Below are 144,179 nucleotides of genomic sequence, written 5' to 3' on the forward strand. Positions count from 1 at the left end.
AAAATGAAATGAAATCTCCATAAAGCTTTTCAGCAGATGGAAGAATGAAGTGCTCCAAAATCTCCTGATAGCTAGCTGCATTGCGGTTTGTACAAGTGGGTTGGGTTGAATAAGAATGTCCGTGTTTTGGTTTGTATATATTTTTGTAACTTTATTACGCATTTACTATATTTAGACAAAATAAAAGAAAGTATATAAAGAATGTCGAACTGTGATGCAAATTGATTTACCAGACATAAAGAGATTTACGATGAAGCCTATTCGCTGAGTCTGGTAGCATAGATACAGAGCTGAGTTCGAAAGAAAAAAAAAAAAAAGTCAACCTTCAAATAATTATGTTCAGTTATGCACTCAATACTTGGTCGGGAATCCTTTTTCAGAAATGACTGCTTCAATGCAGCGTGGCATGGAGGCAATCAGCCTGTGGCACTGCTCAGGTGTTATGGAAGCCCAGGATGCTTTGATAGTGGCCTTAAGCTCATCCAGAGTGTTGGGTCTTGCGTCTCTCAACTTTCTCTTTACAATATCCCACAGATTCTCTATGGGGTTCAGGTCAGGAGAGTTGGCAGGCCAATTGAGCACAGTAATACCATGCTCAGTAAACCATTTACCAGTGGTTTTGGCACTGTGAGCAGGTGCCAGGTCGTGCTGAAAAATCAAATGAAATCTCCATAAAGCTTTTCAGCAGATGGAAGAATGAAGTGCTCCAAAATCTCCTGATAGCTAGCTGCATTGACCCTGCCCTTGATAAAACACAGTGGACCAATACCAGCAGCTGACATGGCACCCCAGACCATCACGGACTGTGGGTACTTGACACTGGACTTCAGGCATTTTGGCATTTCCCTCTCCCCATTCTTCCTCCAGACTCTGGCACCTTGATTTCCGAATGACATGCAAACATTGCTCTAATCCAAAAAAAGTACTTTGGACCACTGAGCAACAGTCTAGTGCTGCTTCTCTGTAGCCCAGGTGAGGCGCTTCTGCCGCTGTTTCTGGTTCAAAAGTGGCTTGACCTGGGGAATGCGGCACCTGTAGCCCATTTCCTGCACAAGCCTGTACACGGTGGCTCTGGATGTTTCTACTCCAGACTCAGTCCACTGCTTCTGGAGGTCCCCCAAGGTCCTTCTCCGCAATCTTCCTCAGGGTTCGGTCACCTTTTCTCATTGTGCATCGTTTTCTGCCACACTTTTTCTTTCTTCCAGACTTCCCACTGAGGTGCCTTGATACAGCACTCTGGGAAAAGCCTATTCGTTCAGAAATTTCTTTCTGTGTCTTACCCTCTTGCTTGAGGGTGTCAATGATGGCCTTCTGGACAGCAATCAGGACGTCAGTTTTACCCATGATTGTGGTTTTGAATAATTAACCAGGCTGGGAGTTTTTAAAAGCCTCAGGAATCTTTTGCAGGTGTTTAGAGTTAATTAGTTGATTCAGATGATTAGGTTAATAGCTCGTTTCGAGAACCTTTTCATGATATGCTAATTTTTTGAGATAGGAATTTAGGGTTTTCATGAGCTGTATGCCAAAATCATCAATATTAAAACAATAAAAGGCTTGAACTACTTCAGTTGTGTGTAATGAATCTAAAATATATGAAAGTCTAATGTTTATCAGTACATTACAGAAAATAATGAACTTTATCAAAATATGCTAATTTTTTTTAGAAGGACCTGTACTATTCCTTTTGTATAAATCACTTGTAAGGCCACATCTGGAAAATGGAATACAGTTTTGGGCACCACACAATAGAAAGGACATTGACCTTCTAGAACAGGTACAAAGACAAATGAGAGGGATGCACGATCTCACTTACCAAGAGGTTAGACAAACTGGGCTTATTTTGGTTGGAAAAAAGGTGACTGAGATACATGTAGAAATACACCAGACGGCAATACAAAAGCTTGGCAGATGAGCTTTTTGTCCCTAGGATTGTACAACAGACAATGGGACATGATTTGCGTGTGGAGGCACAAAAGTTTTTACCATGTATTTAGAATGGGGTCCTTCACAGTGAGAGTGGTTAAAATATGGACTATCTTACCTTAGAAAGGAGATCACTGTGCAAAGACAGAGAGAATACATGGATTTTACCAAGTTTGTCTGCATAGTGTTAACATCACGTTCAAGATGACACTAGAGGAACAAAACAGACCGCTGAACTCACTTATGTGCAAAAATACTGTGATAAGAATGTATGCTGCTTTGAGTTACAAACACCATTTTTGAAGTTAAGGTTTGCCTGAAGGACAAAACTGTCTGCTGTTACTAAAAAAAATTAAAAATTCACTAGGCTACCACCTAGTGTTTTCTTTTAAGCCTAGGAAGTCAAAACTTTGAAGTAAAGTAAAAAAAAAAAAAAACGTGCAAACAAGTGTTCAAAATAATAATGCTATTCAGTAACCAGGACAAAACTCCAATAAATTCATGTGAGGTCTGTTTTCATTGGTGTCTTCTTTTATCACTCAATTCCATATGTATAATTAATTAGTTCTCTGTCTTTCTTTATGTGCAGAAATCCCAAAGGAGCAGAGGATGCTAAAATAGTATATTTGAAAAAAATCTAGAAATCGCAGCAGGCCCGGTGTGTCACGATTACAATGCTATGTGATTACAGTTAGTACATTCAATAGAGAACTTGTAGTTGAATAATATTATAACAATTTACAGGATACTGTTTTTAATAGAGTGTCTGCAACTTTCCAGCTGAGACTTGCTCAGTCTGGCTGTAGCGCATAACTAATGGGTCTCCTTCATAAGGACTCGATGCAAAAAGAAAAGAGAAAAGAAAAAGAAAACTTAAAAGCTCCAGTCATATTGAGTGTGATATAATAGGAAATAATGAAGTATATATTGTAAAATAACATTTATCTGGAACTGCAGGAATATAAATGGGGCTATTAGCAAATTGTATCTAAAACGGAACATACCGGTAATTCAGGAAGGAGATTTTGAAAAAAAAAAAGACGATAACTAAAACTATTACTGGATTCTATGTCATTAAAGTGTCTCAGCAAGTTAGAACAATGCTTGGGAGAAGAAAGATAAATTGGGCACACTTTGCCAGGTTATTGAACTCTAAGAAGAAAAATTAGGTGAATTTTGTGGACTTCATTTACCTTCTTTTGTAGAATTGGACTGATAAATGTGTCTTGAAAAGTGAGTAGAATGTTTGGTAAGCTCAGTTATTGCCCAAACACAAATGGCGCTTTTTGATGGACTGCTGCCATTTATTGGGCTGCGAATTAAACTGAAGCCTTTTAGTGCGCTGTCTGTCTACCTACAAAAGTTAAACTGGTAATACATAGGCTACACGGATGGAAGGCAACAGCCAGCTCAGTTAACTTCAATGTAACTTTTTCTTCTAAAATCTAAAATGTCACTACTGCTTAAGTGTCAAATAATATGCTGGCAACTGCTAGTGCCCAAAAGTCTTTTTTTCTTGGAAGAAAAATAGTGCTTGTTTGTTTTCTGCACACAGGTCAAGCTTATTGCTGCATTCATTCACATTCTCTTATTGTGTTACAGCAAGAGGGTCTTCACTTCTATGTATTGCTTTGCTATTACAAGCCTCCCTAAAGTTTTCAAGATAAAAAAATTGATCTGCCAATAAGAATCTTCATAGAACTATGTGTTTACTTTAAGGGACACATTTGATTCTCTGTTAGTCTTTAACATGCATGGAAATGCACATAAGATGTGCAGGCACCTGTTTAGGCATTGTTTTAAAGGTTTTTTGCACAGTTGTTTGAGATGTTCAGGTAGCCAAACCTGGTAGCTTGCCTCCCTCAAAACACTAGAAATATGCAAAATAGCCCCCTTCCCCCCACATACACACATCAATCTATTAGCTCTTTTATTTTTTTTGTGCGACCGAAAAGGAAACGTTTGTGTGCGCCTTTGCATGTGTGTGTGTCTAGTTAACAAGATTGTTCACTCAGCATTGATTGCCTGGCAGGAGGCTTTGATAGTTGACAACAATAAACCTGAACTGTATTATTCATATCTCCTATCAAGCAACATAGCTGACTTTTGTTGTCAAGGTGATCAATTACACTTTGTTCTACTGAAGGGTTTTTGTATATGTACACATAGCAGCAACTTTTTAAAAGTCCACTCCCCCTCACACCTTCCAATGTGACTACATAATAACCATTCCATTCATTACAAGGATACTGCCCAATCCTACCCCACCACCAAAAGAAACATTCAAATGTTGTCAACTGGACTCCTTCCTGACCTTCCATCAAGTGTAGGCACCCTTTCTCACAACAATAACTTTACCATTCTGTCCTATATAGTGTGACAAACAATCTTCTACCTTATATCTCCTTCCTTTCCCCCACTACAATAACAACCACCAATCCTCACTGTCAACAAATATAGATACCATATCACCCTACCTCCAATGGCTAGTGCAGTCATTACTCTTCTAGCCACTTAACATTTGTGGCCAGTTTAGAGTGGGCTGCTCTATTGTGCTGCTCTGTATTTGTGTATGTGTGTGTGGGGGGGGGGGGGGAGTCAGTAAATGGGGGTAGAATTAGAGGGAGGTCCATGTATTTGAGGGAATAAGCTAGCCACCAGCAGCTGTGGGGTCTGCTCTCTGGGTAGTTTTGCCACTGAGTAGTACACTCTCTCTGTTCTAGCTGTGTATCTGCAAGGCATAGTTTAATAGATGAACACTTAACTAAGCAAGGTGATTATGTCATGATATGGAACTGTACATAAAATCATGGGAGCTTCCAAAAATATTTATCCAAAGGGCTCACCAGATGACAGTACTATTATTGATTATTATTATTATTTAGTATTTATATAGTGCCAACATCTTTCTCAGCACTGTACAATGTATATTGTCTTGTCACTTACCGGTCTCTCAGAGTGGCTAACAATCCAATGTCCACAGGGAGTGCATAATTATTAGGCAAATGAGTATTTTGACCAAATCATCCTCTTTATGCATGTTGTCTTACTCCAAGCTGTATAGGCTCGAAAGCCTACTACCAATTAAGCATATTAGGTGATGTGCATCTCTGTAATGAGAAGGGGCGTGGTCTAATGACATCAACACCCTATATCAGGTGTGCATAATTATTAGGCAACTTCCTTTCCTTTGGCAAAATGGGTCAAAAGAAGCACTTGACAGGCTCAGAAAAGTCAAAAATAGTGAGATATCTTGCAGAGGGATGCAGCATTCTTAAAATTGCAAAGCTTCTGAAGCGTGATCATCGAACAATCAAGTGTTTCATTCAAAATAGTCAACAGGGTCGCAAGAAGCGTGTGGAAAAACCAAGGTGAAAAATAACTGCCCATGAACTGAGAAAAGTCAAGCGTGCAGCTGCCAAGATGCCACTTGCCACCAGTTTGGCCATATTTCAGAGCTACAACATCACTGGTGTGCCCAAAAGCACAAGGTGTGCAATACTCAGAGACATGGCCAAGGTAAAAAAGGCTGAAAGACGACCACCACTGAACAAGACACACAAGCTGAAACGTCAAGACTGGGCCAAGAAATATCTCAAGACTGATTTTTCTAAGGTTTTATGGACTGATGAAATGAGAGTGAGTCTTGATGGGCCAGATGGATGGGCCCGTGGCTGGATTGGTAAAGGGCAGAGAGCTCCAGTCCGACTCAGACGCCAGCAAGGTGGAGGTGGAGTACTGGTTTGGGCTGGTATCATAAAAGATGAGCTTGGGGCCTTTTTGGGTTGAGGATGGGGTCAAGCTCAACTCCGAGTCCTACTGCCAGTTTCTGGAAGACACCTTCTTCAAGCAGTGGTACAGGAAGAAGTCTGCATCCTTCAAGAAAAACATGATTTTCATGCAGGACAATGCTCCATCACATGCGTCCAAGTACTCCACAGCGTGGCTGGCAAGAAAGGGTATAAAAGAAGAAAAACTAATGACATGGCCTCCTTGTTCACCAGATCTGAACCCCATTGAGAACCTGTGGTCCATCATAAAATGTGAGTACACCTCTCTGAACAGTGTCTGGGAGGCTGTGGTTGCTGCTGCACGCAATGTTGATGGTGAACAGATCGAAACACTGACAGAATCCATGGATGGCAGGCTTTTGAGTGTCCTTGCAAAGAAAGGTGGCTATATTGGTCACTAATTTGTTTTTGGTTTGTTTTTGAATGTCAGAAATGTACCGTATATACTCGCATACAAGCCGAATTTTTGACCCCCAAAAAGGGGGTCAAAAGTTGGGGGGTCGGCTTGTATGCGAGTATTCCCTGGTGGTCCGTGGTCCGCGGCCCCCGCTACCCCCTGCCCGCTCCCCCCGCCGCCGCCGCTGCTATTACCTGTTTCGGCAGCGGCTTCCTCGTCCCCGGCGGCGCTTCCTCTTCCCCGCTCTCATGCCTCTATGAAGAAATCACAGCAGCGCGCCCGGCGCTGCTGCTCTGATGATGCAGGGGGCAGGAAAGAGCGGTTCCGATGGTAACGGCGATGCAGATCGCCGCTACAGGGAGCCGCGCTCTTTCCTGCCCCCTGCATCATCAGAGCAGCAGCGCCGGGCGCGCTGCTGTGATTTCTTCATAGAGGCATAAGAGCGGGGAAGAGGAAGCGCCGCCGGGGACGAGGAAGCCGCTGCAGGTAATAGCAGCGGGGGGAGCAGGGCACTATACCGGCCACTACCTACCTACACTGGGTACTATACTAGCTATACTGGGGCACTACCTACCTAAACTGGGCACTATATTAGCTAAACTGGGCACTATACTAGCTATACTGGGGCACTATACTAGGTACTATACTAGCTATACTGGGGCACTACCTACCTATACTGGGTACTATACTAGCTAAACTGGGCACTATACTAGCTAACCTGGGCACTTTACTAGCTATACTGGGGCACTACCTACCTATACTGGGGCACTACCTACCTATACTGGGCACTATACTAGCTATACTGGGAACTATACTAGCTATACTGGGCACTATACTAGCTAACCTGGGCACTTTACTAGCTATACTGGGGCACTACCTACCTATACTGGGGCACTACCTACCTATACTGGGCACTATACTAGCTATACTGGGAACTATACTAGCTAAACTGGGCACTTTACTAGCTAAACTAGGCACTTTACTAGCTAAACTGGGCACTATACTAGCTATACTGGGGCACTATACTAGCTATACTGGGGCACTATACTGGCTATACTGGGGCACTATACTAGCTATACTGGGGCACTATACTAGCTATACTGGGGCACTATACTAGCTATACTGGGGCACTCTACTAGCTATACTGGGGCACTCTACTAGCTATACTGGGGCACTCTACTAGCTATACTGGGCACTATACTAGCTATACTGGGCACTATACTAGCTATACTGGGGCACTACCTACCTAAACTGGGCACTATACTGGCTAAACTGGGCACTATACTAGCTACACTGGGCACTATACTAGCCATACTGGGGCACTACCTACCTATACTGGGCACTATACTGGCTAAACTGGGCACTATACTAGCTAAACTGGGCACTATACTAGTTATACTGGGGCACTACATACCCATACTGGGCACTATACTAGCTATACTGGGACACACTGGGGGGATTACGTGGCCTGCACCAATCCAGCATTTCCTACCCCCGGCTTATATGGGGGTCAATTATTTTTCCCTGTTTTTCCATGGAAAAGTTGGGGGGTCGGCTTATATGCGGGTCGGCTTATATGCGAGTATATACGGTATATTTGTGTATGTTGAGATGTTATATTGGTTTCACTGGTAAAAATAAATAATTGAAATGGGTATATATTTGTTTTTTGTTAAGTTGCCTAATAATTATGCACAGTAATAGTCACCTGCACACACAGATATCCCCCTAAAATAGCTAAAACTAAAAACAAACTAAAAACTACTTTCAAAAATATTCAGCTTTGATATTAATGAGTTTTTTGGGTTCATTTAGAACATGGTTGTTGTTCAATAATAAAATTATTCCTCAAAAATACAACTTGCCTACTAATTCTGCACTCCCTGTATGTATGTATTTTGTAGTGTATGTATCATAGTCTAGAGCAAATTTAGGGGAAGCCAATTAACTTATCTGTATGTTTTTGGGATGTAGGAGAACCCGGAGTACCAAGAGGAAACCCACACAGACATAAGGAGAACGTACAAACTCCATGCATAGAGTGCTCTGGCTATGAATTTAAACAAGGACCCAGCACTGTAAAGTGAGAGTTCTTACCACTACACCACCGTGCTTCCGATTAAAATTAATAAAATATATTTATACAGTATACAGTATGTGTTTTTTAAGCTTTCAATTATTTTTGCCAATAAGTAAAGGGTACTAAGGTATCCCTATACCCTTTTCACCAGGGTAGCTGACACCTGGAGACTCCACTCAATATAAAAGAGGGTTCCAGATTCCAAAATATGTTACTATTTGATGCTTACAGCCACATTCATGGTTACCTTTACCTTTTGGGCACCAGAGGTTGGGCTGAGTTCCTTTCCATAAACTTGGACAAGAGAGCGTTAATATTATAATTATTTAGTATTTATATAGCACTTATATCTTCCGAAGTGCTGTACAGAATATATCGTCTTGTCACTTAACCAGCTGAGCGGTCTGGACGAGCTCAGCTCGTCCAACACCACCGGAGGCTGCCGCTCAGGCCCTGCTGGGCCGATTTTAATGAAATAAAAAGCAGCACACGCAGCCGGCACTTTGCCAGCCGCGTGTGCTGCCTGATCGCCGCTGCAGCGCGGCGATCCGCCGCATGCAGCGGCGAAAGAGGGTCCCCCCAGCCGCCCGAGCCCAGCGTAGCCGGAACAAACAGTTCCGGCCAGCGCTATGGGCTGGATCGGAGGCGGCTGACGTCAGGACGTCGGCTGACGTCCATGACGTCACTCCGCTCGTCGCCATGGCGACGAGGTAAGCGAAACACGGAAGGCCGCTTATTGCGGCCTTCCGTGTTACTTCTGGCCGCCGGAGGCGATCGGAAGAACGCCTCCGGAGCGCCCTCTAGTGGGCTTTCATGCAGCCAACTTTCAGTTGGCTGCATGAAATAGTTTTTTTTTTATTTAAAAAAAACCCTCCCGCAGCCACCCTGGCGATTTAATCAGAACGCCAGGGTGGTTAAAGAGACACTGAAGCGAAAAAAAAATTATGATATTATGATTTGTATGTGTAGTACAGCTAAGAAATAAAACATTAAGATCAGATACATCAGTGTAATTGTTTCCAGTACAGGAAGAGTTAAGAAACTCCAGTTGTTATCTCTATGCAAAAAAGCCATTAAGCTCTACGACTTTCAAAGTCATGGAGAGGGCTGTCTTCTGACTTTTATTCTCTCAACTGTAAGTGAATAGTTTTCTTTTTATCTGCCACAGGAGAGGTCATTAGTTCACAGACTGCTGTGAAAGAATCATTTTGAATGCTGAGTGTTGTGTAATCTGCACATATTAGAGAATGATGCAATGTTAGAAAACACACTATATACCTGAAAATAAAAATATGAGAATATTTTCTTTGCTGCTAATCTTCTAGTAATTATTCATAGTACACAACCAATTCATTATATCATATATTTTTTTTCGCTTCAGTGTCTCTTTAATTGTCCTTCAGAGAGGCTCACAATCTAATCTGGTTTTCGAAGGAGGGGACTCTGATTTCAATGGGTAATACCAACCTGCATGGGGGACAAGCTTGCTTTAATATGCTGCAGTAAGAACATGCCACAGCTATGGTAAGGGGACTAGGGATGACCAAATGCTTGTTTTAGGTGTGATTCAGGCACTACTAATGCAAAAGAAATCAACAGGACTGCAAGGCAACTGATATTGTTTACAGGGAAAAATGGCAGCCGCATTAACAACCTCCATATACCTCTCAGTTCAGGTGTATTTTTAAGGATACGTTAGCGCCAGTGGCATAGCGATAGGGGATGCAAAGGTTGCGACTGCACTGGGGCCCATGTACCAAAGGGGCCCATTAGGAGCCCTATTCGGTACTATACTGGTAATGAATGCCTCTATATGTGCATTATGTAATAAGAGTCCACAACAAACTGTTTCCTTACTCTGATTATGCTTCTCTGGCGCTGAAACTGTCCTAGGTAGGTTTAGGGGCTTCATATCAGTAGAGTCCTTGGTGCCCTAATGTAAAACTTGTACCGGGGCCTCAAGCTCCTTAGCTACGCCACTGCTTAGCGCATGCAAAAATTTCAGAAAGGGGGAGCAGGCATGTGAAGCGGGCTCTCCTTATGCCCACTGCTCGCCCCATTCTCCTCTGTCCCTCTCCATCACCGTGTACCGACCCCCCGAACTTACTTCCTCGTTGGGGTGATCGCAGCTGCATGCGCAAAGGTATTCTTTAAAAGTCACTGTCAGTAAGTTCAAGTGTAGTTTTATTGTTTTTAGACCCTGCTTTGCACACTGTACCAGGAAAATGTCATATTTAACACACACACAAAAACAAAGGATGCTAGCAAAGAAAACAACTATACTTTAAAAAGTTTGGTGATGCTTACATCTTGGAAATAGAACATTCCAATGTATCTCTTTGATGTTGAGGAAAGCAAATTACTTTAAAAGAAGTATTACAGTGCAAGCTCTCAGCACTAATGCTGACATCAAGATTTTCAGGGACGTGCAGTGCAAAATAAATGTAAAACTACAAAACAAGAGAAACAAAGCATGCTGCTATTCCGGTTCTTAATGCCAGAGAAGCAGTAATCCCCAGCCCCGGTATTACTTGCCAGGTGTTCCTTTTAAAATTGTATTTTGGTGCATGTAAAGATCAATTACTACAGGATACAAGTTTTCGTGTTATAACTCACTGTAACAGATGCACTTTCCTTTATTAATTTATTCATCTGTGAATGAAATTTGTATAAGGGAATCATAAATAAAAGGAGCTTTGCATCTGGAAGTTGCTAGTTTACTGAATCCTCTAAATACGCATATCAACAAATAAGGCCCAAAACCAAGCTATGATCATCATGATAAACAAACTGGATGAATGCGTCTTACTACAGCACGAGTTAAAGGTAATCTGAGGTGAGTCACATGAGAGGCTGACATATTTATTTCCTTTGTAATAGTACACATTGCCTGGCTGTCCTGCTGATCCACTGCATATAATACTTTTAGCCATAGACCCTGCACAAGCATGCAAATCAGATGTTTCTGACAGAAAATGTGCACAGATTAGCTGCATGCTTGTTTCCAGTACGTGTGCCAGATACTATGGTTTACAAATATCAACAGGACTGCCAAGCAACTGGCATTGTTTAAATGAAGATACATATGGCAGCCTCCATATATCTCTCACTTCTCTACAAGGCACAGTTACATACCTCACACCTCTCCACAAGGGCCTTTTTACACTTAAATTGAAAGTGTGCGTTGTGTTACCCTGTTTTACCACAAGGTGACGCAACGGCAATGCAAGTAAATGAGGCCATTAAGCTTACTGCATTGCGTCATGATTTGCTGGAAGTATCCAATCCACCGCAATCCCAACTCACAGCCTGTCTATTTAAGGCTAGCACTAATCACCCCCACCTACCTCTAAAACTAATCCTCCTATCTTTACTTAACACTACTGATCGCCAACATAGGTGCTTATATAAAAAGAAGCTAATAGCAGCTATAACAGTAAATTTGAGTGTTCAATAAAAATAGCAGGTGCTAGGACTGCCCACTATAGAAGCTATTTATAGCTGCTATTTTTATCTGGTGCTTCCGGTGCACATATTTACTGCTATGGCTGCTAGAAGTGGCTTCTTACATAATTGCCAATGGTGGTGCCAAAATTTACTCAGTCCCTCTGCATCCTAATTTGTGTGAGCAATGCTAAAAGGTTCTTCTAAAAACTTCTCTAATCTTTCAAATCATTTGTATAAGAAATTAATCAATCAGTGTTGGAAACCAGTGTTAGATCTCCTAATTAGAGATGGCCCGAACCTCTGATTTTTGGTTTGCGAACCGTGTTCGCGAACCTCTGCAAACGTTCGCGAACATGCAATCTTCCGCGAACCGCAATAGACTTCAATGGGGAGGCAAACTTTGAAAACTAGAAACATTTATGCTGGCCACAAAAGTGATGGAAAAGATGTTTCAAGGGTTCTAACACCTGAGTTTTTGCATGGATGAGTGGGATGCACGCCAAAAGTCCCGGGGAAAAATCTGGATTTGACGCAAAGCAGCGTTTTAAGGGCAGAAATCACATTGCATGCTAAATTGGAGGCCTAAAGTGCTTTAAAACATCTTGCATGTGTACACATCAATCAGATAGTGTAATTAGTGTACTCCTTCACACTGACACAGCAAACTCACTTTGTAACGCACCACAAACAGCTGTTTGTGTAGTGATGGCCATGCTGGACTGGTGCGCACCATGGCGAGAGTGCAGGCAATAGCGTTTTTCAAGCTCAATGACAGAACAACAGTGACTGTCCAGCTGATCGAATTTAGTCTGTCCACAATGAAGCAACGATCCTATTATCTACATCCACACTTAAGGCCAGGTAGTCGGCTACCTGCTGGTAGAGGCGTTGGTGGAGGGTGGATACGGTGGCAGTAAGGCGAGGCGTTGGACTAAAGAATGTCCGCATGTCTTACATCATCATGAGATCGCTGGAGCGTCCTGTCCTTGCCTGCATGGACATGGGAGAAGGATTACTGGCAGTGGTACCTTTATTCCGTTGTGCTGTGACATCACCCTTAAACGCATTGTAAAGCACAGTTGCCAGCTTGTTCTGCAAGTGCTGCATCCTTTCTGCCTTCTGGTGATTTGGAAACATCTCTGCCACTTTGTGCCTATACCGAGGGTCTAGTAGCGTGGCCACCCAGCATAGCTCATTCCCCTTAAGTTTTTTTTATAAAGGGGTCCCTCAACAGGCTGGACAGCATGAAAGACACCATCTGCACAAAGTTGGATGCAGATGTACTATCCATCTCCTCTTGCTCTTCCTCAGTGATGTCAGCTAAGTTCTCCTCCTCCCCCCAGCCACGAACAATTCCACGGGAAAGTTGAGCAGCACAAGCCCCCTGCGACACCTACTGCGGTTGTTCTTCTGCCCCCTCCTCTTCTTCCAAAACAACACCTCCCTCATCATCTGACTCCTCTTCCCCAGACAGCTCTTCCTCCTCCCCCCTGCCGCAGGTGTTGAGGAATCATCTGCTTCTGCTGAGAATTGATCCCACAACTCTTCCTCCTGTTCCTGTTCACGCTCCTCCACAGCTTGATCCACCACTCTACGCACGGCATGCTCCAGGAAGAAAGCATAAGTGGCTTATGGCGCTTTCACTGCGACTCACCAGGTTTGTCACCTCCTCAAACAGCCGCATGAGGCTGCAGGCATTTCACTTGAGTGTCCAGTACTTCGGCCAGAACATCCCTATCTCCCCAGACTGTGTCCTTTCACTGTAGTTGTAGAGATACTGTTTGACGGCTTTCTCCTGTTGTAGCAGGCGGTCGAATTCGAAGTCCTGCGAGTCGGGCTATCGCAAATCAAGCGTCTCACCGGCAAGTTGTTTCTCCGCTGAATATCGGCAAAGCGTGCCATGGCCATGTAAGACCGCCTGAAATGCCCACACACCTTCTTGGACTGCTTTAGGACGTCCTGTAAGCCTGGGTCTTTAGACACAAATCTCTGTATTATGAGATTCAGCACATGTGCCATGCAGGGTACATGTGTCAACTTTCCCAAATTGAAAGCCGAAATAAGATTGCTGCCGTTGTCACACACCACGTTGCCGATCTCCAGTTGGTGCGGGGTCAGCCACTGATCCACCTGTTTGTTAAGAGCAGCCAGGAGAGCTGCTTCAATGTGATTCTGCGCTTTGAGGCAAGACATGTCTAAGATGGCGTGACACCGTCGTACCTGGCATGCAGCATAGGCCTTGGGGAGCTGGGGCTGTGTAGCTGGAGAGGAGATCGCCAAACCAGTTGAACTGCCACTCAGCCAAGGAGGAGGAGGAGGACGACAGTAAAGAGGATGTAGCAGGAGGAGAGGAGGTGGCAGCAGGCCTGCCTGCAAGCCGTGGAGGTGTAACTAGGTCCGCTGCACAGCCACGTACTCCCTGCTTGCCAGCGGTCACCAGGTTCACCCAATGGGCTGTGTAAGTAATGTACCTGCCCTGACCGTGCTTGGCAGACCAGGCATCCGTGGTCAGATGGACCCTTGACCCAATGCTGTGTACCAGAGATGATACCACTTGCCTCTCAACTTCATGGTACAGTTTGGGTTTCGCCTTTTTGGAGAAATAATTGCGGCCTGGTATCTTCCACTGCGGTGTCCCAATGGCCACACATTTTCGGAAGGCCTCAGAGTTCATCAGCTGGTATGGTAACAGCTGGCGAGCTAACAGTTCCGCCAAGCCAGCTGTCAGACGCCGGGCAAGGGGGTGACTGGCAGAAATTGGCTTCTTCCGCTCAAAGATTTCCCTCATGGACATCTGACTGCTGCTGTGGGCAGAGGAGCAGGAACCTCTCAAGGTGAGAAGCGGAGTGGAGGAGGGTGGCTGTGATTGTGAAGGTGCAAGGGAGAAAGCGCCTGAAGATGATGCACCTGAAGGAGGAAGAGGAGAAGGAGGGTGGCTTTGCTTTTGTGTGCTGCTTTTCTTCAGGTGGTCTTCCCATTGCAGTTTTTGCCTTTCTGCATGGGCCTTCGTAAGGCACTTGTCCCTACTAGTGTTGGGCGAACAGTGTTCGCCACTGTTCGGGTTCTGCAGAACATCACCCTGTTCGGGTGATGTTCGAGTTCGGCCGAACACCTGACGGTGCTCGGCCAAACCGTTCGGCCACATGGCCGAACTAAGAGCGCATGGCCGAACGTTCCCCGAACGTTCGGCTAGCGCTGTGATTGGCCGAACGGGTCACGTGGTTCGGACCCGAACGCGCTCTGATTGGCCGAACGGTCACGTGGTTCGGGTAAATAAATACCCGAACCACGTCATATCTCCGCCATTTGTCTGTGGGTTTAGCTTTGGGTAGGCAGGCAGGGTAGTTCGCGCTCCAGCCACGCTAGCCAGGGTCCCCCCCAGTCATTGTGTGTCACTGCTGGGAACAGTAGTACACCGCTCGTTCAGCCACACTATATAGCATTCTGTGTACTGTTCTGTGTCTGCTGGGAATAGTGGTACACCGCTCGTTCAGCCACACTATATAGCATTCTGTGTACTGTTCTGTGTCTGCTGGGAACAGTAGTACACCGCTCGTTCAGCCACACTATATAGCATTCTGTGTACTGTTCTGTGTCTGCTGGGAACAGTAGTACACCGCTCGTTCAGCCACACTATATAGCATTCTGTGTACTGTTCTGTGTCTGCTGGGAACAGTAGTACACCGCTCGTTCAGCCACACTATATAGCATTCTGTGTACTGTTCTGTGTCTGCTGGGGATAGTGGTACACCGCTCGTTCAGCCACACTATATAGCATTCTGTGTACTGTTCTGTGTCTGCTGGGAACAGTAGTACACCGCTCTTTCAGCCACACTATATAGCATTCTGTGTACTGTTCTGTGTCTGCTGGGAACAGTAGTACACCGCTCGTTCAGCCACACTATATAGCATTCTGTGTACTGTTCTGTGTCTGCTGGGAACAGTAGTACACCGCTCGTTCAGCCACACTATATAGCATTCTGTGTACTGTTCTGTGTCTGCTGGGAACAGTAGTACACCGCTCGTTCAGCCACACTATATAGCATTCTGTGTACTGTTCTGTGTCTGCTGGGAATAGTGGTACACCGCTCGTTCAGCCACACTATATAGCATTCTGTGTACTGTTCTGTGTCTGCTGGGAATAGTGGTACAACGCTCGTTCAGCCACACTATATAGCATTCTGTGTACTGTTCTGTGTCTGCTGGGAATAGTGGTACACCGCTCGCTCAGCCACACTATATAGCATTCTGTGTACTGTTCTGTGTCTGCTGGGAACAGTAGTACACCGCTCGTTCAGCCACACTATATAGCATTCTGTGTACTGTTCTGTGTCTGCTGGGAACAGTAGTACACCGCTCGTTCAGCCACACTATATAGCATTCTGTGTACTGTTCTGTGTCTGCTGGGAATAGTGGTACACCGCTCGTTCAGCCACACTATATAGCATTCTGTGTACTGTTCTGTGTCTGCTGGGAATAGTGGTACACCGCTCACCCGCCACTGTATAGCATTGTGCTCTGTGTCGCTGCTGGGAATAGTGGTACACCGCTCACCCGTCACTGTATAGCATTGTGCTCTGTGTCGCTGCTGGGAATAGTGGTACTGTATAGCATTTCTGTACTGCCACTGTACTGCTGCCAGTCAGCGTGTACTGTAAGGATAAGTGAAATGAGGAAGAAATCCGGTGAAAGAGGGAGGGGCAAGGGAAGAGGTGTTTCCCCTGACGGTTCACGTACAGGCCACAGGGGAGCACCCAAGAAAACCCACTCAATACCGCCCATGTTGTCCAGGACAACAACCCTCACAAATCCAAAAGAACAGGACCAGATAATTACTTGGATGACCTCTCAAGCGTCCAGCAGTGGGTTAAGCAGCACCAGCACATCACGCACGAGGTCCGAGTCCTCAGCCAGTTACAAGGAGCCAGTGGGCACAAAGCTGACACAACCGGCAGCGACACCACGCACACAACTGCCAGATAACCAGTCCGATGAATTACCTCAGGACACAATGGGGTATTCGCAGGAGCTATTCCCAGCCCAACAAACTTCCACCTTTCAAAGGTCAATGGAGGAACAGCCAGAAATGTTGTGCCTGGATTCACAACCGTTAACTGTGGGAAATGCACCGCGCACTGAAATACAAGGCGAGTCCGAAGAGGACTCGGAAACCCAAATCCCAGAGCAATTTGGGCAGGAGGGGTTGCAATTGCAGGAGGTCGGCCGACAAGATCTGGAAGACGACGTTGGAGTGTGCTGCGCAGAGGTTGTTGTGGGGAGCTCTACTCCACGGCGGCGGCCCACAATGACATATGACGAGTTTGAGGAGATGGAAGAGGAGGGTATGGACAATGTGGACAGAGACCCAGATTTTGTTTGTGAACGAGAACATCGCCGTCGTAGCAGCAGCACAGATGAGTCTGTTGAAGAACCCACTGCTGCACGAGCTCGCCTTGTGCCACAAGGTAGGCGGCGCGCAATTTCAGGCACCACAAGCGTGGAAGTTCAAGTGAGAGGCAAAAGAGGAGCAAACAGAAATCGCCAGCAAGGAGGCAGGTGCTCCAAAGTCTGGGCTTTCTTTGAAGACTGCACTGAGGATGTTACCATGGCGATTTGCAAGGTGTGCAAGACCCGCCTGAGCAGGGGGAAAAGTATTAACAACCTCTCCACCACCAGCATGAGCCGTCACATGCTATCCAAACATCCCACTCTTTGGGCAAACGCGTCAGGACAGGGTACCAGAAACAACACTGCCTCCCTTGGGTTCACCAGACCCGCCTCAGCAGCAGCAGTAGCCCAGCCATTGCGTGGTTCACAACATTCACAAACATCAGACGACGCTGACACTGTCACTTTCCGGAGTAGTGCTCTTGAGGTCTCCCAGTGTTCTTCAAACACAACAACCAACAGCCCTTCCGTGTGCAGCGCTACGGTTCAGTTGTCTGTGTCGGAGATGTTTGAGCGCAAGAGGAAATTGCCAGCAAATGACCCCCGGGCCGTGGCAGTAACAGCCAGCATAGCCAAGCTTCTGGCCTGCGAAATGCTGCCATATCGATTGGTGGAGACAAACAGCTTCAAGGGCATGATGTCAGTGGCCATCCCACGTTACGTGGTTCCCAGCCGCTACCACTTTGCACGCTCTGCAGTGCCTGAGTTGCATGAGCACGTGGTCAGCAAAATAACCCGAAGCTTGAAGAATGCCGTTGCCTGCAAGGTTCACCTCACCACTGACACCTGGACGAGTGCGTTCGGCCAGGGTCGATACATCTCCCTTACCGCGCACTGGGTGAACCTTGTGGAGCCTGGCAGCGATTCCTCACCTGCTACGGCACGGGTGTTGCCCACGCCACAAACAGCTGCACCGCCGTCCCTCCCACTGGATAACAGCAGCACCTACCTCTCTGACTCCTTCTCCTCCAACGCATCTCAAAGCTGTACCTCATCCGGAAACGCTAACCCAGCAGCAGTAGGATCGTGGAAGCAGTGCAGCACAGCTGTTGGCATGCGTCAGCAAGCGTTGCTGAAGCTAATCTGCCTTGGGGATAAGCAGCACACAGGGGAGGAAATTTGGAAGGGAATAAAGGAACAGACGGATTTGTGGCTGGCACCGCTGGACCTGAAACCGGGCATGGTTGTGTGTGATAATGGGAGTAATCTCATTCGCGCTTTAAGGTTGGCTAAGCTGACACACATCCCTTGCCTGGCGCACGTGATGAACCTAGTAGTTCAGCGGTTCCTGAGGACATACCCAGGCGTGGCCGATCTTCTGTTGAAGGTGCGTCGAGTGGCCAAACATTGTAGAACTTCCAGTACTGCTTCGGGGGCACTCGCCAAGATGCAGGAGCGCTTCAATCTCCCCCACCATCGCTTGCTGTGTGATGTCCCTACGCGCTGGAATTCTACGCTGCACATGCTAGCCCGCTTTTGCGAGCAGAAGAGTGCAGTGGTCCAGTACATGACGGCGCAGTACCGAGGCGCATCCGGCCAGCTGCCAAGCTTCTGTGGATCCGATTGGGCCAACATGTTGGACCTCTGCCAAGTCCTCCAAAATTTTGAGCAATCCACGTTGCTTGTGAGCAGTGACAACTCTTCAGTCAGCATTACCATACCACTGCTGTGTTTACTGAAGAGGTCGATGTTAAAAATCAAGGAAACAGCTGTCATGATGCAACTGGGGGAATCTGAAGGAGAAAACGATCAGCGTGATGGTACCAACATCAGGCCATCCGCCTCAGGGAACGCTGGCCCCAGCAGCTATGACGAAGAAGAGGAGGAGGAACAGCTGGAGTTGGAGCAGGAATTTCATGCCACCACTGACGAGGGCCAGAGCGGTGCACGTTGGACTTCCACAATTCAACGCGAATGGTCAGCAGAAGCAGACCAGGAGGAAGGTGACGACTATGATGCATCACAACAACTATCACAACGCTCACAAGAGGATGATGAGGATTCTGGTAGGACTCTGGCACACATGGCTCAATTCATGCTAGACTGCATTGAACGTGACCCACGCATTGTGCGCATTCTGGACAACACCAATTACTGGGTTTATACCCTTCTGGATCCACGGTACAAACACAATGTTCCAAAACTGCTTGAAGAAAGAGTCAGACAGGTCAAAATGGAAGAATACCAGCAGGCCCTTGTGGAGACTTTAGAGAGGAGATTGACATCCTCCCCCTCCTCTAGCCAGTTGTACGCAGACAGACTGACTTCCGCAAACCCAGGACGACCAGGAGGGCAGCAAACAACGCAAGCCGCAGCTAGTACCCAAAAGGGAATGGTATCGGCAGTGTCCTTGGAGTGGGAAAATTTTCTGACACCCATGCAGCAGCAGCCCACAGAACAGCAAGCGTGCAGATCCACCTCCAACACCGATCGCCTGGAGAAGATGGTCAAGGACTACATGTCAGATGACGTAGCTGTGTCTAACAATCCATCTGCACCCTTCAACTATTGGGTATCGAAGCTAGACACCTGGCACGAACTGGCAATGTACGCAATAGAGGTGCTGGCTTGCCCGGCAGCCAGCGTTATGTCGGAACGCTGTTTCAGTGCTGCCGGAGGCATCGTCACAGATCGGCGTATCCGCCTCTCCACAGAAAATGCAGACCGTCTGACTCAAATTAAAATGAATCAATCCTGGATTGGAAACGACTACGCAACACTCCAGGACCCCAACCAAGTAACATGACCAATGAACATCTGGGATGGTTTAGCGTTTCCGGTCCCTGTTTATTGAACCTCTCATCTGTATTACACTTATGACTGCATGGCGGCAAAAAGCATTGCTATATCCGCACGCTTTTTGTCCTCATGCAAGGCCTGTGTTGTTGTGTCTCAAAAAGCTTGGCCTTCTCCTCCTGCGCCTGCTCCTAGTCCTGTTCCATCACGTCTGCTGCTGCTGGGTTAGCATTTCCAGTCCCTGTTTATTGAACCTCTCATCTGTATTACATTTATGACTGCATGGCGGCAAAAAGCATTGCTATATCCGCACGCTTTTTGTCCTCATGCAAGGCCTGGGTTGCGTCTCAAAAAGCGTGGCCTTCTCCTCCTGCGCCTGCTCCTGTTCCATCACGTCTGCTGCTGCTGCTGGGTTAGCGTTGCCGCTCCCTGTTTATGGAACCTCTTATCTTTATTACATTTATGACTGCATGGCGGTACAAAGCATGCTATCCGCACGCTTCTTGCCCTCATGCAAGGCCTGGGTTGTTGTGTCTCACAAAGCGTGGCCTTCTCCTCCTGCACCTGCTCCTGTTCCATCACGTCTGCTGCTGCTGCTGCTGCTGCTGGGTTAGCGTTGCCGGTCCCTGTTTATGGAACCTCTTATCTTTATTACATTTATGACTGCATGGCGGTACAAAGCATGCTATCCGCACGCTTCTTGCCCTCATGCAAGGCCGGGGTTGTTGTGTCTCACAAAGCGTGGCCTTCTCCTCCTGCGCCTCCTCCTGTTCCATCACGTGTGCTGCTGCTGGGTTAGCGTTACCGGTCCCTTTTCCTGGAACCTCTTATATGTATTACATTTATGACTGCATGCCGACAAAAAACATGTTACCTGTGCAAAGAAAACAGACATTTCCCGCATTTAAAAGACAGTTTTCCCTTTGAAACTTTAAAATCGATTTTCTCAAAAACTATAAGCTCTTTTTGCAAATTTTTTTTTTCCTCTTGTACCCACTCCCAAGGTGCACATACCCTGTAAATTTGGGGTATGTAGCATGTAAGGAGGCTTTACAAACCACAAAAGTTCGGGTCCCCATTGACTTCCATTATGTTCGGAGTTCGGGTCGAACACCCGAACATCGCGGCCATGTTCGGCCTGTTCGGCCCGAACCCGAACATCTAGATGTTCGCCCAACACTAGTCCCTACGTGGGTGTTGGCCTTTTCATGGCTCAATTTTTGGTGGCAGAGAGTACAGATGGCATTGCTCTGATCTTTGGCATACACACTAAAAAAATTCCGCACCACTGAGCCACCCTGGGGTGTGGGCACTATGGTGGCATCAGCAGCTGACGTTGCAGGGCATGTTGGCTGGCTGTCCATAGATGGCGATACAAGGCCCTGGACACTGCTACCAGCTGTTTCTGACAACGAGCTCCCCCTGCTTCTTTCAGCAACTCGTCTACTCCTACTCCTCTCTGACTCCCCCTCTGAACTGTCCACTTGGTCATCATGTCCCTTAGGATCCCACGTGTCATCCGTGGCAGTATCATCATCATAATCATCCTCCAAAGCTTTGCTTGTATCAGACACCTCCAAAATTGCACCAACAGCAGATACTTCATCATCCTCCTCCTCACACCTTATGTCCTTGGTGTCGCCTAACTCAGACATATGAGGTGGTGTAATTTGCTTAGCGCCTTCATCTTGTTGTAACAATAATGGCTGTGAATCAGTGATTTCCCCACCAAATAACTCCAGCGAAGTGTCAAATGTAGTGGATGTGGTACTTGGAGTAGCGCTGGTGGATGCGGAAGATGAGGTGTTTTGTGATAAATAGTCAACCACACCCTGACAATCTTGGGAGTTGATGGGATGTGAGTTCTTCTGAGCACTGTACTTTGGTCTAGGGCCGCACAAAATCACGTCAGCACGACCTCGAATAGACCTGCCAGGTGGCCTGCCTCTGGGTCTGCCTCTACCTGTTGTTTTGTCCATATCGGGGTGGGGGGGGGGTGGGGATGAAGTGAAAGGTATGCACTGACTTGACTAATACAATATGCAGTCACACAGGTGCAGTGAAAGGTAGCAGTGACTGGTATTACAATGCAATGTGCAGCTGTCACACAGGTGCAGTTAACAGGTATGCACGGACTGGTATACTAAACAGCGTGCGGTCACACAGGTGCAGTGAAAGGTAGCAGTGACTGGTATTACAATACAACGTGCAGCTGTCACACAGGTGCAGTTAACCGGTATGCACGGACTGGTATACTAAACAGTGTGCGGTCACACAGGGGCAGTGAAAGTTAGCAGTGACTGGTATTACAATAAAATGTGCAGCTGTCACACAGGTGCTGTTAACAGGTATGCTCGGACTGGTATACTAAACAGTGTGCGGTCACACAGGGGCAGTGAAAGGTAGCAGTGACTGGTATTACAATTAGTGGTGCTCAAATACCCCTTTTCAAAATTCGAGTTAGGTCGAATTCGAATAGTAAATTATTCGAGATCAGTCGAATATTCGAGTCGAATAATTTTTACTATTCGATTCGACCTCGGAATTCGAGCTCACTATTCGAGTCGGTATTCGAGCTCATTATTCGAGCTGACTATTCGAAATGGCCTTAAATAGCTTCCAACACTTGTTTTGAGGGTGAATGATGCAAGAAACCTCTTTTTTTCCAAGTAACAGCAAGTGATTATGTGGGGATGTTCCTTTCAAAAAAAAAGTTGAAAAGAGAAGTTGTGTCCAGAAATTTGTTCAGTACTGTATATACTTCTTCTTCTTCTTCTTTATCTTCTATATCTTCTTCTTCTTCTATATCTTCTTCTTCTATATCTTCTTCTTCTATATCTTCTTCTATATCTTCTTCTTTTATATTGTCTTCTTCTTCTTCTTCTTCATCTTCTTCATCATCATCTTCTTCTTCATCTTCTTTTTCTTCATCTTCTTCTTCTTCTTCTTCATCTTCTTCATCTTCTTCTTCATCTTCTTCTTCTTCTTCATCATCTTCTTCTTCTTCATCTTCATCTTCTTCATCTTCTTCATCTTCTTCTTCTTCATCATCTTCATCTTCTTCTTCTTCTTCTTCTTCTTCATCATCTTCATCTTCTTCTTCTTCATCTTCTTCATCATCTTCATCTTCTTCTTCTTCATCTTCTTCATCTTCTTCTATATCGTCTTCTTCTTCACTTATTTCTCTTTTCAAATTTTTTTTTTAAAGAAATGCAGCTATTTTTGAGCGTAACAAATAGCTGGTGGCGCACGCATGTTGGAAGCGCCATTGTATGTGCTCCCTGGCAGTGGAAACACACAGACAGCAGGAGGTAAATTCAGCAGCAGGAGGAGGAGGATGAGTGTGTGGCAGCAGGCAGTCAATGAGGCAGGCAGCGTGACATAATAGCCCTGGTACCTAGCGGTGATACCAGGGCTGTAAATAAACACAGCAGGCAGGAGGTCCCAGACAGCGGTCGTGCAGCCCACATTGTGTCCAATACACAACTGGGACAACACAGTTTTCAACCCGGGCACCTCAGAAAAATTAAACCTTTTTTTTTTTTTTATGGTTTTGTAGTTTTGGTTTTACAACCAATTACACAGATATAGCTATTTTTTGACGTAATAGCTGGTGGCAGAGTGGCAGCAGAAGGTAAATCTGTGTACCCTGGCGTTGGGAAACACAGACAGACAGACAGCAGCAGCAGCAGCAGGAGGAATGGAGGAGTAATGTGAGCAGCTATTGTTTGACGTAATAGCTGGTGGCAGAGTGGCAGCAGAAGGTAAATCTGTGTACCCTGGCGTTGGGAAACACAGACAGACAGCAGCATCAGCAGGAGGAATGGAGGAGTAGTGTGAGTGTGGCAGCAGGCAGGCAGCGTGACATAATAGCCCTGGTACCTAGCGGTGATACCAGGGCTGTAAATAAACACAGCAGGCAGGAGGTCCCAGACAGCGGTCGTGCAGCCCACATCGTGTCCAATACACAACTGGGACAACACAGTTTTCAACCCGGGCACCTCAGAAAAATTAAACCTTTTTTTTTTTTTATGGTTTTGTAGTTTTGGTTTTACAACCAATTACACAGATATAGCTATTTTTTGACGTAATAGCTGGTGGCAGAGTGGCAGCAGAAGGTAAATCTGTGTACCCTGGCGTTGGGAAACACAGACAGACAGACAGCAGCAGCAGCAGCAGGAGGAATGGAGGAGTAATGTGAGCAGCTATTGTTTGACGTAATAGCTGGTGGCAGAGTGGCAGCAGAAGGTAAATCTGTGTACCCTGGCGTTGGGAAACACAGACAGACAGCAGCATCAGCAGGAGGAATGGAGGAGTAGTGTGAGTGTGGCAGCAGGCAGGCAGCGTGACATAATAGCCCTGGTACCTAGCGGTGATACCAGGGCTGTAAATAAACACAGCAGGCAGGAGGTCCCAGACAGCGGTCGTGCAGCCCACATCGTGTCCAATACACAACTGGGACAACACAGTTTTCAACCCGGGCACCTCAGAAAAATTAAACCTTTTTTTTTTTTTTTATGGTTTTGTAGTTTTGGTTTTACAACCAATTACACAGATATAGCTATTTTTTGACGTAATAGCTGGTGGCAGAGTGGCAGCAGAAGGTAAATCTGTGTACCCTGGCGTTGGGAAACACAGACAGACAGACAGCAGCAGCAGCAGCAGGAGGAATGGAGGAGTAATGTGAGCAGCTATTGTTTGACGTAATAGCTGGTGGCAGAGTGGCAGCAGAAGGTAAATCTGTGTACCCTGGCGTTGGGAAACACAGACAGACAGCAGCATCAGCAGGAGGAATGGAGGAGTAGTGTGAGTGTGGCAGCAGGCAGGCAGCGTGACATAATAGCCCTGGTACCTAGCGGTGATACCAGGGCTGTAAATAAACACAGCAGGCAGGAGGTCCCAGACAGCGGTCGTGCAGCCCACATTGTGTCCAATACACAACTGGGACAACACAGTTTTCAACCCGGGCACCTCAGAAAAATTAAACCTTTTTTTTTTTTTTTTTATGGTTTTTTGGTTTTGTTTGTAAAACAAATTACACAGATATATAGCTATTGTTTGACGTAATAGCTGGTGGCAGAGTGGCAGCAGAAGGTAAATCTGTGTACCCTGGCAGTGGGAAACACAGACAGACAGCAGAAGGGCAGTACACAGCAGCCCACTGTAGGTGTAAAATGTGTGGCTGCAGGCGACGTAATAGTCAAAGTGAACCAGGCTGGCTTAGTGAGCAGGAGCCAGGAGGTGGTAAAGGGTGGTAAGGCACATTAACGATGGTTCTTAGCCAGTTCATGTCCCCCTCTCGCCGACAACAGGGGCCAGGAACTCGCCTTCCACCCACGCCTGGTTCATCTTGAGAAACGTCAGTCTGTCCACAGACTTGTGAGACAGACGTGAGCGTTTCTCGGTGACCACACCACCAGCTGCACTGAAGCAGCGCTCGGACAGCACGCTGGAAGGGGGGCAGGACAGCACTTCCAGGGCGTACTGCGCCAGCTCGCTCCAGATCTCCAGGCGCTTGACCCAATACTCCATGGGATCAACAGGGGCATCGCTGTCAAGCCCGCTGTAGGACCCCATGTAGTCAGCCACCATGCGGGTCAGGCGCTGGCTGTGACCGGTGGAGGATGCTGCTGCATGCACCTCCTCTCTAGTCACTGCTGCCGGAGCCTCTACAGTCCTGTAGAGCTCGTGGCTGAGAGACAGCAGGTCTGTGGGGCGCTTGCTGCTGGATGCAGGCACCTGCTGCTGCCTCTGTGCTGGCTGCTGGACAGTGGGGGTGGAAGGCTGTGGGAAGGCTTCCTCCAAGCGCTCAACAAGGGCCTGCTGCAAGCTCCTTATTTGTTGCGCTGGGTCTCCTCCTGCAGGCGGCAGGAACTGGCTCAACTTCCCCTTGAGGCGTGGGTCCAACATCATGCTGATCCAGATGTCCTCCCTCTGCTTCATCTGGATCACCCTGGGGTCTCTGCGCAGGCACGTAAGCATGTGCGCTGCCATTGGGAAGAGGCGGGCCATGTCTGCTGGCACATCGGCGGCAGTGCTGCTGTCCTCATCCTCCTCCTCTGCCTCGTCAGCCTCATCCTCTCTCCACCCCCGCACCAACTCAGCTGCACTGTGCTGCTCCCCCTCATCAGCAGCAAGGTCAGGGACCTCCACCAAGTCCTCCTCCTCCTCCCCCTCAGAGGTGGACTGTGCAGCTGCTTGCCGCTCCTGCTGGTCCAAGGCTGCCGCTCCCTGTTCCAGCAAAGCATCGAGGGCCCTGTTCAGCAGACAAACCAGGGGCACCCACTCGCAGACCATAGCATGGTCCCTGCTCACCATGTTAGTGGCCTGCAGAAAGGGAGCCAGCACTAAGCACACCTGCTGCATGTGCCTCCAGTCATCATCGGGGATGATGGACGGGATGTTGCTGGTCTTGTCCCTTCTCTGAGCGGCGGAAACAGTGGCCAGGGCAAGGTACTGTTTGACAGCGCGCTTCTGTTCAACCAGACGCTCCAACATCGCCAGGGTGGAGTTCCAGCGAGTCGGAACGTCAAGGATCAGCCGATGGCGTGGCAGATCCAGCTCCTTTTGCACGTCTTCCAGGCTCGCACAGGCTGCAGCCGAGCGCCGGAAGTGACGCACAACGTTCCTTGCCGTTTCCAGCAGTTCGCCCATCCCCTGGTAGGTGCGCAAGAACTTCTGCACCACCGGGTTCAGCACGTGGGCAAGACAGGGGATGTGGGTCAGGTTTCCCCTGTCTATTGCGGCAACCAGATTGGCCCCATTGTCGGCCACCACCTCTCCGACTCTAAGGCCTCTGGGGGTCAGCCAAATCCTCTCCTGCTCCTGGAGTTTGGCCAACATATGGGTTGCCGTCAGCTTGGTCTTCCCAAGGCTGACCAAGTGCAGCAGCGCTTGGCAGTGGCGGGCCTTCACGCTGCTGCTGAGGCGGGGGGTTTGGCCAGGTGTGCCGGAGGATGGCAGAGGATCGGAGGAACCTGCTGCAGTTCCCCTGACCCTGCGGGGTGGCACCACCCACTGTGTTGCTGCTGCTGCTGTGCCCGCTGCTGCTCTCCCATCCTCACCCCCTTCCACCAAGCTGACCCAGTGGACAGTGAAGGACAGGTAGCGGCCTGTCCCGAAGCGGCTGCTCCAGGAGTCCATGGTGACGTGGACCCTTTCACCAACCGCGTGCTCCAGCCCTCGCTCCACATTGGCCATCACAAAGCGGTGCAGTGCAGGAATGGCCTTGCGGGAGAAAAAGTGTCTGCTGGGGAGCTGCCAGTCTGGGGCTGCGCAAGCAAGCAGCGCACGAATGTCGCTCCCCTCCTGCACGAGCGTGTACGGCAGGAGTTGGGAGCACATGGCCCGTGCCAGCAAGCCGTTCAGCTGCCGCACGCGACGGCTGCTGGGAGGCAGAGCCCTAACCACCCCCTGGAAGGACTCGCTCAAAAGGCTCTGGCGTGGCCTTTTGCTGGCACGGGAATCAGCAGACACAGCGGAGGAGGCCACTGAGGACTGGCTGCCAGAACAGGCCTCAGTGTCGGCGGCAGGAGTTGCAGAGGGGGGAGGAGCAGTGCGTTTCCGCACTCCTGCTGGTGCTGCTGGAGGAGCAGGAGGGCGGGTGGCTGCTGTTGCTGCTGCTGCTGAAGGCTGTGCAGTGATGGGTGTGGTGCCACTGCCAGCACCAGATGCCTTCAGCCTCTGGAACTCCTGATGCTGGTGGAAATGTTTCGCAGCAAGGTGGTTGATGAGCGAGCTGGTGCAGAACTTTAAGGGGTCTGCACCTCTGCTCAACTTCCGCTGACAGTGGTTGCAAGTGGCGTACTTGCTGTACACTGTGGGCATGGTGAAAAAGCGCCAGATTGGTGACAGAAACATCCCCCTACGGCATGGAAGCGCTGCTGCCTGTCTCCCTGTGGTGGTTTGGGGGGGGGGCTTGGGGGGCTTGGGTGCGGCTGGTGGTGGTACTGGCAGATGCTGCTGCTGCTGCTGCTGAGCCTGAGACACCAGCAGGCTGTGGGACCTGCCTACTGCTGCTGCCAATGCTTGCAATGATGCGCCTCCTTGCAAGGCCCACAAGAGCATCCTCCTCCTCCTCCTCAGAGCTGCTGAGGACGACATCCCCTGGAGGTGGTGGCACCCAGTCTCTGTCTGTCACCGGGTCATCAACATCCTCCCCCTCCTGAAACATGTCCTGCTGGGATGAGGACCCCCCCAAACTCCTCTCCTGATGCATGGATGGGCTGCTTGACTGTCGCCACAGTCTTGCTGTCCAATCCCTCATCCCCCAAAGTGCCCATCAGCATCTCCTCCTCAAGATCGCCAACAACAGCAGACAATTTACTCATGATGCCTGGGGTCAAAAGACTGCTGAATGACAGGTCGGCGAGTGACGGTGAACTGGCCTCCTCCCCAGACCCTGCTGGGCGGCTGCTGCGAACAGGGGTGGTGGTGGTGGTGAGGGTGGAGGCCTCAGATGCAGAGCTGATGGCGGGCTGCTCATCCTCCGTCATGAGTTGCACCACAGTGTCTGCATGCTTTTCCTCAATGGGACGTTTCCGACCCGGCTGGAGGAAAATCGGAGCAGGTGCTACACGCTGCTGCTGCTGTGTCTCTGCAGCGTGAGTTGCAGATGCTCCTGCTGGGCGGCGCCCAAGGCGTCCACGGCCAGTGGCTATGGGAGGAATGTTAGCCACTGACGCTGCTGCTGCTGCTGCGGAACTGTGCATGGTGGCGCGCCCGCGCCTGCGGCTTGCCACAATGCTGCTCCCTCTCCTCCTGATTCCCTTGCTGCCCTTCCCCTTGCCCAAACCGCGCTGGCTGCCACTTCCAGACATCTTCGATGTTTTGGGCGTATAGACAAAAGTTTTTTTAAAAGGGCGGGTGAAAAGTGGGGTACTTTAATGGAGTGGGTTGGTGGGTGAGGTGACTGAGTGAGTGTCCCTAGTACAGTAAGTAAGTAGTAACAGTCAGGAAGTACAACTAGCAGTTACAACTTACAATAATCAGTAGTAATCACAAGTAAATTTAGTGTGTGTACACTACAGACAGTGAGTGCACGCACGCGCAAACACGCGCAGGAGCTAGCCTATGAACAGTGACTGAGTGAGTGTCCCTAGTACAGTAAGTAAGTAAGTAGTAACAGTCAGTAAGTACAACTAACTAATTACAATAATCAATCAGTTATCAGAAGGAAATAGAGTGTGTGTAGTGTGTACACAGACAGTGAGTGCACACACGCAGGAGCTAGTAGCCTATGAACAGTGACTGAGTGTCCTAGACTCCTAGTACAGTAAGTAGTAACAGTAAGTACAACTAACTAATTACAATAATCAATCAGTTATCAGAAGGAAATAGAGTGTGTGTAGTGTGTACACAGACAGTGAGTGCACACACGCAGGAGCTAGTAGCCTATGAACAGTGACTGAGTGTCCTAGACTCCTAGTACAGTAAGTAGTAACAGTAAGTACAACTAACTAATTACAATAATCAATCAGTTATCAGAAGGAAATAGAGTGTGTGTAGTGTGTACACAGACAGTGAGTGCACACACGCAGGAGCTAGTAGCCTATGAACAGTGACTGAGTGTCCTAGACTCCTAGTACAGTAAGTAGTAACAGTAAGTACAACTAACTAATTACAATAATCAATCAGTTATCAGAAGGAAATAGAGTGTGTGTAGTGTGTACACAGACAGTGAGTGCACACACGCAGGAGCTAGTAGCCTATGAACAGTGACTGAGTGTCCTAGACTCCTAGTACAGTAAGTAGTAACAGTTAGTACAACTAACTAATTACAATAATCAATCAGTTATCAGAAGGAAATAGAGTGTGTGTAGTGTGTACACAGACAGTGAGTGCACACACGCAGGAGCTAGTAGCCTATGAACAGTGACTGAGTGTCCGAGACTCCTAGTACAGTAAGTAGTAACAGTAAGTACAACTAACTAATTACAATAATCAATCAGTTATCAGAAGGAAATAGAGTGTGTGTAGTGTGTACACAGACAGTGAGTGCACACACGCAGGAGCTAGTAGCCTATGAACAGTGACTGAGTGTCCTAGACTCCTAGTACAGTAAGTAGTAACAGTTAGTACAACTAACTAATTACAATAATCAATCAGTTATCAGAAGGAAATAGAGTGTGTGTAGTGTGTACACAGACAGTGAGTGCACACACGCAGGAGCTAGTAGCCTATGAACAGTGACTGAGTGTCCGAGACTCCTAGTACAGTAAGTAGTAACAGTAAGTACAACTAACTAATTACAATAATCAATCAGTTATCAGAAGGAAATAGAGTGTGTGTAGTGTGTACACAGACAGTGAGTGCACACACGCAGGAGCTAGTAGCCTATGAACAGTGACTGAGTGTCCTAGACTCCTAGTACAGTAAGTAGTAACAGTAAGTACAACTAACTAATTACAATAATCAATCAGTTATCAGAAGGAAATAGAGTGTGTGTAGTGTGTACACAGACAGTGAGTGCACACACGCAGGAGCTAGTAGCCTATGAACAGTGACTGAGTGTCCGAGACTCCTAGTACAGTAAGTAGTAACAGTGAGTACAACTAACTAATTACAATATTCAATTACAATAATCAATCAGTTATCAGAACTTGGAAATAGAGTGTGTGTAGTGTGTACACAGACAGTGAGTGCACACACGCAGGAGCTAGTAGCCTATGAACAGTGACTGAGTGTCCTAGACTCCTAGTACAGTAAGTAGTAACAGTAAGTACAACTAACTAATTACAATAATCAATCAGTTATCAGAAGGAAATAGAGTGTGTGTAGTGTGTACACAGACAGTGAGTGCACACACGCAGGAGCAGCTAGTAGCCTATGAACAGTGACAGTGAGTGTCCTAGTACAGTTACAGTATATAACTACAGTACTAATACAATCAGTAGTAAAGGACAGCAGAAATACTGGTATAGGTGAGAGAAATAAACAGAGGACAGGAGGACAGCTGCCCACACAGGCAGGCCCTGAGGCCTAAAGCTGTAAGCCTGCAGCAGCTGGCCTGTCTCTATGTAACACAAAAGCTACTAACTAAAATACAATGTCTAACTAACTAACAACAATATAGGTGTGTATAGGAGGTGTATGTGAGCAAAAACGCTAGGTAAATGACCACAATAAAGCTCTTGCTAAGCCAAAGCACAAAGGAGCAACTCTCTCTCTATGCAAGTCTCAGGCAAGGACGGAGAAACGTAACATGGCGGCCGCTATTTATAGGGTAGGGGCTGGCCAGGGTCCCCCTCTGTGATTGGCTGCCGTCAGAGGGCCTGGGAGCCCTCTGATTGGCTCTAAGGACATCAATCTGGGCTATGACGCTATTCGAGCTCGGTACCGAGCTCGAATAGCGCCGTTTGCTCGAATAGCTCGAATAGTGAATGGGCTATTCGAGTGTACGCGAATAGCCCATTCGAATAGCTGCAGCTATTCGGAGCTCGAATACCGAGCTCGAATAGCTGAAAAAGAGCTCGAATATTCGAGCTACTCGAATATTCGAGCTCTGCTGAGCACCACTGATTACAATACAACGTGCAGCTGTCACACACAGGTATTGTGAACAGGTGCAATAACTGGTTGTATATTACACTGCTTGCGCTCACGTAGGTGCACTGAACAGGTTACATGTATGCACTGCAGTGATTGGAATTACAAATGTGCTCCTGTCACACACAGGTACCGTGAACAGGTGCAATGACTGGTGGTATATTACACTGCTTGCCCTCACGTAGATGCACTGAGCAGGTTACAGGTATGCACTGCAGTGATTGGAATTACAAATGTGCACCTGTCGCACACATACAGGTACCGTGAACAGGTGCAATGACTGGTGGTATTAACAATGCACTAACGTAGGTAGGTAGGTGGGTGCACTGAACAGTGAACAGGTTCAGTGATTGGGATTATAAATGTGCAGCTGCCTGTCACACACACAGGTAGTCACTGAATGTGCTGGGCCTGGCAGTGGCACAGTAGGAATTACCACCAAGGGGCCAAAGGCCAGCTGCGACTGACTGACAGGGCTGTATATAATGCAAGTGGGCCACAAAAAAAAAGAAAAAAAGAAAAATAGATTACAAGAACAAGATTAGCTCTCAAAAGAGCTGTTGAGGGATTTTTTTTTAGCAATAAGAATCAGCAAGGAGCAAGCTAACAAGCCTACAAGAGCCTAACTAAGCTTTCCCTATAGCTCTCTCTGCAGCAGCAGCAGCAGTAGCTCTCCCTTCTCTAATTATTGCAGGCACACGAGTGAGTCCAATGCCTGATGCTGCCTGCCTTTTATAAGGGGGATGGGCAGGGCCGGATTTAGCACTAGGCACTGTAGGCACGTGCCTACAGGCGCCATGTGCTACAGAGGCGGCAGACAGCAGCGCAGCAAATCTCTCCAGCTGTCCTAACTCACCATGACAGCGCGCCCCGCTCCACATCCGACCCTGCTGTTCATCGGGTGTTGTATGGCATAATATCTGATGCAGCCGCCCCACTCTGCACTGAATCTTTCAGTGCATCTGCTAACAGAGCTCCTGTGACAGGGAAGAGGGAGGGGCGGTGTGCCCAAACTTCCGTCGGGACTCTCGGAGAGTGTGTAGCCGCTCAAGCAGAGCTTTCTCCCCGGACAGGCATGAGAGGGAACAGGCTTCACGCTGCTGCAGCTCCAGCCGGAGAAAGAGTGTGGGATCCTCCTCCCTCTCCTCAAGGAAACTTCAAAGGCTGTCTCTGCTGTGCTGGTGAAGTATTTTTTTTTCTTCTTTTAGCAGCTTGATTGTCCGGAGGTTAGGGGGGGATGGAGGGGGGTTGTAAAGTGTGTGTACATTGTATGTATGCGTGTTGTGTGAGCCTGGGTGTGTGTACAGTGTGTGTCAGGATGTCTATGTGTGTCCACAGCATGTGTGTGTACAGTGTGTACAGTGTGTGCAGTGTGTGCAGTGTGTGCATGTGTGTGTGTGTCTCTTTGTGTACCTGTGTGTGTGTGTGTGTGCGCAAGTGTGTGGCAGAGTGTGTGTGTGTCTGTGTGTGTGGGTGTCTTTGTGTACCAGTGTGTGTGTGTGCGCAAGTGTGTGGCAGAGTGTGTGTGTGTCTGTGTGTGTGGGTGTCTTTGTGTACCAGTGTGTGTGTGTGCGCAAGTGTGTGGCAGAGTGTGTGTGTCTCTTTGTGTGTGTGTATCCACAGTGTGTGTATGTGTGTGCCAGAGAGTGTGTTTGTGTGCAGGGCCAGCACTACAATATAGGCAAGGGGGGCATTACCCCCTGGCACCAGAGTCCGTAGGGGCCCCCCAAGTGTATACCATTTTGCCCCTTCAGTTTGCCCCACTGCGGCCACCCGTGGCTTGTGTAACTGTGCTGTGTGGATGGTAGTGTGTGGTGAGTCGTCAGCTCAGCAGGCAGGGGAGGGAGGCAGGGATACATAAGTTACCTGTTTTGCATCATGGTTTCCATGGTTCCTTTCCCACCTGTTGGAACGCAGTGACGCTCTCCCACGACGTGATGTCACATTCCAGCATCACATCGGGGAGAGCGCCGCTACTGTCTACCAGGCAGGACGAGAACCATGTAAACCACAATGCCTCCTTCCTGTTCCTGCTGAGCTGCTGACTTACCCCACCACCATCCGCACAACACAGTTATACAACCGCGGGTGACCATGACAGGGCAAACTGAATTTTTAAAGGGGCAAAATGGGAGACGCTTGGGGGGCTCCTACGGACTTTAAATCAGGTAGAGTATGTGCATACTTCCCTCCCCTGCCTGCTGAGCTGCCAACCACCATAACAGCCCACCACCATCCATACCACACAGCTATGGCCACCACCATCCACACCACACAGTTATGCCCACCACCATCCACACCACACAGCTATGCCCACCACCATCCACACCACACAGTTATGCCCACCTCCATCCACACCACACAGCTATGCCCACCTCCATCCACACCACACAGCTATGCCCACCACCATCCACACCACACAGCTATGCCCACCTCCCTCCACACCACACAGCTATGCCCACCACCATCCACACTACACAGCTATGCCCACCACCATCCACACCACACATTAAAATACCTGCATTTTCTGGAAGTAAATCTTTGTGAGGGCTCACCCTGCTGCCAATGCCATTTCATGTCTCTCCCTACTTATGTTCCCTGGGGCCCCTGCACCGTTTCTGCCAGTGTGCCAACTCACCTGCCCTGGTGCATTCACTCCCCATCTTCATCCTTGCTAGTTGTATCATCTCAGTAACCTGACCCATGTCATTATGTAATAACTAGCAAGGATGAAGACGAGAGTGTACGAACTAATAGAGCAGTGCGTCAGGACAGGTGAGATGGTACGCTGTCAAAAATAGTGCAGGGGCCCCCATGGAGCCCAAGTCAAAGGGAGACCTGGGATGGCCTGGCAGTGCATGAGGGGTTGGGGATAGATCAAGATGTGTACAGGCTGGCCAGAGTTTGCCAGTATACGGCTCCCTGCACACTGCAAATCAGTTTTGCGATTCCGATTCCGATTTTCAATTCCGATTTTCCCTGAATACATTCAACAGAAAAATGGATCAAAAAATGCAGCATGCAGTAAAGATTAAAAATCGGAATTGGATGTTAAAGATATTAAAAAGCGGAATCGGAATCGCATGCAGTGTGCAGGGAACCTACACCCGCTTGTGACTGGCATTTGGGGCTGGTCTTTGATGCACCACACTGCTCTTTATAGAGACAACGTGCTCTAAATTTGGTAAAATCTGAATGTAAAAGGGGTGTGGCCTCTGAAAAGGGGCGGGGTTAAGGGCGCCAGAACTTCTGTGCCTATAGGCTCCTAAGCTGTAAATCCGGCCCTGGGGATGGGGCTCCAGGAGGGAGTGTAGCCTAATTGGCTACAATGTGCCTGCTGACTGTGATCAGGGGCGTAGGAATAGGCCCTGCAGCCCCTGCGCCCGCGGGGGGGCCCGGCCCCCCCCTGGGGCCCGCTCGGGGCCGTTTTGTGGGTGCTGGAGGGGTGGCAGCATGAGGGTAAAACCTTGCCCACAGTCGGCGGGGAGAGGGGTAGTTCCCCCCTCTCCCTCACCTCGGGGCTCTCCCCTCTGCGCTCCCCTCCAGCTCGTAAGTGTCTGTGGGGCTATGGTGGGCAGCGAGCGGCGGGCAGATACATACCTGCTTCCGTGCGTTCCATCGGAGACTTCTCCCTCTAGCAGCAAAAATGGGCGTGGCCATGACATTGTATGGGCGGAGCTAACGTAATGATGTAACAGCGAGGCATAAGAAAGCAGTGTTTACGCCATGATGTGGACAAACGAGAGACTTTGTATCATAGGTGTGCAGAAACTGTGTGATGCTAATAGTATACCGTAACCACAAAGCAGCAAACATAGCCATCTATGACCATTAAATAATAAATGCAGTAACAGTTACCCCGGACACCAGAAAATAAACGCAATAGGCAACATGTCAGTATAAAATAAATGCAATGCGGGCAAACATGTCAGTACAAAATAAACGCAATGCGGGCAACATGTCAGTACAAAATAAACGCACTGCGGGCAAACATTTCACCAGAAAAGAAACGCACTGCGGCCAAACATTTCACCAGAAAAGAAACGCACTGCGGGCAAACATTTCACCAGAAAAGAAACGCACTGCGGGCAAACATTTCACCAGAAAAGAAACGCACTGCGGGCAAACATTTCACCAGAAAAGAAACGCAATGCGGGCAAACATTTCGCCAGAAAAGAAACGCACTGCGGGCAAACATTTCACCAGAAAAGAAACGCACTGCGGCTAAACATTTCACCAGAAAAGAAACGCAATGCGGCAAACATTTCGCCAGAAAAGAAACGCACTGCGGGCAAACATTTCGCCAGAAAAGAAACGCACTGCAGGCAAACATTTCGCCAGAAAAGAAACGCACTGCAGGCAAACATTTCGCCAGAAAAGAAACAATGCGGGCAAACAATAACATTTCACTAGAAAAGAAACAATGCGGGCAAACATTTCACCAGAAAAGAAACAATGCGGGCAAACATTTCACCAGAAAAGAAACAATGCGGGCAAACATTTCACCTGGAAAAGAAACAATGCGGGCAAACATTTCACCTGGAAAAGAAACAATGCGGGCAAACATTTCACCAGAAAAGAAACAATGCGGGCAAACATTTCACCTGGAAAAGAAACAATGCGGGCAAACATTTCACCAGAAAAGAAACAATGCGGGCAAACATTTCACCTGGAAAAGAAACAATGCGGGCAAACATTTCACCTGGAAAAGAAACAATGCGGGCAAACATTTCACCTGGAAAAGAAACAATGCGGGCAAACATTTCACCTGGAAAAGAAACAATGCGGGCAAACATTTCACCTGGAAAAGAAACAATGCGGGCAAACATTTCACCTGGAAAAGAAACAATGCGGGCAAACATTTCACCTGGAAAAGAAACAATGCGGGCAAACATTTCACCTGGAAAAGAAAGCAATGATTTACTCACCTGGCAGAAGTGTCCGGCCTCTGGCGCGCTGCTCCGTCCCGGGACCGTCTTCCTCCTCCTGCTCTTCTCTCCCGCGCTGACAGGGCTACGGCAAGATGGCGCCCGAAGCCCTGTACTAGTGACACAAATAGGTCTCCAGTACAGGGCTTCGGCAGCCATCTTGCCGTAGCCCTGCTCGCCTGCCGGTGTCGGAAACAGACACCGGAAGAGGAGGCTGGAGCGGGGCTGCGGGCAATGAACTGGCACGGCGTCTATAGACGCCGCTGCCAGTTCATTGAGGAGAGAGTGGCCAGAGTCCCGAGGCCGGGACGTCCCGCTGCTGAAAGCGGGACGTTTCCCGGGACCTCATTAAGCCTGGGACAGCGGACCCCGAATCCGGGACGTGTCCCGGGCAATCCGGGACGTCTGGTCACTCTATATTAGTATATATGGGTGTGCAAAAGCTTAATTAGTTTTTAGGCAGAGGCAGAGGCGCTGAGTGTCGTTTGTTTTGCTAGATGCTGTAACTCCTTTTTCTATTGCCTGAGGAAGCGGGCGCTGACCCGTGAAACGTGTTGCTTTGTTTTATCTGGAGTTCGTTAATAAATAGACTGAATGTACAGTCGTGTTGTGTCTGCTTGGAGGGGGTAAGTCCACCACTGCCTCCTCTAATTACCAAGTTTTGGCTTTTAAGCTCCTTTAAAACCCCTTTTATCCTTTTGGCGCCTCTGTTCTCTCTTATATAATTAGTTTTTATGTTCAGTTTGGAAACACCTCTTTACTTTAGCATTTCTCCCTTATTTGATCCTGTTTAATGTTTATATGGTGGTGGCTAGTGTTGGGCGAACATCTAGATGTTCGGGTTCGGGCCGAACAGGCCGAACATGGCCGCGATGTTCAGGTGTTCGAGCCGAACTCCGAACATAATGGAAGTCAATGGGGACCCGAACTTTCGTGTTTTTTAAAGCCTCCTTACATGCTACATACCCCAAATTTACAGGGTATGTGCACCTTGGGAGTGGGTACAAGAGGAAAAAAAATTAGCAAAAAGAGCTTATAGTTTTTGAGAAAATCGATTTTAAAGTTTCAAAGGGAAAACTGTCTTTTAAATGCGGGAAATGTCTGTTTTCTTTGCACAGGTAACATGCTTTTTGTCGGCATGCAGTCAAAATGTAATACAGATGAGAGGTTCCAGGAAAAGAGACCGGTAACGCTAACCCAGCAGCAGCACACGTGATGGAACAGGAGGAGGGCGGCGCAGGAGGAGAAGGCCACGCTTTGAGACACAACAACCCAGGCCTTGCATGAGGACAAGAAGCGTGCGGATAGCAATTTGCTTTTTGTCGGCATGCAGTCATAAATGTAATACAGATGAGAGGTTCCAGGAAAAGGGACCGGTAACGCTAACCCAGCAGCAGCACACGTGATGGAACAGGAGGAGGGCGGCGCAGGAGGAGAAGGCCACGCTTTGAGACACAACAACCCAGGCCTTGCATGAGGACAAGAAGCGTGCGGATAGCAATTTGCTTTTTGTCGGCATGCAGTCATAAATGTAATACAGATGAGAGGTTCCAGGAAAAGGGACCGGTAACGCTAACCCAGCAGCAGCACACATGATGGAACAGGAGGAGGGCGGCGCAGGAGGAGAAGGCCACGCTTTGAGACACAACAACCCAGGCCTTGCATGAGGACAAGAAGCGTGCGGATAGCAATTTGCTTTTTGTCGGCATGCAGTCATAAATGTAATACAGATGAGAGGTTCCAGGAAAAGGGACCGGTAACGCTAACCCAGCAGCAGCACACGTGATGGAACAGGAGGAGGGCGGCGCAGGAAGAGAAGGCCACGCTTTGAGACACAACAACCCAGGCCTTGCATGCGGACAAGAAGCGTGCGGATAGCAATTTGCTTTTTGTCGCCATGCAGTCATAAATGTAATACAGATGAGAGGTTCCAGGAAAAGGGACCGGTAACACTAACCCAGCAGCAGCACACGTGATGGAACAGGAGGAGGGCGGCGCAGGAGGAGAAGGCCACGCTTTGAGACACAACGACCCAGGCCTTGCATGCGGACAAGAAGCGTGCGGATAGCAATTAGCTTTTTGTCGGCATGCAGCCATAAATGTAATACAGATGAGAGGTTCCAGGAAAAGGGACCGGTAACGCTAACCCATCACAGATGTTCATTGTTCATGTTACTTGGTTGGGGTCCGGGAGTGTTGCGTAGTCGTTTCCAATCCAGGATTGATTCATTTTAATTTGAGTCAGACGGTCTGCATTTTCTGTGGAGAGGCGGATACGCCGATCTGTGACGATGCCTCCGGCAGCACTGAAATAGCGTTCCGACATAACGCTGGCTGCCGGGCAAGCCAGCACCTCTATTGCGTACATTGCCAGTTCGTGCCAGGTGTCTAGCTTCGATACCCAATAGTTGAAGGGTGCAGATGGATTGTTCAACACAGCTACGCCATCTGACATGTAGTCCTTGACCATCTTCTCCAGGCGATCGGTGTTGGAGGTGGATCTGCACGCTTGCTGTTCTGTGGGCTGCTGCATGGGTGTCAGAAAATTTTCCCACTCCAAGGACACTGCCGATACCATTCCCTTTTGGGCACTAGCTGCGGCTTGTGTTGTTTGCTGCCCTCCTGGTCGTCCTGGGTTTGCAGAAGTCAGTCTGTCGGCGTACAACTGGCTAGAGGAGGGGGAGGATGTCAATCTCCTCTCTAAAGTCTCCACAAGGGCCTGCTGGTATTCATCCATTTTGACCTGTCTGACTCTTTCTTCAAGCAGTTTTGGAACATTGTGTTTGTACCGTGGATCCAGAAGGGTATAAACCCAGTAATTGGTGTTGTCCAGAATGCGCACAATGCGTGGGTCGCGTTCAATGCAGTCTAGCATGAATTGAGCCATGTGTGCCAGAGTCCTGCCAGAATCCTCATCATCCTCTTGTGAGCGTTGTGATAGTTGTTGTGATGCATCATAGTCGTCACCTTCTTCCTGGTCTGCTTCTGCTGACCATTCACGCTGAATTGTGGAAGTCCAACGTGCACCACTCTGGCCCTCGTCAGTGGTGGCATGAAATTCCTGCTCCAACTCCAGCTGTTCCTCCTCCTCTTCTTCGTCATAGCTGCTGGGGCCAGCGTTTCCTGAGGCAGATGGCCTGATGTTGGTTTTATCACGCTGATCGTTTTCTCCTTCAGATTCCCCCAGTTGCATCATGACAGCTGTTTCCTTGATTTTCAACATTGCCCCTGAAGCAGTACTGGAATTTCTACAATGTTTGGCCACTCGTCGCACCTTCAACAGAAGATCGGCCACGCCTGGGTATGTCCTCAGAAACCGCTGAACTACTAGGTTCATCACGTGCGCCAGGCAAGGGATGTGTGTCAGCTTAGCCAACCTTAAAGCGCAAATGAGATTACTCCCATTATCACACACACAACCATGCCCGGTTTCAGGTCCAGCGGTGCCAGCCACAAATCCGTTTGTTCCTTTATTCCCCTCCAAATTTCCTCCCCTGTGTGCTGCTTATCCCCAAGGCAGATCAGCTTCAGCAACGCTTGCTGACACATGCCAACAGCTGTGCTGCACTGCTTCCACGATCCTACTGCTGCTGGGTTAGCGTTTCCGGATGAGGTACAGCTTTGATATGCGTTGGAGGAGAAGGAGTCAGAGAGGTAGGTGCTGCTGTTGTTATCCAGTGGGAGGGACGGCGGTGCAACTGTTTGCGGCGTGGGCAACACCCGCACCGTAGCAGGTGAGGAATCGCTGCCAGGCTCCACAAGGTTCACCCAGTGCACGGTAAGGGAGATGTATCGACCCTGGCCGAACGCACTCGTCCAGGTGTCAGTGGTGAGGTGAACCTTGCAGGCAACGGCATTCTTCAAGCTTCGGGTTATTTTGCTGACCACGTGCTCATGCAACTCAGGCACTGCAGAGCACGCAAAGTGGTAGCGGCTGGGAACCACGTAACGTGGGATGGCCACTGACATCATGCCCTTGAAGCTGTTTGTCTCCACCACTCGATATGGCAGCATTTCGCAGGCCAGAAGCTTGGCTATGCTGGCTGTTAGTGCCACGGCCCGGGGGTCATTTGCTGGCAATTTCCTCTTGCACTCAAGCATCTCCGAGACAGACAACTGAACCGTAGGGCTGCACACTGAACGGCTGTTGGTTGTTGTGTTTGATGAAGACTGGGAGACCTCAAGAGCACTATTCCGGAAAGTGACAGTGTCAGCGTCGTCTGATGTTTGTGAATGTTGTTGTGAACCTCGCAATTGTTGGGCTTCTGTTGCTGTGGAGGGTCTGGTGGTGAGTCTGGTGACCCCAAGGGAGGCAGTGTTGCTGGTACCCTGTCCTGGCGCCCACAGAGTGGGATGTTTGGATACCATGTGGCGGGTCATGCTGGTGGTGGAGAGGTTGTTAATATTTTTCCCCCTGCTCAGGCGGGTCTTGCACACCTTGCAAATCACCATGGTACCATCCTCACTGCAGTCTTCAAAGAAAGGCCAGACTTTGGAGCACCTGCCTTGCTGGCGATTTCTGTTTGCGCCTCTTTTGCGTCTCACTTGAACTTCCACGCTTGTGGTGCCTGAAATTTCGCGCTGCCTACCTTGTGGCACAAGGCGAACTCGTGCAGCAGTGGGTTCTTCAACAGACTCATCTGTGCTGCTACGACGGCGATGTTCTCCTTCACATACAAAATATGGGTCTCTGTCCACATTGTCCATACCCTCCTCCTCTTCCATCTCCTCAAACTCGTCATATGTGATTGTGGGCTGCCGCCGTGGAGTAGAGCTCCCCAGAACAACCTCTGCGCAGCTCACTCCAACGTCGTCTTCCAGATCTTCACGGCCGACCTCCTGCAATTGAAACCCCTCCTGCCCAACTTGCTCTGGGATTTGGGTTTCAAAGTCCTCGGACTCGCCTTGCATTTCAGTGCGCGGTGCATTTCCCACAGTAAATGGTTGTGAATCCGGGCACAACATTTCTGGCTGTTCCATTGACCTTTGAAAGGTGGAAGTTTGTTGGGCTAGGAATAGCTCCTGCGAATACCCCATTGTGTCCTGAGGAAATTCTTTGGACTGGTTATTTGGCAGTTGTGTGCGTGGTGTCGCTGCCGGTTGTGTCAGCTTTGTGCCCACTGGCTCCTTGTAACTGGCTGAGGACTCGGAACTCGTGCGTGATGTGCTGGTGCTGCTTAACCCACTGCTGGACGCTTGAGAGGTCATCCAATTAATTATCTGGTCCTGTTCTTTTGGATTTGTGAGGGTTGATTTCCTGGACAACATGGGCGGTATTGAGTGGGTTTTCTTCGGTGCTCCACTGTGGCCTGTACGTGAACCGTCAGGGGAAACACCTCTTCCCTTGCCCCTTTCTCTTTCACAGGATTTCTTCTTCATTTCACTTATCCTTAAAGTACACGCTGACTGGCAGCAGTACAGTGGCAGTACAGAAATGCTATACAGTGGCGGGTGAGCGGTGTACTACTGTTCCCAGCAGAGACACAGAGTGGCAGTAAACACAATGCTATACAGTGGTGGGTGAGCGGTGTACTACTGTTCCCAGCAGCGACACAGAGCACAATACTATACAGTGGTGGGTGAGCGGTGTACTACTGTTCCCAGCAGCGACACAGAGCACAATGCTATACAGTGGTGGGTGAGCGGTGTACTACTATTCCCAGCAGCGACACAGAGCACAATGCTATGCAGTGGTGGGTGGGTGAGCGGTGTACTACTGTTCCCAGCAGTGACACAGAGCACAATGCTATACAGTGGTGGGTGAGCGGTGTACTACTGTTCCCAGCAGAGACACAGAGTGGCAGTAAACACAATGCTATACAGTGGTGGGTGAGCGGTGTACTACTATTCCCAGCAGCGACACAGAGCACAATGCTATACAGGGTGAGCGGTGTACTACTGTTCCCAGCAGAGACACAAAGTGGCAGTAAACTCAATGCTATATAGTGTGGGTGAGCGGTGTACTACTGTTCCCAGCAGCGACACAATGACTGGGGGGACCCTGGCTAGACTGGCTGGAGAGAGAACTACCCTGCCTGTCTACCCAAAGCTAAACCCACAGACAAATGGCGGAGAAATGACGTGGATCGGGTATTTATCTACCCAAACCACGTGACCCGTTCGGCCAATCAGAGCGCGTTCGGGTCTGAACCACGTGACCCGTTCGGCCAATCACAGCGCTAGCCGAACGTTCAGGGAACGTTCGGCCATGCGCTCTTAGTTCGGCCATATGGCCGAACAGTTTGGCCGAACACCATCAGGTGTTCGGCCGAACTCGAACATCACCCGAACAGGGTGATGTTCTGCAGAACCCGAACAGTGGCGAACACTGTTCGCCCAACACTAGTGGTGGCCATGAAGCATGCTTTCTTGATACTCCACACTAGCTTACACAAATATCTCTCCAACTGTGATGAAATAAGAGTCTGTATGCATTTGTGTCAATGACACAATCAAGGACCTTCCAATTCCATTTTAGAGTGCTGCCCATAATTATTCATACCCCTGGCAAATTTTGACTTAAAGTTACTTTTATTCAACCAGCAAGTCATTTTGTTTATGGGAAATGATATAGACGTCTCCCAAAAGATAATAAGACAGTGCACAAGAGGCACTATTTTGGGAAAACATTCTCAGCTTTTATTTACATTTGAGCAAAAAGTTTCCAGTCCAAAATAATTAATACCCTTCACAAACTGTCAAAGTCTGTGGGAAAATGCAAAATTCCATACCATTCCAAATAGTCCAAGCTGTTCTAAAGCATCTTAATTAGACTGATTAATTGGGAACAGCTGTTTTAATCAACTCAGCAGGTGAAAAACAGCAGCTCTCTGCAGCTGGTTTGTGGACAGTCATGTCTAAGACAAAGGAGCTCAGTGAGGCCATGGGGCTGCGCATTGTGGTTGCTCACGAGGAAAGGGCTACAAGGCCATTTCTAAATGTTTTCAAGTTCCAGTGGCTACAGTGCAAAGTATTATTAAAAATACAAGATGGTCCGCACTGTGGAACATCTCAGAGGATGTGGTCAGAAGCCAAAAGTGACACCTGTGCTGGCCAGGAGGATAGTGAGAGAGGTGAAAAGGAATCCAAGGACCACCACAAAGGCCATCCTGGGGAATCTGGGCTCTGCTGGTTGCAATGTCTCAAGGCAGACAATCCAATGGACACTGCACACAGCTGAGTTTCATGAATGCAGATCAAGGAGGACGCAACTGCTCCAGATAAGGCACACAAAAGCTCGCTTTGCCTTTGCAAATGTTCATCTGTACAAAGAAGAAGACTTCTGGCCTTCTGTGTTATGGCCAGATGAAATAACAATTTAATTGTTTGGTCACAATGAGGTTTCTTTCATTTGGCGTAAAAAAGGAGAAGCCTTCAACACAAAGAACACCATCCCCACTGTCAAACATGGTGGTGGGAACCTAATGCTTTAGGTGTTTTTTTTCAGCCAATGGACCAGGAAACCTAATCACAGTAAGTGGCACCATGAAAAAGAGCAATACATGAGGATTCTCGATGACAACATCAGGCAGTCAGTAGAGAAACTTGGCCTTGGGCACCAGCGAACATTTTAGCATGACAATGACCCAAAACACACAGCAAAAGTGGTAAAGAAATGGTTAGCAGACAACAACGTTACCTTTTTGGAGTAGCCCAGCCAGAGTCCTGACTTGAATCCAATTGATAATCTGTAGAGGGAGCTAAAGACCAGGGTGATGGCAAGAACCTGAAATATTTGCTAAAGATGAATGGGAAAAAATACCTGTAGAGACATGCAACAGCTGGTCTGCAATTATAGGAGGTGTTTTATTGCTGTAATAGCCAATAAATGACTTTTTTATTGATTATTTAGACGGGTATGAATAATTTTGGACTGGACACTTTTTGCTCAAATGTAAATAATAGTTGAGAAATGTTTTTTTTCCCACAATAAATCCTCTTGTACATTGTCTTATTACCTTTTGGGAGACATCTATGTCATTTCCCATCAAAAAAATTACTTGCTGGTTGAATAAAAGTAACTTTAAATCAAACTTTGCCAGGGATATGAATACTTATGGGCAGCACTGTATATACAGTTTGGGAGACAAAGATGGTCCACTGCCTGCCACTACCTGTGAAGGAACAGGTAACAGGTTTGTGTACATAGCCTTGGGGAATACTTGGGAGTACTTCTGCCACTGTCCCACATACAAACTTGGCCCCACCTGTTTTGGGATGGGAGTCTATATGTTGTTTTGAGGAAGTGTCCTCCAAGTTCTCCAAGGACCTTCTGTCATCACCTCATATCTGTGATACATAGCAGACAGCAGTAGTAGTGATTACCAGCAGTGGTAGAGCAGGAGTCTGCATGCTGCCCCCCCCCCCCCCCTCAATCTGTTGGGCAGAATAGTCAGTTAAACTCCCTGGGGAAAAAAGACAAATAATATTTTTGCAATATAATTGCCATGTTAGAACCTAACTGAGGGAGTGGGGCATTATACTAATACCCTGCTATCCTCTATAATAAAACCCAAGTGTCTCTGCGTCCCATGTCCCTGTGTGTGTGTTTTGTTGTACTGTGCATGTGCAGGGAGGGGTGCAGAGACACTGAAGGGGAGGAAGGGGCGGGCGTGTGCGCACGCCGGACGTGCGGGTGCACGTGCGCGACAGGCGAATGCGCTCGGTGACAGACCTAGCCCGTTTTTAGCCCGTATACTGTATAAATATAAGAAGTATTTCTGCTTCTGAAAACCTGGATAACTGGGGTAAACTGGGTATCTTAAATAATTTAGTATAATGTACTATACTTCATCAAAGTATTCCTTTAAGTAATACCCTTAGCCTCCTCCAACCCTACCCCAACCTTTCTAAAGTAGTGTCCTATTCAAACCTCTAACATTAACCACTACTCATCTCCGATTGTCTTAATTACATGTGCTTGAATTGGTTTGCGGCAGGGCCGGATTTACAGCTCAGGAGCCTATAGGCACAGAAGTTTTGGCGCCCTAAACCCCGCCCCTCCGTATAGACCACGCCCAGACAGCACCCCTTTTCTTATCAAATAAAATCACACAAAGTAATACCGGTATTACCAAAAACAAGTAAAGAATACCAACAATATGTAAATATTACTAATGACACACATAATTTACCAAATATAGGCCAATATTACCAACAAGCAGAAAATAATACAAATCACAAGGAAATGTTACTAAATACACATAAATTGTGACAAATAGTTTCTAATCACAGGCAGGTAATAATAAGTAGATTTTAGAGATAGGTAGATTCTAGTGATAGGCAGGTGGTGGTAGGCAATATGGATGGTCAGTTGATGCAAATTTTACTGTGGCCTAGACAACAACCTCCTCCCCTGCCTTTATACAGTACAGGGTGGCGCACAAAAGATCGGCCCAGCTGCCTGTCATGAGCGCAAATATATAGGAAAACGCTAGCTGGACTGTCCATATGCACCTCTTGCTCTATCCCAACTGTGTGTGTCCTCTCCCGCTTTATTGAAGCCTGTGTCGCCTTAATTTGTGTATGAGAGCGTTACCCATACAGCAGCAAAGATAGGCGACACAGGCTTTAATAAAGCTGGAGAGGGCACAATCAATATAGATTGAACAAGGAGCATATGGGGGCCAGCCAGCGTCTGCCCGTAAGCACATGCTAATGGCAGGTAGCAGGGTCAGTCCTTTGTGCGCCACCCTGTCTGCTTGCAGCCTAGACAAGAACCCCTCTCTCATAAAGCTCACTTCCTGTGGGACCTTTCTTCTTCCCTAGATCACTGGTCCTAAGCAGACCCTGGCCTAGGTAATACCCTCCCCCCACGCAGACTGTGGCCTGGACAATAATCATTCTATACGCACGCACGCACGCACGCACGCAAACACACACACCATAAACCATGCCATTCAAAGGTCACCAGAGAGGATTTATACTGCAGATTTGATACTTACCTGGGGCTTCCTCCAGTCCCATAAGCACGTCCCTTGCTGTCCTCCCGTGGTCTGCTGTTCACACAATCAGCCCCGGTATGCGCAGAAGACCCCGAGTGATGAGACTGAGCCAGTTAAAGGGGAACTTAAGTAAGAGGTATACGGAAGCTGCCATATTTCTTTCCTTTTAAGCAATACCAGTTGCCTGGCAGCCCTGATGTTCCTCTGCCTCTAACACTATTAGCCAAAGCCCCTGAACAAGCATGCAGCAGGTGTTTCAGACTTTGAAGTCCGATCTGACAAGACTAGCTGCATGCTTGTTTCTGGTGTTATTCAGATACTACTGCAGAGAAATAGACCAGCAGGGCTGCCAGGCAACTGGTATTGATTAAAAGGAAATAAATATGGCTGCCTCTATACCTCTTCCACCCTTTAACGGTGCTGATTGCGGCTGAACAGCAGACCGCGGGAGGGACTCGGACACGCTTATGGGGCTGAAGTAAGCCCCGGGTAAGTATCAAATCTATAGCATATATCGTCTCTGATTTCCCTTAAATGGCATGATTTATGGGGGTACACATTAAAGGAAAAATTTAGAATTTCTAACTACAAGCATTTATGCATACATGAGGCTTCCTCCAGCCCTTGGCAGGCCACAGGCTCCATTGCGTCCTCCTGGTCCTGTCCGTTCCTTCACTATCCAGTCCAGTAGTTTGGGACTACTACTCATGCGCAGCTGTGGCCGACTCACACACGTGCAATGGTGAGCGACTAAGCCCAATCGTGGCTTTAACTGGGCAAGACAGGGGAGGAATGGACAAGCCCTAGAGGACGGAACGGACAAGCCATAGAGGACAGAACAGAAGCCCTGGGTAAGTATAAATGTTTGTAGTTTGAAAGCCTTACAACATTGACCCACACCACACCACTAACACACAGACACAAACCCTTCCCCCCCAATAAACCCACACCACCAACATGCAGACATAGGACTTAATTCATGAAGCTGCGCTGCTATAGCAACATGAGCTACACGACAGCAGCGCGAGCTAAATACTGGGCTGCATGCTATTGGCGGTCGTGCTGTGTAGCGGCCTTCCTTAGTTACATGCCCTGTTTACATAGTAATGCACGTTCCTGGGTGCTGGGAAGTGGTTGCGATACTTCATACTTCGATGTTAATTAAACATAGTAGTGGCTGCGTTAGTGAAGTACAACACCCAGGAGCGCGGATTACTATATAAACAGGGCGCGTAACTAAGGAAGGCATGTTATACAGCACGACTGCGCGTAGCGTGCAGCCCTGATTTTAGCTCGGCTGCTATCATGTAGCTCATAAGGGGGTTGCTGAGCTTGGTTTCAACTCCAGGTATGTCACCTGGTCTGCCGGTGCACAATCCCTCTGCGGATCACCACTCCGCCACAGCAGATACAAATACAAATAGAAATGAAGGAGGCACTCAACTGGCGTATAAACTTGCGTTTATCAAATTAGTAGCAAACACGACATGTTTCGGGGTTTCCCCCTTCCTCAAGTGTACATGCAACCTCTCCAACACAGCACCTTATGAACATTCTTAGACCACACCCAAATTAACAAACCCTCCTCTTCGATCAGCTGATCAACTTCTGAATTAACCCCTCGGGGTAAGTCCAAGTTCATCATTTTGGGCACTACAATCCAATGTCTACCCATCTAAACATCTTGGGGAACATAAGTGTAAGCAACATTTAGGCTATGCCCATTAACACACAAAATTTACTGAACATGCAATGCATAGACTCACTGCACCATCGATACAGATGTCCCTCCTCCACCACCCACCGGAGGAGGATTATGAAAGGCTGTGCGATGAGCAGCGGGAGAAACTAGAGGAAGCCCGCCGAGTGATCCTGCAGAGGAAGCAGGGCAAACTAACAAGAGACGCGGAAGATTACAGGCTGAATCGGGTCTATACGTGGAAGAAGGAACGCCGCAGCCCTCAACAGCGTCCCCACCCGAGCCCAGGAGCAGGAGGCGTGGTAGCGGAGGCCCAGCCGGAAGTGGCAGAACGGGCGCATTGGATAGCGGCAAAGGACCAGAGTACCGGCCGCAGCAGCGCAGACAACGCCGTAAGAACAAATCCAAACGGAGAAATCCGGCAAGCGGAAGTGGGGGCAGCACAGGAGGGTACAGTAGTGGATCAGCCTCGGAGTCAGTGGACCTGGATTTTCAGGAAGGATCGGCTCCAGTGGATACAGGCGGGCAAAGCGGCAGAGGAGGGGTAGGCGGAGGAGTGGATTCCACGAAGTCCCGCCGCAATCCGAGAGCCCCATTGCCGAGAGATCATTATCCAAGGAGGGACAGAGTGCCGAGGTAAGCACCCTTGTGGTAAACATCTCTGCTTATACCCTTACTGAAAGTGAGCAGCAAGTGCTTGATAAAGGTTTGGGGTTTATACCGGTATTTGACTTTGAGTTTTTTGACTGGGAAATTGAGTTCCACAGATTTGTGAGGAGTCTGCAGTTGAAGATGTGTTTCAAAGATTCTGTGGGCAGTATAGGGGTGACCCCCTTGCGTAAAAAGAGTACGTGGATGCCAGATATAATGACTCCTGCATTGCAGACGTTTAAAAGCTTAGTGTATATGGAAGTACAAAGGTTGTGGAAGATGCAGGAATATACAGTTAAAGAGAACCTGTCTTCCAAAGAAAAGCAAGCATTAAGATCATTAAAGAAAAATGAGTCCATCATTATCATTAAAGCGGATAAGGGGGGGGGCACAGTGGTGTTGGATAAACAGATGTATATTCAAGAGGCGCACAGACAGTTGCAGACCCCGGGCCACTATGAGAAATGCAGAAGTGATCCCACTTGGGTAATTAAAAGTAAGGTGGATCACATGGTGCAGGATGCCCTGTTGCTAGGATTGATCACGAAAAATACTGCAGAATTTTTGGAGGTTATTCACCCGCAGGTTCCACTATTGTACTTGTTACCCAAGATACACAAATGTCTGACTCTGCCCCCAGGCCGCCCTATCGTGTCAGCCGTTGGGTCAGTCCTTTACCCTTTGTCCAAGTTCGTGGATGTTTATTTGCAGGATTTGGTGAAGGGGATACCGACTTGTTTAAAGGACACCACGGATCTGTTACAAAGATTAAAAGAGGTGGACACCAGGAAAACAGGGTTGATCCTGGCTACCCTGGATGTACAAAGTTTGTTTACCTCTATCCCACATGAGGAGGGCATGAGGTACATAGAAGAGATGCTGTTTGAGACATCCATGGACAATCGTTTGATATATTTTGTACTTGATTGCCTTGAGATGATATTGGTTAATAATTACTTTAAGTTTGGTAACGATTTCTATCTGCAGAGACAGGGCACAAGTATGGGGTCCCCTGTGGCCCCGTCATTCGCTAATCTGTTTATGTACAAATTGGAGCAGTGTATGTTTTTGAAGAACGAGAAGTATTGTCACAATATTGTGGGGTACTATCGATTTGTGGATGACATCCTGATTTTGTGGCAGGGAGAGTTGGAGGAGCTACAATTGATGGTGGAGGATGCCAATGTGGCACATTCCACAATCAAATTTACGATGGAGTCCTCAGCGAAGGAGATCCAGTACTTGGATGTCTCTATAAAGATTACAGATGAGGGATTGCAGACGGATCTGTATACGAAACCTACGGACCGGAACAATCTCCTCAGAGTGGATAGTTTCCACAGCAGAAATGTAATCAAGGCCATCCCTAAGGGACAGTATCTGAGGGCCAGAAGGATAGCCTCCACAGAGGGAGGCTATCAAGCAGCGGCTGAGAAATTGACAAATAAATTCCGTTCAAAAGGTTATGATTCTAACATGCTTGATAAGGTACGGGCCGAAATAGGAGAAGTCCCAAGAGAATCGTTGCTACAAAGTAAGTCAGAGCGGGATGGTTTAACGGATCGTATCCCCTTCGTTCAGACTTACTGTAAACAGTCGAAAGTGGTCAGACAGGTGGTCAACAGGTACTGGCCGATACTACAGCAGGATCCGGTGTATGGAGAGATATTTAAAAATGCACCATTGTTTTCTTTTAAACGGGGGAGGACCATTAAAAACATAGTTAGCAGGGTAGATCTTGCAGAACGATGTGTAGAGATGCATAAACTCACAAAGAAAAGGGGTACCTTCCCGTGCATGAATTGTAATTGCTGTGGGGCGATCATCAAAGGGGATCATGTCAGCCACCCATACACAGGAGAAAGAATTAGAATTAATTCCATGTATACCTGCGACAGCACGTTTGTCGTGTATGCACTTAAATGCCCGTGTGGGCTCCTGTACGTGGGGAAGACGACAAGAGACGTCAAAACCAGAGTGCAGGAGCATAGAGGCTCCATTTGTGGATTCAAACCATCCGAATTGAGCAGCTTAAGTGGATGGTGCTGGACCATGTTCCCCCGCCAAAAAGAGGAGGAGACAGGGACAGATTACTGTTACAGAAAGAAGCACGGTGGATGAGGAAATTAGATACCATTGCGCCTAAAGGCATGAATGAAATGTTTAGTATGAAATGCTTCTTGTAGGTAAATGTCATTGTGTTTCTCCCCTACAGGTTGTGATGAATGGTCATCGCTATGGTGGGTGGTGGAGGAGGGACATCTGTATCGATGGTGCAGTGAGTCTATGCATTGCATGTTCAGTAAATTTTGTGTGTTAATGGGCATAGCCTAAATGTTGCTTACACTTATGTTCCCCAAGATGTTTAGATGGGTAGACATTGGATTGTAGTGCCCAAAATGATGAACTTGGACTTACCCCGAGGGATTAATTCAGAAGTTGATCAGCTGATCGAAGAGGAGGGTTTGTTAATTTGGGTGTGGTCTAAGAATGTTCATAAGGTGCTGTGTTGGAGAGGTTGCATGTACACTTGAGGAAGGGGGAAACCCCGAAACATGTCGTGTTTGCTACTAATTTGATAAACGCAAGTTTATACGCCAGTTGAGTGCCTCCTTCATTTCTATTTGTATTTCTATCATGTAGCTCCACAGCTTCATGAATCAGGGTGATAGACCCTTATCTCTCCCCCACCCCACATAAACCCACCCAACCAAGCAACACACAGACTTATGCCGAGCATATACGGGTTTTTTTTTTTTTAATCAATCGAGTCGCTGATGGCTCGATTGATAATTTCCGACAGGTCCGATGACCCGCCGGATCGATCCCCGCGGGCGGACAATAGCGGGGAATCGAGCGGAAGATAAGGAAGCGCCTGCGGGACGAGCGGGAATCGATCCGGATGGCTGCGGGGACGCGGCGGGAGTCGATCCGGTGGCTAATCGCTCCGTGTATTCCCAGTATTAGACTCTTCTCTCCCCCCCACCAACACACACCACCAACACACAGACTTCTCCTTCCACCCATAACCCCACACCACCAACACACACACTCAGGCACAGGATGGTATCCTCCCCCTAATAAACACACAGACCCCCACCCCCAATAACACTAACAGACACAGAAGAACAGGATGGTTTCCCCCCCCCCCATACCACTAATGGTCACAGACACCCTAGGTGCTCCACCCTAAACCCCCCCCACATAAAAGCAGGTAGCAGTAAAAAAAAATACAAAATAAAGTTACTTCACCATACTGCTGTCTCTGTCTGTCGCACACGTGTGCAGACAGCTTCAAGACCCCAATAGTATATACAGGGGGCGGGGCGGAGTTGTAACTACAGACAGACTGAGACAGTGCAGGGTTATCTCCTGAGTCCTACCTACAGGGATGTTTCCTCCTCCCCCTCCCCGCCTGTCACATCAAAACACATGCCGAGCGGCTGCCTGCCTAATTGGACAAGAGAGGCGTCGGTGGGGCGGAGCTTCTTCCTACCTGTGCTGCACCTGTATGAGTTGCCCTCCTCTCTGTCCCCCTGATCACACCGGCGCAGGCAGGATAATTTTGCCGGTTGGGTCCGGATCATGCCGCTGCCCATGTGGTTTACATCAGTCAGAGCCTCAGGAGAAGGCTCCAGCGGGCAGCAGCAGAGACAGACAATCGCGCCGCCCTCCGCCGCCAATACACGCAGCAGCTGCTGTCAAGTTGCAGCGATGCGTGCAGGCATGATTACGGCAGCCGGTGGGCGGGGAGAGCGGCACATAAGGACTGAATGTGTGTGTCACTAGCCGCCCGCCCCTCACTGTAGTTGCGGCTGCACGACCATGATACAAAGAGAAGGAGGCGGGCGGCGCTGGCATTAGTGTTGATTTTTCTGGCTTCCCATCTTAAAGGCACATGATTTAAACCCGCCCCTTGGCCAATCAGGCGCCTGTAGGCACGTGCCTAGAGTGCCTTATGGTAAATCCGGCCCTGGTTTGCGGCATATAGCTATTTCACAGTCAAACCGCTGTTCATCAGCATTTGTTTACACAATAGCTGTGTGCCATTGTCCAAATAAAGTACCAGCTGTTCAAAGTTGCATATAGAAACTTATTTGCAAATTTGCATTGGGCTAGCAGTAGTGTCAAAATGAGCATGTGTGCTATTCACCTGTATTGGGGTAATAAAAAGCCACCAGCATATCATTACTACATACCAGAATTCCCCCCCCCCACCCAAAAAAATAAAATATAAAAAATAAGTGCCACTGATTGGCTTCCAAGCAATCTAAAATGTATAAACATCACACACACTGTCCCATTATCTTTAGAACATATAGATTAAATTTAACTCTGACACAGAAAAAGCAGAACTGAGTCGATACGGCTATGTTCACACTAGTGCTTATGCCAATTTTGCTTCTAGGGTTTGAGCAACCAGGCAGATGTCCAGGCATGGAAATTCTCATATATGTTATCGAGCAAGTTACCACTAGTGTTGGGCGAACAGTGTTCGCCACTGTTCGAATTCTGCAGAACATCACCCTGTTCGGGTGATGTTCGAGTTCGGCCGAACACCTCATGGTGTTCGTCCTTTATAGTTTGGGTTCGCCCGAACAGCTCAATGCCCAGCCGAACAGGCCGAACAGGGCCCCTGTTCGGCCGAACAGGGCCCTGTTCGGCCGAATACTGCCCCCCTATGGGGTCGCAGGCATAAGGGGGGAGCATGCCCTGGTCGCGGGGGGGGTCGTAAATTCCCCCCACCCCCTCCGCTAGCGCTCCCCCCTCTGCCCGCTTCCCCATAAAAAAGTTTTATGAAAGTACCGGTGGCTGGCCTGGCAGTAGAGTGAGTGAGGAGGAGGAGTCTGGAGAGTGACGCGTTGAGGCTGAGCAGCGGGCGGTTCAGCGGTAGTACCCTTGTGGTACTTCCGCCCTTTCTCTGACCTCACGTCCTCTGCATACGAGGGTACGCGTCACGCGTACCCTCGTATGCGTCATCACGTAGAGGACGTGAGGTCAGAGAAAGGGCGGAAGTACTACAAGGGTACAACGCTGAACCGCCCGCTGCCCGGCCTCAACGCGTCACTCTCCGGACTCCTCCTCCTCACTCACTCTACTGCCAGGCCAGCCACCGGTACTTTCATCAAACTTTTGTATGGGGAAGTGGGCAGAGGGGGGAGCGCTAGCGGAGGGGGTGGGGGGAATTTCCGACCCCCCCCCCCGCGACCGGGGCATGCTCCCCCCTTATGCCTGCGACCCCATAGGGCCCCCAAAAGCGGGATGTTCGGGGAGTTCAGGGTTCGGGCCGAACATGCCGAACATCTGGCCCATGTTTGGCGAACGGACCCGAACCTGAACATCCAGGTGTTCGCCCAACACTAGTTACCACCTGCATTCAGGTGCAATGTTTGCTTGGCTGTGTGCATATAGATAAATATATATATATATATAGTATATATGCTGCGCCAGTGTTAAAGCCTGTCAGATTTTTAAGCTTTTGGCAGGCATGTATACTGAAAAACAAAATATATCTCTATGGTTGACATTCCCTGACCATTTGACAAGCTCAGGAAATAATCAGATAAAATATGATAAAACATTCAATCAAATTCAAAGAAAATGCTAGTCATGTTTTCTTGACATTTGACGTGATTGTCAGCTTGAACTTAGCACAGCTTTCTCCAAATAACTAAAGTTACAGAGGCCTAATGACTGAGACACTGTTTTTATACTGTGAGAGATGGACACAGGCAATTGGTACAAACTATAGTCTGGTGTATATAAAAATACATAATTAATCATATAAATACTTCTCCGTAACTGCTGCTCACAGTATACATCAATATTGTAATGAAAAATCTGACACACATTTCAGGGATCAGGGATTGCTTTGCACTTAAAAGTACTTTCACCAGATTACTACATACAAGTGTGACTTCGGTGTATGTGTTTACTGTTCTTAAACCATGGAATCACTTTTGCTCCCAAATGTCACATTGCTTGCCTTTATATGTGAGGTGCTTGGCTGCGATCCAGACTCGTATAAGTTTCCTTCGTTATTTGCCTGATGAAGCAGGACTGTACCAGCGAAATGCGTTGCAAAGTGGAGCTTCTAATAATTATATAAAAAATAAGGAACTCTTGTCTGTTCTTCTTTGAGGGAGGTAAATCCACCATAGCTTTCCCCTTTTAAATGTTTTTTAGACACTTTTATCCTATTTTGGCGCCTCTGTTCAAACATCTAAACATAATTTTAGAGGACTATCATTCTAAGAACTGTAAACCTAGATGCCTGGATATTTTTGTTGTTGTTGTTGTGCACAAACCAAGGTATTACATAACAGTATGCACTGCCAAAGTATAGTGTCACTGTTAGGAGTCCCAGAAACCACCCTTTGGGATTCTTTAATACCGTCCATGAGCAGGATTATGGGAACCTACACATATTTTCATATTTTACATGTTGCCTCAGAGCTGTACATGTTTTCATTTCTAATTTATTGATTTTTCCAATAGAAACCCAATAGAAACCAGTACCTTAAACATTTTAATTCCCATATAATGTTCTTGTATTTGGCTGTGGTAGTTGTCCTCCACAAGCCAGAGTTAACAAGTAGTGTTGGGCGAACAGTGTTCGCCACTGTTCGGGTTCTGCAGAACATCACCCTGTTCGGGTGATGTTCGAGTTCGGCCGAACACCTGACGGTGCTCGGCCAAACCGTTCGGCCACATGGCCGAACTAAGAGCGCATGGCCGAACGTTCCCCGAACGTTCGGCTAGCGCTGTGATTGGCCGAACGGGTCACGTGGTTCGGACCCGAACGCGCTCTGATTGGCCGAACGGTCACGTGGTTCGGGTAAATAAATACCCGAACCACGTCATATCTCCGCCATTTGTCTGTGGGTTTAGCTTTGGGTAGGCAGGCAGGGTAGTTCGCGCTCCAGCCACGCTAGCCAGGGTCCCCCCCAGTCATTGTGTGTCACTGCTGGGAACAGTAGTACACCGCTCGTTCAGCCACACTATATAGCATTCTGTGTACTGTTCTGTGTCTGCTGGGAATAGTGGTACACCGCTCGTTCAGCCACACTATATAGCATTCTGTGTACTGTTCTGTGTCTGCTGGGAACAGTAGTACACCGCTCGTTCAGCCACACTATATAGCATTCTGTGTACTGTTCTGTGTCTGCTGGGAACAGTAGTACACCGCTCGTTCAGCCACACTATATAGCATTCTGTGTACTGTTCTGTGTCTGCTGGGAACAGTAGTACACCGCTCGTTCAGCCACACTATATAGCATTCTGTGTACTGTTCTGTGTCTGCTGGGGATAGTGGTACACCGCTCGTTCAGCCACACTATATAGCATTCTGTGTACTGTTCTGTGTCTGCTGGGAACAGTAGTACACCGCTCTTTCAGCCACACTATATAGCATTCTGTGTACTGTTCTGTGTCTGCTGGGAACAGTAGTACACCGCTCGTTCAGCCACACTATATAGCATTCTGTGTACTGTTCTGTGTCTGCTGGGAACAGTAGTACACCGCTCGTTCAGCCACACTATATAGCATTCTGTGTACTGTTCTGTGTCTGCTGGGAACAGTAGTACACCGCTCGTTCAGCCACACTATATAGCATTCTGTGTACTGTTCTGTGTCTGCTGGGAATAGTGGTACACCGCTCGTTCAGCCACACTATATAGCATTCTGTGTACTGTTCTGTGTCTGCTGGGAATAGTGGTACAACGCTCGTTCAGCCACACTATATAGCATTCTGTGTACTGTTCTGTGTCTGCTGGGAATAGTGGTACACCGCTCGCTCAGCCACACTATATAGCATTCTGTGTACTGTTCTGTGTCTGCTGGGAACAGTAGTACACCGCTCGTTCAGCCACACTATATAGCATTCTGTGTACTGTTCTGTGTCTGCTGGGAACAGTAGTACACCGCTCGTTCAGCCACACTATATAGCATTCTGTGTACTGTTCTGTGTCTGCTGGGAATAGTGGTACACCGCTCGTTCAGCCACACTATATAGCATTCTGTGTACTGTTCTGTGTCTGCTGGGAATAGTGGTACACCGCTCACCCGCCACTGTATAGCATTGTGCTCTGTGTCGCTGCTGGGAATAGTGGTACACCGCTCACCCGTCACTGTATAGCATTGTGCTCTGTGTCGCTGCTGGGAATAGTGGTACTGTATAGCATTTCTGTACTGCCACTGTACTGCTGCCAGTCAGCGTGTACTGTAAGGATAAGTGAAATGAGGAAGAAATCCGGTGAAAGAGGGAGGGGCAAGGGAAGAGGTGTTTCCCCTGACGGTTCACGTACAGGCCACAGGGGAGCACCCAAGAAAACCCACTCAATACCGCCCATGTTGTCCAGGACAACAACCCTCACAAATCCAAAAGAACAGGACCAGATAATTACTTGGATGACCTCTCAAGCGTCCAGCAGTGGGTTAAGCAGCACCAGCACATCACGCACGAGGTCCGAGTCCTCAGCCAGTTACAAGGAGCCAGTGGGCACAAAGCTGACACAACCGGCAGCGACACCACGCACACAACTGCCAGATAACCAGTCCGATGAATTACCTCAGGACACAATGGGGTATTCGCAGGAGCTATTCCCAGCCCAACAAACTTCCACCTTTCAAAGGTCAATGGAGGAACAGCCAGAAATGTTGTGCCTGGATTCACAACCGTTAACTGTGGGAAATGCACCGCGCACTGAAATACAAGGCGAGTCCGAAGAGGACTCGGAAACCCAAATCCCAGAGCAATTTGGGCAGGAGGGGTTGCAATTGCAGGAGGTCGGCCGACAAGATCTGGAAGACGACGTTGGAGTGTGCTGCGCAGAGGTTGTTGTGGGGAGCTCTACTCCACGGCGGCGGCCCACAATGACATATGACGAGTTTGAGGAGATGGAAGAGGAGGGTATGGACAATGTGGACAGAGACCCAGATTTTGTTTGTGAACGAGAACATCGCCGTCGTAGCAGCAGCACAGATGAGTCTGTTGAAGAACCCACTGCTGCACGAGCTCGCCTTGTGCCACAAGGTAGGCGGCGCGCAATTTCAGGCACCACAAGCGTGGAAGTTCAAGTGAGAGGCAAAAGAGGAGCAAACAGAAATCGCCAGCAAGGAGGCAGGTGCTCCAAAGTCTGGGCTTTCTTTGAAGACTGCACTGAGGATGTTACCATGGCGATTTGCAAGGTGTGCAAGACCCGCCTGAGCAGGGGGAAAAGTATTAACAACCTCTCCACCACCAGCATGAGCCGTCACATGCTATCCAAACATCCCACTCTTTGGGCAAACGCGTCAGGACAGGGTACCAGAAACAACACTGCCTCCCTTGGGTTCACCAGACCCGCCTCAGCAGCAGCAGTAGCCCAGCCATTGCGTGGTTCACAACATTCACAAACATCAGACGACGCTGACACTGTCACTTTCCGGAGTAGTGCTCTTGAGGTCTCCCAGTGTTCTTCAAACACAACAACCAACAGCCCTTCCGTGTGCAGCGCTACGGTTCAGTTGTCTGTGTCGGAGATGTTTGAGCGCAAGAGGAAATTGCCAGCAAATGACCCCCGGGCCGTGGCAGTAACAGCCAGCATAGCCAAGCTTCTGGCCTGCGAAATGCTGCCATATCGATTGGTGGAGACAAACAGCTTCAAGGGCATGATGTCAGTGGCCATCCCACGTTACGTGGTTCCCAGCCGCTACCACTTTGCACGCTCTGCAGTGCCTGAGTTGCATGAGCACGTGGTCAGCAAAATAACCCGAAGCTTGAAGAATGCCGTTGCCTGCAAGGTTCACCTCACCACTGACACCTGGACGAGTGCGTTCGGCCAGGGTCGATACATCTCCCTTACCGCGCACTGGGTGAACCTTGTGGAGCCTGGCAGCGATTCCTCACCTGCTACGGCACGGGTGTTGCCCACGCCACAAACAGCTGCACCGCCGTCCCTCCCACTGGATAACAGCAGCACCTACCTCTCTGACTCCTTCTCCTCCAACGCATCTCAAAGCTGTACCTCATCCGGAAACGCTAACCCAGCAGCAGTAGGATCGTGGAAGCAGTGCAGCACAGCTGTTGGCATGCGTCAGCAAGCGTTGCTGAAGCTAATCTGCCTTGGGGATAAGCAGCACACAGGGGAGGAAATTTGGAAGGGAATAAAGGAACAGACGGATTTGTGGCTGGCACCGCTGGACCTGAAACCGGGCATGGTTGTGTGTGATAATGGGAGTAATCTCATTCGCGCTTTAAGGTTGGCTAAGCTGACACACATCCCTTGCCTGGCGCACGTGATGAACCTAGTAGTTCAGCGGTTCCTGAGGACATACCCAGGCGTGGCCGATCTTCTGTTGAAGGTGCGTCGAGTGGCCAAACATTGTAGAACTTCCAGTACTGCTTCGGGGGCACTCGCCAAGATGCAGGAGCGCTTCAATCTCCCCCACCATCGCTTGCTGTGTGATGTCCCTACGCGCTGGAATTCTACGCTGCACATGCTAGCCCGCTTTTGCGAGCAGAAGAGTGCAGTGGTCCAGTACATGACGGCGCAGTACCGAGGCGCATCCGGCCAGCTGCCAAGCTTCTGTGGATCCGATTGGGCCAACATGTTGGACCTCTGCCAAGTCCTCCAAAATTTTGAGCAATCCACGTTGCTTGTGAGCAGTGACAACTCTTCAGTCAGCATTACCATACCACTGCTGTGTTTACTGAAGAGGTCGATGTTAAAAATCAAGGAAACAGCTGTCATGATGCAACTGGGGGAATCTGAAGGAGAAAACGATCAGCGTGATGGTACCAACATCAGGCCATCCGCCTCAGGGAACGCTGGCCCCAGCAGCTATGACGAAGAAGAGGAGGAGGAACAGCTGGAGTTGGAGCAGGAATTTCATGCCACCACTGACGAGGGCCAGAGCGGTGCACGTTGGACTTCCACAATTCAACGCGAATGGTCAGCAGAAGCAGACCAGGAGGAAGGTGACGACTATGATGCATCACAACAACTATCACAACGCTCACAAGAGGATGATGAGGATTCTGGTAGGACTCTGGCACACATGGCTCAATTCATGCTAGACTGCATTGAACGTGACCCACGCATTGTGCGCATTCTGGACAACACCAATTACTGGGTTTATACCCTTCTGGATCCACGGTACAAACACAATGTTCCAAAACTGCTTGAAGAAAGAGTCAGACAGGTCAAAATGGAAGAATACCAGCAGGCCCTTGTGGAGACTTTAGAGAGGAGATTGACATCCTCCCCCTCCTCTAGCCAGTTGTACGCAGACAGACTGACTTCCGCAAACCCAGGACGACCAGGAGGGCAGCAAACAACGCAAGCCGCAGCTAGTACCCAAAAGGGAATGGTATCGGCAGTGTCCTTGGAGTGGGAAAATTTTCTGACACCCATGCAGCAGCAGCCCACAGAACAGCAAGCGTGCAGATCCACCTCCAACACCGATCGCCTGGAGAAGATGGTCAAGGACTACATGTCAGATGACGTAGCTGTGTCTAACAATCCATCTGCACCCTTCAACTATTGGGTATCGAAGCTAGACACCTGGCACGAACTGGCAATGTACGCAATAGAGGTGCTGGCTTGCCCGGCAGCCAGCGTTATGTCGGAACGCTGTTTCAGTGCTGCCGGAGGCATCGTCACAGATCGGCGTATCCGCCTCTCCACAGAAAATGCAGACCGTCTGACTCAAATTAAAATGAATCAATCCTGGATTGGAAACGACTACGCAACACTCCAGGACCCCAACCAAGTAACATGACCAATGAACATCTGGGATGGTTTAGCGTTTCCGGTCCCTGTTTATTGAACCTCTCATCTGTATTACACTTATGACTGCATGGCGGCAAAAAGCATTGCTATATCCGCACGCTTTTTGTCCTCATGCAAGGCCTGTGTTGTTGTGTCTCAAAAAGCTTGGCCTTCTCCTCCTGCGCCTGCTCCTAGTCCTGTTCCATCACGTCTGCTGCTGCTGGGTTAGCATTTCCAGTCCCTGTTTATTGAACCTCTCATCTGTATTACATTTATGACTGCATGGCGGCAAAAAGCATTGCTATATCCGCACGCTTTTTGTCCTCATGCAAGGCCTGGGTTGCGTCTCAAAAAGCGTGGCCTTCTCCTCCTGCGCCTGCTCCTGTTCCATCACGTCTGCTGCTGCTGCTGGGTTAGCGTTGCCGCTCCCTGTTTATGGAACCTCTTATCTTTATTACATTTATGACTGCATGGCGGTACAAAGCATGCTATCCGCACGCTTCTTGCCCTCATGCAAGGCCTGGGTTGTTGTGTCTCACAAAGCGTGGCCTTCTCCTCCTGCACCTGCTCCTGTTCCATCACGTCTGCTGCTGCTGCTGCTGCTGCTGGGTTAGCGTTGCCGGTCCCTGTTTATGGAACCTCTTATCTTTATTACATTTATGACTGCATGGCGGTACAAAGCATGCTATCCGCACGCTTCTTGCCCTCATGCAAGGCCGGGGTTGTTGTGTCTCACAAAGCGTGGCCTTCTCCTCCTGCGCCTCCTCCTGTTCCATCACGTGTGCTGCTGCTGGGTTAGCGTTACCGGTCCCTTTTCCTGGAACCTCTTATATGTATTACATTTATGACTGCATGCCGACAAAAAACATGTTACCTGTGCAAAGAAAACAGACATTTCCCGCATTTAAAAGACAGTTTTCCCTTTGAAACTTTAAAATCGATTTTCTCAAAAACTATAAGCTCTTTTTGCAAATTTTTTTTTTCCTCTTGTACCCACTCCCAAGGTGCACATACCCTGTAAATTTGGGGTATGTAGCATGTAAGGAGGCTTTACAAACCACAAAAGTTCGGGTCCCCATTGACTTCCATTATGTTCGGAGTTCGGGTCGAACACCCGAACATCGCGGCCATGTTCGGCCTGTTCGGCCCGAACCCGAACATCTAGATGTTCGCCCAACACTATTAACAAGCAGAATTATTAATGTCAATGTGGTTTGAATTCTGGACCTTCTGAAACCAGAATATGTTTAACTGTATGAGTAATCAGCCGTTGAACTGAACAAAGGCATATTCAAGCAACAACAATTTCCAAAAGTGTTAGGGACCTATTGCTGTGAGAAAAGTTTTATAAAATCTGCAGAAGCAGATTTTCCTGGTGCTGCAGGATCAACAGCTCCACTTGCACATCACTGACTATAAAAGATGACCCAGATTATGCTTTATTTTTTTTTCTCTTGCCTTCAACACCAGCAGAATATCCTGGATATGACAACTCACTGTGCCTATAACATTGCATGAAATCGAACTCCAAAGATGTTTCAGAAAATGCAAATTAAGCAGTTAGAATTACCCACTCTCATCAAAATCCCCATTCTTCAAAACACCCAAAGAGGGATACATATTTGCACAAATTGATTTACATGGAATTATTTAGGGGTCATGGTGTTTAGCTATTAACAAATACTACAAATTATGCTAGTGTCAGAAGAATGGTCTTAAAGAAAACCTGAACTGAAAATTAAAAGTCAAAATAAGCATACACAAGTCATACTTACCTTCCATGTAATCTACTCCTCAGTGTCTTTCTCCTGTCCCACGTCCTGTTTGTTCACTGTGATCAAGGGAATTTTTTCGTCCTCCATTTTGAAAATGGTCATTACCCATAACAGCTTTCTGGTCAGCACACAGTTAACCACTTTCGGGTTCCGGGTGGTTTTGCTGATCTGTGCTGCGGGGGCTCTTCAGCCCGCAGCACAGATCAGATAGCAGCCAGGGTGATCAGACTTCCCCCTTTTTTCCCCACCAGGGGGATGTCCTGCTGGGGAAGTCTGATCGCCGCCGGCTGTTTGCGATTGCAGGGGGGGGCTCTTCAAAGCCCCCTCCGCAGCGCTTTCTGGCCTCCTTCCCCTTACCTCCCTCTCCCTCCCCCTGTGAGCGGTGCAGGACAGAAATCCGTCCTGCGCCGCCTCAGATAGGCTTCAGCCTATCAGATGCCGGCGATCCCTGGCCAATCAGTGGCCGGGGATCGCCGATCTCCTGTACGGTGCTGCTGCGCAGTAGCGCCGTTTGTATGTAAACAGTGTTTACATTTACCCTGCGAGCCGCGATCGGAGGCTCGCAGGGTGTTCACGGAGACACTCTCTGTGAACTGACATGGAACCATGGAAACCACTTCAGGATTCAGGGGCATACTTATGCGTACGCAGAATCCTGAAGTGGTTAAACTGTAACATCGCCCACTTGAGCCATAGGGAAACATGGACATTACCTGGTACATCAGTTTTCCTCTCAGCTATAACTGAAAGCAACTGATATTTTATTGACAGCAAACGATATATTTTAGATCTGACAAAATATTGTCAGAACTGGAAGGGATTATTGTCAGAAGAAAATGGTGAGCTTCTGAGAGGAACTGATGGCAAGGTAACTATGTTCATTTGAAGTTACCTCATGTGTTTATTTTAAATATTTTTACTCAGTACAGGTTCTCTTTAACCACTTGCCGACCGCCTACTGCATATTGGCGGCGGCAAAGTGGCAGCCCCAGGACCACGTAACGCAGAATGGCGTCGGGTCCTGGGGCACTGTTTTTCCGGGGATCGCGCGCTGGAATGCGCGCGCATCCGCCGGCAATAGGCTCCGCCCACCCGCGACGTCAACCCGCTGCCCAATCGGAAGTGCCAGCGGGTTGTTAACCTGACAATCGCCGCATAGGAAGCGTATAATACGCTTTGTAATGTTTACAAAGTGTATTATACAGGCTGCCTCCTGCCCTGGTGGTCCCAGTGTCCGAGGGACCACCAGGGCAGGCTGCAGCCACCCTAGTCTGCACCCAAACACACTGATCTGCCCCCCCCCCTGCCCCCTAATCGCCCACAGCACCCCTCAGAAACCCCCCTGCCCATCCCCCAGACCACTGTTTGCACCCAATCACCCCCCTAATCACCCATCAATCACTCCCTGTCACTATCTGTCAATGCTATTTTTTTTAGTCCCTAAACTGCCCCCTGGGGACTCCTGATCACCCCCACCCCTCAGATTCTCCCCAGACCCCCCCCCCAGACACCCCCCCCCCTGTGTACTGTATGCATCTATCCCCCACGATCACCTGTCAATCACCTGTCAATCACCTGTCAATCACCCATCAATCACCCCCTGTCACTGCCACCCATCAATCAGCCCCTAACCTGCCCCTTGCGGGCAATCTGATCACCCACCCACACCATTGGATCGCCTGCAGACCCGACGTCAGATCACCTCCCAAGTGCACTGTTTACATCTGTTCTCTCCTCTAAACACCCACTAATTACCTATCAATCACCCCCTATCACCACCTGTCACTGTTACCCATCAGATTAGACCCTAATCTGACCCTTGCGGGCACCCAATCACCCGCCCACATGCTCAGATTTCCCTCAGACCCCACCTTATCAATTCGCCAGTGCATTATTTACATCTGTTCTTCCCTGTAAAAACCCACTGATCACCTGTCAATCACCTATCAATCATCCCCCATCACTGCCACCCATCAATCACCCCCTGTCACTGCCACCCATCAATCAGCCCCTAACCTGCCCCTTGCGGGCAATCTGATCACCCACCCACACCATTAGATCATCTGCAGACCCGACGTCAGATCACCTCCCAAGTGCACTGTTTACATCTGTTCTCTCCTCTAAACACCCACTAATTACCCATCAATCACCCCCTGTCACCACCGTCACTGCTACTCATCAGATGAAACCCACCTATCTGCCCCTAGGGCACCCAATCACCCGCCCACACCCTCAGAACGCCCTCAGACCCCAGCCCTGATCAGCTCGCCAGTGCATTGCTTGCATCTATTCCCCCCACTAATCACACCTTGAGACACCCATCAATCACCTCCTGTCACCACCTGTCACCCCCTAACACACCTACCCATCAGATCAGGCCCTAATTTGCCCCGTGTGGGCTCCTGATCACTCGGCCAAACCCTCAGATCCCCCTCAGACCCACTTCCGATAACCTCCCCAGTGCATTGATTGCATCTATTTTCCCTCTAACCACCCCCTGAGACACCCATCAATCACCTCCTGTCACCCCCCTAGCACTCTTATCCATCAGATCAGGCCCAATACAACCTGTCATGTAAGAGGCCACCCTGCTTATGACCGGTTCCACAAAATTTGCCCCCTCATAGACCACCTGCCATCAAAATTTGCAGATGCTTATACCCCTGAACACTCATTTTGAGACATTTGGTTTCCAGACTACTCACGGTTTTGACCTGTGAAATCCTAAAGGTACTCATTGGACTTTGGGCCCCTTAGCGCAGTTAGGGTGCAAAAAAGTGCCACGCATGTGGTACCGCTGTACTCAGGAGAAGTAGTATAATGTTTTTTGTGGTCTATTTTTACACATACCCATGCTGGGTGGGAGAAATATCTCTGTAAATGACAATTTTTTGATTTTTTTTTACACTCCATTGTCCATTTACAGAGAGATTTCTCCCACCCAGCATGGGTATGTGTAAAAATACACCCCAAAACACATTATACTACTTCTTCTGAGTACGGCGATACCACATGTGTGACACTTTTTTGCAACCTAGGTGCGCTAAGGGGCCTAACGTCCTATTCACAAGTCATTTTGAGGCATTTGGATTCTAGACTACTCCTCACGGTTTAGGGCCCCTAAAATGCCAGGGCAGTATAGGAACCCCACAAGTGACCCCATTTTAGAAAGAAGACACCCCAAGGTATTCTGTTAGGAGTATGGTGAGTTCATAGAAGATTTTTTTTTGTCACAAGTTAGCGGAAATTGACCCTTTGTGAAAAAAAAACAATACAAATCAATTTCCGCTAACTTGTGACAAAAAATAAAATCTTCTATGAACTCGTCATACACCTAACAGTATACCTCGGGGTATCTTCTTTCTAAAATGGGGTCACTTGTGGGGTTACTATACTGCCCTGGCATTTTAGTGGCCCTAAACCATGAGGCATGAGGGGTAGTCTTGAACCCAAATGTCGCAAAATGACCTGTGAAATCCTAAAGGTACTCATTGGACTTTGGGCCCTTTAGCGCAGTTAGGCTGCAAAAAAGTGCCACACATGTGGTACTGCCGTGCTCAGAAGAAGTAGTATAATGTGTTTTGTGGTGTATTTTTACATATACCCATGCTGGGTGGGAGAAATATCTCTGTAAATGACATATATTAGATTTTTTTTACACACAATTGTCCATGGGTATGTGTAAAAATACACCCCAAAACACATTATACTACTTCTCCTGAGTACGGCGATACGACATGTGTAACACTTTTTTTGCAGCCTAGGTGCGCTAAGGGGCCCAACGTCCTATTCACAGGTCATTTTGAGGCATTTGTTTTCTAGACTACTCCTCACGGTTTAGGGCCCCTAAAATGCCAGGGCAGTATAGGAACGCCACAAGTGACCCCATTTTAGAAAGAAGACACCCCAAGGTATTCCGTTAGGTGTATGGTGAGTTCATAGAAGATCTTATTTTTTGTCACAAGTTAGTGAAAAATGAAACTTTGTGAAAAAACAATAAAAATCAATTTCCGCTAACTTTTGACAAAAAATAAAATCTTCTATGAATGCTTCATACACCTAACAGAATACCTTGGGGTGTCTTTTTTCTAAAAAGGGGTCACTTGTGGAGTTTCTATACTGCCCTGGCATTTTAGGGGCCCTAAACCGTGAGGAGTAGTCTTGAAACCAAATGTCGCAAAATGACCTGTGAAATCCTAAAGGTACTCATTGGACTTTGGGCCCCTTAGCGCAGTTAGGGTGCAAAAAAGTGCCACACATGTGGTATCGCCGTACTCAGGAGAAGTAGTATAATGTGTTTTGGGGTGTATTTTTACACATACCCATGCAGAGTGGGAGAAATATCTCTGTAAATGGACAATTGTGTGTAAAAAAAATCAAATAATTGTCATTTACAGAGATATTTCTCACACCCAGCATGGGTATGTGTAAAAATACACCCCACTTAGGCACTTTTTTGCAGCCTAACTGCGCTAAGGGGCCCTAAGTCCAATGAGCACCTTTAGGCTTTAAAGGGGTGCTTACAATTTAGCACCCCCCAAAATGCCAGGACAGTAAACACATCCCACAAATGACCCCATGTTGGAAAGTAGACACTTTAAGGTATTCAGAGAGGAGCATAGTGAGTCCGTGGCAGATTTCATTTTTTTTTTGTCGCAAGTTAGAAGAAATGGAAACATTTTTTTTTCCTTTTTTTTGTCACAAAGTGTCATTTTCCGCTACCTTGTGACAAAAAATAAAATCTTCTATGAACTCACCATGCCTCTCAGTGAATACTTTGGGATGTCTTTTTTCCAAAATGGGGTCATTTGGGGGGTATTTATACTATCCTGGAATTTTAGCACCTCATGAAACATGACAGGTGCTCAGAAAAGTCGGAGATGCTTCAAAATGGGAAAATTCACTTTTTGCACCATAGTTTGTAAACGCTATAACTTTTACCCAAACCAATAAATATACACTGAATGTTTTTTTCTTTATCAAAGACATGTAGCAGAATAACTTTTGTGCTCAAATGTATAGGAAATTTTACTTTATTTGAAAAATGTCAGCACAGAAAGTAAAAAAAGTCATTTTTTGACAAAATTCATGTCTTTTTTGATGAATATAATAAAAAGTAAAAATCGCAGCAGCAATCAAATAGCACCAAAAGAAAGCTGTATTAGTGACAAGAAAAGGAGGTAAAATTCATTTAGAAGGTAGGTTGTATGACCGAGCAATAAACCGTTAAAGCTGCAGTGGTCTGAATGGAAAAACAGGCTCTGGTCCTTAAGGGGTTTTATGACTGCAGTCCTTAAGTGGTTAAGGACATCCTCTTTGATAATACTGTTTCGAAGAATGGGAATTTTGACGAGAGTGGGTGATTCTAATAGCTTAATTTGCACAATTCATCTTTCAAGAAATTCAAGCGATTTTATGTGAACAACATACAATGCAGTAAACAATCAAATTGTTAAACGATAGTGAGGTGTGGTAGACTTTACAGACACATTGTTTAATAATTGTTGATAGCTCTGTACACACTGCTTACTATGAACAATTAAAGTGATGTGTTAAAAATGCACAAGAATCATTATTGTTTAACTTATCACTTGATTCTTCATTGACTGCATGATATCTAAATGATGTGTCATTCATCATTCATTAAAGGTACGTACACACACCTGATATTTCTGAATGACTTGTCATTCGAACCGGTCATTTGAATGACAGTTTGGTGTGTGTATGGACTATCATTAGACTGATAGCAGTAGTTTTGACTGATCCGCTTGGCGGATGCGTGGACTAACTGTCATTCAAACGACAGTTAGGTCCATACATGTGTAGAAAGGACTGTTTGAAAGTCTATTAGTTTGACACTAATAGACTTTCAAATATCAAGTCGTTTGATCAGTCATTTGATCTAGTCCATTGTTCTATCAAGTCCATTGACCAGTCAAACGACATATAAATTAGCTGTAATAAGCATTTCAAATGTTTTTTCATCTGTGTGTACAAGGAGTCTGAACAACTTTTTTTTTTTAACGACAAGTCGTTCAAACATCGGATTTGAATGACAATCAGGTGTGTATGCGCCTTTAGGGTGATTTTTGGCATGCAGTAAAAAATGGCGCAGGGGAAAAAATGGCGCACCGATAAATGTATCATAAAACGCTATTTACCGTTTTAATATTAATACATTAAAACGGTAAATAGTGTTTTAAGATACATTTATCGGCGGATCGGTGCGCTGTTAGAAAAAGCAGAGGGGCTTCACTACAGCTACAGCCTCACGTTCCCGGTAATCCTTGCTAGCGTCCAAATCCATGGCAACAGAGGAATCCGAGGCAGCCTCTGCTACGGTAGATGTTTCCCCAGTCCGCCCGGCCAATAAGGAGCACAAAGGAGGAGGGCAGAGGCACAGACGTTCCACAGACACTTGCTACTACGAACACCAGTAGTTAATTACTATTTTCTAACAAGTTCCTGCAGCTCACTTAGCACAGCGCTAAGGGTACAGACTAGGGACAAAGTTTTGCAGGTTCGAATCTGCTCTTCACTGCCTTTTTTTTTTTTTTTTTTTTTTAAGAAAACGGCACTATTGTAATATTATTGTAACTTTTTAAAATAAAAGTGTGACTGCAGAATAAGGATAAGAGATAAAGAATTGGTGGCTGGAAACTGACCAACAATAGCGGTGATTAGTCAGAGAAAAGTCACTTCTCTGACTAATCACCACTATTGTTGGTCAGTTTCCAGCCACCAATTCTTTATCTCTTATCCTTATTCTGCAGTCACACTTTTATTTTAAAAAGTTACAATAATATTACAATAGTGCCGTTTTCTTAAAAAAAAAAAAAAAAAGGCAGTGAAGAGCAGATTCGAACCTGCAAAACTTTGTCCCTAGTCTGTACCCTTAGCGCTGTACTAAGTGAGCTGCAGGAACTTGTTAGAAAATAGTAATTAACTACTGGTGTCCGTAGTAGCAAGTGTCTGTGGAACGTCTGTGCCTCTGCCCTCCTCCTTTGTGCTCCTTATTGGCCGGGAGGACTGGGGAAACATCTACCGTAGCAGAGGCTGCCTCGGATTCCTCTGTTGCCATGGATTTGGACGCTAGCAAGGATTACCGGGAACGTGAGGCTGTAGCTGTAGTGAAGCCCCTCTGCTTTTTCTAACGGCGCACCGATCCGCCGATAAATGTATCTTAAAACACTATTTACCGTTTTAATGTATTAACATTAAAACGGTAAATAGCGTTTTATGATACATTTATCGGTGCGCCATTTTTTCCCCTGCGCCATTTTTTCCTGCTCCCGACTTTTGACCCTCGTATGTATGAGGCTTTATAGTTTTAATCCTTATAGCAAATAGAGATCCCCTTCTTATTTGTCAAAAAATGTCAGGATCCCGTTGAACTTGGCACTGGGGGTTTGTGTGGGTGTTCCCAGGTCGTGGAGTTCAAGTGGTCATCAGAGCAACCCACTAGAGATTGCCCGAACTGCTCACCCGGTGAATAGTTTGCGGTGAACAACGCGTTTTCATGTTTGCATCTGTCCGCAAACATATGGTCTGTTTGATTTACCTCCTATACATTATAATGGAGCCAAAAACTGACCCCTCACCCCAGAGTCAGCAGACACATGGCAGCCAATCAGCTATCCCTCCCACCTGGACAACCCCCCTACTTATCATAAAGCCAGCACCGCAGCCATTTTGCAGTCTGTGTTTGGCTTCTGTGAAGGAGACTAGGGAAAGAGCATTTCTGCAGATAGGGAAAGCGTTAGTTGGCCTGTGTTCTGTGTCCTTAGTGGAGTTTCTTGCTGCTACAGTACCAATGCACCATCTGCATAACTCCCAGAGCCCTTCTAAAGGCTGTGTTTTGATCTTGTGATATCATTGTTCAGTGTGTCCACACAGTGCATTTTAGCTGTTGCAGACAGGTGCAGTCAGTGCTTAATGCTACAGTAAAAACAAAGAACACCAAGAGCCCCAATAGTGTAATATGTACTGGTAAATGGTAACTAGATGGAGTAAATATTAATACTCACAAACCAGGGTTACCATTAGGCAACCACTGTAAAGGCAGGTGGGGAGATTTTCCTGACCCCACTCAGGAATAAGAAGTCGCTCTCTGTAGATGAGAAACAGGGGGTTCAACCCTCCACCCAGGGCAGACTCAATATTATGCAGGAGAACAGAGGCACCAAAAGGATAAAAGGAAGCTAATTGAGCTTACAAACCAAATTATTGGTAAATAGAGGAGGTAGTGGTGGACTTACCTCCTCCAAGTAGACACACAACGACTGTAGTAAAGACAGTCAATATATTTTATTTATGAACTCCAAATATGCAACGCGTTTCACAGGTTTGATCCCGCTTCATCAGGCAATAACAACGGAGCAATAGCTTTAAACAGAGATAATTGGCTCATAACCCATGTGTAGTCATACAGTCATTAAATATATAAAAAATAAAATATATATAAACTTATAACTAATTAACTATAGATAAATATCAAACATTCGATCTGAGAGGGGGTCTGATCGCCGCCGCTCTGCTGTGCCTTGCGGGGGGGCTCCTCAAAGCCCTCCTCAAGCCTCCGCAGCGCTATTCCCCCCTCCCTCTCGGGGATCGCCGATCTCCTTTACGACGCTGCTGCAGCTGCAGCGCCGTGCAGTGTAAACACCTGGGATTTCTTCCCCGCGTGTTTTCATTTTGCCTGCGAGCCGCGATCCATGGAAACCCACAGACAACCAGTTTACGCCAATCGGCGTTAGCTGGTCATCAAGAGGTTAAAAACTAAGGACCTTGAGAGGATAGTTTGTTACTACTATATCACAGGCCGGAATGGAAAAGGTTGTATTGTCATTTCCTTAGTGGGGCAGAAATTGTTATGGGGTGAATGTTTTTAGTATTACATATTACCTGAACAGATAAATTAAGTACATGCAAGACAGGTTAAAATAATGTGATCCATGTAGAATAATAAGATAATCAAAGAATATTCATAACACATAATATAACAAAATATAAGAAAAGCATGATATTGAACACTAGGAAAGATTGTCACATCTGCGTCACTTGATGTTGTGGCATCATGATATAAATAACCATATTGTTGTCTACCCATCCATAGGTTATCACAGTTTTGTGGCAATGTATTGATTGTTCATAATTCACAGTAAAAATATACAACTGTAAAATCATAACATCAGAAATTAAAAATTAAAAACTTAAAATATAAAAGTGTTAACATTACAGTATGAATATATTGCTTAGAAAATTAATAGATTTTTTTTCTAGGACCTCGTTTAATCCTTCTGGAGCGAGTGTCCAAAGAGTCTGGATCCAGTACATTTCTAGTTTTTTGAGTGTCTCAAATGCCGCTGGTTCTGATTCGTTAATGGAGTCTATTACAGTGATGGAAAAAGTGTTGGGTTTGCTCTGGTGCATGAAGTGAAAGTGGCGTGAAACACTGTGCATGGGAAATTTATTAAGAATGTTCCTTTTATGTTGGCTGAAAATGCATGAGATCAATATTTTACTGTGAAAACATATAAAACTATGTTACAGTGCAAAACATCTAAAACAATATTTTTTATTCTAGCCCGAAAGATTAGTATTTTTTTCATGGAAATTTGCAATGTATGCGAAAACCGCACAAGATAACAGGATTTTTTTTCCCAAAAAATGTTTGCTCGAAAATTGAATTAAACATTATTTTTGCAAGCATTTATGTAAAAAGAATATTAACAGTTTTGCTCATCACTGCTCACAATTACCTTTCCCACTGTCTCAATCCCAATCACCCCCACTTTTTAATACCTATTTCACCTCGAATGTTTGATATTTATTTATAGTTATACGTTTATATATATTTTATTTTTCATATATTTAATGACTATATGACTACACATGGGTTATGAGTCAATTATCTCGGTTTACAGCTATTGCTCAGTTGTTATTGCCTGATGAAGCAGGAACAAACCAGCGTTGCATATTTGCATAAATAAAATATATTGACTGTCTTTACTACAGTCGTTGTGTGTCTACTTGGAGGAGGTAAGTCCACCACTACCTCCGCTGTTTACCAAGAATTTGGTTTTTAACCACTTGAGGACTGCAGGCTTTACCCCCTTAAGGACCAGACCCTTTTTTTCCATTCAGACCACTGCAGCTTTCACGGTTTATTGCTCGCTCATACAACCTACCACCTAAATGAATTTTGGCTCCTTTTCTTGTCACTAATAAAGCTTTCGTTTGGTGCTATTTGATTGCTGCTGCGATTTTTACTTTTTATTATATTCATCAAAAAAGACATGAATTTTGTCAAGAAAATGATTTTTTTTAACTTTCTGTGCTGACATTTTTCAAATAAAGTAAAATTTCTGTATACATGCAGCACGAAAAATGTGGACAAACATGTTTTTGATAAAAAAAACCCCCATTCAACCTATATTTATTGGTTTGGGTAAAAGTTATAGCGTTTACAAACTATAGTGCAAAAAGTGAATTTTCCCATTTTGTAGCATCTCTGACTTTTCTGACCACCTGTCATGTTTCATGAGGGGCTAGAATTCCAGGATAGTATAAATACCCTCCAAATGACCCCATTTTGGAAAGAAGACATCCCAAAGTATTCACTGAGAGGCATAGTGAATTCAAAGAAGATATTATTTTTTTTGTCACAAGTTAGCGGAAAATGACAGTTTGTGACAAGAAAAAAAAAAAAAGTTTCCATTTCTGCTAACTTGTGACAAAAAAAAAAAAAATGAAATCTGCCACGGACTCACCATGCCCCTCTCTGAATACCTTGAAGTGTCTACTTTCCAAAATGGGGTCATTTGTGGGGTGCGTTTACTGTCCTCGCATTTTGGGGGTGCTAATTTGTAAGCACCCCTGTAAAGCCTAAAAAGTGCCACACATGTGGTATTGCCGTACTCAGGAGAAGTAGTATAATGTGTTTTGGGGTGTATTTTTACACATACCCATGCTGGGTGGGAGAAATATCTCTGTTCATAAAATCTTCTATAAACTCGTCATACACCTAACAGAATACCGCCCTGGCATTTTACGGGCCCAAAACCGTGAGTAGTCTGGAAACCAAATGTCTCAAAATGACTGTTCAGGGGTATAAGCATCTGCAAATTTTGATGACAGGTGGTCTATGAGGGGGCGAATTTTGTGGAACCGGTCATAAGCAGGGTGGCCTTTTAGATGACAGGTTGTATTGGGCCTGATTTGATGGATAGGAGTGCTAGGGGGGTGACAGGAGGTGATTGATGGGTGTCTCAAGGGGTGGTTAGAGGGGAAAATAGATGCAATCAATGCACTGGGGAGGTGATCGCAAGGGGGTCTGAGGGGGATCTGAGGGTTTGGCCGAGTGATCAGGAGCCCACACGGGGCAAATTGGGGCCTGATCTGATGGGTAGGTGTGCTAGGGGGTGACAGGAGGTGATTGATGGGTGTCTCAAGGTGTGATTAGAGGGGGGAATAGATGCAAGCAATGCACTGGCGAGGTGATCAGGGCTGGGGTCTGAGGGCGTTCTGAGGGTGTGGGCGGGTGATTGAGTGCCCTAGGGGCAGATAGGGGTCTAATCTGATGGGTAGCAGTGACGGGGGTGATTGATGGGTAATTAGTGGGTGTTTAGGGTGGAGAACAGATGTAAACAATGCACTTGGGAGGTGATCTGACGTCGGATATGCGGGCGATCTATTGGTGTGGGTGGGTGATCAGATTGCCCGCAAGGGGCAGGTTAGGGGCAGATTGATGGGTGGCAGTGACAGGGGGTGATTGATGGGTGGCAGTGACAGGGGGTGATTGATGGGTGATTGACAGGTGATCAGTGGGTTATAACAGGGAAGAACAGATGTAAATAATGCACTGGCGAATTGATAAGGGGGGGTCTGATGGCAATCTGAGCGTGTAGGCGGGTGACTGGGTGCCCGCAAGGGGCAGATTAGGGTCTGATCTGATGGGTAACAGTGACAGGTGGTGATAGGGGGTGATTGATGGGTGATTGATGGGTAATTAGTGGGTGTTTAGGGTAGAGAACAGATGTAAACAATATAAGGGAAGACGCCGAGAGCCCAGTATAGTGTAGTATGTACTGTAAATTGGATATGGAAGGTAAGTATAGGTAGGTTATACTCACAAACAAGGGTTACCGTCCAGGTAACCACTATGAAGGCAGGTGAGGAGATTAGACCTGTCCCCACTCAGGATTAAGAAGTCGCTCTCTGTAGATCGGGAAAAAAGAAGAATTCCCCTCCACCAGGGGTGGAAACAACTGCAAAAGTAGTACAGAGGCGCCAACAGGGTAAAAACAATATCTCTTTAAAATGGTTAAAATGAAGTAGGTAGCGGTGGACTTACCCCTCCAAAACAGACACAAAAATTGCTGTTTTAAGCAAAAATCAGTTTATTTACATACTCCAAACAAGGTGCAACGCGTTTCGCGGGTATATCGATGTAAACAATGCACTTGGGAGCTGATCTGACGTCGGATCTGCGGGCGATCTATTGGTGTGGGTGGGTGATCAGATTGCCCGCAAGGGGCAGGTTAAGGGCTGATTAATGGGTGACAGTGACAGGGGGTGATTGATGGGTGGCAGTGACAGGGGGTGATTGATGGGTGATTGACAGGTGATTGACAGGTGATCAGTGGGTTATTACAGGGAAGAACAGATGTAAATAATGCACTGGTGAATTGATAAGGGGAGGGGTCTGAGGGCAATCTGAGCGTGTAGGCGGGTGATTGGGTGCCCGCAAGGGGCAGATTAGGGTCTGATCTGATGGGTAACAGTGACAGGTGGTGATAGGGTGTGATTGATGGGTGATTGATGGGTAATTAGTGGGTGTTTAGAGGAGAGAAAAGATGTAAACGTTGCACTTGGGAGGTGATCTGATGTCGGGTTTGTGGGCGATCTAATGGTGTGGGTGGGTGATCAGATTGCCTGCAAGGGGCAGGTTAGGGGCTGATTGATGGGTGGCAGTGACAGGGGGTGATTGATGGGTGATTGACAGGTGATTGACAGGTGATCAGTGGGTTATTACAGGGGGGATAGATGCATACAGTACACAGGGGTGGGGGTCTGGGGAGAATCTGAGGGGTGGGGGGGTGATCAGGACGGAGCAGGGGGCAGTTTAGGGAATAAAAAAAAATAGTGTTGACAGATAGTGACAGGGAGTGAATGATGGGTGATTAGGGGGTTGATTGGGTGCAAACAGGGGTCTGGGAGGTGGGCAGGGGGGGGGGGGTCTGAGGGGTGCTGTGGGCAATCAGGGGGCAGGGGGGGAGATCAGTGTGATTGGGTGCAGACTAGTGTGGCTGCTGCCTGCCCTGGTGGTCCCCCGGACACTGGGACCACCAGGGCAGGAGGCAGCCTGTATAATAGGCTTTGTATACATTACAAAGCCTATTATACGCTTTGCATGCGGATATGTGCATTCCTCCGCCTGCCGGCGCTGCTAAGTGGCCGGCGAGCTGGAGGCTAAATCCCCGGCCATCGATCCCCGGCGGAGGATCGCGTCACAGATGACGCGATCGCTCCGCCCATGCCCGTACAAGGACCGCCGCCTCTTGTACATGCGGCGGTCCTTGCGGGATCCACTTTCCGGCCACCCCTGTGCAGTGGGCGGTCGTTAAGTGGTTAAGCTCATTTAGTTTCCTTTTATCCTTTTGGCGCCTCTGTTCTCCTGCATATTAATGCTACAGTAGTTCACCCTTCTAAGGGCTGATCTTTTTTTTGCTATTGTTATATTGCAATTCTTTGTGTCCAGTGCACCCATTAGCTGTTGTAGACAGGTCTGTTGATCCTAGTAATGCATTAACTTGATAAATCAATAACCTTTGTAAGGGCTGTTTTTTTCTTGCTATTATTATATTGCAATTCTGTGTGTCCAGTGCACACGTTAGCTGTTGGATACAGGTCTGATGATCCTAGTAGTGTACTGACCATAATCCAATAATACTTCACCACCACTACTAGCATCTAATATCCACTACTGCCCTCTGTATTATGCCTCAGTGCAGAATCAGTGTTTTTTTTGGTTACTTAAAGAAAACCAGAGATGTCGCATTGCAAAGATTTTTTACTTACCTGGGGCTCCTCCAGACCCATAAGCATGGATGCGTCCCTCGCCATCCTCCCGTTGTCCTCTGTTGTTGCCATCAGCTCCGGTAAATGGCTCAGTCAGCTCCTGGCTGATGTCACTGAGCCAGATACCGGGGCTGATTGCCTTGGAGTGTGCCCAGAGAAGAAGTGGGCAAACCAAAGCAGAACAGAGATCTTTTAATTGTTTTATATTTCCCTCGAGGGGTGACTCACCTGAGACCCTGGGCTCTGAGGCATTTCAGAGAGCGACCAAGGTGTGGATTTTCCCCACTCAATTGGGGATGGTTATCCCCTACAGGTGTTGAATGGATGGTTGTCCTTATCTGCAACCAAACTTTGTGAGAACCATAGTCTCCACTATACAATCTTTTGAGACCTCAATCTTACATACTACACTATCCAGTCTGTCTGTGTTGTATGTCTGTGTTCTTTTTTTTAGTTTTTGTTTTTTTGCAAGATTTACTCCTTCCGCCACAATGTCAATGTGGTGTGGACTATCTACATACCTTGTTTCATAAAAAGGTATTAAATTACATAAGTGCTTACCTGAGGAAAATTGATGCATGCTTTAACACCAAGCCTTAACCCTAGCAAGTCTGGCTCTGCAAATCTGGCTCATTTGGCTATTCATGAGGCAATGCTCATGCAAATATGCATTTGCTTTCGCACGCCAAACTATGCAGGTCAAAAAACGAATACCGCAAAGCGGTCGCCCTGCGGGAATTAGTTCATGCCACATAAGCACTATCCAGGAGCGCCACGGGGAGGCTTCCCAATGCCCCATACAACCGGGGGACCGCGGGGTCCCAGGCACTCTCACCGCCTGGGAACCACAGCAGCACCCCGGAGGGGGAGGCTGGGTGGTGCAGGCGACCCCCCAAGCGTGGCCAGCGCCGGGGGGGAGCCGCCCGCTCCAACCTCCCAATATTAAAAACAGGCACTTACCTTAACGTCCATTGCATTCTGCTACATGCGCATTAACTTGGGGGCACCACATGAGAAAGGAGTGAAGCATGGGTCACCCCGTCACCCCAAGCTTTAGAGCTCAGGGCTGGCTCACACACAACACTCCAGAGGGGGGGGGGGGGGGGGGAGGACAGGTGCAAACAACTCACTCCAGGGCTCACACCACCAGAGCAAGCCTGCGCAGTCCCCGGGTTGTATGGGGGCATTGAGAAGCCTCCCCGTGGCGCTCCTGGATAGTGCTAATGTGGCATGAACTAATTCCCGCAGGGCGACCGCTTTGCGGTATTCGTTTTTTGACCCTGCATAGTTTGGCGTGCGAAAGCAAATGCATATTTGCATGAGCATTGCCTCATGAATAGCCAATTGAGCCAGATTTGCAGAGCCAGACTTGCTAGGGTTAAAACCTGGTGTTAGAGCACGCATAAATTTTCCTCAGGTAAGCATTTCTTGTAGTTGTATCCTTTGGAGGCAGGTGGAAGATGGCTTGCTCTGGTGGTGTGAGCCCTGGAGTGAGTTGTTTGCACCTGTCCTCCCTCCCCCCCTCTGGAGTGTTGTATGTGAGCCAGCCCTGAGCTCTAAAGCTTGGGGTGACCCATGCTTCACTCCTTTCTCATGTGGTGCCCCCAAGTTAATGCGCATGTAGCAGAACGCAATGGACGTTAAGATAAGTGCCTGTTTTTAATATTGGGAGGTTGGAGCGGACGGCTCCCCTTGGTGCTGGCCACGCTTGGGGGGGTCGCCTGCGCCACCCAGCCTCCCCCTCCGGGGTGCTGCTGTGGTTCCCAGGCGGTGAGAGTGCCTAGGACCCCACAGTCCTCCGGTTGTATGGGGGCATTGGGAAGCCTCCCCGTGGCGCTAATGTGGCATGAACTAATTCCCGCAGGGCGACCGCTTTGCGGTATTCGTGTTTTGACCCTGCATAGTTTGGGGTGCGAAAGCAAATGCATATTTGCCTGAGCATTGCCTCATGAATAGCCAATTGAGCCAGATTTGCAGAGCCAGACTTGCTAGGGTTAAAACATGGTGTTAGAGCACGCATACATTTTCTTCAGGTAAGCATTAAATTACATAAGAACCCCCCCCCCCCCCTCCCCCCCAAAAATAAAAAAAAATTGGCTGAGCAAATTTATGAGTTTTACTATAACTGTTTAAAAATATAAAATAGTGTCTAATTCTCTCTCTATCTCTCTCTCTCTCTCTCTCAGTGGCATAGCAATAGTGCAGAGGTTGCAACCGTGTTGGGGCCCTTGACCATAGGGACCCGAGGGGCCATTCATCGACTGCAGTATTAGCTCTTTATTGGTCCACTTGGGGGGGTCCAATGTAAAACTCGCACTGGGGCCCATTGCTCTTTAGCTTCTCTCTCTCTCTCTCTCTCTCTCTCTCTCTCTCTCTCTCTCTCTCTCTCTCTCTCTCTCTCTCTCTCTCTCTCTCTCTCTCTCTCTCTCTCTCTCTCTCTCTCTCTCTCTCTCTCTCTCTCTCTCTCTCTCTCTCTCTCTCTCTCTCTCTCTCTCTCTCTCTCTCTCTCTCTCTCTCTCTCTCTCTCTGCTTAAATCTTGCAGCAAATGTTATGTTTTTTTTGTATTCTATAAAACACCTTGTCACTTTTCATTGCTGGTAATAGATACATTTATTGAAATTCACATAGAAATCTCTTATTATTGGAATGTGGAACAATTCAGAACAATAATGCATCTGGAATTTCATTTTGAAAAGCTGTATGCAGATTAACAACTCAGATCTATCCAAACAAAATCAGAAAATTTCTATTACATATATGTATGCTTCTAAAAATGGACTAGGTAATTTTAAATCTTGAGAAACAGGGTCATTCAAACATTTGACATTGAACAGATAAAGGAGTATGATTCACTGACACAGCAGCTGATATAAAGGTGTATAAAATCTTTTAGTACTAGTAGAAATAGTGCCTGGAGGTCAATAAAATTAAGAATTCAGAAAAATGCAGCAGCTATAAAGCTGTCAGGACAATATAAAAGTTGGTAGTAGTTCAAGTACTAGTGCAGTTGAGGGGGATGTTTCCTTTGGAGTTGGCAGTTTGGACTCGTATCTTAATGCATTGCAGCAGTACAATATCTAATAGAAGCTTGTATCTCTAAAACTATATTTTTGTACCAATATTTTTTTTCCTTTTTTTAATGTGTTTTCAAGTTACTAATTTACATGTTTACTTTATTCACAGAATTATAATAACAGCAATGAGTAGATTTATAGATAGATGGATGCTTATAATAATTGATGGTTATAATAATGTCATATTTATATAATTCATCAATGAGTTTTTGTGTAGAAAATCAGGTGCTTGTGGCCCTCCTTGCCATTTCATGTGGCCCTCCAGAGCTTCAAATGTACCCATCATTGTTAGCAATAAAAGAACAGCAGTACACTTCTATCCCATCCATAGGATGACACTGTTTCTGGCTGAAACATTATCAGTTTTAGCCTGGGTGCAGCAACAACCCCATTGACATTCCTTTGAAATTAGCATGGGGCCGCCTCCTTGGATCCAAATCCTCTCTGTGTGATTGGTAAAACACCCACACCTACACACCTTTTCTGCCAGCTTCTCCCCAGATAGCAGAAGAGTAGCAGAGCCTTGTAATGATGATGTGCTTCAGAGCTGCATCAGGTCTTTTCTGTTGTTCCTGGCAGCTGCACATGCTATACTTCCTGACCTCTATCTCCCAATCACTTCACACGCATTCAGAGCCGGAGGTATGCAGCATAGACTCTCTGTCAGGAAGACTAGAGGAGACCCAAAGCAGCACTGCAGTAGGAAAATATTCCACTGCACTACTCTGCAGAAGGGGAAGGAGATCCAGGACCCCCACCACATGGTCACCATAGTTATGCCACTTTATTTGAGACTGTTAAATAAATGTTAAATCATAATATATGTTTCCCCAACTTAAACTATGTTTTAAATTTGGCCCTCTATATAATTGAATTTGACACCCCTGCTATATAATGTATCATATGCCTTCTGAGCCACAACCTGAAACAAGAATTCAGATCAGAAAAGTCACCGTATCTTTATACTTACTGTCCTCTAGGTGAGTGGTTCAAGGGGAGGGTGACTGATGAAACACTGTAATGGTGTGTATATGAAAAAAGTGGCACAAAACGTATCCCAGCCACTGGCAATGGTCTGGCTCCCTTTTTTTTCACCATAGGGCGCAACATATTTTATTTTAACTAAATGGGGTGATAGGGTTAAAATAGTTTAAAGAAAGGAACACCGCCAGAATGTAGTCAAGAATCTCCATTCTGGTCTTATTTCTTAGGGTTACAATCCCATTAACCTTCTTGCTCATGTGTAGCTAAATAGATTTGCAAATTCCTTTTGTTTTAAGAAGACAACATTTTATCTAGCATGTTATTACTATTATTATTAATTTTTTATTACACATTTTCTTACTATACATTACTTTGTTTGTTTCTATATTTAGATTACACACACACACACACACACGCGCGGACACACACACACACACACACACACACACGCGCGCGCGCGGACACACACACACACACACGCGCGCGTGCGGACACACAAACACACACACAAACACACACACACACGGACACACACACACGCGGACACACACACACGCGGACACACACGCGGACACACACACGCACAGGGACACACACACACGCGCGGACACACACACACACACACTTTGATGACTACCAGCAGAGGTGGATGCAGCCAAGGAAAAAGAAATTCTGTAAAGTCGTATATTTGGTGCATAACAAGATAAGTTATTTTTAGTCATACTAGTGAGAAGAATATTGTGATTTGGCCAAATCCAGCCTCCCCCTGATAGCTCATATATGTGAAATAATGGTTACTTTCTGTCAATGTTCAATGGTTTAACATTTATTTTCCATGTTAATTTTAAGTTTCACACAATTACCAGCTACATGTACCATATTTTTCAGCATATAAGACAAACTTTTTCTCCCCCAAAAATTCCCAAACTTACAAATGCCCACTGATACAACCCGCCACAAATTTCAGGGACTCCCTGCATTGTCCCCGTTTGTCCTGTGCAGTCCTTACTTGTCCTGTGCTCTCCCCCTTGTGTCCTAAGCTGTTCCTCATCTGTCCTTAGTATAGCAAAGCCCCACACAAGTTTGCTTAGCCTTCCTGGCTACACCAGCCTACATGGATACGAAGTTAAAGAGAGTTTAAAAGAGTAGTGCCATTTAAAAAAAAATGTATTAAAAAAACGTAACTCGTCTCCCCTTCCAAAGCGTTCTTTAACCCCTTCTGACCTATGCGTGCTGGTATAGCCATAGAAGTAAACCTATGGGGGATTCCACCATACTAAGCTGTACCAGCATAAATAAAATACCAACAAACTTCTATACTTATACACAAAACTCAGTACCATTTTTTTCCCTTCCCTTTTTTTTGTGATATTAGCTATGATTCCTTGTCTAGGCTTTTCCCATATGGCACAAGCTTGTTTTTTTGTTAGTTTGTTTTTTGACAACCTTTATCTTTGTTACATGCTCCCTATCATGCCTGATACCACCATGTCAGCTGACAGCTCTACACTAGAGGAAAAAAAAAAAAACTGGTAATGCCGCTAGTTCAATTTTACCTTTTTCTTAAAACATTTCAGTGTGTCAAAACATTCTGAATAGCAATGATAGCGATGGGAAAATAATTTAGGCAAACTAGTAAATTTGTGAATTGTAAATATTTTGATTTGCATGAATCTAAATACATAAAGACAAATTCCTCCAATCTTCTGAGAATCATAACATTTAAGAAGCACAATTGCCTGCATTAATGAATTATGTGATTCTCTGAAGATCAAAACATTCTGCAGATATCCAAGCAAATAAAAATATGCAAATCAATGATTCTTCTGCCTTGATTTTCATTCATCTCAGATAACAGGTTTTCTGGCAAATGTAAACCATGCCTGCACGAGGCAACACGAGACAATATAATTATCTTTCTTGCTAAGTGTCTATAAAAGTAAAGGAGAGTGCAGCAAATAGCCTATTTTATGACCAAAAATAAATGCCTAGAGCCCTGTTTGGTTTTAATCTGACTCTGCATATTTACTATCACTGATCTCTCCTCTGTTAATATAGCCCAGATCATGATAACTGACATTATATGAGTTGTCATGGGCAACAGATAACTATTCCCTCCAATCATTTAAATCAATCACTGAATTTAACTGAAGTGTTTTTGTATAGTTTTAACAGTTTTTATATAAACCTAATGCAACATAAACTCATATGTGACATGCAAGTTATTCTGAGCCTAATCAACCTAGCTAGGATCATTATTATGAGAATTTTATGAATGGCCATTTGATAACTGTTAATTAGTGACTTGCTCATTTACATATTGCACTATGAAGCCACCAATTAACCCAGCGGAGTCTTCTTACAAAGCAATACCATATTTGTTGCTCCTTTGCAGTGTTGGTTTCATTAGCAGCAGCTCAAGATAAAGAAATGATCTGAATTAATTAAATGCATACTGCTGTCACCCTGTGTTTATTTTGTTCATTAAACAATTTAATTTAATAAATGTATTAATTGCAGCATAAAACATCTATGCTTTATGTATACACATGGAACATGCATATACATACTGTATGTGCCTTCTGACACAAGCTCTGGCAGTAAGACTGTTATTGGACAAGCACTCTTCCTTTAAAAGCATAAATGTTATGCAGTTCTTTGCAAAATCTAATCATGTGCATCAGTCAAACAGCATTCTCCATCCATATTACATGTATAATAATCTTCCAAGCAGAACATATGAATTCACAACTCCCTCACTGTATTTGCTGCATGGTTTGAGGGTGCTTCCCCGATGGAATTATACATACACAATTTTGGTATGGCCAGAGCCAATGGCACAAACAGATAATTGAGATTTCTAGGAGTATGTGTATACTGCTGCAATGGTTTCCAGTACATTTAGTTTACATGTTTAACCTGTATTAAAAGTTAAAGTTACTGCAGACTGACTTGGGAAGGTAGCATTCAATGACATAATTATTTTTACAGCATTCAAATCAACCACTAAGAATAGTTAAGCATAGTGTGAAGGCAGAAGAGTAGCCATACTCATCCTGCTGGGATTTAAATAAGGGAAAAACAAATGCTGTGGTATGTGGTCAATTCACATGCAGACAGCCATCAACCCTCTGCACTCAAATCACATAAGGACAACAAGCTGGACTGCTTAAAGCAATGAGGATGTCAAAATGGAGGAACTACGTTTCTGTATTGGACTGCAGTGATTATTTTGCTAGTTTAGCTCATCATGGTGAGGTTCCCAACTCAGGGCTGGATTTACAACTCAGGTGCCTCAGGTGCCCCAGGACGTTTTGGCGCCCAAAACTCTGCTTCTCAACAGAGGCTACATCCCCAAGTAAAAATATTTTAACTCTAATCCCTGCCTCATGCCATTAACTGTCCTTAGAATCTTACACTCTAATCACTGTCTGATGTTACCCTTAGTAACATGACACAAGGATTAGGGTGTAGGGTCCTGGGGTCTGTGATATCATGCAGGGACTAGACTATAAGACCCTAGGGACAGTTAGTGGCCTCAGGCGGGGATCCCCCAATCAGGCAGGAATTCCCCCAGTCTAGTGGTCCCTGGCAACCTTTTGTATTCATTGCAATGGCTCAACTTTTTGCAGTGTCTTCTGAAGAGGACATGGCACACACTTTACGTATACCTTCTCTTAGGAGCAAGCAGTAGGGGTGTTTGTCTGTCTCCCATATGGATGCATGTCAGATAGGGCTAGGTTGTGATGTTGGGATGTTTGGGATGTGTCTTACGGGATTTGGGATGGGGCAAATCTGGCCTGTTCCTATACTTTATGATCATGCCTCACAAGCCCCAGACTCTGCTCCCCCCTCTGATCTAGTTATATGTATGGTGCTGCAAGCATCATCATTTAGCCTCTCTGCTCTATAAGATACACAACAGCATAATTTTAAAGAAAAACATTTTTTTATTACAGCTGATACAAATCCTGCAATAAATCTGCAGTGTTTCTACTTCCTGCTTTCGTAGAAGTAGACATTGGCCTCAATTCACTAAGATCATGCTGGAGATAAAAAGGCAAGAAAAATTTTACCTCCACACATTGATGGTATTTTCAGTGTTAATTCACTAAAGAAGCTTGCCTTATTAAGGTGTGTAGATATACGTTTTCACAGTGAGAGACTTATCTTATCATTTCTTTCCTCAAGTTAAAGCTAAACAGTTAGCACGTGAAGAGCCATGCGCGTGTCTTTGCGTGCGCAAAGTTTTTGCGCCCGTGTGGTAACTACCGTTTGCGCGCGATAATGCAGACTTTTTGCGCAAAGTCTGCGTTATCACGCGCAAACTGTAGTTACTGCGTGGGCGCAAAGATGCACGCACGGCACTTCGCGTGCTGTTTAGCACGGGCGTGCTAACAATTCGTGCTCTTTAGAAAATCAAGCCCACTGTCTTTAACTTTAGAATTCTGTAGTTATTTTAAGGGTTGAAATGTTAACTTTAGAGTTCTCTCCTTAAAGGGGTTCTGTGGGGGTTGTGGAAGAGAAAAACTGACACTTACCTTGGGCTTCTATCAGCCCCGTGCAGCGGTAATGTCCCACGACGTCCTGCTCCCATCCGCCGTTCCCCGCAGCCAGCACCGGGCTATTATTCGTCTGACATACAGACGAATAATGCGCGTTGCCGTGCCTCCGCTCGCGTCATCTGAGGCTTACTGCACAGGCGCAGTACAACGGAGCCTAAGCTTCCGATGACGCAGGCAGAAGCGAGCGGGTGCGCGGCTACTCTAGCGCAGCCGCAGTTGGATCCCATGCCGCTTAGACCAGGGCCGGCAGCGGAGAACGGCAGATGGGAGGAGATCGGCGTGGGACATTACCGCTGCACGGGGCTGATAGAAGCCCAAGGTAAGTGTCAGTTTTTCTCTTCCACAGCCCCCACAGAACCCCTTTAACTTAAAGACAGAAAAGTTAAAGAGGAACTTCAGTCTAAATAAACATACTGTCATTAAGTTACATAAGTTATGTTAATTAAAATTGATAGGTAGTATAATCTCTTACCCACCCTGTTTTAAAAGATCAGGCAAATGTTTGATTTCATGAGGGCAGACATCTTTTTGGTTGAAAGGAGGTGACAGGGAGCATGAGACACAGTTTCAACTGTCCTGTGTGCTGATCACCCCTCCCAGTTGCTAGGCAACATGAATAACAACATAGGAAATCCCATCATGCTTTGCACAGCATCAGGGAAAAAAAGCCCAGGCAGTTTTCTTTGATGGGTGGAGCTTAGCTAAAAATGCAGCTAAGAATTATGCTTTGGTAAGAAAAACAAAGTTCTGATGCTGTGAAACTGTTAAAGAAACACCAAGCCTTTTTAGTTCTGCTGAGTAGATTTTTAGTCCGGAGGTTCACTTTAAGTTTGCTACATACCATGGTGATAACACTTGAAACAGCCCAGAAACGTTATTAAAGAGAGGAGATAAGCTTTGTGAATTGAGGCCATATTGTTAACATTCTGTGCTTACCAATTACCTGTCTGCCGAGACAGGCAGCTGCAACAGCAGAGGGATCAAATTACAACTTGTGCTTAGTAAAGCTACATACTCACCTTGTGATGCAGGAAGATGGATGCAGCAACATCTCCCTGATGATGAGCGCTCGGCCGGCGGGTATGCACAACTTTACACGTACACAACGGGAATTCAAGCAATTGCGGTCCTTTGTGTGGAAGTCATCAGGGATCTTAAAGATCCAATCCGCCATAACGGTCGTTATTGCTGTGCGATGCTAAGTGATGTTTGCATGATCGTGCAACTGTACCCATGTCGCGAGATGGCAGAAACAACCGTACATCATTTAGAAAAATCGCCAGTCATTGGGAAAATCGTCTGAAAAATCATGAGGTGGGTACAAGCCCTAACAGATGAGGGGGAATTAGACTGTCTTGTGCAAGAGTTCAGGTCCACTTTAAATAATGGATTACTGCTGCTGTGAGTAGAGGAATGAGCTGAGCTAAGCTTGTCTGCTCTGCATTTCCCTGTGCCTTACCTTCTATTGTGCCTGTAAACAGTGTCCATCAATGTTTAGAGAGCAGAGCAGTCACCGCGGAACTGTAAGTTAAGCAATGCCATCACTCACTTCTGCATTGCTGCTTCTGTGTGCTCTGCTCTCCTCTGTAATCCCTCTTCCACACTCCATCCTGACTTCTCCCGCTGCTGCTCTACTTAGGGTTGTGGGTCTGCCGCAGAACATGTGCACTGCATCAGAGGGAGGGAGGAGTAGAGCAGTGCATGGGATTATCGGTGGAGTGCTGCCTTTCCCCCATAAGGCTCTTGAAGACACGTGCCTGCAGTGCCTAATGGTTAATCCAACCCTGTCCCTCTTAAGAATTGGTTGTTACTCTACCGACACCAGTCAGCATGCAAGTAAACACTTAGTACACACTGCTGCGTTGCATTTTTAAAATCAAATGCATTTTTTAATCACAAGGTCTTTTGAAAAATCATGAAAATTGTGAAGACCTGTACACACTGGTGTGATGCGATTTTTCTATTTTCATGAAGGCTTTGGGATTTAAAAATCGCATGTGATTTAAAATGTGCAGTGCAAGCGCAGCAGTGTGTACAGATCCTTTATGTCCTAGAGCCCGAGTTTCAAGCTGAAGCTAAACTTTGGTTCTTAAACGTTACATAAAGGGAACACATGCATGCACATAAATATGTTTCTTTATATAGAGAGACAATATGTATCACTCATGCTATTAAATAAATGCATGCATTGGAGAGCGGAGCACTCGTACTACTGGAGGAATGACCCCATGTGACTTATGTTGCGTCTTCTATGACGCTGTGGACGCCGGCAGAGGGGGCGGCCATGTTCTGATGCCCTGAGCATCTCCTCGCGTGGCAACCATATTTCCCCGCTGATTAGGTGGGAGATTGCTTACGTCTGGGGGAGGGTACTGAGCACTCCGTTTTGCATACTAAGGGATTAGTTCCCCATCAGGTCCGCCGGCCTCTGCCTCTCTCCGATTGGTCGGTCACAGGTGAGCTCATTAACTTGTGTGTTATATAAGGAGATTTGTAATGTCTGTTAGTGTGATGATCCTTGCTTTTGGCTTGAAAAAGGGCTGCATGCCCGAAACAGCGGAGCTGTCGCTGCTGCTTTGACATCATGCTTTTTAACTAATAAAAGAGCTATTTTTCTACTGAAGGCGGTGCTGACTCGATTTTGGACTTTGGATGTATGCTTGGTCTGATGTGCACAGACCATAGGAGTCACAGCACGCCTGCTTTATTCCCCCATTGGTGCTTGCCACACACTGTGGATGTTGGTTGCCTGCACGATTCGGTGAAAGCACAATGGAGGTTGAACAAGAGAGCACAAGTGTGATTTTTCCTTATTCAGAGGATGATGCAGTGCGGATTCTGGCACCGGTGACGGGCAAAAATCAATTTTTAAAGAAACCTGATGAGAAAATTCTTAAGCGTGATCTGGAGGCTTTGCGTAAAACCAAAATCAACCTTGAATTACATGCCTCCACCCTTGCAGAGTACCATCAACAAAAAAAGATACCCAGAGCGGTTAGAGCACAGGTTGCACCTGTAATGTTTCCACGGGATAAAATCTTCTGCGGTGTATGGGAGCGAATTTGGAATCGCGCCTCGTTTGATGCCATGTTACACACAGTGGCCCGCATACAAGAAGAAATCCCTAAAGTGGATCTGAAAATCGAGACGATTGTTAAAGAGCTTAACAGGCTACTTTCACCTGCTACTGGACAGGCATATTTTGATGACCTTGAGACCAAAATGGAGAAATATCGTACAGGAGTGGAGGATACAAAAAGAGCTAAATTCCACCGTGACTTGATGGACTATTCAAGTGGGTATGTTTATACCTGGCAGAGAGAAGGCTATAACCCCAGAAGAAGAGGACGTAATCCTCCGTTTAAAAGGGGTAAGAAGCCAAAACCACAGGGGGATGGAGAGAGTGGCTCCTCAGATTTTTTAGTGACCCCCAGGGACACCACTTCCCAGTCATCACAAGACACAGAAGGAGAGGAGGTAGGAGATACCAGTGGAAAAAACAAAAGCAAAGACAAACCTCTGAAGAACAAGAATCCATCAGGAAAAATGAATCTACGTCAGAAGAACACCAAAGCCAACTAGTTGTCAATCTATCACGTTATACACTTACCGCTGATGAGACGAGAGTATTGAACCATGGACTGGGCTTCTGTCCAACAAAAGGTCCAGATTTCTTCCAATTGGACTTGGACTTGTTTTGCTTTTTTAGATCTATTAAGCTGAAGCAGTTCTTTACGTGTGTACCGAGGTGGCCAGGAACACATACGTCGGAGGAGATAACTGAATTGTCTCTAAAACCGTTGGGATTACGGAATAAAAGTTCTTTCACACCTCCAAGCCATCCAGCAATTGAATTGTTTATCTCTAAAGTCAAGCAGGACCTGAATCAGTTGGAAGAAGATCTTAGTAGACATCCACCAAAGATCATGTCCAATCTTACTAAAGGAGAAAGGGAGGCACTTAAGTCCTTACAAAATAACGAACAGATTATTGTTCGCCCTGCAGATAAGGGAGGAGCAGTGGTGGTGTTGGACAGTGACTATTATCGCCAAGAAATTTTACAACAATTGGCGCAGGATGGCGTATATGAGAAATTAAGTATTGACCCCCTATTTGGGATACCGGGACTGATTAAGCAAGTAGTTGATGAGGCTTTACAGCGTAGAATTATTGATGAGGAATGTGCAAAATTCTTAGTGAAAGATCATCCTGTAACCCCTATGTTATACACCCTTCCTAAAATACATAAGAGTTTGGAGGCGCCACCTGGTAGGCCCATAGTGTCGGGTGTAAATTCAGTGTTTGTCCCTTTGGCACAATTTATTGACAAGATTTTGCAACCGTTAGTCCTTTCATTGGATTCTTATTTGAGAGACACTAAAATGTTTATTGACAAATTGAATGATCTAAGTGCATTGAGTGCAGAGTGTGTCTTGGTTACTCTGGATGTTGAAAGCCTCTACACCTCCATCCCACATGATGGAGGTGTAGAGGCTGTAGAGTGGTTTTTAATGCTACATGCAGACTTGACAAGCGAACAGAGGAAGTTTGTTGTCTCGCTGCTACAGATAGTATTGCGAGAGAATTACTTCTACTATGATGGGGACTTCTATGCGCAGCGTATAGGAACTGCGATGGGTTCGAACGTGGCCCCGTCCTATGCAAATTTATTTATGGGACAATACGAGGAGAGCTTCGTTTATACTAGTCCCTTGTTCCACCAGCATGCTAAATGCTGGTGGAGATTTATCGATGACATATTTTGCATATGGGCGGGGCCACGTTCGTCCCTGGAACAATTTATTGTCCAACTTAAAGATAAGTGTCCCCAGATAGTCTTGACCGCACATGTGGATGCCACGGGTGTCTCTTTCCTTGATACTTGGGTGTACAGGGTGGGTGACAAATTGTTCACTGACCTGTACACTAAACCCACAGATCGAAACTCTATATTAGAGTTTCAGAGTTTTCATCCGCAACATATTAGGAATAACATCCCGACCGGACAGCTAATGCGGGTTGAGAGATTGGTGGCGGATCCCGAAAAACGTGAAGGTAGACTGGAACAGATGAGGGATAAATTTAAGAAGAGGGGGTATCCTAATAATCTATTAGAGAACAAAGCTAGAACTAGAGCCAGGAGTAGATCTAAGGAGCCAAGAATAGCCTTTGTTAGTACTTACAACAGCCAGAGTCAACAGATAACTAGGGTTATTAATAGACACTGGAAGATACTTAGAGAATCTTTCCCTACAGTACAGGAATTCAGGTATCCGCCACTGATGTCTTTTCGACGGCCGCCTAGGATTAGAGACAAGGTGGTACACACGTCTGCGGTTGAGAGGGTAGGTGTGCCCAGGAATGGGACATTCCCTTGTTTGCACTGCCACATGTGTGGCTGTGTGACAAAGGGAGATAAGTTCACACATCCATCTAGTGGTAAGAGTTTCCACATTAGAGGGTACTTTAATTGTGAGTCAGCATTTGTAGTTTACCTGATTAAGTGCCCATGTGGTCTAGGTTACGTGGGCAAAACCACACAGCCACTTCGAGACCGCATTTCATCGCACAAATCTGCGATCAGAGGTGAGAGCTCTGATCATGCAGTGGCATGCCACTTTAAAGATTGCAGACATACTGTCTCGCAACTCAGAGTCCAGGTTATCGATAATGTCCCTTTCAGTGTTAAGAGGGGAGACCGCCATAAATTATTGTTGAGAAAGGAGGCGATGTGGATTAGGAGATTGGGAACTTTTGGCAGAGGGGGGCTTAATAAGGAATATGAGCTGTCGGGGTGTATTTAGAGTTGCATTGTATTTTTTTTCTTTGTAGGAGATATTTGCATATTAATCTTGTGTGATTTTTTATCTATTTATAGATTCTTTGGACCGACGAGGAGGAGCTTGGCGGAGACTGGCAAGTTTAAATTATCCAGGGCTAGCGATGGATTGCTGTGCGGGGGGAGACTGGGGGCGTCATGGCTAGGCCGCTCTATTGGCCATACAGGTACCGTCCTTTGTTTGGGGTTACCATGGGGATATTGTTTACATGTGGGAGTCACATGATAGCGAGGGCGGATCGCCCAGACGTAGTCAGTGACGTCCCTTTCCACTAAGGCGAGCTGCTTCCGCATTGGAGAGCGGAGCGCTCGTACTACTGGAGGAATGACCCCATGTGACTTATGTTGCGTCTTCTATGACGCTGTGGACGCCGGCAGAGGGGGCGGCCATGTTCTGATGCCCTGAGCATCTCCTCGCGTGGCAACCATATTTTCCCGCTGATTAGGTGGGAGATTGCTTATGTCTGGGGGAGGGTACTGAGCACTCCGTTTTGCATACTAAGGGATTAGTTCCCCATCAGGTCCGCCGGCCTCTGCCTCTCTCCGATTGGTCGGTCACAGGTGAGCTCATTAACTTGTGTGTTATATAAGGAGATTTGTAATGTCTGTTAGTGTGATGATCCTTGCTTTTGGCTTGAAAAAGGGCTGCATGCCCGAAACAGCGGAGCTGTCGCTGCTGCTTTGACATCATGCTTTTTAACTAATAAAAGAGCTATTTTTCTACTGAAGGTGGTGCTGACTCAATTTTGGACATTAAATAAATGCTGGCATAGGTACAAGAGAGCTGACTTGGGTAATTAGAGTAGGGACTAATTCTGAGGAGGGAACCTCATCAATCATCACAAGGTCTAGTAGAAAATTATTGCAGACATTTTGACAACCGATTTGCATTTATAACTATATGTCATATTCTAGGTTCTTCAAAGTAGCCACCTTTTGCTTTGATTACTGCTATGCACACTCTTGGCATTCTCTTGATGAGCTTCAAGAGGTAGTCTTGCCTTATGAATGCGGTTGGGACTATCAGTTGTGTTGTGGAGAAGTCAGGTGGATATAAAGCTGATAGTCCTACTGAATAGACTGTTAGAATTTGTATTATGGCAAGAAAAAACCAGCCAAGTAAAGAAAAATGATTGGTCATGATTACTTGAATGAAGGTCAGTTAGTCCGAAAAATTGGGAAAACTTTGAAAATGTCCCCAAGTGCAGTCTCAAAAACCATCAAACGCTACAAAGAAACTGGCTCCCGTGCGGACCGCCCCAGGAAAGGAAGACCAAGAGTCACCTCTGCTGCGGAGGATCAGTTCATCCGAGTCACCAGCCTCAGAAATCGCAGGTTAAAAGCAGCTCAGATTAGAGACCAGGTCAATGCCACGCAGAGTTCTAGCAGCAGACAAATCTCTAGAACAACTGTTAAGAGGAGACTGTGTGAATCAGGCATTCATGGTAGAATATCTGCTAGGAAACCACTGCTAAGGACAGGCGACAAGCAGAAGAGACTTGTTTGGGCTAAAGAACACAAGGAATGGACATTAGACCAGTGGAAATCTGTGCTTTGGTCTGAGGAGTCCAAATTTGAGATTTTTGGTTCCAACCACCATGTCTTTGTGCGACGCAGAAAAGGTGAACGGATGGTCTCTACATGCCTGGTTCCCACCGTGAACCACGGAGGAGGAGGTGTGATGGTGTGGGGGTGCTTTGCTGGTGACACTGTTGGGGATTTATTCAAAATTGAAGGCATACTGAACCAGCATGGCTACCACAGCATCTTGCAGCGGCATGCTATTCCATCCAGTTTGCGTTTAGTTGGGCCATCATTTTTTTTTCAACAGAACAATGACCCAAAACACACCTCCAGGCTGTGTAAGGGCTATTTGACCAGGAAGGAGAGTGATGAGGTGCTGCGCCAGATGACCTGGCCTCCACAGTCACCAGACCTGAACCCAATCGAGATGGTGTGGGGTGAGCTAGACCGCAGAGTGAAGGCAAAAAGGCCAACAAGTGCGCGCCCGCCGCACGCCCCTTTAGCCCCATCCTCCCTCAGCTCTTCTCAGTCTCTGCGTCCCTCCCTGCACATGCGCAGTAGCACAAAACATGGGACAAACACACACACACAGGAAGTGCAGGGATGGGACGCAGAGACAAAGGGGTTTTATTATAGAGGATGTATATATGTTATGGTGGTTAATGAGTGTTTGAACACCATCCAGATCACCCTCCGGCACATTGAATTTGCTTCCTTCAGCCCATGGCATGAAGTTATTAAAACTATAATGGGTGAAAACTGAAACAAAAATGTATTTTTTTCAACTTTTTTTTCTTCTGTTTGCAATTACAGTAAAATGCATAGCAAATACAATTATTATTGGGAAAAATACTGTGCAATGAAAATCTAGTTTGTCTAGACAAAGGTCATAAGTAGCAATACATTTATCGCTGATTAAATGGGTACATTGGCAAAATGTCAAAACTGGTCTGCTCTATAAGGTAAAAACAATGTCTAGATGTGAATTGGTGGGAGCAGAGATGGATTAAGATGTAATGGAGCCCTAGGCAATGTAGTAGATTTGGGGCCCCTTGTGGTCCTTTTGGTAAGCTGAAGTGGAGACATGTCAGAGAAGGTGGCTGGTGGGCCCCATGACACCCACTATGCCCCAATCACCTGCCTATGTTGCCTGGTGGATGATCCTGTTCTGGGTGGGAGCAGTCACATGTAAGATGTACATTTACCCTAATGTAAAATGAACTGAAAATTACTTTTTTTTTCTTTTACTTTCACTGCGGGCACTTATGGTAGGTAAATTTTTTTTTACACTAGAAATCGCAAACACCATTGCAAACGCAATCACAGTTCACATACCTTTTTTTTTTTTTCCAATTTCATACAAGCTGAAACACCCCCCAAAAATTGCAGTTGATTAGCATGGGTGGAAGGTAGCTGTCATGATTCTTAATGCACTGAGGGATACCTTGCATTTGAAAAAATTGCATCCAATTGGTGTAAAATAGCCCTAAAGGACAACTATCAGTAGAAACAAAATCATGCTAGTTACAGAAAATAAGTAATATTCCTTATGCACTGTATCTCAACTCTCTCTGGTTGCTTTGTTTACTTATGTTCTCTAATGCCTCTTTCAAATGTGCAGGGACATTACTAGGGTCCTGGAAGATCCGGTGCACCTCTGGGCACCAGGCTAGCGACAATTAGCGGTGAGCTGCGGTAAAAATGGGCATGGTCACAAAATTATAAAGCGGCCTTGGTTATGGGGGGAGTCAAATGCAATCCACATACATAAGGCAGCACCATCCCCCCCCCCCCCAAAAAAAAACAACCTCCCATTAAGGGAGATTTCCTTCATGGATGTGCTGCAGTGACATGGTACAAAATCTCTGAGGAAAACCATGAAGAATCAAAGTGGACCTGAACGCTTGCAAAGGACAGAAGGAAAACAGAGAGAAATGCACCTTGTATGTATTTACAGAGTTTAGCCTGTCTCACTCCTCTCATCCGTGTAATCACAAGTTGTAATTTGATCTCTCAGTAGTTGCTCATTTGAAAACACAGGATATTACCAGTATTACTGCTTCCATGAAAGCAGGAAGTAGACAGACTGCGGATTTATTGCAGGATTTGTGTATCAGCTGTAACAAAGAAATGTTTTTCTGTAAAGGTTATTATGCTTTTGAATATCTTTTGGAGCAGAGAGGAAGTTCTAAGTAGAGTTGTCCCGAATGGTTCGACCGCGAACGTGCTCACGCAAACATCGGTGCTCACGTCCAAACGCAAACTTTATGGTGAGTTCGACCCACCCCTATACTACTCCATTGGGCTAAACTTTGACCCTCTAGATCACAGTCAGCAGACACATGGCAGCCAATCAGGCTGCACTCCCTCCTGGAGCCCCCCCCCCATATAAAAGGCAGCAGCGTCGGCCATGCCATGTTCTCACTCAGTCTGCTACTGTGTTAGTGAGAGAAGGGAGAGGCAGTGCTGCAGGGATTGGGAAAGCTTAGTTAGGCTCTTGTTAGCTTGCTCCTTGCTAATACTTATTGCTAAAAAGCACCCCAACAGCTTTTTTGAGAGCTAATGTTCTTGTGATGTGTTTTTTAATTTTTTTGTGTGTGGCCCACTGACTTTCATATACAGCCCTGTCTGTCGCAGCTGGCCCTTGGCAATTGCTATACTGTGCCAGGCCCAGCACATTCAGTGGCTACCTTTTCACTGCACCTGTGTGTGTGACAGCTGCACATTTGTAATACCAGTCCATGCATACCTTTCACTGCACCTGTGTAACAGCATGCAGTTTTATATACCAGTAAGTCACTGCATACCTGTTCACTGTACCTGTGTGTGTGACAGCTGCACATTTGTAATACCAGTCACTGCATACCTTTCACTGCACCTGTGTAACAGTACGCAGTTATGTATACTAGTCACTGCATACCTGTTCACTGTACCTGTGTGTGTGTGACAGCTGCACATTTGTAATACGAGTCACTGCATACCTTTCACTGCACCTGTGTAACCGCACACAGTTTTATATAGCAGTCACTGTATAGCTTTCACTGCATCTGTGTTACCGCACGCTGTTTTATATACCAGTCCATGCATACCTTTCACATTGTTGTACCAGCAGTCACCTTTTCACTGCACCGGTGTGACCACACATTGTTGTACTAGCAGTCACTGCAACCTTTTCACTGCACCTGTGTAACCGCACACTTTTGTACCAGCATTTACCTTTTCACTGCTCCTGTGTGACCGCACATTGTTGTACCAGTCAGTGAATAGCTTTCACTTCATCACCCCCAATATGGACAAAACAAGAGACAAAGGCAGGCCACCCAGCAGGTCTGTTCGAGGTCGAGGTGGCATGATTTCGTGTGGCCCTGGACCAAAGTACAGTGTTCAGAAGGCACGTGCCATCAACTCCCATGATTGCCAGGACGTACTTGACTATTTAACATAGAATGCCTCATCTTCCTCAACTTCCGCAGGGAACCGTGACATATCTTCCTCCGCAGCCACCACTGCTACTACTAGCACCACATCCGCCCCATTTGACGCTTCGCAGAAGTTATTTGGTGGGGAATTAAGTGATTCACAGCCATTCTTGTTACAAGATGACAATGCTAAGCATGTTACACCACCACCTCATATGTCTGAGTTAGGCACCAGTATGGACATAAGGTGTGAGGATGATGAAGTACCTGTTGTTGGTGCAGTTTTGGAGATGTCTGATACAAGCGAAGCTGTGGAGGATGATTATGATGATGATGATGATACTGCCATGGATGTCACGTGGGATCCTAATGGACATGATGACCAGGGGGACAGTTCAGAGGGGGAGTCAGAGAGGCATAGGATGAGACGAGTTGCTAAAAGAAGCAGAGGGAGCTTGTCATCAGAAACAGCTCGTGGCGGTGTCTGGTGGCATGTATCGCCACCTATGGACAGCCAGCCAACATGCTCTTCAAGGTCAGCTGGTGACGCCACCACCAAAGCGTCATCATTCCAGGGCTCAGTGGTGTGGAGTTTTTTTTGCGTGTCTGCCTCAGATGAGAGCAATGCCATCTGTACTATCTGCAATCAAAGATTGAGTCTTGGAAAGAGCAAGACCCATGTAGGTACAACTGCCTTAAGAAGGCACATGATGAAAAAGCACAAGCACCAATGGGAAGACCACCTGAGGAAAGGCAGCAAACAAATGCAAAGCCACCCTCCGCCTCCTCTTCCTCCTTCAGGTGCAGCATCTTCTTCAGCCGCTTTATCCCTTGCACCTTCACAGCCACTCTCCTCCACTCCGCCTCTCACCTTGAGTGCTTCCTGCTCCTCTGCCCACAGCAGCAGCCAGGTTTATGTCCAAGAAGGAAATCTTTGAGCAGTGGAAGCCAATGTCTGCCAGTCACCCCTTTGCCCGGTGTCTGACAGCTGGCTTGGCGGAATTGTTATCTCTCCAGCTGTTACCATACCGGCTGGTGGACTCTGAGGTCTTCCGAAAATTTGTGGCGAATGGGACACCACAGTGGAAAATACCAGGCTGCAATTACTTTTCTCAAAAGGCGATACCCAAACTGTACAGTGATGAAGAAAGGCAAGTGGTGTCATCTCTGGCACACAGCGTTGGGTCAAGGGTCCATCTGACCACGGATGCCTGGTCTGCCAAGCACCGTCAGGGCAGGTACATTACTTATACGGCACATTGGGTCAACCTGGTGACCTCTGGCAAGCAGGGAGTACGTGGCTGTGTAGTGGACCTAGTTGTGACACCTCCACGGCTTGCAGGCAGGCCTGCTGCCACCTCCTCTCCTTCTCCTCCTACTTCCCCTGCTACATCCTCTCCAACTACACACCCCCAGCTCCTCAGGGCCTATGCTGCATGCCAGGTACGACGGTGTCATGCCATCTTGGACATGTCTTGCCTCAAAGCCAAGAGTCACACTGGAGCAGCTCTCCTGGCTGCTCTGAACAAACAGGTGGATCAGTGGCTGACCCCGCACCAACTGGAGATCGGCATCGTGGTGTGTGACAACGGCAGCAATCTCATTTCGGCTTTGAGTTTGGGAAAGTTGACACATGTGCCCTGCATGGCACATGTGCTCAATCTTATAATCCAAAGATTTGTGTCTAAGTACCCAGGCTTACAGGAGGTCCTGAAGCAGTCCAGGAAGGTGTTTGGGCTTTTCAGGCAGTCCTACACAGCCATGCCGCGCTTGGCCGATATTCAGCGGAGAAACAACTTGCCGGTGAGGCACTTGTTTTGCAATAGCTCGACTCACTGGAATACAACGCTCCTCATGTTTGACCACCAGCTACAACAGGAGAAAGCCGTCAAACAGTATCTGTACAACTACAGTGAAAGGACATGCTCTGGGGAGCTGGGGATGTTATGGCCGAAGTACTGGACACTCATGCATAATGCATGCAGGCTCATACGTTCATTTGAGGAGGAGCGTGCCGTGCGTAGAGCGGTGGATCAAGCTGTAGCGGAGTGTGACCAGGAACAGGAGGAGGAAGAGTTTTTGGAAACATCACCTGCGGCATCATCAACACCTGTGGCATCATAGAGGAGGGGGGAGGAAGAGGAGGAGTCGTCAGGGAAAGAAGAGTTAGATGAGGAAGATGTTTTTTTTGAGGAGGAGGCAGAAGAACAACTGCAGCAGACATTGCAGGGGGCTTGTGCTGCTCACCTTTCCCGTGGTGTTGCTTGTGGTTGGGGGGAGGTGGAGAACTTACCTTACATCACTGAGGAAGAGCAAGACGAGATAGCTAGTACGGCGGCATCCGACTTTGTGCAGATGACGTCTTTCATGCTGTCCAGCCTGTTGAGGGACCCCCGTATAAAAACATTCAAGGGGAATGACCTGTACTGGGTGGCAACACTACTAGACCCTCGGTATAAGCACAAAGTGGCAGAGATGTTACCAAATACCCACAAGGCTGACAGAATGCAACACTTGAAACACCATTTGGCAAGTATGCTTTACAGTGCGTTTAAGGGTGATGTCACAGCACAACGGAATAAAGGTGCCACTGCCAGTAATCTTCCTCCTCCTCCCATGTCCATGCAGGCAAGGACAGGATGCTCTAGCGATCTCATGGTGATGTCAGACATGCGGACATTCTTTAGTCCAACGCCTCGCCTTAGCCACTTCGTATCCACCCTCCACCAACGCCTCAACCGGCAGGTAGTCGATTACCTGGCCTTAAGTGTGGATGTAGACACTCTGAGCAGCGATGAACCCCTGGACTACTGGGTGTGTAGGCTTGACCTGTGGCCAGAGCTGTCACAATTTGCCATCCAACTTCTGGCTTTACCCTGCCTCAAGTGTCCTGTCAGAAGGAACCTTCAGCACAGCTGGAGGCATTGTCACTGAGAAGAGAAGTCGCCTAGGTCACAAAAGTGTTCAGTACCTCACCTTTATCAAAATGAATGGGGAATGGATCCCATAGGGTTACTGCCTGCCTGAAGACTAAGTCAGTCCCCACACACAGCATCTCTGCCTGCACGCCGTGTGACTGCCTGCCCCAAGACTAAGTTGGTCCCCATACAGCATCTCTGCCATCAGGCAGCTTGACTGCCTTCTCCGCCACCACCGACAGAGTCCAGGACTCTAGGTGGATTCCTGAATTTGTAAGACCACTGCTAGCAGCGGCCGCTAACAAAAACAATAATATTTTTTCTGGTGCGTGTACATGCCTGCCTAATTTTTCTGGCTGCACTGCAGCTGCAACAAAGCAAAAGGCATGTACTGTACATGTGTCAATTCCCCTTCATGATCGTTACCTTGCCGCGGTGAAGGGGCTTGCTTATCACAATGAAGCAATGACCAGACCTATATGAGTGTGTTGGGGGGCACACCCAAGATAATAAGGTCGTTGCTTCATTGTGGACAGACCAAATTCGATCAGCTGGACAGTCACTGTTGTTCTGTCATTGAGCTACCTCAGCCCGACCATATGGGTTTGAAAACCGCCATCGCCTGCTCTCTTGCCATGGTGCACACCAGTCCAGCATGGCTGTCACTACACAAACAGCTGTTTGTGGTGCGTTACACAGTGAGTTTAGTCTGCCAGTGTGAAGCAGTACACTAATTACACTACCTGATTGATGTATACACATGCAAGATGTTTTAAAGCACTTTAGGCCTCCAATTTAGCAATGCAGTGTGATTTCTGCCCTTAAACCCTGCTGTGCGTAAAATCTAGATTTTTTCCCCGGGGACTTTTGGCTTGTATCCCACTCCGCCATGCCCCCCTCCAGGTGTTAGACCCCTTGAAACATCTTTTCCATCACTTTTGTGGCCACAATTAGTGTTTGTAGTTTTGGAAGTTCGCCTGCCCATTGAAGTCTATGGCAGTTTGCAATGTTTGCCGGTTCGCAAACTTTTTTTGCATGTACGCATTCGAGGTTCGAGAACCTAAAATCAGAGGTTCAAGACAACTCTAGTTCTGAGTTCAGGTCTGCTTTTAGGCAGATCTGAAGGCAAACGCTTGAGAGTGGGGCAGGGAGGAAAAGAGAGCAAGAAAAGAAAGACAGGAGAGAGTGGTAGAAAGGAGAAAGAGAGGAATAAAGGAGAGAGTGCAAGAGAAGGAAGGGAAGGAGAGAAAGAGAGGGAGATTGTGGGAGGATGGAAAGGGGATGGTAGGCAAATAGAGATTGGAGGAAAGCAGAAAATGTAAAGGGGAGAGTGACTGTGTGGCAGAAAGGAGGAATAGAGAGTGAGGGAGAGTAAGAAAGGAGAAAGTAAAAGATGGGATGAAAGGAGATAGAGACACACAGAGATATGAAAAAGAGAGAGGCCAGGAAAAGAGAGAGGGTAGGAAATATTAAGAGAATGGAGAACAAAAAGACAGAGAGGATTGGGGGAGAGAGTATAGTGGTGGGGAGGCCGGTGAGAGAAAGTTAGCAGCAGCAGCAACATGAATTCAGTTTTAGTCAGCTGTCCTGTGCAGCAGGGTCAAGTCAGGCACACAGGCACAGACAGCCTGCACTACGGAAAAAAAACAAGGGAAAGAGGACAAGAGGAGGAAGGATGAGGCATAAGGGGATAGGAGAGAGATGGATATAGCAATCACATGGGGTGTCCACAGGACAAGGAGCATCTAGTTGGCTGCAACACCTGGAAATCAACTTATCTAAATAGGCATCAGGACTCCTGCTGTCACATCCGTCTCCATTCTCCATGTATGGGCAGTCATCCGTGACTGCTCTACACAGGCTGCAATACGGACAGTATGTGGTATCGCAGGCTGCAGCAGTCACTGGACGTGATGAAATCCGATGCTCTCTGCAGTGTCTGAAGAAGACAACTCTGTAGCCGGTCCTGATGCCTAAGAACACTCGCCAGTATATGCTATCTAATTCCTGAAAGCAGACCCCGGACCCCTGGCAAGCTGTAAACTCACTCTTTAACAGTCTGGCCTGGGAAGTCGCAGAATGCTGCTTAGGAATTTCAAAAGCAGCCAGGAAGAAAGGGGGCATGGTGGTGCGTCCAATGTATCCAACGCATGCGCTGTGTGCTACTCGCTGACTTCCATGCTGTTTTCGCAGTGTGAGCTGTGGCAGACTGTGCAGACTGAGCTAGAGAGAAGTGCCAGCACAATGGTAATGGATGCCGGTGCCGCATGAGATAAAGAATGCATGAGATGGTCACCAATCTGATGGGCACTACATGCCCTGACATACGGTCAGAGCCCCGAATCTTTAGCCCTAACGACACCACTGCAAATGTGTATCAGAAAAGACAAATAGGGGAGGGAGGCAGGAGAAGGGCGGAATCTACTGTGCATGATTACTAATGGACTGTAGCCTGTATTGTATGAGGGGAGTGAGTTGCCACTTATCACTGAATATCTCACACATCAGCAAGAGATGTATGAGAGTGCCCTGGCTAAATGCAAAATACTTCACAGGAATCATGGACTCAAGACGCCAAAGCAGCTTCATCTGTACTCCCATATGACGTCGACAAGCCGGGACACGGTGCTGAGGTCAGAAGGAGCAGAGATACCGGCCAGAGCGGTGGAGAGCGCAGATTATCGTGGGAACGGCAGGGAGGTGAGTGGATCCTCTTCCTTCCCCCCCTACCGCCGCAGCTGTCAAAGTGATCACTACGATCCGCCGACGATCATAGTGATAACGCGATCAGAAGCCATGCGAGATGGCTGCTGATCACTGAGGGGAGATGTCAGCTGTCATATGACAGCTTAATCTCCCCTCTCCGGTGAGCACAATCGCTCAGGACGGTTCATTAGCGTCGACGTTGAATCAACGTCCAGTCAGGGAGGCAGCACCATCTGCTGGACGTAGACTCAACCTACGTCGGTCCTCAAAAGGTTAAATAAAATCAAGTAGAAAATGAACATATTTATTTTAAAAAATTCTTTAAAAAAATTGGTAAGTAACAAATGTTTTAATGATGCAGAAAAAGTGGGATCAGCGCATCACCAGGCCGCCTCTGAATGGCCTCAGCTCAGAGATGCGCTGAGCCCCCCCAGAAACTACAAACGCACCTTGAACCCAAACAGAGGCTCTGCATATACACCAAAGAAAAACTAACAAGTGGGAGCAGCTGACCAGAATTAAATCAAACATAGCAAAGAAATGAACAGCGCTACTTAAAAACAGATGAATGCTTACCTGCAAAAAAGTGCAGACCCCACTCATGGGATACAAATACACAATGAGCACACATACAACCTGTCTACCACTTGGAGGATGTTAGTTTCCACTAACAGCTTGCATGCAATTTGTTAGGTACTCGTCCCTCCCACTGTCGAAGAAGTCTTTCCTCCATGGGAGGGAACCTAACACTAACTAAATCCTACCTATGCATAGCCTGGGCGCGCTACCAGTAAAATTAAGAATTGCGCAGAAAAAGTGGGATCAGCGCATCACTAGGCCGCCTCTGAATGGCCTCAGCTCAGAGACTTGGAGGATGTTAGTTTCCACTAACAGCTTGCATGCAATTTGTTAGGTACTCGTCCCTCCCACTGTCGAAGAAGTCTTTCCTCCATGGGAGGGGACCTAACACTAACTAAATCCTACCTATGCATAGCCTGGGCGCGCTACCAGTAAAATTAAGAATTGCGCAGAAAAAGTGGGATCAGCGCATCACCAGGCCGCCTCTGAATGGCCTCAGCTCCAAGTGGTAGCCAGGTTGTATGTGTGCTCATTGTGTATTTGTATCCCATGAGTGGGGTCTGCACTTTTTTGCAGGTAAGCATTCATCTGTTTTTAAGTAGCGCTGTTCATTTCTTTGCTATGTTTGATTTAATTCTGGTCAGCTGCTCCCACTTGTTAGTTTTTCTTTGGTGTATATGCAGAGCCTCTGTTTGGGTTCAAGGTGCGTTTGTAGTTTCTTGGGGGGCTCAGCGCATCTCTGAGCTGAGGCCATTCAGAGGCGGCCTGGTGATGCGCTGATCCCACTTTTTCTGCGCAATTCTTAATTTTACTGGTAGAGCACCCAGGCTATGCATAGGTAGGATTTAGTTAGTGTTAGGTCCCCCCCATGGAGGAAAGACTTCTTCCACAGTGGGAGGGACGAGTACCTAACAAATTGCATGCAAGCTGTTAGTGGAAACTAACATCCTCCAAGTGGTAGACAGGTTGTATGTGTGCTCATTGTGTATTTGTATCCCATGAGTGGGGTCTGCACTTTTTTGCAGGTAAGCATTCATCTGTTTTTAAGTAGCGCTGTTCATTTCTTTGCTATGTTTGATTTAATTCTGGTCAGCTGCTCCCACTTGTTAGTTTTTCTTTGGTGTATATGCAGAGCCTCTGTTTGGGTTCAAGGTGCGTTTGTAGTTTCTGGGGGGGCTCAGCGCTAGTGTTGGGCGAACATCTAGATGTTCGGGTTCGGGCCGAACAGGCCGAACATGGCCGCGATGTTCGGGTGTTCGACCCGAACTCCGAACATAATGGAAGTCAATGGGGACCCGAACTTTTGTGGTTTGTAAAGCCTCCTTACATGCTACATACCCCAAATTTACAGGGTATGTGCACCTTGGGAGTGGGTACAAGAGGAAAAAAAAAATTTGCAAAAAGAGCTTATAGTTTTTGAGAAAATCGATTTTAAAGTTTCAAAGGGAAAACTGTCTTTTAAATGCGGGAAATGTCTGTTTTCTTTGCACAGGTAACATGTTTTTTGTCGGCATGCAGTCATAAATGTAATACATATAAGAGGTTCCAGGAAAAGGGACCGGTAACGCTAACCCAGCAGCAGCACACGTGATGGAACAGGAGGAGGCGCAGGAGGAGAAGGCCACGCTTTGTGAGACACAACAACCCCGGCCTTGCATGAGGGCAAGAAGCGTGCGGATAGCATGCTTTGTACCGCCATGCAGTCATAAATGTAATAAAGATAAGAGGTTCCATAAACAGGGACCGGCAACGCTAACCCAGCAGCAGCAGCAGCAGCAGCAGACGTGATGGAACAGGAGCAGGTGCAGGAGGAGAAGGCCACGCTTTGTGAGACACAACAACCCAGGCCTTGCATGAGGGCAAGAAGCGTGCGGATAGCATGCTTTGTACCGCCATGCAGTCATAAATGTAATAAAGATAAGAGGTTCCATAAACAGGGAGCGGCAACGCTAACCCAGCAGCAGCAGCAGACGTGATGGAACAGGAGCAGGCGCAGGAGGAGAAGGCCACGCTTTTTGAGACGCAACCCAGGCCTTGCATGAGGACAAAAAGCGTGCGGATATAGCAATGCTTTTTGCCGCCATGCAGTCATAAATGTAATACAGATGAGAGGTTCAATAAACAGGGACTGGAAATGCTAACCCAGCAGCAGCAGACGTGATGGAACAGGACTAGGAGCAGGCGCAGGAGGAGAAGGCCAAGCTTTTTGAGACACAACAACACAGGCCTTGCATGAGGACAAAAAGCGTGCGGATATAGCAATGCTTTTTGCCGCCATGCAGTCATAAGTGTAATACAGATGAGAGGTTCAATAAACAGGGACCGGAAACGCTAAACCATCCCAGATGTTCATTGGTCATGTTACTTGGTTGGGGTCCTGGAGTGTTGCGTAGTCGTTTCCAATCCAGGATTGATTCATTTTAATTTGAGTCAGACGGTCTGCATTTTCTGTGGAGAGGCGGATACGCCGATCTGTGACGATGCCTCCGGCAGCACTGAAACAGCGTTCCGACATAACGCTGGCTGCCGGGCAAGCCAGCACCTCTATTGCGTACATTGCCAGTTCGTGCCAGGTGTCTAGCTTCGATACCCAATAGTTGAAGGGTGCAGATGGATTGTTAGACACAGCTACGTCATCTGACATGTAGTCCTTGACCATCTTCTCCAGGCGATCGGTGTTGGAGGTGGATCTGCACGCTTGCTGTTCTGTGGGCTGCTGCTGCATGGGTGTCAGAAAATTTTCCCACTCCAAGGACACTGCCGATACCATTCCCTTTTGGGTACTAGCTGCGGCTTGCGTTGTTTGCTGCCCTCCTGGTCGTCCTGGGTTTGCGGAAGTCAGTCTGTCTGCGTACAACTGGCTAGAGGAGGGGGAGGATGTCAATCTCCTCTCTAAAGTCTCCACAAGGGCCTGCTGGTATTCTTCCATTTTGACCTGTCTGACTCTTTCTTCAAGCAGTTTTGGAACATTGTGTTTGTACCGTGGATCCAGAAGGGTATAAACCCAGTAATTGGTGTTGTCCAGAATGCGCACAATGCGTGGGTCACGTTCAATGCAGTCTAGCATGAATTGAGCCATGTGTGCCAGAGTCCTACCAGAATCCTCATCATCCTCTTGTGAGCGTTGTGATAGTTGTTGTGATGCATCATAGTCGTCACCTTCCTCCTGGTCTGCTTCTGCTGACCATTCGCGTTGAATTGTGGAAGTCCAACGTGCACCGCTCTGGCCCTCGTCAGTGGTGGCATGAAATTCCTGCTCCAACTCCAGCTGTTCCTCCTCCTCTTCTTCGTCATAGCTGCTGGGGCCAGCGTTCCCTGAGGCGGATGGCCTGATGTTGGTACCATCACGCTGATCGTTTTCTCCTTCAGATTCCCCCAGTTGCATCATGACAGCTGTTTCCTTGATTTTTAACATCGACCTCTTCAGTAAACACAGCAGTGGTATGGTAATGCTGACTGAAGAGTTGTCACTGCTCACAAGCAACGTGGATTGCTCAAAATTTTGGAGGACTTGGCAGAGGTCCAACATGTTGGCCCAATCGGATCCACAGAAGCTTGGCAGCTGGCCGGATGCGCCTCGGTACTGCGCCGTCATGTACTGGACCACTGCACTCTTCTGCTCGCAAAAGCGGGCTAGCATGTGCAGCGTAGAATTCCAGCGCGTAGGGACATCACACAGCAAGCGATGGTGGGGGAGATTGAAGCGCTCCTGCATCTTGGCGAGTGCCCCCGAAGCAGTACTGGAAGTTCTACAATGTTTGGCCACTCGACGCACCTTCAACAGAAGATCGGCCACGCCTGGGTATGTCCTCAGGAACCGCTGAACTACTAGGTTCATCACGTGCGCCAGGCAAGGGATGTGTGTCAGCTTAGCCAACCTTAAAGCGCGAATGAGATTACTCCCATTATCACACACAACCATGCCCGGTTTCAGGTCCAGCGGTGCCAGCCACAAATCCGTCTGTTCCTTTATTCCCTTCCAAATTTCCTCCCCTGTGTGCTGCTTATCCCCAAGGCAGATTAGCTTCAGCAACGCTTGCTGACGCATGCCAACAGCTGTGCTGCACTGCTTCCACGATCCTACTGCTGCTGGGTTAGCGTTTCCGGATGAGGTACAGCTTTGAGATGCGTTGGAGGAGAAGGAGTCAGAGAGGTAGGTGCTGCTGTTATCCAGTGGGAGGGACGGCGGTGCAGCTGTTTGTGGCGTGGGCAACACCCGTGCCGTAGCAGGTGAGGAATCGCTGCCAGGCTCCACAAGGTTCACCCAGTGCGCGGTAAGGGAGATGTATCGACCCTGGCCGAACGCACTCGTCCAGGTGTCAGTGGTGAGGTGAACCTTGCAGGCAACGGCATTCTTCAAGCTTCGGGTTATTTTGCTGACCACGTGCTCATGCAACTCAGGCACTGCAGAGCGTGCAAAGTGGTAGCGGCTGGGAACCACGTAACGTGGGATGGCCACTGACATCATGCCCTTGAAGCTGTTTGTCTCCACCAATCGATATGGCAGCATTTCGCAGGCCAGAAGCTTGGCTATGCTGGCTGTTACTGCCACGGCCCGGGGGTCATTTGCTGGCAATTTCCTCTTGCGCTCAAACATCTCCGACACAGACAACTGAACCGTAGCGCTGCACACGGAAGGGCTGTTGGTTGTTGTGTTTGAAGAACACTGGGAGACCTCAAGAGCACTACTCCGGAAAGTGACAGTGTCAGCGTCGTCTGATGTTTGTGAATGTTGTGAACCACGCAATGGCTGGGCTACTGCTGCTGCTGAGGCGGGTCTGGTGAACCCAAGGGAGGCAGTGTTGTTTCTGGTACCCTGTCCTGACGCGTTTGCCCAAAGAGTGGGATGTTTGGATAGCATGTGACGGCTCATGCTGGTGGTGGAGAGGTTGTTAATACTTTTCCCCCTGCTCAGGCGGGTCTTGCACACCTTGCAAATCGCCATGGTAACATCCTCAGTGCAGTCTTCAAAGAAAGCCCAGACTTTGGAGCACCTGCCTCCTTGCTGGCGATTTCTGTTTGCTCCTCTTTTGCCTCTCACTTGAACTTCCACGCTTGTGGTGCCTGAAATTGCGCGCCGCCTACCTTGTGGCACAAGGCGAGCTCGTGCAGCAGTGGGTTCTTCAACAGACTCATCTGTGCTGCTGCTACGACGGCGATGTTCTCGTTCACAAACAAAATCTGGGTCTCTGTCCACATTGTCCATACCCTCCTCTTCCATCTCCTCAAACTCGTCATATGTCATTGTGGGCCGCCGCCGTGGAGTAGAGCTCCCCACAACAACCTCTGCGCAGCACACTCCAACGTCGTCTTCCAGATCTTGTCGGCCGACCTCCTGCAATTGCAACCCCTCCTGCCCAAATTGCTCTGGGATTTGGGTTTCCGAGTCCTCTTCGGACTCGCCTTGTATTTCAGTGCGCGGTGCATTTCCCACAGTTAACGGTTGTGAATCCAGGCACAACATTTCTGGCTGTTCCTCCATTGACCTTTGAAAGGTGGAAGTTTGTTGGGCTGGGAATAGCTCCTGCGAATACCCCATTGTGTCCTGAGGTAATTCATCGGACTGGTTATCTGGCAGTTGTGTGCGTGGTGTCGCTGCCGGTTGTGTCAGCTTTGTGCCCACTGGCTCCTTGTAACTGGCTGAGGACTCGGACCTCGTGCGTGATGTGCTGGTGCTGCTTAACCCACTGCTGGACGCTTGAGAGGTCATCCAAGTAATTATCTGGTCCTGTTCTTTTGGATTTGTGAGGGTTGTTGTCCTGGACAACATGGGCGGTATTGAGTGGGTTTTCTTGGGTGCTCCCCTGTGGCCTGTACGTGAACCGTCAGGGGAAACACCTCTTCCCTTGCCCCTCCCTCTTTCACCGGATTTCTTCCTCATTTCACTTATCCTTACAGTACACGCTGACTGGCAGCAGTACAGTGGCAGTACAGAAATGCTATACAGTACCACTATTCCCAGCAGCGACACAGAGCACAATGCTATACAGTGACGGGTGAGCGGTGTACCACTATTCCCAGCAGCGACACAGAGCACAATGCTATACAGTGGCGGGTGAGCGGTGTACCACTATTCCCAGCAGACACAGAACAGTACACAGAATGCTATATAGTGTGGCTGAACGAGCGGTGTACCACTATTCCCAGCAGACACAGAACAGTACACAGAATGCTATATAGTGTGGCTGAACGAGCGGTGTACTACTGTTCCCAGCAGACACAGAACAGTACACAGAATGCTATATAGTGTGGCTGAACGAGCGGTGTACTACTGTTCCCAGCAGACACAGAACAGTACACAGAATGCTATATAGTGTGGCTGAGCGAGCGGTGTACCACTATTCCCAGCAGACACAGAACAGTACACAGAATGCTATATAGTGTGGCTGAACGAGCGTTGTACCACTATTCCCAGCAGACACAGAACAGTACACAGAATGCTATATAGTGTGGCTGAACGAGCGGTGTACCACTATTCCCAGCAGACACAGAACAGTACACAGAATGCTATATAGTGTGGCTGAACGAGCGGTGTACTACTGTTCCCAGCAGACACAGAACAGTACACAGAATGCTATATAGTGTGGCTGAACGAGCGGTGTACTACTGTTCCCAGCAGACACAGAACAGTACACAGAATGCTATATAGTGTGGCTGAACGAGCGGTGTACTACTGTTCCCAGCAGACACAGAACAGTACACAGAATGCTATATAGTGTGGCTGAAAGAGCGGTGTACTACTGTTCCCAGCAGACACAGAACAGTACACAGAATGCTATATAGTGTGGCTGAACGAGCGGTGTACCACTATCCCCAGCAGACACAGAACAGTACACAGAATGCTATATAGTGTGGCTGAACGAGCGGTGTACTACTGTTCCCAGCAGACACAGAACAGTACACAGAATGCTATATAGTGTGGCTGAACGAGCGGTGTACTACTGTTCCCAGCAGACACAGAACAGTACACAGAATGCTATATAGTGTGGCTGAACGAGCGGTGTACTACTGTTCCCAGCAGACACAGAACAGTACACAGAATGCTATATAGTGTGGCTGAACGAGCGGTGTACCACTATTCCCAGCAGACACAGAACAGTACACAGAATGCTATATAGTGTGGCTGAACGAGCGGTGTACTACTGTTCCCAGCAGTGACACACAATGACTGGGGGGGACCCTGGCTAGCGTGGCTGGAGCGCGAACTACCCTGCCTGCCTACCCAAAGCTAAACCCACAGACAAATGGCGGAGATATGACGTGGTTCGGGTATTTATTTACCCGAACCACGTGACCGTTCGGCCAATCAGAGCGCGTTCGGGTCCGAACCACGTGACCCGTTCGGCCAATCACAGCGCTAGCCGAACGTTCGGGGAACGTTCGGCCATGCGCTCTTAGTTCGGCCATGTGGCCGAACGGTTTGGCCGAGCACCGTCAGGTGTTCGGCCGAACTCGAACATCACCCGAACAGGGTGATGTTCTGCAGAACCCGAACAGTGGCGAACACTGTTCGCCCAACACTACTCAGCGCATCTCTGAGCTGAGGCCATTCAGAGGCGGCCTGGTGATGCGCTGATCCCACTTTTTCTGCGCAATTCTTAATTTTACTGGTAGCGCGCCCAGGCTATGCATAGGTAGGATTTAGTTAGTGTTAGGTCCCCTCCCATGGAGGAAAGACTTCTTCGACAGTGGGAGGGACGAGTACCTAACAAATTGCATGCAAGCTGCTAGTGGAAACTAACATCCTCCAAGTGGTAGACAGGTTGTATGTGTGTTCATTTCTTTGAAATGTTTTAATGATAGTTGTCCTTTAACTGAAATAGTCTTATAGATATTTGAAATCAGTGAACTCCTGCAGTGCATATGCTTGAATGAAGATGCTATTGCTACATTGGTATATAACTGCACATATTTTTATTGTAACTATGCTCATACCATACATTTTGAACATTTGCTGTCCATTTGGGAAATAACTCGCTGACATTTAGCAGAACCCTTAAAACGCAGATGTGCCTAATGTTGGTGTTTTCATTTAGCTACTGTGTAGTTTCTCATCTGTAACAGGTTCAATTGCACCTTACAGTTATATGTAAATGCACACAGCATTTTCAAACCGAAGCAGTGATATATAGGCATGGCCGAGAACCGCGATTTCGTGTTCGCGAACGTGTTTGTGAATTTTGTCTGTCCTGTTCAACCTGACTTCAGGGGGAAGGGTCAACAAATGGGAAAGTATAAATTCGGCACAAAGGACTGCATTCATAAGCACGCGAGTAGTGCATGCTCGCCAGGAACCTGTGAACCGGTGAACATGTTCTGTCATCCCTAATGATAAACTTCAGATGGACAGTATCAATGGTTCAGATATAAGCAGTGATAAGTGGATAATTGTGCACAATTAGGGATGTATTACAGAGCAGGCTAATCCACAAGTGAGGAATATTTGCTGTTGATAAAAATGTACCCCCGATGAACCAGCCTGGCAATCAACTGAGAAGTAGGGATGCTCATTCAGATTTCGCAGATTTGAAATTTCCGAGTTCCCTTTGGAAATTCAAATTTCCGACCGGAACTCAGAAATCGGAAAATGGAACTCGGAAATCGGATTTCTGCAAAAATACTGCATTACTGCAATTCGGTAATTTTAGCCCAATTACAGAACTCGAAATCAATGGACCCATCAGAGAATGCAGAAACAACTCGGAAGTATTTGGCCAATCAGAGAATGCAAAAAAATGACAAAAAGACTGTACTCTGAAATTCGAACTCAGAAATCGGATTTCTGTAGAAATACTGCATTACAACAATTTGCTAATTTTAGCCCAACCACAGAACTCGGAAACAGTGGACCAATCAGAGGATGCAGAGTCTATTTGAAAGTATTTGGCCAATCAGAGAATGCAAAAAATGACCCAAAAAAATACTTGGAAAGCCGAATTCGAAAATCGGAAACCGATCAGAAATCCGTGAAATCGGTAATCGCCAATGGCGCAAATGGGTATTTCTGCAGAATCGGAAATTGACATGACCATCCCTTCTGAGAAGAGGTTCTCTGGACCCCTTGCCAATTAATCTATGTGACTATTATTCTTATCTGCCTTGTGTACATGTAAAAAAAGGCTCCCAGTAAAATTGGTTCTGAATATAGCCGCTAAAGAATATTGGTAAAGTTACAAGTATTCTACTAGTTAATTCTAGTTAATTACAATATTTTTCTATGACCTAACCTAACCCGTGACAGGGAGCCTGGGAAAGGCAGCAGGGAGACTGTACTTTGATTTAATGGAGGAGACCTGCAGCACTGGAAGCATGTAGCAAGTGTAATATTACCTGCTTCAAATGCTGCTGGTTTCCCATGTGTATCACAGAACACTCTTTCTGCTGTGATTCACAGTCTCCCTATCACATTACCGAAGCGAGTCATGTGATCGGGAGCTTGGCTAAGGGTAGCAGAGAGTACTGCTGCATGGACATTCCCAGCTCAAGTAGCAGTTAAATATAATGCCCCCCCAAAGCCCCCTGGCCCCCCTTAAATTGTAGGGGTTGCAGGGGCTATTGTTATGCCTGTGCATAACAACAGGATGACATGTAGAGAGCAGGAGACTGAGATCTCAAAATCTAGAAGGAGATTGATTTAGCAATCTAACCATCACAAAAGGAAAGTGGGCTAGAGGGTGTTTGCACTCATTGTATGAGGATCTGTGAACATACTCTATCTGCTAATGGTCCTTTTAGATTCACATTTCAGTGGGGGAATTTTATGCATTTTGGAACACAATGTATCCTTATTAAATGTAAAATTCTAAATCTGCACATATCTCACAAGGGTTTCACAAAACAATTTAAGGTGATTTTTTTCTGGTATCTCAAAGATTGGAGCTGGGTTTCTTGTTATCAGGAAAACCGCAACAATGTGGTAAATCTGAGAACGTAAACTTTTGTCTTTATCCAGATAGAAAGTAAGCGTGAAAGGTTTCAAAACAACTGATTAGAGTTTATTTCCCAGTTCCTTTTATTGTTCACTTTGCTTAGCTGTGTATTTTAAAGCGGATCCAAGATGAAAAACTAACTATAACAAGTATCTTGTTTAGATATTTTATCTAAAGTTTAGATAGTTTACACAGCATCTCTAGCTGCAAAAGTTTAAAAAGTTTATGATTATTTATTCCTGTGATACAATGAGGGCAGCCATGTTATGTTTGTCACATTGTCGCAGGCTAAGATGCTATCAGCTTGCCTGTGTGTAAATTCAGCCCCCTCTCCTCCTCCCTCCTCCCCTCTGCCTCTGAAATCAATGGCTAGTAACACCTCCCCCTCCTCCTGCCCAGACTGAGCTCCTGTAAGCCCTTGCTACTGTCTGAAAATGCCAAGGCTCTCTGAACGCCTGTGGGCGTGGCTTGATTAGTTTATAGGGAATTAGAGTATCAAAACAAAAACAAAAAGTATTTGGCTTGAGGAATGCCCTATAAATTATATGAAAGGAAGACAATTATGCAATGAGTAAAAGTGTATCTCGGATCCACTTAGTGTGTGACATCACACACACCATGCGGGTATAGGGCTTATGGAAGAGCGGCGGATTCAGAAGATGGACTGGCACTGCATCACAGGACAGGTAATGTATTAAAGCAAACATGGACACATGGACACATGGACATTTATACACTAGAGAACAGCGGCGAGGCGGCGTATGTGGCAGACACGGCGGCCTTGGATAATTCCATGCTGAAATCGATCTGGAATCAGCCTGCGGTGCATGGGCAGCTGACAGATCTTTCTACAATAAAATTCAGTCAGAAATAGATTTGTCTCTTGGTCAAATCTGCCCATCATCCCCTGATGTATGGGCACTTTTAGAGCGGCATTAGATGAAGGAAAATTTGAAAGAGAAGTCATTGTAAAGCAGCACTGTGTGTGTGTGTGTGTGTGTGTGTGTGTGTGTGTGTGTGTGTGTGTGTGTGTGTGTGTGTGTGTGGTGGTGTGTGTGTGTGTGTGTGTGTGTGTGTGTGTGTGTGTGTGTGTGTGTGTGTGTGTGTGTGTGTGTGTGTGTGTGTGTGTGTGTGTGTGTGTGTGTGTGTGTGTGTGTGTGTGTGTGTGGTGTGTGTGTGTGTGGTGTGTGTGTGTGTGTGTGTGTGTGTGTGTGTTCCTTAACCTCTTGATGACTGCAGTGTTAAACCCCCTAGTGACCAGGCAATTTTATGTCAAATGGGCCACTGCAGCTTTATGGCCAAGCTTCAGGGCCGCACAACACAGCACACAAGTGATCCCCCCCCTTTCTCCCCACCAACAGAGCTCTCTGTTGGTGGGATCTGATCGCTCCCCCAGTGTTTGATTGTTTTTTAATCAATATTTATATGTTTGTTTTTTTATTAAAAATATGTATTTTTTATTTTTATTACCGTATGCCCGCCCTCTCTCCCCCTGCCAGCCAATACCTGTGATAGGCTTTCATAGGCTTCAGCCTATGACAGCTGATCACTGCTGAGGCAATGGAGGGGACAGCCGTGTCACAGATCGCAGCACTGTACAAGTAAATAGACGGCGGTTTCACCGTCTAACAGTCTCCCGAGAAGCAGTCGCCGCTTGGAGACTGAAGGAGGGGCGAGTTCCGCCCGCCTCCCCTACCCCCCCCGAGCTGGAGATGCGCGCACAGCCTGCGTGCGATCTCCTGCAAACTGCTGCCCCAAGACTTTACACCAATCGGCATTAGGCGGTCCTGGGGCTGCCGATCAGCGTGACACGGTCGGCAAGCAGTTAAAAAGGGAATGTCCGAGCTGCATAAAAAAAGGACATCTACTTACCTGGGGCTTCTTCCAGCCCCTGCAGCAGCTATGTCCCTTGGGGCAGCTTAGCTCTCAGCCTCTGGCTCCTGAGCCCTGACGGGGTTGTCCTCTACTGTGCCTGCGTGAGCGCCGTGCTCGCTCTGGCGCAGTAGAGGACAACCTGGCAAAGTCAGCCTCTGCACCGTCAGGGGCCGGGAGCCAGCGATTGAGAGGCACAATATGGTATTTCTTTTACCATAAGTAAGAAGGAAAATCTCCATCCCAGCACTGACTCCATCAGTATACTGCTTACTTATGACCTGTGTCTTAACCTGGTAGTCATAATGATATATCTTTATGCTGTTGTTTTGCACATTTACTTCTTCACTTTACATCTTGAAAAAGAGATACTAGCTGTATCAATGCATTGCATTAACAAGCAGAGATTGAAAAAAGATTTAATTTTTTTTTCTCCTAGGTAGTACCCACTTTCTGAATACTTAGACAAGGCAATGGTTTAAGATGAACCATGTGGGATATGATTTAGTTCACTGGGGTTTTATTGGCCAGCCAATGCTATGTTTAACTAACTACAGTCATTACTGACATCTTGCGAACTGTAAGCTCTACCACAGTTTATCTGTGCTGTAGTTGCTTCATGAACCAATATCCCTCCATAGCGTAAAACCATTCACAATTTTATTAAGTATTAAAAATGGCCACTCACATATTAAGATCTTGACTTTCAAGCATAGAGTTTGCAGGGCTCTCCCCCTTAATGTTGATTGCCTGACCGACTTAGGACTGCTCCTCTATGACATCCATGCCTTCTCAACATCTTAAATCCACATTCGTCCCACCCTTTTAGTTTAGACAGAATATGTCTCATCAGGGGCCTTAGCTCTAACTTGCTGTATGCTTATCCGCAAACAATTGCTAGAAAATTGTATGTTAAAGTCTGTGGGCCAGATTTATCAAGAGTGTCTGAGACAAAATATTAGTAGGTTTTTAGAAATCTGTGCAGAACTGTCTGAGACATCCTAAGAAATCACTAGCTAGTGCAGATTCCTTCTTAAACTGTAATGAATAGAAGGAGTTAGGAAGGCAGTGCAGTGTGTGAAGGAAATTGCTGTTGCTGGGGTAACCAACACACCTGCTGTCAGCAAGCTCTGAGTGAGGGGGGAGGAGCCCTTCACAAATCACATCTAGCCTGCATTATCTGAAGAACTGCTAATGAGCACTTCTTAATCTGCAGCAGTTAAGGAATGGATTTGCACTTTTTTTAACTGTACTGTAGCTCTAGAAATCCACCCGAAACTGCCACTATTACATAGGCTTTGGGAAGTTTCTTACTATCATGCAGAATTGTTCTTCTGCTAGTTAGAACAGTTTTAGAAGAAAAAACTGTCGGTAATGCGTTGATAGATCTACCCCTGTGTATTTCCAAATGTATGCCCAGAAACATTTGTTTCCACTCCACACAGCCAGAGCTCCGCATTCTGGCTATCCTAGCCTGCATGGAGGACAAAGGGTTAAAGAGGCTTGGTAGGGGGGACCCCACATAATTTTTTATATTTCCCACACTCTGAACATATAAAAAAATACATTTGCATACTTCAAACATTTTCTGCAATTTTACTGCATTAACTTTGCTACTTTTTTCCTGTAACTTTAACATCAATTTTCTCAAAAACTTTAAGGTCTTTTTGAAAAATCTAGTAGGTTTTGGGAGCTTTGCTATTAACCGCTAAAGTTGGCGGCAGTTAAAAAATTTTCCACACTCAGAACAAGAATTTTAAAATTGATTTTCTCAAAAACTAGAAGGTCTTTTCGATTTTTTCCCCTTTTGTTCTTACCATCCTCCTTAACATACCCTGCAAATTTGGTGTTTCTAGCATGTACGAGGCTTTGCTTTTAACCGCTGAAGTCAGCAGCCAGTCACGTTAATGCAAACACACATTTTTTACAAACAAATTTGCGTTTAAATGCGAATGGTGAACAGTCCAAGTTTTCCAGGGACTGTCAGCCGCAAACTGTTCGGGCCATCTCTATTTGTAACATTATACTGAGAACTACACAGTAAAGAGTTAGTTTATGATATAAATAAGTAATATTGAGTGCCCAAATCTTAGCTGATCAAACACACTTCTGCTTTCATTGTTTGTATCTTATACGATTTGCAAGTATTGTTTAAATATACTTCCCTAAAGCCTTTATAAGGAAGTGAGTTTATGTAGCTGGAATCACTGCAGAATAGCCAATTACTGTCATGTTTTCTTGAAATATTCAAGCAGCTCTGCCTAGAAGAGCTGAAAACTGTGGATTGTGGAGTCAGAGCAGTCAGACTGTTGTTCATGAACACAGTAATTATGTGGTGCGACTTCACTAGTAATTAACCATTAAACTTTAAAGACATTTGTACAGTGGCTACACATTATTTACTGTAATGACAACTTTAAAAAAAAGAGCTTTCTTATTGTTTCTAAAACACTTTATGCTTATTTGTCTTAGCAGAATAGTAAGTACAATATAGTTTACATTTCCACAGGTATGTCTGTAATTGGCAGCTCTATGGACAGAGATAAATTCCAGGAAAATCTTAGAGTAAAAATCATACTTTCAACCATTACCATATTCAGTAAAAAAAGAAGCACATTTTTAAAAGTACTGGATTTACTTGACTTCAATTTCAATTAATTCTCCTCCCAGTCTGCCCACACACTGGGATTAAAAGAGCTGTGCTTTGAGCCAATCAAACTGTGTTGCAGAGAGCCTGGAGTCTTCAGCTACTACATACACATGCTAGACTGGTGTCATCTGTCATTATTGAGCTCACATCTCTTTCTATGGAGAAAGGAGGAGGGACAATGACAGCACAGTCAATTGGGTACCTTCCGGTGGGTGGGGCAAGCTGGGAACATTGCACTCAGTTGTTGCTGTCATTTAATGGAAATAGAGTAACAACCTCCAAGAATTTACATATTAAATATAAAATATGCATCTATCTATCTATCTATCTATCTATCTATCTATCTATCTATCTATCTATCTATCTATCTGTTTAGCTTAGCTTCAGGAGTGGAAGAATAATAACTGGCTTAAACATAATGCTGACAAAACTGAGGTTCTTGTTATCGAAGGTCAGGGCTCAACAGCAAAGCAGCCCCAGTCTCAACCAACACCGCTAAGTATAGGGAGCTCAGACCTGAACAACTCAGACTGTGTGCACAGCCTGGGAGTACTGATTGATGGGAAATTAAGCTTCAGGAATCAAATCTCAGCTGTTGTGAAACATTCCTTTTTTCACTTAAGGAATATTGCAAGGATTAAACACCTCATTCCTTCAGAGGATCTTCCAACCCTAGTTCATGCCTTCATCACATCAAGGCTGGACTACTGCAATGTTCTCTATACAGGCCTTCTAAAGAAAGACCTACGCCGCCTGCAATTAGTACAGAATGCCACCGCAAGGCTGTTAATGAGCCAACCCCGCTATTGCCACAGAACACCAACCCTGTGTTCACTCCACTGGCTACCGATAAAATTGAGAATTTTGTTTAAGATTGGCTTACTGACATTCAAATCTTGCACAATCTGGGTCCTGCATAACTGAAGGACTTGTTGCAACTGCATCACCCCCCTCACAATCTTAGATCAAAGGGATGTAACACTTTGGTCACCCCCAGAGTCCACCTCAAAACCTTTGCAGACAGAGCCTTTCTGACAGCCCCATCCATGGAAGCATTTAAGTCTAAATTGAAAACCCACCACTTAAGTCTGGCATTTATAAACACCTGACTATCTCCTCTGTAACACAGTCCAGCCTGCAACCCTGGGTTGCACTTTGCACTTTAAGTCCTATGGGAAAAAGTGCTTTACAAATGTTATTGTATTGTGTTGTATCTCACCTAGTATATAGGAAAAAACAAAAGTCATGTACCTCCAAAAAGTGGAAGTTAAAGGGACACTTAAGTCAAACAAAAAAATGAGTTTTACTCATCTGGGGCTTCCAATAGCCCCCTGCAGCTGTCCGGTGCCCTCGCCGTCTCCCTCCGATCCTCCTGGCCCCGCCGGCAGCCACTTCCTGTTTCGGTGACAGGAGCTGACAGGCTGGGGACGCGAGTGATTCTTCGCGTTCCCAGACACATTAGCACCCTCTATGCTGCTATATGGTATATGATATATGCTATAGCAGCATAGATGGCGCTATTGGGACCAGGAACGCGAAGAATCACTCGCGTCCCCAGCCTGTCAGCTCCTGTCACCGAAACAGGAAGTGGCTGCCGGAGGGGCCAGGAGGATCGGAGGGAGACGGCGAGGGCACCGGACAGCTGCAGGGGGCTATTGGAAGCCCCAGGTGAGTAAAACTCATTTTTTTTGTTTGACTTAAGTGTCCCTTTAATGACTGATAATTTAGTGGTTTCTGGTGGTCAAGAGATATAATGCAAATTACAAAATGTTTATAACATGTAAAATATATTTTTGTTTAATCTATATGTATTCACCATATCCATATGTTGATGAAAAATCTAGACAAATGAATACAAACATAAATAAAAGCATAGCTTTTAGCAATTTTAGGCATATGCTTATCGAAGTACAGGTACTGGTCTTTCTTGAAAATACTGAAAGAAATCAATAAACAGAAAAGTGGATGGGAATGAAAAAGGGAAAATACAGGAACTAGTTAAATATGTTAATACACATCAATTATAAACTATTCATGTCATGGATACAATAGAGGATGCATTTAAAGAAAATAAAAGGTACAGTGAAATAAATAAGAGACTACAAGGCACATACCATGAATTGTGTAAACGTATGGTAATCGACAATGAAAAATGGGTTCTCCAAATTCAGAAGCTCAGTTTGGTGACTGTAGTAATATAAACACACATTAAACATAAACATCTTACTGGTGGTAGGAACAGTCATGTAAAAATATCCCTTGCTGCTGGTCTGGGCTGACTTTGCTCTATGGGAGAAAAGCGCTTTACAAATGTTTTGTTGTTGTTTTGACTAAAATAGTGAGATGATTGTGATATTGCTTGAAGAACTGGGATTATGCATGCATGGTTACAGCACAAACATGTTTTCCGTCCCCAAGAATAATAAATAACATGCATAATAATATGTATTCAGACTGTGAGGACAGTGGTATAGGGCTGCTATGGGAGCCGCAGCCACAAGGGGGCCCTCAGTCCTGGCTTTATTTTCCTTTTTCCATTTTTTGTTGTTTCCACTCATGTGGCCCAACCACAACCACTAGCATACCTGGCCCCAAGCCCCTCTTTTCTCTGATTGCAGAGAGACAGGCAGGTGGAAGGGATTATTTCTTCACCTGCCCCCTCCCTGTTCATTACCAGTACCCTGTTCCCAGCCAACAGTTTGTTTTTAGTTCTGCCCAGCTGCTGGAAACATGATATGGTGTGATATGGTGCTTGTTGTGGCTCTACCCCCACCCCCTCCATCTACACATCAGGAAGATAAAAGAGGGGGGGTTAGAGTGCTCTAGAGGATTGGGCCAACCTGCCAGACCACTGGAGAAGGAAAAGGGACAGCCAACCAGGGAGGGGACAGCAGCAACACACCGTGCCACTTCCAGGCTGGACACTTTGTGACTTTTGCCTTGCGAAAGGGGTGCAACTTTGTGACCCCGGTATTTGCATGGTGATTTGAGTGGCTTAAAATTGCTGTCTGGAGTGTCTACCGTCTTTGGCTACAAAGCATGCAGGTTTTGCAGTAGGAGGTGTGCTAGTGCTTAAAGGACAACTGTAGTGAGAGGTATATGGAGGCTGCCATATTTATTTCCTTTTAAGCAATACCAGTTATCTGGCAGCCCTGCTGATCCTCTGCATCTAATGTCTCGTTTAGCCATAGATCCTGAACAAGCATGCAGCAAATCAAGTGTTTCTGACATTAATGTCGGAACTGACAAGATTAGCTGCATGCTGGTTTCTGGTGTTATTCAGACACTGCTGCATCCACATAGATCAGCAGGGCTGCCAGGCAACTAGTATTGCTTAAAAGGAAATCAATATGGCAGCCCCCATATATCTCTCAATACAGTTGTCCTTTGACTACTTTGGCCTTTTGGTTGTATAATATACGTCCAAAAGGTCACGTTGTTGCCATCTTGTGGCCAAATAGTAAAACTACATCTACATTTAAAAAAAAATAAATAAACACATATTTATATTAAAAAATTACTATTTACATCCCACCCTCCCAAAAATACCCAAACATTACAATAAAAAAAAGGAAATATTTACCTAAGGGTCTAAACTTTTTAAATATCCATGTAAAAATGAAATATTTCTATTTTTTTATTATAAGCTTGTAAATAGTGATGGATGAAAGATTGTCGCCATACATTGTGATAGGGGCATAATTTAAATGGTGTAATACCCAGGACTATTAGGAAAATACAATACATGGGGTTTAATTATGGAGGCATGTATTATTTTAAAAGTATAATGGCCGAAAACGGAGAAATAATGCATGTTTTCCATTGTTTCTTATTTTTCCTGTTAAAATGCATTTACAGTAAAGTAGCTCTTAGCAAAACGAACCACCCAAAGAAACCCTAATTGGTGGCGTAAAAAACAATATATAGATCAGTTCATTGTGATAATTAGTGATAAAGTTATAGGCAAATGAATGGGAGGTGAAAATTGCTTGGATGCATAAAGTGAAACACGACTGAGGGCTGAAGTGGTTAAACTGATTTTACCATCAGTGCCCAGATTACCTGCTATGGAAATGCACTACTGTGTAGGAGGAACAATGTTAGTTATGTAACATTCAACAAAGTGAAACACTCATGGATTTGAAAATATGACTTTTGTAAGATCTGGTGGCTGCTCATGGCGGTGGGATGCCGAGACCCACGCTGAGGTGCAAGCCTCTAGGTCTCGGCCCGTCTCTGACATCACTGCAACGAGGCAGACCCGCTCTCAGTACGCGCTCCACCACTGTAAACATTAACCACGTGTGTGCATTGCATGTCAGCATCGCTGCTGACACGCTCTCTGTTGATTGGTTACTTTGGATGCCTTTACTTTCTGATTGGTTAGTCCTAGTATAAATGAAAGGTGAGCTCCCTCTGTCATCGCCCGTGATAGCCTATGCTGGGCTAGTTGCTGAGACTGCGCTCACACCAAGTTGCTTGTCTTGCTGCCGACTTGTGTCTGTCTCTTGACTAAGCTTCTTTCAGATTGCCTTACTGTTACCGACCCGACCTGAATCTGACCCCGCTTCTCTATTGGATTACCTGTTGCCGACTCAGCTTGTACCCTGATTCCCCTGACTGCCGCCTGGACCGACCCCTGCTTGTTAAAAGGACTTCCATGAACTCTGCCTGGACTGACTCCAGCCTGTTTGACCACGCATCTGTCTAGTGATTATACTTCAGCCACTACCTGCTATCTTGCCATCATCTGGATTGCCTCAGCCTAAAGGCCTCAGGTGACTATTAAGTATACTGTGTTTGCATTGTCCATTGCTGTGTTTGGTGATTGCTGTCTGCCAGTTTGTATGCTACATCTGCCTGCAGGGTATTGTAGTTTGTATTAGGCAGGAGTTTACGCAGGCATCAGGGCTGGGCTATAGGTCAGTCATATGGGCATACAGCCTGACTCATAGCAGGTGACCAGACAAGCCTGACAACTTTGTTTTCTTTGATCACACTTGCCACACATGTGACTTCATTTCTTATACTTTATTCAAGGCCATTAGGGGGTTTAAAAGAAGGCTAACGTTTTGACTTCCAGGGGGCCTGGTGGCAGAATTGTCATTGACAAGCTTATACCTACCACTTGGTACATAAGTAATGAAGAATTTAATATTTATTTACTTTTTAAGCACGTTATACAAAAGAGAAGCTAAAAGACAGATTATAAATAACTTAAGAATCTCCCCTGGGTGAGTACATGTTGCTTTATAATACCGCTGAGATTTATGATGACAATTTCTATTTTGTATTGAATTAATTTTATAAAGAAGGAATTCGTTAAACTGTTTGTTTCTTGATTAACTAATATACAGCCGCTTGGATATCACACTAAAAATGTTTCATCTTGTAATTTTGTTTCTGATTCAACCAAGGCATGGAATAGTTGAAGAAAAGGTAGAAATGGGGGATTTAGCAGATGTAGGACCTGTTGCTGCAAGAAAATAAGAATGCTATGGGACTGAAGCATTAAGAGATTCACACTATTTGAAGAAAATTAATACATGTTATTTAGCATGACTGTGAAAAAGTATATCATAAATAAGGACATTACAATTGAATGACAAGGATGTCAAATCTACATAGACTATTCGACACACACCTATGAGACAGCACGGTGGTGTAGTAATTACCAATGTCGCCTTGCAGCGCTGGGTCCCCGGTTGTTCTCCCAGTCAGGGCACTATCTGCTTGGCGTTTGCATGTTTGCCCTGTGGCTGTGTGGGTTTCATTCGGGCACTCCAGTTTCCTCCCACATCCTAAAAACATATGGATAAGTTAATTGGCTTCCCCTAAAATTGGCCATTAACTATGATACATACATAGACATACACAGCCATGGTAGGGATTAGATTATGAGACTGCTGACTGCTTGTCAGTCAAGTGACAAGACAATATACTCTGTACAGTGCTGCAAAAAATGTAGACGCTATATAAATACTGAATAATACTGAAAAGCTGAGTAAGGTCATGCCATTATTTCTATTGTAACTTTATAGTCTTATTCAACTTATTTTGTTTATTTAAAGGGCAACTATCAAAAAAGCTGTCATTCTGTAAAATCCACATACCTATAGAGCTATTAGCCAGTAACAATAAAGGCATTTCAGAAGTCTCTTAAAACAGCCTAGGTGAAGGAAATGCCTTGTGTATCAGAGCCCTGCTTCTTGCGTTGACGTTAATGCCAGGACTGTACCATGTAGCTAGGTGCCACTTCCCTGTCATTATTCACAGAGGAATGATTTACTGTTTGCTTCTGCCCTGCACCCACACACTGCTTTCTCACAGATCATATGAGAACAGCTGAGACATTTTTCAACTACCAAGAAAGCATCCAAACAGAAGGACCCTTACTTTATTCCTGTCTTGAATGCTTACATCCACCATTTAGAATGAGCCCTTCCTGGCTGTAATCTTCTGGCTGTTTACTTTAGCACTGTTTAAAGCAGAGACACAAGAACAAGGCACACAAAGCTGCAGGTGATGAGTTATTTACACACTATTTTGATGTTGTATCTAAGCTTTCTGTCTTTCTGAAGACATTTCAGTCACAGGATTACAGTCAGTAATGACTGTTTCTGTATGCTGGATGCACTGGATATAGTGATGCCCACAGTAAAAACTGCTGTCTGTAAATGTCATATTTTCTTTACACAAGACATGAAAGGATGAGAAAAAGCCTTTGTATTGCTATTTGCTAGTAATTGCTAACGTAATGTGAACATTACCTTCAATGGCAGACAGCAGCTTTGAGACCATAGGGTTGATTCATTATCTGTAACGCAGGCAAACAGCACAAGTAAATTGCTATTACTTGAGCTAATAAATCAGTGCAACTTCCTGAAATCTCCATGCACGCTATACACGCTAGTGACAGCATAGAATGCATTACCTAGCTACGGCCGATGCCTTCACTTGCCGCTCTGTAATGAGGTATTGCTATCACAATACTTCACTAGTGCTGCGGCCACGCTCCCCATGCGGCAAGTGAAGGCATCGACCGTTGCTAGGTACCGCACGCTACGCTGCCACTAGCGCGTGTAGCATACATCAAGATGTCAGGAAGTCACACTGATTTTATTAGAGTGAGTAACAGCAGTTTACTTGCGCTATTTGCCTGCATTACAGGTAAATGAATACGCCCTAAAATGACTCTTCTCCCTTTATTTTGAGCTGGATCATACATAAGGCAACTTTGACGGGTGCCTAATGCTAGAGATGGCCCGAACAGTTCGCTGGCGGGCAGTATCCGGTGAACTTCCGCTGCTCACGTTCTCTGTGAACATATGGCGTGTTCGACCCACCCCCTATACATCATAATGAAGCCAAACCTTGACTCCTTACCTCACAGTCAGCAGACACATGGCAGCCAAATATGCTAGCGTCCCCTCCTGGAACTCCCACCACCCCTTTTCAAAAGCAGTTGCAGTGGCCATATTGCATTCATTCTCTGCTGGCTGCTGACTGTTAGAGCAGGGTCAGACTTGCTGCAGATAGGTAGAGAAAGCATTAGCTAGGCCTGTGTTCTTGTTCCTCACTTGCTGCGAAAGCACCCCAAACAGCCCCTTTGAGGGCTATCACACCGGTCTTCTGTGGGGTTTTTTGTGTGTGACACTCCACAGCCCACTGACACCCAGAACTGTGTGCACACTACTGTTGTTGCTACATTAAGTTGCATGCACAGTACCACTCCATTGCATTATTATTTCACTGTATTTGGATAGTACTATTGCATTTCTCTGTGTGTGACACTCCACAGCCCACTGACACCCAGAGCTGTGCATAATGTGATTCCTGCCCTTTAGGGATTAAAATCCGACTCTGCGTCAACTCCGTAATTTTTGGTGAGACTTTTGGCATAGATCCCTCTCTGGCATGCCACAGTCCAGGTGTTAGACCCCTTGAAACAACTTTTCCATCACTTTTGTGTCCAGAAACAGTCTTTGTAGTCTTTAAAATTCGCCTGCCCATTGAAGTCTATGGCGGTTCACTGGGTTCGCCTGTTCGCAAACATTTTCAAAAGTTCACTTTCGCTGTCCGCAAACAGAAAATTCTATGTGCACAACATCTCTACTTAAGGACCATAGGCCCCCACTCCTAGTGACCTAGTGACCAGGCTATTTTTTACAAAATGGTGCTCTGCAGCTTTAATGGCTTGCTGCAGAGCACTACATATTAGCATATATTAGTGACCCCCCCCCCCTCTTTTCAGCCCACCAACATAGATTTCTGTTGGTGGGTAGGGATGGTCAGAAATGCCAATTTCCAATTCCGCTCAAAATCCGCTTTCCACCATTGTCGATTATCGCTACCGCTTCCACTTTCCGCTACTGATTTCCGCATTCCGACGCGGATTTTCGCGGGAAAATTCCGCCGACTTTAGCATCGATTTTCTCAAAAACTATGAGGTCTTTTTGAATTTTTTTTCCCTCCTGATATGCGCATTTTCCGCATATTACATTACAGTTAAAGCTGCCGAATTTAATGGTTAATAGCGAAGCCCCCATAGGGCTTCAAAAAGACTTTATAGTTTTTGAGAAAATCGATGTTCAAGTCGGCGGAATTTTCAGTGAAAATTTCCGCGATTTCCGCGAAAATCTGCATACCGCACGTTTATTACAGATTTCTGCATTCCGATGCAGAAATGTGATTTCCGATTGGAAATTCGGAATTTTGGAAAAAATTTTAGATTTTTTTTTTCACCTTGTCAATGCCTTTTAAGCCACCAGCAAGCAACAAAACACTTAGGGCCATATGCAATTCTTTTTTTACACCTGAGTTTTCTCCTGGGTGATATTGTTAAATGTATTAATAAAATGCCTTTTAAAGAGACTCTGTACTAAAAAAAAAGTTCTCTGGGGGTACTTGCCTCATGAGGGGGAAGCCTCAAGGTCCCAATGAGGCTTCCCTCATCCCTGTAGCTGCAGGCAATCCAGTGCTGACTCCCCCGAAGCGTCCCGCAATCCTCGCTCAACAAGTCTGACAAAGCTTGATATATTTACCTTCCCTGGTTTCAGCGGTTGGCCCTGTTGTGGCTCTTAGCATGGAAATAGACGGAAACAGCTGATCTCTGTTGGGTCCGCTCTACTACGCAGGCACACAAGACTTTCGCCTGCGAAGTAGAGCGGATCGATAGCGTTCAGCTATTTCTGCCTATCTCCGAGTGGAGAGCCGATACTGCGCCAGCGCTGGAGCCAGGAAGGTAAATATTTACATCCCCGCTGTTCAAAGGGGCACAGCAAGGCCGTTGTGGAACACAGGAGGATGGGGGAAGCCTTAATAGGATCCGGAGGCTTCCCCCACCCAAGGTGAGCACCCCCCAGGGGAATTTTTTTTTAATTACAGGTTTTCTTTGAGCCACCAGCAAGCAAGAAAATGTATGAAATAGTTTTGATTGTACCTTTTCACCTACATTTTTGGTACTTTTTCAATTGCAAAGTGATGAAAAGTTGTTTTAAGAAGAAGATGAAAATGTATCTCCTAGGAGAAAACTCATGAGAAAAAGAGAATTGCATATGGCCCTGAGTCACTTTAATTGCAGTTGAGGAGCATGATAAGAGAACAAATGACCAACAGCACTTGGTGGTACTAGCATGCATGGAGCAGTGCTGTAGCCTGCAACCCATCCAGTAGCATCATCTCCTCCTTACCTTCTCCATAATCATTTTCCTCATGGCCATTTATGGGCCCATGTGCAATTCCCTTTTTCTCCCAAGTTTACCTCTAGGTGATATTTTCACACCTTGTCATAAAATGCCTTACAAAACCCCAGCAAGCAAAAAAAAAATACTAATAATTTTGCTAGTACTTTTTCACCAACTTTTTGGTACTTTTTGTAAAATGCTTAAAATTAAAAATTATTTTAAAGACAATGGCCCATATGCAATTCACTTTTTTTCCTGAGTTTTCTCCTAAGTAATATTTTTACAGCTTGTCATAAAATACCTTTTAAGTCACCGGCAAGCATGAGAATACTCAAAATTAATTTGATAGTACTTTTTCACCAATTTTTGGGTACTTTTTCAGTTGTAAAATGTTGAATTTATTTTACAGAGAATATGAAAATTATCTCCTAGGAGATAACTCAGGTGAAAAAAATTATTTTCATATGGGCCTCAGTGTGCAATGATTAATCTATGACAATATAACAATATAGTGGCTCTAAATGTATTATAGAAAAAGAAACAGCTTTTCCGGCTAAACACTAGCACTTAGATGGAGGTCCAATGTGTCCGCCTTCTTATTTCTTATGACAGGTTTATTTTAATGTGTTTTATTTTTAACATCATACACAATTTCCTTTACAATCATGCATGCATAATTATTATGATTTTTTTAAGTGTTTGTTTTGTAGCTAAACATTACTTTTATTGTTATTCTTCAATATCTCCCCTTTTAAAGGCATCAAAATGACTGCTCCAAGCATTAGCTGTCATTCTGAATGGTGAGTAATTTTAAATATTTCTACTTACTAATTCCACTTGATCATCTCCTGACAAAAGGGATATTACACTGAATTGACAGGCCTGACATATATCCATGGTTTGCCTGACAGATGATGACAAATGGTGCTATTTTATGCTTGAATTGTTGATGGGAAAAATGTTGCCAAAAGTTAGATGTCATGTTGCTTTATTCTTGTAATGAGTGGTTTACAGTAAATGAGTAGTTCAAAAATGCAAACACACAACATTCTCGGTTCAGTCATATTGAATTTACATATTCAACAGTTTTATCCGCAAAGCATATACACAGTATAAAATAAATATCATCATTCCTGAAGGCAGGTTCATCCTATCAGGTAAATAAAATGCTTCAATATCTATTCCAGAAGTAAGTGAGACATAAATTAAAGAATAACTAGCTGTATTAATTTGATCGCTATTATTTTATATTTTAACACAACAAGCCCAAATCAATTGTGTGTTACACATAGAATTTTAAATTAATCAACAAATGAGAAACGTATTATTTCATTTTAAAAAACATGTCTGGATTACATGTAAGGCAGACATGGATATATTCTGCTGAAAGAACATACGTACATAGTTACCTTTATTTTTCGATAAACATTATGGGCCATATTCACTTTTTCTCCTGAGTTTTCTCCTAGGAGATAATTTTTCTTCTGCGATTTAAAATAACTTGTTAGCACTTTGCAATGGAAAAAGTAACAAAAGGTAGGTGAAAAATACTGCAAAAATTATTTTGAGTATTCGTTTGCTTGCTGGTGGCATTTTTTTTAATACAAGTTGTGAAAATATCACCTAGGAGAAAATGTGGGTGAAAAACTGAATTGCATATGGCCCTATGTGTTTAAAGTTCAAAAACAAAAAAGTCAGTATAGCAGACCCTACTACTCAATACAAAAGGAAGTAGTTGGAAGCTAAAGGGATAATTGTGCTATTTTAGCTGCAGTCTAAATTTTTAATGCTACTTGAGTATTTTGTCATTCAAAAACAATAAGTAGCAATGTCAGTGCATAGCTCACCTATTGTATATGCACCTGTATCCACAAGGGAAGCAATGCCCAGTGACCTCAACTGACCACAGTACAATAGAAAAAGGGATATATTGAGCAACTCAACACAGATGTATCAAAAATTAAACAGAGAAAACATGTAAAACATGTAAACATGTAAAAACAGCTAGTGAAGTGCTCCACTTCGAACATACACCCACTATCAGTCCCACTGACAATCATACATCATCTAAACTATTCCTTTCAAGGAAAATAAATCTCTTTAGCTTTGCAGATAAATGTAATTCAGGTATCAGAGACGGAGACACACATTGAACATGTGGCTAATGAGTGCAAGGCTACCAATGACAGCATTCTGTCAATGTAAATTATGTTCTCATGGAACTACAAAGAGTTATTATTAGACAAGACAAATAAAATTTGTATTGTAATACTCAAAAGGAAAAAAAAACATGAATGTCTGGCACTGTAGCTTTAATGCAAGCAGCAGGTGTACATTGAATGGAAATCACAGTAAATGCACAGAGGCATGTGTTCACGTGAAAAAATGAAGTACTTATCGTGCTCTGCTGGAGTGGGGAGGCAGTTGTGGGCGCCAGAGGGTGCACGGCCTTACTACCATTTCGCAATGGGGTGAGTCTTGCTTCCTTGGAGGCTAACGTGCACAAAGTGCTGGGCGGAAAAAGCTATTAAAATAGTCTGCTTCCGATAAAAGTTTCAGCCTATCTGTCCTGTTCGGCGGGGAGCCAATGAGAGTTTGAAGCGTAGTGTGCACCATAGGAGGCGGCGCACGTACGTCACCGCGCCTGGTGCACGCCTACACCTCAATGGAAGGAGAGTGTCGCCACGGCAACCCGATCCACCTCCAAGCCGCCCAAGAGGCGGCAGCAAACCGCTGTCAGCCAATCGGTGGGAAGGGGGCGGATTCATCGCGCTCATGGTAAACAAAAAATACTGAACACGGCAGCGTCTCCCCTCGCATAGCAACGCAGGTCAAGGAAAAAATGCCTACTTGCTCGCGGTGCAAGCAAGGGGGGACCGCTTAAAGCCCAGGGGATCTTTATCATCACGTATTTCCTGATGAGTTACCAGGAAAAGGCTTATTAGCTAACTCGTGATGTGACAGTTCTCAATCCGTGTAAACATAGATGGCCCCAGGTCGAGGGAAGAAGGTTTGGAAGTTTGAAAGAATTTATAGAACAAGCTACGGAGCTTAAGGCACGTTTGCTCTCAAGAGGGTATGATGCGGAAAAATTAGAACTAACCATGAATGAAGCCATGAGCAAGGACAGATCAGAATTGATTAGAAGGAAGATTTGTCATCCAGAAGGCAGAAACAGAAAGTCGGGGGTCTTTACCTTCGACTTCTCACCCATGGAGAAAGAAATTAAAAAAGCTATTACAAAAAACTGGCCTATCCTACTCCAGGACCCTGTCCTCAAGGAATGTTTGCCACCTAAACCCCTGGTTGCCTTCAAAAGAGCACCCACAATTGGGGATCTATAGTGATTTCCGTGAAAATCCATGTCAGACATGGTTGGACAGCATAGCTTCCGTAGGTAATCACCGCTGTGGAGTATGCAAGGCATGCCGACATATGAAGACTGGCAAATCATATAGATTGTGGCCCATTCAATTTAAGGTCCCATTCTTTGCAACCTGCAGGACAAGCTATGTTGTCTATGCACTATGGTGTCCTTGCCAACGTTTTTACATTGACAAAACAACCAGGATGGTCAAGGACAGAATCATGGAACATGTCCGTCTGTTACCCAAGGGCAAGGGCTGTCCAAAAGTAGTGGAGCACATGATGGCTGCCCACGGCTCTGACCCCAGCTTGTCCTTTGCCTGCGTGGATTATTGTCATCTTCCACGCAGAGGTGGTAACAGAAAGAAATTGCTTCTCAAGCTAGAAGCAAAGTGGATTTTCAGGACTGATGCTATGGGTCCTTTGGGCTTGAACGATTATGTTGATTTAACCTGTTTTCTTGATCCCTGATCAATCCCCACCTTCTCGGTCTTCTTATCTCCTGCTGCCTTTCGCCCTAGTACACATCTGGCCACACAGATTGCTAATATTCATTTTTAGCATTATAGCTTTTTGAATTGATGTACCTTTAAATATTTATTCATTTTTTAATTGTGGCCAAATTGTGTACTATTTGGGTGTTTCTTTACACTCTTTAGTGTCTCCTGGGTCCTTGGGGCCGTTTCCAGTCTCCTCCCACCTCTATGCTCTCTCTGGGCCTCTATTCCTAGGACTAGTGCTCCGCTCACTGTCCTTCCCGTCACTCTCCTCCCTTCCCCATCTTTCCTCATTTTTTCACTTTCATCCCCTCCCCTCCCCGGTTTTCCTTCCTTCACCTCTCCTCACTCCTTGTTTTTTCTCCTTCTTCCCTCGACCTGGGGCCATCTATGTTTACACGGATTGAGAACTGCCACATCACGAGTTAGCTAATAAGCCTTTTCCTGGTAATTCACCAGGAAATACGTGATGATAAAGATGGCCTGGGCTTTAAGCGGTCCCCCCTTGCTTGCACCGCTAGCGAGTAGGCATTTTTGCCTTGATCTGCGTTGCTATGCGAGGGGAGACGCTGCCGTGTTCAGTATTCTTTGTTTACCATGGGCGCGATGTATCCGCCCCCTTCCCGCCGATTGGCTGACAGTGGTTTGCTGCCACCTCTTGAAAGTGGATCGGGTTGCCATGGCGACACTCTCCTTCCATTGAGGTGTAGGCGTGCGCCATGCGCTGTGACGTACGCGCGCCGCCTCTTATGGTGCACACTACGCTTTAAACTCTGATTGGCCCCCCGCCGAACAGGACAGATAGGCGGTGACTTTTATCGGAAGCGGACTATTTTAATGGCTTCTTCCGCCCAGCACTTTGTGCACGTTAGCCTCCGAGGAAGCAAGGCTCACCCTATTGCGAAACGGTCGTAAGGCCCTGCACCCTCTGGCGCCCACAACTGCCTCCCCACTCCAGCAGAGCACGATAAGTACTTCATTTTTTCACGTGAACACATGCCTCTGTGCATTTACTGTGATTTTCATTCAATGTACACCTGCTGCTTGCATTAAAGCTACAGTGCCAGACACTCATGTTCTTTTTTTATTTTTGAGTATTACAATATAATGTCTACCTTTGTCTTGAGCACGTAGCTCCTGCTGGAGTTTTATACCTGCAATTGGCCATTTCAACAGTACCCACAGTTCTGTCTGAGTGCCTGCCATCCCCTCTCTCTCAGGCTGCAAAATGTATATTGCGACAGACTCAAAGAGCTTGAGCTGTAGCCATTAGGGCACACTCAGTAGGCAGTAGCAGTGTAAGGGAGTCTAACCCAAGGACTCTTTGCTGAATAGGTGCTGGTGTACTGAACAGGGAGAGCCAAGATTCAAAGCCAGGTCTCCTGTATCAGAGGCATGGCCCTTGATGATCCAGCCACTGGTAGATATTGTCATTATTACCAGAGTACACATGGGCTTTATTACTATGTATTATCAACCCTATACAAGACAAGCACAGTGAACTGATATACAGTCTGGGGATGAGCTTGCATTTTCACCAAACTATAATTAAACTTTCTTGTAAATGTGTTCTCCCATGCCCATTGACTTCAATACTTTTAGTGCAAAAATAATTTTGCAAGCATGCCCATAAATTTTCACACATATCCTTAGCAATGTTAATTGTGCTTTTTTTTGCCCAATGAGTTCAAAGCGTTTGACAAAAAATAAAAAGTGTTTTCTCATGTCTGTATACTTTTGCAAATATTCTTATATTTATTATATATACAAATGGGACATTTTCAAAAATATTATATACTAATATACAGGACATTAGTGAGGAAGAGTGGCAAGAATTATGGTAAGTGTTTAAATTAGTGTCCTTCAAATACAAAATGAAAGGATGACCTAGCAATGCATTCTACATTGTGCATGATTTTCTAACTGCTCCTCTTGTATCTTCCTCTTGTATCTATATTTGCTCTGAGCAGAAGCACAGTCCAAAATGTAAATGAGAGGCAAATGGAAGGTCATTTTAGGCAATTGATGTTGGGGAGTTCCTAGATTCGGGGATTTTGATTACAAATAAATATTTTTTTGTACTGTATGATTAGATGGGGTCTTAGTGATTTAAACCTGTTGACTATACATTCCCCCACTATATAAGGATAAAACCATAAAAAATACTGACAAGAATTATACACACAGAATTAAAGGGAAAAAAAAGAAAAATCTTAGATATATAGTGATGAATGTTAAGAACAGTCAGAGTCAACCCACAGACCAGCACCAAAGACCTACAACAGCATCTTGCTGCAGATGGAGTCACTGTGCATCGTTCAACCATTCAGTGCACTTTACACAAGGAGATGCTGAATGGGAGAGTGATGCAGAGGAAGCCTTTTCTCTGCCCACAGCACAAACAGAGCCACTTGACGTATGCTAAAGCACATTTGGACAAGCCAGCTTCATTTTGGAATAAGGTGCTGTGGAGTGATGAAACTAAAATTGAGTTATTTGGGCATAACAAGGGGCATTATGCATGGAGGAAAAACAACACAGAATTCCAAGAAAAAACACCTGCTACCTACAGTAAAATATGGTGGTGATTCCATCATGCTGTGGAGCTGTGTGGCCAGTGCAGGGACTGGGAATCTTGTCAAAGTTGAGGGGTGCATGGATTCCACTCAGTATCATCAGATTCTGGTCTTGGAGACCAATGTCCAGGAATCAGTGTCAAAGCTGAAGCTGGGCCAGGGTTGGATCTTTCAACAAGATAAAGACCCTAAACACTGCTCAAAATCCACTAAGACATTCATGCAGAGGAACAAGTATAACGTTCTGGAATGGCCATCTCAGTCCCCAGACCTGAATATAATTGAAAATCTGTGGTGGGAGTTAAAGAGAGCTGTCCATGCTCGGAAGCCATCAAACCTGAATGAACTACAGATGTTTTGTATAGAACATTGATCCAAAATAATGTAAGAGTGAACAGAGGCGCCAGGAGGATAAAAGGTTCTAAAAGGCTTAAAATCCCTCAGGAAGTGGTGGTGGACTCGCCTTCCCGAAGCAGACAAGATACCGTCAGTTTTATGACAACAGGTTTATTAATATACTCCAAAACAAACAGTGCAACGCGTTTCACGGGTATGTTCCCGCTTCCTCAGGCAATAAACAGATAGGAGTACACTGTAAAGACAGAGACAGATAGCGTGTCCTTAGACCGATGTATATGTGTGCTGATGGTTTTTGGTGTATAGTTATGTTAATGTGAATAATGGGTAAACAATGCTGTGGCTAGAGGTATATTGGGAGAGGGGGTGAGGGGCTGTGCGGGGATTGTTATAAGAGTAAAAAGCGTAGTGAAAAAAGGGGGGGGGGAAGAGAGAAGGAAAGAAAAAAATGGGGGAACTATAGGTGGGGGAGGGTTAGTAAGAAAATAAGGGTGGCAAAACACAATGCAATCAGATGTAGTAAAATGCAGTAAAACAGACTCACCGGTATAGTCTCAAGGTCACGAATAGCGCCTCTGTACCGGTGAGTCTGAAGATCAAGGTTTATATACCTAAGAGTATATGGGTGGACCAATTACATGGTTCATAAGGGGTGGGGGCTGTGTGATGGGCAGGTAATGTGTTTCTATGGGTGGGGAGGAGGCAAGATGGGGGGGCGTGTTTGTGGGCCAATAGGAGCAGGGGACAGGTTATGTAACCTATATTGGGCCAATAGGAGCAGGGGACAGGTTATGTAACCTATGTTGGGCCAATAGCAAGAGGGGATGTGGTTGTATAAGTTCGGGGAACAGAAAATAAACAAATGTGTGCAAAGTGTGTCTATTCAGAGGCTGAATAGAGTAGTGGTCAAGGGCTCTGCCTCTGGCACAGGAGACCAGGGTTTGAATCCTGGCCAGGGTCAGTACCTATTTAGTAAGGAGTTTAAGGAAAGACTCCCTAATATTGCTGGGTCGCCTCATGAGCACGTCCCCAAGAGGTTATTTTTTATAGACTGCTTAGGGAAAGAAAGTATAAATAACAAATATTCATTCTAACAGACATAAAGTGCATATTGGTGCATAATTGCACCCTAAAAGACTGTAGGCATAAAAGACATAATTAATCGTTGACATACAATGATATAATAAAAGTATACATATAAAAAAAGAATATAATAATATATTAATAATAATAATGATATAAAAGGTATAATGAAAGACATATGAAATCGTTGTAAAAGTATGTACAAGTATAAAAAAAAAAAAAAAGGTGTATAAGATGAAGTTTAATTTAAAAGAGAGGACCATTAAAAGAAACTAATATTGGATGAGTATTAATGAATTTTTTCCAGTTGTTCGTTGAGACCTTCTGGAGCTAGGGTTCTCAACATCTGTATCCGGAACATCTCATGTTTTTTTAGCAGGTCAAAGGAATTAAAACAGTTTTGTGGTATGGTTTCAATGAGGGTTATCCGGAATAGGTCTGGATTACTATTGTGTACCGTAGTGAAGTGTCGTGATACACTGTGCAGTGGGTATTTATTGAGGATGTTGCGTTTATGTTGACCGATTCTGCATCTTGCCAATTGGGTGGTTCTGCCCACATACTGAAGTTGGCAGGGGCAGGTGATGATGTAAATGACAAATTTAGATTCACAGGTGATGGTGTTCTTTATTGGATAGGTCAATTCTGTAATTTTAGATTGAAAAGTGTTGGTAGGGGTAATAAACTTGCAGGCTTGCCATCTTGAGTGGTTGCAGGCCGAGCAACCTGGTGAGTCGGTTGATGGACTGGGGTTGATGTAGTGGGTGTCGGAGCGTAAACGACTGGGGGCCAGAATATTGCGAAGGTTAGGTGCTCGTCGGTAAGTGATGGCTGGTGCGGTGGGAATGATGGATCGGAGGTGTGGATCCTGTAGGGGGATTTCCCATCTATTATTGAGGATTTTTCGTATATTCTGGTGTTGCGCACTGTATTTTGTAATGAATCTTGGTACGGGTTCTGTGGTCTTGGTATTAATCGTATTCGGGGGATTTTTTATTGTTTTGGCTTTATGACTAGCATCTTTAAGCAGTTTCTTGGGGTATTTACGATCGAGAAATTTTTGGGTTAGGATATTGGACTGGCTGTGGTAATCTTGGGTATCGGTGCAGTTTCTGTAAATTCTTCTATATTGACTGTAAGGTGTATTTTTGGTCCAAGGGCGGTGGTGGAAACTGTGGTAGTGGATGTAATTGTTGGCATCAACGGGTTTGAAATAGGTTTTGGTTTTGATTTGACCTTTGTCTATGAATAATGTTAGGTCTAGAAATTCTATGGAGGTGGGGTCATAGTGTGATGTGAATTGTAGACCTGCTCGGTTGGCGTTGAGGAAATCTATGAAACTGGGGATGGTGGTTATGTCTCCTTTCCAAATGAAAATCAAATCATCTATGTAACGTTTGTAGAAGAGAATGTTGAGGGAGAATGGATTGTCTGGAATAATTTTGAGTTGTTCAAGATAACCCATGGCCAAATTTGCGTAGGAGGGGGAGAACGAACTTCCCATCGAGACTCCACTCGTCTGACGATAGATATGGTCTTGGAAGGTGAAAATGTTGTTATTGAGACCATAAGGACTTAAGGAGACATAACCACCATCCCCAGTTTCATAGATTTCCTCAACGCCAACCGAGCAGGTCTACAATTCACATCACACTATGACCCCACCTCCATAGAATTTCTAGACCTAACATTATTCATAGACAAAGGTCAAATCAAAACCAAAACCTATTTCAAACCCGTTGATGCCAACAATTACATCCACTACCACAGTTTCCACCACCGCCCTTGGACCAAAAATACACCTTACAGTCAATATAGAAGAATTTACAGAAGCTGCACCGATACCCAAGATTACCACAGCCAGTCCAATATCCTAACCCAAAAATTTCTCGATTGTAAATACCCCAAGGAACTGATTAAAGATGCTAGTCAAAAAGCCGAAACAATAAAAAATCCCCCGAATACGATTAATACCAAGACCACAGAACCCGTACCAAGATTCATTACAAAATACAGTGCGCAACACCAGAATATACGAAAAATCCTCAATAATAGATGGGAAATCCTCCTACAGGATCCACAACTCCGATCCATCATTCCCACCGCACCAGCCTTCACTTACCGACGAGCACCTAACCTTCACAACATTCTGGCCCCCAGTCGTTTACGCTCCGACACCCACTACATCAACCCCAGTCCATCAACCGACTCACCAGGTTGCTCGGCCTGCAACCACTCAAGATGCCAAGCCTGCAAGTTTATTACCCCTACCAACACTTTTCAATCTAAAATTACAGAATTGACCTATCCAATAAAGAACACCATCACCTGTGAATCTAAATTTGTCATTTACATCATCACCTGCCCCTGCCAACTTCAGTATGTGGGCAGAACCACCCAATTGGCAAGATGCAGAATCGGTCAACATAAACGCAACATCCTCAATAAATACCCACTGCACAGCGTATCACGGCACTTCACTACGGTACACAATAGTAATCCAGACCTATTCCGGATAACCCTCATTGAAACCATACCACAAAACTGTTTGAATTCCTTTGACCTGCTAAAAAAACGTGAGATGTTCTGGATACAGATGTTGAGAACCCTAGCTCCAGAAGGTCTCAACTAGAGTTGGGCCGAACCTCCGATTTTCGGTTCGCGAACCGGGTTCGCGAACTTTCGCGAAAGGTTCGGTTCGCGTTAAAGTTCGCGAACCGCAATAGACTTCAATGGGGATGCGAACTTTGAAAAAAAAAATTAATTATGCTGGCCACAAAAGTGATGGAAAAGATGTTTCAAGGGGTCTAACACCTGGAGGGGGGGATGGCGGAGTGGGATACATGCCAAAAGTCCCCGGGAAAAATCTGGATTTGACGCAAAGCAGCGTTTTAAGGGCAGAAATCACATTGAATGTTAAATGACAGGCCTAAAGTGCTTTCAAACATCTTGCATGTGTATACATCAATCAGGTAGTGTAATTAAGGTACTGCTTCACACTGACGCACCAAACTCATCGTGTAACGCACCGCAAACAGCTGTTTGTGTAGTGACGGCCGTGCTGGACTGGTGCGCACCATGGCGAGAGTGCAGGTTTTGGTGGCTTTACAGCCCATATGGTCAGTCACCTGGCTGATGTAGCTGAATGACAGAACAGTGACTGTCCAGCTGATCAAATTTGGTCTGACCACAATGAGGCAACGACCTTATTATCGTGGGTGTGCCCCCCGAGACACTCATCTAGGCGCCGGTCATTGCTCCATTGTGATACGCAAGCCCCTTCACCACGGCAAGGTAATGATCACGAAGGGGAATGGGCGCATGTTCATGCCTTTTTTTTTGTTGTTGCAGCTGCCCGCAGTGCAGCCAGAAAAATTAGGCAGTCATGTACACGCACCCGAAAAATTATTACAGCGGCCGCTGCTAGCAGCGGCCTAAAAAATTCAGCAATCCGCCTGGAGTCCCGGACCCTGTTGGTGGTGGCGGAGAAGGTAGTGAAGCGGCCTGCAGGCAGACATGCTGTGTGGAGGGACTGGGAGCGACTTAGTCTTCTTGGGGCAGGCCAGGCAGCCAGTCACACGGCGTGCAGGCAGAGATGCTGTATGTGCGGGGACTGACTTAGTCTTGGGGCGGGCAGCAGCCCTCCGGGATCCATGCCTCATTCATTTTTATAAAGGTGAGGTACTTAACACTTTTGTGACTTAGGCGACTTCTCTTCTCTGTGACAATGCCTCCAGCTGCGCTGAAGGTCCTTTCTGAGAGGACGCTTGCGGCAGGGCAGGAGAGAAGTTGGATGGCAAATTGGGACAGCTCTGGCCACAGGTCAAGCCTGCGCACCCAGTAGTTCAAGGGTTCCTCATCGCTGTTCACAGCAGTGTCTACATCCACACTTAAGGCCAGGTAGTCGGCTACCTGCCGTTCCAGGCGTTGGTGGAGGGTGGATCCGGAAGGGCTACGGCGAGGCGTTGGACTAAAGAACGTCCGCATGTCCGACATCACCATGAGATCGCTGGAGCGTCCTGTCTTTGACTGCGTGGACACGGGAGGAGGATTAGTGGCAGTGGTACCTTGCTGGCGTTGTGCCGTCACATCACCCTTAAAGGCATTGTAAAGCATAGTTGACAGCTGGTTCTGCATGTGCTGCATCCTTTCCACCTTCCGGTGAGTTGGTAACAGGTCCGCCACTTTGTGCCTGTACCGAGGGTCTAGTAGTGTGGCCACCCAGTACAGCTCATTCCCCTTGAGGTTTTTTATACGGGGGTCCCTCAACAGGCAGGACAGCATAAAAGACGACATCTGCACAAAGTCGGATCCAGTACCCTCCATCTCCTCTTGCTCTTCCTCAGTGACGTCAGGTAAGTCAACCTCCTCCCCCCAGCCGCGAACAATACCACGGGAAGGTTGCGCAGCACAAGCCCCCTGCGACGCCTGCTGCGGTTGTTCTCCTGCCGCTGTCCCCTCCTCCTCCTCCTCCTCCCCCAAAGAAACACCTTGCTCATCATCCTCTGAGTCTGACTCATCTTCTGCACATGACCTCTCTTCTTCCTCCTCCTCCCCCCTCTGTGCTGCCGCAGGTGTTGAGGAAACAGCTGGGTCTGATGAAAATTGGTCCCATGCCTGTTCCTGCCGTAACGGTTCCTGGTCACGCTCATTCGCAGCTTCATCCGCCACTCTACGCACAGCACGCTCCAAGAAGTACGCGTAGGGAATTAAGTCGCTGATGGTGCCCTCACTGCGGCTCACCAGGTTGGTCACCTCCTCAAACGGCCGCATGAGCCTGCATGCATTTTTCATCATTGTCTAGTTGTCGGGCCAGAACATCCCCATCTTCCCAGACTGTTTCGTTCTACTCCAGTTGTAGAGGTACTGGGTGACGGCTTTCTTCTGTTCTAGCAGGCGGGAGAACATGAGGAGGGTCGAGTTCCAGCGAGTGGGGCTATCGCAAATGAGGCGTCTCACCGGCATGTTGTTTTTACGCTGAATTTCTGCAAATCGTGCCATGGCTGTGTAAGAGCGCCTCAAATGCCCACAGAACTTCCTGGCCTGCTTCAGGACATCCGCTAAGCCAGGGTACTTTGCCACAAATCTTTGAACCACCAGATTCATGACATGTGCCATGCAGGGTATGTGTGTCAGCTTCCCCATATGCAAAGCGGCAAGCAGATTGCTGCCGTTGTCGCACACCACGTTGCCTATCTCCAGGTGGTGCGGGGTCAGCCACTCATCCACCTGTTTCTTAAGAGCAGCCAGGAGAGCTGCTCCAGTGTGACTCTCCGCTTTGAGACAAGCCATGTCTAAGATGGCGTGACACCGTCGTACCTGGCATGCAGCATAGGCCCTGCGGAGCTGGGGCTGTGTAGCTGGAGAGGAGAACTGCCACTCAGCCAAGGAGGAGGAGGAGGACAGCGAAGAGCATGTAGCAGGAGGAGAGGAGGTGGCAGGAGGCCTGCCTGCAAGCCGTGGAGGTGTCACAATTTGGTCCGCCGCTTTCTGCTTGCCATCGTTCACCACCAGGTTCACCCAATGGGCTGTGTAGGTAATGTAGCGGCCCTGCCCGTGCTTGGCAGACCAGGCATCCGTGGTCAGGTGTACCCTTGACCCAACGCTCTTCGCAAGAGATGACACCACTTGCCTCTCAACTTCACGGTGCAGTTGGGGTATGGCCTTTCTGGAAAAATAAGTGCGGCCTGGCATCTTCCACTGCGGTGTTCCGATGGCCACAAATTTACGGAAGGCCTCAGAGTCCACCAGCCGGTATGGTAACAGCTGGCGAGCTAACAGTTCCGCCACGCCAGCTGTCAGACGCCGGGCAAGGGGGTGACTGGCCAAAAGTGGCTTCTTCCGCTCAAACATTTCCTTCACGGACACCTGACTGCTGCTGTGGGCAGAGGAGCAGGAACCGCTCAAGGGCAGAGGCGGAGTGGAGGAGGGTGCCTGTGAAGGTGCAAGGGAGAGAGCGGCATAAGCAGATGATGCACCTGAAGGAGGAAGAGGAGAAGGAGGGTGACTTTGCTTTTGTGTGCTGCTGCTGCTTTTGCTCAGGTGGCCATCCCATTGCTGTTTGTGCCTTTTCTGCAGGTGCCTTCGTAAGGCACTTGTCCCTACGTGAGTGTTGGCCTTTCCACGGCTCAATTTTTGTTGGCAGAGCGAACAGATGGCTTTGGTCCGATCTGAGGCACACACATTAAAAAATTTCCACACCGCTGAGCCACCCTGGGATGTGGGCACCTCAGCAGCTGATGCTGAAGGGCAAGTTGGCTGGCTGTACATAGGTGGCGAATCTGGCGATACATGGTGCCGGACTCTGCCACCAGCTGTTTCTGACGAAGAGCTGCCCCAGCTTCTTTCAGCAACTTCTATCCTCCTACTACTCTCTGACTCCCCCTCTGAACTGTCCCCCTCTTCATCTCCTCTATTGGGAACATACAGAGGATCCCTATCATCGTCATCATCGTAATCATCCTGCCCAGCTTCGCTTGCCTCAGAAAAATCCAAATGTGTAGGTCCTTCATCCTCCTTACACGTTACATCCATAGTGTTGTCGCGTAACGCAGACATATGAGCTGGTGAAAATTCATCTGGCTGTAACAATGGCTGTGCATCAGTGATTTCACCACCACTAAATAATTCTTGCGAAGTGTCAAATGCAGCGGAAGTGGTGCTAGTAGTAGCGCTGGTGGCTGAGCAAGATGAGGTGTTCTGTGTCGCTAAATACTCAACCACGTCCTGACAATCTTGGGAGGTGATGGGACGTGCCTTCTTCCGAGCACTGTACTGTGGGCCAGGTCCACACGAAATTACATTTACACGACCTCGCGCAGACCTGCCGGGTGGCCTTCCTCTGCCTCTGCCACTACCTCTTCCTCTTCCTCTACCTGTTTTGTCCATATCGGGTATGCACGGAGTGGTATATCACACTGCGTGCACTCACGTAGGTAGGTGGGTTCACTTAACTGCACAGGTATGCGCACTGATGCGGTGGGTTCACTGAACAGTACAGGTATACAGTGGCGGGTTCACTGAACACAACAGGTATGCAGTGGCGTGTTCACTAAACAGGTATACAGTGGCAGGTCCACTGAACAGAACAGGTATACAGTGGCAGGTCCACTGAACAGAACAGGTATACAGTGGCGGGTCCACTGAACAGAACAGGTATACAGTGGCGGGTTCACAGAACAGGTATGCAGTGGCAGGTTCACTGAACACAACAGGTATGCAGTGGCGTGTTCACTAAACAGGTATACAGTGGCAGGTCCACTGAACAGAACAGGTATACAGTGGCGGGTTCACAGAACAGGTATACAGTGGCGGGTCCACTGAACAGAACAGGTATACAGTGGCGGGTTCACAGAACAGGTATACAGTGGCGGGTCCACTGAACAGAACAGGTATACAGTGGCGGGTTCACAGAACAGGTATACAGTGGCGGGTCCACTGAACAGAACAGGTATACAGTGGCGGGTTCACAGAACAGGTATACAGTGGCAGGATCACTGAACAGGTATGCAGTGGCAGGATCACAGTACAGGTATGCAGTGGGCTGAGGGCTCACTGAACAGAACAGGTATGCTGTGGCAGGATCACTGAACAGCTATGCAGTGGCGGGATCACAGTACAGGTATGCAGTGGGCTGAGGGCTCACTGAACAGAACAGGTATGCTGTGGCAGGATCACTGAACAGGTATGCAGTGGCAGTATCACAGTACAGGTATGCAGTGGGCTGAGGGCTCACTGAACAGAACAGGTATGCTGTGGCAGGATCACTGAACAGGTATGCAGTGGCAGGATCACAGTACAGGTATGCAGTGGGCTGAGGGCTCACTGAACAGAACAGGTATGCTGTGGCAGGATCACTGAACAGGTATGCAGTGGCAGTATCACAGTACAGGTATGCAGTGGGCTGAGGGCTCACTGAACAGAACAGGTATGCTGTGGCAGGATCACTGAACAGGTATGCAGTGGCAGGATCACAGTACAGGTATGCAGTGGGCTGAGGGCTCACTGAACAGAACAGGTATGCTGTGGCAGGATCACTGAACAGCTATGCAGTGGCAGGATCACAGTACAGGTATGCAGTGGGCTGAGGGCTCACTGAACAGAACAGGTATGCTGTGGCAGGATCACTGAACAGGTATGCAGTGGCAGGATCACAGTACAGGTATGCAGTGGGCTGGGGGCTCACTGAACAGAACAGGTATGCTGTGGCAGGATCACTGAACAGCTATGCAGTGGCAGGATCACAGTACAGGTATGCAGTGGGCTGAGGGCTCACTGAACAGAACAGGTATGCTGTGGCAGGATCACTGAACAGGTATGCAGTGGCAGGATCACAGTACAGGTATGCAGTGGGCTGAGGGCTCACTGAACAGAACAGGTATGCTGTGGCAGGATCACTGAACAGCTATGCAGTGGCAGGATCACAGTACAGGTATGCAGTGGGCTGAGGGCTCACTGAACAGAACAGGTATGCTGTGGCAGGATCACTGAACAGGTATGCAGTGGCAGTATCACAGTACAGGTATGCAGTGGGCTGAGGGCTCACTGAACAGAACAGGTATGCTGTGGCAGGATCACTGAACAGGTATGCAGTGGCAGGATCACAGTACAGGTATGCAGTGGGCTGAGGGCTCACTGAACAGAACAGGTATGCTGTGGCAGGATCACTGAACAGCTATGCAGTGGCAGGATCACAGTACAGGTATGCAGTGGGCTGAGGGCTCACTGAACAGAACAGGTATGCTGTGGCAGGATCACTGAACAGGTATGCAGTGGCAGGATCACAGTACAGGTATGCAGTGGGCTGAGGGCTCACTGAACAGAACAGGTATGCTGTGGCAGGATCACTGAACAGGTATGCAGTGGCAGGATCACAGTACAGGTATGCAGTGGGCTGGGGGCTCACTGAACAGAACAGGTATGCTGTGGCAGGATCACTGAACAGCTATGCAGTGGCAGGATCACAGTACAGGTATGCAGTGGGCTGAGGGCTCACTGAACAGAACAGGTATGCTGTGGCAGGATCACTGAACAGGTATGCAGTGGCAGGATCACAGTACAGGTATGCAGTGGGCTGAGGGCTCACTGAACAGAACAGGTATGCTGTGGCAGGATCACTGAACAGCTATGCAGTGGCAGGATCACAGTACAGGTATGCAGTGGGCTGAGGGCTCACTGAACAGAACAGGTATGCTGTGGCAGGATCACTGAACAGCTATGCAGTGGCAGGATCACAGTACAGGTATGCAGTGGGCTGAGGGCTCACTGAACAGAACAGGTATGCAGCCAGGAAGAAGTTAAGCCTAACTAATCTTTCCCTGAGAGACAGTCTGCAGCAGCTCGCCCTACTCTGACTAATGCAGGCACACGAGTGGCCGTAATGGCCGCCGCTGCCTGCCTTATATAAGGGGGGGTGGGGCTCCAGGGGCTAGTGTAGCCTAATTGGCTACACTGGGCCTGCTGACTGTGATGTAGAGGGTCAAAGTTGACCCTCAGGTGCATTATGGGGCGAACCGAACTTCTTCCGCAAAAGGTTCGCGTGCGGTACCCGCACGCGAACCACCTAAGTTCGCGCGAACCCCGTTCGCCGGCGAACCGTTCGGCCCAACTCTAGTCTCAACGAACAACTGGAAAAAATTCATTAATACTCATCCAATATTAGTTTCTTTTAATGGTCCTCTCTTTTAAATTAAACTTCATCTTATACACTTTTTTTTTTTTTTTTTTTTTTTTTTTATACTTGTACATACTTTTACAACGATTTCATATGTCTTTTATTATACCTTTTATATCATTATTTTTTTATATGTAGACTTTTATTATATCATTGTATGTCAACGATTAATTATGACTTTTGTGCCTACAGTCTTTTAGGGCGCAATTATGCACCAATATGCACTTTATGTCTGTTAGAATGAATATTTGTTATCTATACTTTCTTTCCCCAAGCAGTCTATATAAAAAATAACCTCTTGGGGACGTGCTCATGAGGCAACCCAACAATATTAGGGAGTCTTTCCTTAAACTCTTTAGTAAATAGGTACTGACCCTGGCCAGGATTTGAACCCTGGTCTCCTGTGCCAGAGGCAGAGCCCTTGACCACTACTCTATTCAGCCTCTGAATAGACACACTTTGCACACATTTGTTTATTTTCTGTTCCCCGAACTTATACAACCACATCCCCTCTTGCTATTGGCCCAACATAGGTTACATAACCTGTCCCCTGCTCCTATTGGCCCACAAACACGCCCCCCATCTTGCCTCCTCCCCACCCACAGAAACACATTACCTGCCCATCACACAGCCCCCACCCCTTATGAACCATGTAATTGGTCCACCCATATACTCTTAGG

The sequence above is a fragment of the Hyperolius riggenbachi genome, chromosome 5, assembly GCF_040937935.1.
Source record: "Hyperolius riggenbachi isolate aHypRig1 chromosome 5, aHypRig1.pri, whole genome shotgun sequence".
Taxonomy (NCBI): domain Eukaryota; kingdom Metazoa; phylum Chordata; class Amphibia; order Anura; family Hyperoliidae; genus Hyperolius; species Hyperolius riggenbachi.